The sequence below is a fragment of the Solea senegalensis genome, linkage group LG4 (genome assembly GCF_019176455.1).
Source record: "Solea senegalensis isolate Sse05_10M linkage group LG4, IFAPA_SoseM_1, whole genome shotgun sequence".
NCBI classification, from domain to species: Eukaryota; Metazoa; Chordata; class Actinopteri; order Pleuronectiformes; family Soleidae; genus Solea; species Solea senegalensis.
This window is the reverse complement of record NC_058024.1, coordinates 23,784,291-23,919,438: the sequence shown is the minus strand read 5'-3', so window position 1 is coordinate 23,919,438 and position 135,148 is coordinate 23,784,291. Positions and strand designations below refer to the sequence as shown.

Here is a 135,148-nt window from a genome sequence, read left to right as displayed (position 1 = left end):
AAGACACTGAGCTCTGATTTCACAATGCTGTGCTGGCAAACTCACACAGGTAGCAATAGACTTGCTGGTTTGGTTCAGTGTAGTTGGAGAGCCTGCCTAACCAAACCCAGATTGACCTATAAATGTAGGTATTGAAGTCCTGCTGGTATGCCTATGACCAGTTAAGAAAGTCTATTTATACTGTTAGCAGTGTCAGTTACTTGGTAATGCAGTTAGCCTCACTGACCTGGATATCTACCTACTGCAGTATTGTTTTTATTGGCATAAAAACAACTGTTAGTCAACTGTGGGTTGATTCTCAGTCAAACCTTGTTTGAGTTTCACACATTTAATGTGCTAACAACCAAGGACAGAAGCTAAATGAAATATTCAGTGATTAAGATCAGTGCATTCTAGAGACGTAAACGTCTACCAGAGGCCACCAAGAGTACCAGGGCAAGAAGTCTTGCAATCTTTTCCAGTCAGTGACCAACCCAATCCAACTTTATTTATAAAGCCATTTTAAAACAACAGCTGAAACAAAGTGCTGTACATCAGAGATAAATAGAACAAATAAAATATTAAAACATAAGGCCTAATAGACCTAAGGACAAACAATCAAACATACAAACAATAACTCCCACCTATCAAAACAGAGTGGAAGTCACCAAAGGTCAAGGACTTAAAGCTCATGGAAATAAACAGTTCTGCACTGACTGCATGCAAGTCTGAACAGCTGACAGCTGTGGAAATACACGGACGGTTTGTTATATATTTGTTGGGTCTAATACCTTAAGCAAATTTCACAATTTTCGCTGCCAAGAAAAGAAACAGAAATGATTTATTTCTTGAATTTGATTGAATAATATCTACTAATACTAATACTATTTATTTAAAAAAAAAAAAAGGTTTAGGGTATTGAAAAGTGGATTTCTTTGTGAGATCTACAGTATTTGCCTGGAGTAAATCTCATGAATACTCATCCACAGATGCAGCCTTAAGTCCTTTTTGTCAGTTTAGAGCTGATGTCTCTGACGAGGAACTGCGACACATGTAAGACACTAACATAACAAGATGTTAAACAAATCATTATACCAGCTATCAATGAATGATCTTGTTCTGTTAAAGCGGGGCTGTAGACTGAGCGTGGGGTAACTTCAGTTTAAAGCAACACAGGTGTCAGCGAGAGACTGATCGTCTGATGTTGTAAGATATTTTTGTTCAACTCCAGAGATCATCATTTTGGACTGGCAAATCTAGCCTGAAAATTCAAAATTCAACAACTGAGAACAACGTTTAGTAGTTAAAATATTACTACAACATGTTAAATATACGTGAATAGCTGTAAATGATGAAGGGATTCCATTTTGGAGAATGAATGAATGACCTGCTCTCTTTAGTGACCACTAAAGTGCAATATTTGACTTTTATTTGGAAACACACATAACCAGCCTACGTGGGCCACATCGCGGAATACTGGATAGTCCAGAAAACATGCACAGTAGTTGCCTGTAGGTGTGACTGTGAGAGCGAATGGTGGCTCTTCTCTGTATGTTGACCCTGCGATGGACTGATGATCTGTCCACCGTGTCCCCTGCCTTTCACCCTGTGTCAGCTGAGATTTGCTCCAGCAACCTACGACCCTCATGCAGAGGAGGATAAATTGGCAGACAATGAAATAATGAACTAGCTTATATGTAATTAATCATGCCTCATACTATGGTATCTGCGTTACGACCAGGCCTAGGAGAAAACCTGATCCCAACATGAATAATGGGACTCCCTCTTCTAACTCCCAAGAAACCACAATGCAGCAACAAGTGATACAAACCATTTTAAAGGTTTATTAAAACCAAGCACAAAAACTCTGAGTGGTTTGAGGAAGTCCACTGCAGCTGGGATGACCAATCCTCTTGTATTGGTTCCTCTTGTGCAGGACCAATCGGCTCCCAGGATCCACCTAAACTCACACTCACACGTCAGTCACTCAAAACATGCACGACCCTGGGGTCCTAACAATCTGTATCTCTCTTTCTTGGAGAGCGGGGAGACCAGTCGAAAACAGCCTTCAGAATCAATTGAAGTTGTCACTTTTAACCCTTAGTGCTCACGCGGCACGGGTAATACACAACTCCTTATATGGACATCCTGGGGGCTTGTGTGTTTATAGGTCACATATTCATGCTTTAAAAAAAAAATGCATTTTTTATGTCTTCTTGACATTTTAGTAGTGATATAAAGTAGCAATTATTATGCAGAGGTCACAAAATTAGACAATTTTTCTTTTCTTTTTGTTCATAAAAACGAGCCACGTGAACTTTGAACTATGTATTTCCAAATTTCACAAATTCAATCTGAATTAAACTTTTTTACTTTTAGCTCAGGTGTGTTTATATAGTTGACCCTCTATATTGCACATTCTTATAACCTCTGTATATACTGTATGTTTAAACACAAGTAATGGAAAAAGCAGCCGGAATGCTCTGTTTTCTAAAATTTCTGACATAATCAGAATTATGAACATAAATCAATCACTGCCACACAACGTGGCGTGCTATAAAATACTATTAATTAATAATGGAAAGAATAACGTCTTACTAATGACACTTTATGATTTGAGACAGGTCTTTTCAAATATTCAAGTATTTTAGAAGAACGTGAGAGAAACATACAAAGTCACCCCCGTGGTAAAACACACCAACCCCCAATGTGGCGATCTCTAAACATGGCAAACAGACAAAGAACAACATTAACACAAAACTCTTTCTTTCTCCCTCTGCTGGTTTCTACCAAATAAAAGACTGGATCCAGTTTCAGTGACCACACCTCATGCGTCTATTTAACCCAAGGTACTTCTTCTTGAAGCGCTCTTCAGAGGAGACACTTCGACAGCTCACTTGTGATGTCCTAAAGGTAATGATTTGTTTAAGAAAAGAAGAAATAATCCTGATTTTACGTTATTTTATTCAGCAGTTCTTGCTTCATGTTAAGATTCAGAACGCTTGTGTTCAAAACGTCACAGACACATGAGTGTCTATCTCTTCAGGGCAATCGAGGCTAAGATCACCACAGTGTGAAGCGATTCAGAATCATACACTGAAATTTGACTATTAAGTTTGCATCTTTATCCCTGTATACTTCTTGTATGTATATGTGATATGCTAATCAGGAACAACAAAATAAGAATACCAAATATATATAAAAATAAATACATCTACAGCATAATGGCCTCCACTGTACTTACATACACTGTTTTAAACCCCACTTAGGGTTAAAAATGGACTGAATGCACAGGTGAAAATGAGTCCGATGAGCCTTGTGACTGGACCAGGACAGAATCAGTCCAAACCACAGGAGAGGGACGTGTGGGGCAGTAAGGTGGAGTTCATTCTTGCAGTTGCTGGACACATTGTTGGTCTAGGAAATGTCTGGAGGTTTCCGTATCTTTGTTACAAAAACGGAGGAGGTAAATGTGGTTGGGCGCCGTTCATACTCTGGTCATTCCACCAACTAACCCTAACCCTGAAGAGCGCTGGATTCATTTAATAAATGTGTGTGTGTGTGTGTGTGCACAATTGTATTTCTTACCTCTACAGCACACATTTCTGGCAGGACCAGTAGTCCTCATGGAGACCAAAACCTGGTCTTAATGGGGCAGAAACTCATTTCTTCTCAAGTCTTTTTTATGTTTGGCTGTCCAAATGAATAGAAGTCAGTGCGATTCCTTAAAAGTATGAGTTAGGGTTAGAGTTAGCAAACCTCTGTGAGTGTGTGTGTGTGTGTGTGTGTGTGTGTGTGTGTGTGTGTGTGTGTGTGTGTGTGTGTGTGTGTGTTGAATGGGCATTTAAACCAGAGTTATATTGCAGAACCACACAAACTGCCAGTTAAGTTTTGTATTCGTGACAAACTTTTCTTTGGCTCAAAGGGAGGCTGGTTTGTAAATGCACCTGAACTGATTATAGTGATGGTTAAGGACTCTCCGTCTGAATTACTTTCTCAATAAAGGCTCCACTGTTTCCCTTGCTCTTGTGCATAGCTGCAGTCAAGTGTGAGCAATAGGATAACAACAACATGCATTCTTATTTTATAGGGGCTTTCTTCATTCCGTATGTTTTGTTCTTGTTCACCTGTGGAATGCCACTCTTCTTCCTCGAGACATCTTTGGGCCAGTACACGAGTCATGGTGGAATAACGTGTTGGAGGAAAATCTGCCCTCTATTTGAAGGTATGTTTAAAGACTGAATAATAAATAATAATAAATAAACATGCCACAGCTGTATTTAAGTATCTACCATTATTTTACATTTATAGTTTACATTTAGCAGATGCTTTTATCGATGCATTTTTTGTTTATTTTAAAGTTAAAACATGGTTTTAACCTCTTGACTCAAGCTTTTTCCAATTTTATTCCACCCTGTGTTGTATTTGCTTGGATTATGTAATCTTGAAATTATGTAATCTTAAAAGTTGGTTTGATGAGTCTACCATCCATTAACTCAGTATCAGAAATCACAAATGTAACATTTCTGTTCATTAACAGGTCTGGGTTATGGAAGCCAAGTGGTGACTTTATACACTGGAGTGTATTACATCATCATACTGGCGTGGGCATTTCTCTATCTGTTTTCATCCTTCAGCTCTGAGCTTCCGTGGGCGAGCTGTGACAACAGCTGGAACACAAGTGCGGGATAACACAACACTTTGGCATTGATCATACATCTGTTCATTGTTTTAAGTTTGTGCTGATGAGTTGTCACACACTCTTTTATTTAAGAAAGCTGTTTGGACTCCAGGCCCAATCAAACATCCTTACTGTTCGTGTCTGGAAACAGAACATCTTCTGTTGTAGAATTTTGGGAGTAAGTTTCCCGAACAAATAATTAATTTTCCTTTTTGATGATTCATTATACTAGGGCGGGTTCTCCTCTCTCCCTGTAATATGTTCCTTACATAAACTTGCAGGAGGAGAATCTTGGGTCTGTCCAGTGGAATTGAGAAACTGGGACATATTCGTTGGGACTTGGCTCTTTGTCTACTCCTTGCCTGGGTACTGTGCTACTTCTGTATCTGGAATGGAGTGAAGTCCACAGGGAAGGCATGTCACAATATTACTGATTTCATGTACATTTAATACATGACAAGATAAATGACTGAGTTTTGGTCATGTCCTACAGGTGGTCTACTTCACTGCCACATTCCCATATGTGATGCTGGTAGTGTTGCTTGTTCGTGGTCTCACGTTACCAGGGGCTAAAGACGGGATTAAGTTCTACCTCTACCCAGACATATCCCGCCTCATCGATCCAGAGGTAACGCAACTGCAGCTGAAATAAGGCAGTCACTGTATTACACTTTATTAGGTACACCTGTTTTAGTTCAAACCCATGAGAATGGGGAAGAAAGTTGACTTAGATTGTGACATGGTTATTGGTGCCAGATGAGAAACTGCTGATTTACTGGGATTTTCATGCACAAACAATTTTTTTCTATCCGGTTTGTTTATTTATTTAATTAATTTTATTTATTTCATACAGCTAGCTTCAGCTAATTTGCAGCATTTGTCCCTGGCCAGGATTGTGCATGTTGCAACAGTGGTAAATGTTCACATCTCTGCTGCTGCTACTTTAGCCAAAGTTTAACTTTCACACTATACATATTCAGTTCAGTATGACATTTCATTGCCTGCAGTAGAGAAGTCCATAAGTGTGTTCCTTTCACCGAGACGGATGGTTGTTCTGCACGTCAGGATTTTACTGTTCAGGCTTGATGGTGATTCTTTGATTCGGATACATAGAACACTGTGTCGTCAGCATGCACCTGACATTCAGTGTCTTTACAAACATTAGGTCAATCATTTATGTACAGGCAGAACAGACAGAATGCACTCTTTGTGCTGCTATCTTGACCCTGGAAGAAGAGATCTAGTAAATAACGGTTAAAAAATAATGGGGCCCAAAACGGATCCCTATGGCAGACCAGTCTTAATGTGCAGAGGAGATGTTTTCACATTGCGGTCGATGCTCCAGTTATGAGCGAAACCAATTAGCCAATTGAGTTTACTAACAAGTATCTCACAGTATCAAAGGCTTTTTTCAAATGTATAGGAATACTGCCACAACCACATTAATGGCCTGAAAAAGAGAAATGTACCTTAGCGATTTGCCTTGTCGCAGAGGACAGAGGAGAATTAATGGTTTTGAGGCCACAGAAAGGCAACATTCACTCAAATGAGCACTCAGTGCATACACAGGTATGGGCCACACCATAATGCTTTTACATATCTTTACATGTCTGTCATGTGTAATTCTGCCCTGCAGGTATGGATGGATGCCGGCGGCCAGATTTTCTACTCCTTTGGAGTTTGTACAGGGGTTCTGACGTCTCTGGGGAGTTACAACAAACACAACAACAACTGTTATAAGTTTGTACTTACACTGTATTTCTTCACTGACTACTGAATTCACTTAACTGAAACTTCCTAATACTGAATAATGTTTTCAAAAAACGTCCTCCTCCAGAGACTGCATTTACCTGTGCCTGTTGAACAGCCTCACCAGCTTTGTAGCTGGCTTTGCCATCTTTTCTGTGCTCGGTTTCATGGCAAATGAGCAAGGTGTGGATATATCGATGGTGGCTGAGTCGGGTATGGATTTGTAATTTGGATTAAAAAGCCCAAATTAATGTGTGAATTATGACCAATAATGTCAATGTACCGTAATTTCCAGGTCCAGGTTTGGCATTTATTGCCTATCCTCGAGCTGTGGTGCTAATGCCACTGCCTCAGCTTTGGGCTGTAGCTTTCTTCATTATGATCATCTTTCTGGGATTAGACAGTGAGGTAAGATATCATGCTATTACAGAATGATCGACTGTCATTGGCACCACTAATTTGTGGTAATTCCCTACCCCAATTATGTGAATCTGCAAATGTTGCACCAACTGAAATGATTTATTTTGCCTCCACAGTTTGTTTGTCAAGAGGCATTGGTAACGAACATCTCCGACATGTATCCCTCAATCTTTCACAGCAACTGTCGAAGGAAACTCCTCCTTCTTGCGATCAACACTGGGAGTTTCTTAATCGGCCTTTTCATGGTTACTGAGGTGAGCGCTTTCTAAAGTTGACTTTTTAATCATCTGTTTGTCGTACATACACCAAGGTAATAAACTTTGATAGATGTGCACACAAACAGCTCTATTTAAAACCAGTAAGTAAAAACATTCAGTAGCCTAATCATAAAATGTTCTCTCTTTCAAGGGTGACATGTATCAGAACAAACAGCTTCTGTAAAAGATGCACCATTTGTAGCTGAACCTGTATTTTCACCATGCTTAATCATAAAGGATAAGACACCTGACAAACACAATATGTGCATAAGTTCTGTTTCCTCTTATTTACAGGGAGGCCTTTATATTTTCCAGCTCTTTGACCACTACGCCTGTAGTGGGATGACACTCCTGTTCTTTGCTGTTCTTGAATCTGTCTGCATGGGCTGGGTCTATGGTAAGAAGTACCACTATTTTGATACAATTTTACTACAAGTACAAGTAAAAGTACTTGTCTAAAAATGTATTCAAGTTAAAGTAAAAAAGTTGCTTGTTTAAAATGTATTTAGTTACTTTTTTAACAAGGTCGGGGTTCTTTTTTGTGTCGGGGACACAAATCTCACCTTTACAAATTAAAGTGCTGACAAAATAAAACATGTAAACACATCATGTCAGAATGGGTCACGAATGCCTTAACTTTCTCACTCACTCAGGGACCTTAATTAATGCCAATTCACCTGTCCTCATCATTCACTTGTCCTTATCATTCACCTGTCCTCATCATTCACTACCAAAGTTTGCAGTGCTTCAATTTATTTCTTTTTTAATTCATGCCAACATATTTTTGACTCTGTAAGGGACGTGGTTTAAAACTTGTATAACGTGAGCAAATGTATTTCATGTACTTGCAACAACAACGACAATAGTTCCTCTCTGAGCTCACAGGACAAGTGAAATGCTATTTTATAACCTGCTATAAATAACAAGTTTCTTTCCAAAATACACTGAAAATTCCAGAGACCTCAAAGTTTTCATGTCAAATCTTGTTCACAAGGAGCACAAATTTGGCAAGGCCATGATGTAACTTGAGTGCCATTGATGTAACTAACACTGCTTCTCTCTGAAGGGGCAGATCGCCAGTATGACAACATTAAGGACATGATTGGATATCGACCTTGGCCTTTTATGAAATACTGCTGGCAGTACTTCACCTCAGCAATCTGCACTGTAAGTACTGGGAAAGGCATTCACTGACTCATTACTGTAGTAAAAATGAGAAGAGAGCGTCCCGTAAGTGTATCTCAGTCTGTGTGAGTAAATAATCAGCCATGTGTAAAATAATCTCTAATCTAATAATCAGTGGACCCACTCCAAATTTAGGTGGCAGCAAACAAATCTCCACACACATTTTGCAAATCTCTGCCAAGCCTAGATAAAACGGGATATTTTAGAAAGCTAATCAGCTGTTGCTTATCGTCTCACTGTGTACTAATTCATTTGGGCCTTTATATTCTGTTTTCACACCGGGCCTGATATTCTTTCCTCCCTCTGTTATGTTCTCAGTGTACGTTGCTCTTCACCGTGGTCAGATATACTCCGCTTAAATTCAACAACACGTATGAATATCCCTGGTGGGGCTACACTTTAGGAGGATTTCTTGCTCTGTCTTCGACTCTTTTGGTTCCTCTGTGGATGTTGTATGCCGTGAGTGTCACTCCTGGAACCCTGAGACAGGTGCGATCACAAGTGGTTATTGTAACTTACTGTTATTCTTCATTTTTTTCCCTGTTAAAGGCAAAACTTGGAGCATTGTTCTTCAATTATTACTGTAAGGCACATGTTATAACGCAAATATTGTACTTTTCTTTGCCTCAGTAGACACTACGTCTGCACTCACCTCATTTTAACCCTTTAACACAGAGCATTTCCGCTGCTTTTTTCCTTTACTATGTTTAAACATACAGTACATACAGAGGATATACGAATGTGCAATATAGAGTGTCTTATATCCTTTTTTTCAGCACAACCTAGGCAATTTCATTTTCACCAACTATATAAACACACTTGAGCAAAAAGTAGTCAAAATATTTAAAATTGGACTGAATTTGTGAAATTTGGAAACACGTCACAGTTCAAAGTTCACTTTCCTCGGTTTTATGAACAAAAAGAAAAGAAAAACGCTCTCATTTTGTGACTTCTGCACAATTATTGCTACTTTATATCACAACTAAAAATAAAGAACCAGAACTTTGACTCAACAACACATAAGACGATAAAAAAACAAATTTTTTGAAGCCTGGATATGTGACCTATAAACACACACACGCCCAGGATGTCCATATAAGGAGTTGTGTATTATTCCCACGGCAAAGTACCATGGGTGCATCTGTGGTGCAGATCCATGCCGGGTGAGCAGTAACGGTTAACATTATCCTGCATGTGGCTGCTCAGATGATAACCTTGGGGGACCGAGAGTAAAACTATGGAAAGGTTGCGACAAAAATGATGCTTAAGAAAAGGACTGACAACACTGTAAACCTCTCCAGATAAGATAAGAGCAGCAAAGACAGTAAAGATAAAGATACATTTCCAAGAAAGTATAATACAGAAAGATATTAACAATAAGACTATAAAAAGTTAAAATAGAATGTGCATTATAGACATTATAGTTTCCAGAATATATGGGCTTGATATTTACAGATATTCATAACATTTCACACAGTTTGGCCTTCTTTTGCTGGGCTCTGCATGTTTCACACCAGTTATATAGAAACACCTCGTACACTCCATCTTCAAAAAACCTTAACTGTCTCTCTCAATTCAGCATTGGCTGCTGTTATGGACCTGGAAACAAGACGATGGTTGACCAGATTTATTATTTTATTTTATCACAGTTTTCTGTGTGTATTGTAACATTATTAACCCTTAGTGCTCACGTGGTGTGGATCTGTGCCACAGATGCATCCATGGTAATTTGCCATGGGAATAATACACAACACCTTATATGGACATCCTGAGGGTGTGAGTTTATAGATCACATATTCAGAAAAATGTTTCCGTCTTCTTATGTGTTGATGATTCATTTTATATCATATTTTTCCTGGTGATATGAAGGAGCAATAATTGTGCAGAAAACGAGCCAAGTTAACTTTGAACTGTGACATATTTCCAAATTTCAATTTTGATGTTTATATAGTTTTTTTTCATCAGATTGCCTAGGTTGTGCTGGATATAAAAGGATATAAGAGACTCTATATTGCACATTCTTATAGCCTCTGTATATACTGTATGTTTAAACATAGTCATGGAATAATGCAGACAAAATGCTCTGTGTTCTAAGGGTTAACAATTCTTTCTTACTTTCCCCCCACACACACACAGAGACTGGAAGTTCTGTGCAGTCCAGCAAAGGACCTCCCCGTGCCATCGAGGAAAGCATCAAATCGTGAAGCTTTCCAGACATTTACAGGCTTGTACACTCTCCGCAATACAGAAAACCCTGACCACAGAGACAGCAGTGTCCAGAGAACGTCTTTCATTTGAGTTGCAACACAACACAGAGCTTCATATCTTTCAGTCAGCAGCATATTTACCTCTGACAAAGGTTTTTTTTTTTTTTTAAATAAAAAAAAAAAATCTAAACTTCAGGACATAAAGTGTATTGACACTATATTAAAACTTAGCAGCCGTGGGAGTTCTGTTACAGAAGTTGTTGGAATAAGAAATAAGAATTTCCTCCAGTAATTTTTGGCATTACTGGAGGGTACATATGCAAGGAAGGAAATAATCAACTGAATACATTTATTTCTGTTTTAGGAGGAAAATAAATTCATTATGCACGGTACTGTATATTTAGTTTTCTGGTGGTACATTAAAAATTTACTTTCAGGTAAGCTGTATATGTTAATATGAATTTAGCTCCTATATTTATTGTTATATGGCATATTTTTATGAGGTCAAGTTAAAGGTTTTAAAAACTTTGGCCTCATATATATACATATATATGTATGTATGTATATATATATATATACATATATATATATATACACATATATGTGTATATATATACATATATATATATATGTATATAAATAAAACATGGGCACAAAAGGTGCATTATTAACGTAAATATGTACGTAAATAATAAAAATACAGTGGAAAAGTAGGCATATACAACATGTAACAAGAAGAGAGAGAGGTAAAGAGAGATTTTGGTAAGAGTTGAACAATACTCGTGCAGTGCAGGAGGAGTGGACGTGGACACGACACCTGAAACTGAATGAAAACTGGAAATGCAGGCTGTAATTTAACACACACATAGTAATTGCAGAATAACACAACACGTCAGTGTTCATGTAACACTTTGATTGCAGTGTATGTACAGTACAGTACATTATTTTGTTTCTCACTCTTCGTCAAACCACCATAGTATAGAATTTTAAACACCAAGTAATACCTCATCAACTCAGCTAATGAAACGATATATTTATTTTTCCACATAATTCAGAAAACACAATTTAACACTTCCATGGTAATTTGCCGTGGGAATAATACACAACTCCTTATATGGAGTTTATAGGTCACATATTCAGGCTTTAAAAAATGCATTATATTCGTCTTATGTGTTGTTGAGTCAAAGTTATGATTCATTTTATATCGCATTTTTAGTAGTACCATAAAGTAGCAATAATTGTACAGAAGTAACACAATAGACGTATTTTTCTTTTCTTTTTTGTTCATAAAAAGAAGCCAAGTGAACCATGAACTGTGATGTATTTCCAAATTTCACAAAATACTTTTTGCTCAGGTGTGTTTATATAGTTTTTTTATCATCAGATTGCCTCGGTTGTGCTGAAAAAAGGATATGAGACACTATGTTGCACATTCTTATAACCTCTGTATATACTGTATGTTTCAACATAGTGATGGAAAAACACTTAAACAAATGGTTAACAAATGTTTTTATTAAAGATTTTTAAGATGTTCACTCACAGTATTGCTGCTGCTGCTGCTACAATACAAACAAACCTACTGCTGTTTACTGATGACAAATGCTGAAGTGAAATAAACAGACGCACACACTTGAGCTGCTTCAGTTACACTGACAGAGCGACATCTTGTGGCTGAGCGTACACATTACACACAGATATTGGAAGTCACAGTGAGTGTTGAGTCACAGTCAGCCACCTAGTACCTAGTATAACCACCTATTTATAATACATTACATTACATCAAAGCCAATTAAAACACATTTATTTAAATGAAATTAAACTATTGAAAAAATAAAATGTTGAGTATTGGTAAGAAGTACTCAAATAGGATTATAATTAGTAATAATTTAATCTGACTCTCAGTAAATGTTATTACAGTGGCTAGTATAAATATATAAATGTATACTGTATTACAGCTAGGGAGACATTTTGCTTTAGACACTAAGTTGAAAAATAGAAAAGAATAAATGCATTTATATAAATGCTAATCAGAGTCGACACAAAATGAGCTTGAATGAATATGAAATAAAACAAACATTTGAAATATGCAGCATCACGAAAACAGAAAAATAAAACATGGGCACAAAAGACATTCAGAAAAAACATTCAGTGCTACTGTACGTTATACTGAGGTACACATGTTGCACGTAGAGCAGGAGTAACAAAAAATACAGTCTAAACTGCAAAATAAAAGTGACCTAAACAATATTTAGTGGTATGTGCTGAGCAGAACCACAAGAGGGCGCTTCAGAGGCAAACACTATTGTCTTCTGCCACTGCATTGACATCACAGGTTGTCCTTGTTTTTCCCCATTTGTTTCCTGAAAATTAGAAACCAGTAGAAAGGCAATGTACTGCGGTTAGAGATCAATGCCATGATCACACAATATTGAGTCTAATGGTGATGATGATGATGTTATTGGAGGAAATTCTAGCTACAATTTATCAGACTTTGTGTGTTGTTTGAGGTTGTTTGTTATAGAGGCATAAAACTGTCGCATGAGAAGAAGAACAAATAGTTTTGTTAAATGAGCATTAGATGTTAATCCTCTGGAGCACACGAGTGTCGGGGCCTGCTGTGGAAGCAGATTAGAGAGAGCTGAAATCTTCTTAGGGCGTCGCTCTCTCGGAGAAAGTTTTCCTTTATTTGTTAACATTTGTCATTTTAAATTAATATCAAAAGACTTGATATCACACCATTACATTCAAACTATGTTGACGTTTTTCACTGGGGGCACCCTCTTGTCTTCCATTTCCCCCTCTTGTGATAACATGAATATTCATGTTCCAGAATCACAAATAAGAATCCCACATTTTACTTAAAAAATAGGACATTCTATTCTGTTGAACATAAAGTGTTTGAGATCTTGTTTGTATTGGAAAAGATTAGACAACTTTTTTCTTCCTTTAAATTTACCCATAGTTTTGTTGTATTTTGTGCAAAGTTGTCTGAATAATTAAATACAACGGCAACAAGGACAAACACACATTTCAGTCAAAAACAGAACGAAAACACCCCACTCATCGACTATCAGGCTCGGTTGAGGAGGAGGAGGAGCTTAAATAAATCTTATTATGAATAAGAAAAAAAAGCTCTCAGTGTGCAGTATTTATTTCCCACTCGCTATTTGATTGAAGTTTGACAACAATGAATGAATGAATGAATGAATAAATAAATAAACAAATAAATAAAAAACAAACAAACAAAATGGAGTGTCTATTCCATTGGCTGGTAACTGGTTGTAATTCCAGTCAGCTGGCCTGACCCACTAACAGATAACCTATTTCCCAATTGGACACCGGCACACTTCTAATTTCAATAGACACTTTGCCTCCACAGGAGTGTGTTAAGTCCCTGTTGAGTAGAGGCCTAATTCCAATTACCCGCTACTTACGTGTGACTTTTGGCACAAGTTCAGTTCCCTATTGATCCGAGCTCTTTGAGACTTGTTTCCTGCGTCAGGCTCACAAGTGTCTCCAAGCTTCTATAGCAATCTCATTTAGAGCTCAGCTCTCGCATCCTATCTATCTATCTATCTATCTATCTATCTATCTATCTATCTATCTATCTATCTATCTATCTATCTATCTATCTATCTATCTATCTATCTATCTATCTATCTATCTATCTATCTATCTAGTTTTGGTTGGAGGTCTGTTGAAAAGTAATGACATGACATATACTGTTATATGAAGCACTATAAGTTTACAGTACTACAACACAGTGCGTGATGTAGCATTAAATACCTGTTCTCTCTACAAAAAAAGGTAATTACCTTGGTTTAGTTTAATTCGTGAAAGTCAATTACACGGAAGAGCAATTTAAAAATTCAGGACACATTTACAAAAAGTGATTATTTGCTAAACACTGTTAAACAAACACTCAGTCAGTAACCTATAATTTGTTTAGTTAATTCAACTAAGAAACGGCTAATAGGATTTCAGGTTTGCTGCAGCCACAATAACACGGAGAAGAGATAGATAGATAGATAGATAGATAGATAGATAGATAGATAGATAGATAGATAGATAGATAGATAGATAGACAGATAGATAGATAGATAGATAGATATCTTGTATTTTTTAAGAAGAGTTCATTTGTGTGGTCTCTATATCCTCCGTTATTTATTAGTCTGATTTCTTTTTCTGCATTATATATATTGGATGAATATTGCGATAATTTACAGAAAATGATGTTGATTTACACAATAAACTATAGTAAAGTAAAGACTATTTTACTACGCACTCAGTGTGCACTTGCTCTAATCACCTTTGAAGAGTACATGGATTGATGGAGACAGGTGTCACCTCTGCCTGACATCCAGACAACCTGCACAACACCTTCTTCCTTACGTACAAAGGTGTGAATCCAATTTGTGAGGATTGGAGATTAGAAGAGGCCAAACCCCTCCAGTTTAACAGCTTGCTAGTGACAATTTTTGGCTGCTAAGCAGATAAAGACAAGCTCCTTGGTGTGGAAATCCCTCTAGTAGGAATTGGCATAATTGTGAAAGCTGTGTGACAGGTGGCTTCCTGTGTTTTAAACCCCTCCCTCAGGGCATCGCCATTCCTGACTGTATTATCACTAGATTTTGTACATATCACTTTCTCATCATTCAAACAGATACAGGAGGCAACAAAAAAATACAGTGAACTGGTTTGATTAAACCAGAGAGACAGAAAAACAGTGTCTGAGCTGTGTCTGTATCTTCATGTACTGTTGGCCATGGAGCAAAGAACATGTCATTTGCATTTTAAATATGCTGTAATATGCCTTTAAACATGATAACATTTGCTGTGTGATGGCTCATAAAAGTACAATTTGAATTGATTTGTTTTGTAATAAAAACAAACACAATCAAAACAAATATGGTAAATGTTTTCCAAAATATCTTCACAAATAATATGATTAGGAAATTATTATATAGCGTATTCTTATCAGAACATCATTTCCCATTATATAAAAAAGCATATAGGTCACTGTGAAGTCAATGGTTACTATATAAAACTGCTGGTGTTTGTAATCCAGTTAACTAATCTAACGCCACTGTGTAAAAGAACAAATATCCAATAATTTCCAAATTTGCTCATAACAAAAAACTTTTTTTTAATGGAAATTGTGCATATCACCTGGGCTCAGTCACTCTTAGGTTAATAAGGTCATTTACTTTTGAATCTCTAATGATATAAGCCCATTTTCCTCATCAAAGACTCAGTCCTGCTTTAAAGTGATAACCTAAACAAGCTGTGGCCAAAATGTAAAAAAAGAAAAAAGATTGGCCTGAATTTAAATTTTAAAAATTCTCAGGTCAGTTGGTGCTAATTTTGTGACCTTTGACCCGTTTTGATCAATAATTGATGTGTTTACATATTTTATTTTGCCAGCACTTTCATTTTTTAGGTTTGCCTTCAAGCAAAAAACAATTCATGTGAGATTTGTGTCTCCTTGAAACAAGACACAACCTCAACCTTGTTTAAAAAAAAGTAACTTTTACTCTGAGTGAATTTTAAACAGGCTACATTTTTACGTTTTAATTTAAATTGAGTGCATTTTAGACCAGTATTTTTACTTATGCTTAAATAAAATGTGATATGTGAAAAATAGGGGTACTTTTACTTGAGCAGAATGTTTCAGTACTCTTTCCACCTCTGATCAATTGGTAGTGTTTTCTTTATCATGGTACAATGGAGACTTCACAGTGAATTAGACAGTTTTTGGTGAAAAAACAACATTTTTAATATAATATCATTCAGATTAATGTAACCCACTGTATTCAGACAAATGGTTTAATATCTTATACAAAAAAGTCCCAACTCAAATAGATCAACTATTTTACCCACTGTGGAAAAGGCAAAGACAGGAAACACTAACACTTGTGCTGTAATTGATGTAATTGACAAATTGAATACATGGTGCTCAGCTACTGAGCCAGTTAACTAAAGTGGTGTTACAGTGAGGTGATGAGTGTCGCCGCTAACAAGGTTAATTTAAATTCATTAACTTGTTAAAAAACACAGTTTATGGGAGAATGTCATTCAGGTCATGGTAAATCCTAACTAAACAGAGCTGAATGTAACTTTTCTACCCTTAAAGCACAGTCAGGAACACCTAATGACGTGAAATTCAACTTCAGATAATTACAGGAAACAAGCCTTGTTCTGAGTTTTGAATGAAACCTACAATTCTTTGCCCGGGACTCTAAGCAATTGCCCTCTTAATATATTCTGGAACAGCCCTGCATGGAACACTTATTCTGTGGGTTCTTGGTTTATTCTGTAATTTTTTTTTAGGGGAGAAAATTTTGATTTTTTTCTTTGGAGAAAAGCCATTAATTTACACAGCAGTGTCTGTTCAATTGCAGCAACTGATATCATTTGCAAGCCAATAATAATAATGAGTTAATTACTTTTGACTTAATTAAATTAGAACATAATCCCAATTATCTACTGGGAGCGACACAGTATCTGGCGGCACAATAAATGGATTAACCTGAGTGGACCTACGGAAACTACAACTCACCTATTTGCACTTGTAATTTATATATAAACAGTTTTAATTGTACATGGCCTACACTTGTTAATTATTGCAGTGTCACTGGAGTCATGTAGGAAAAAAAGATGAATACATGATGGATGTGTGGATGTTGAAAACAAAGCCCACGCCTTCCCATACATGTGCTCCTCTTTTTCTTAATTCCTTCAGATTTTTCTTCTAACCACAGTGAAGTACTTAGATCAACATTTTCTTTTAATGTGCTCTGTGAGTAAAATGATTACATTATTTACACTATTTGTGACATACACAAAAATGTATATCACTCATATTTGAATGACTGTGCTGTACGTCTTATTCAGAGAGGGGAATGTAGTAGGTGGGCGTATAACAAAATATTTTTTTTATTTTTATACATTTCTTGGGTTAAATGCCATGCAGGTTGTTCAGCACATACCTTGTATTTGGTTGTTTTGTTTATATATTGTCAAAGGAGGAGGAGGAGAAAATGGCAGAGATATACCTTAACCTTTAGAACACAGAGCATTCCGGCTAATTTTTTCCATTACTATGTTCAATCGTGCAGTATATAATAGTAATATAGAGTGTCTTATATCCTCAGCACGACCTAGGCAATCTGATGAAAATATATATATTTTTTTTACCAACTGTATAAACACACCTGAGCAAAAAGTATATTAATATAAGAATATTTCACCATTCAAAGTTCACTTGGCTGGTTTTTATGACCAAAAAGAAAAGTTGTTAAGTTGTTGTGGCTGCAGCAAACCTTCACCATGCACTTGCTGCCCTCTGGAATCCTATTAGGCTTTTCTTAGTTGAATTAACTAAACAAATTATAGGGAACTGACTGAGTGTTTGTTTAACAGTGTTTAGGAAATAATCACATTTTGTTCACTTAAACATTCTTCGTTCACTTAAAATTATGCTCATATTTGGAAAGTCGTTCACGAGCAGATGGAGCAGACATGGCGAGGGACAATAGACATGAAAATAGGACGACCAGAGACCAGAGAGCAACTTGATAGACATTAGCAACTACAACTAATAATTATAGTTATAGAGACAGTGTGGCCAAAGAATAGGTTTTTTTCCACAAACAAGAGTGAGGTGGTAGAAGTCAAGAGAAAAGCATTTGCAAACAAAAAGCCTTGTGACATAATTCATGCCATATATGCAAAGTGCATCACTTTAGTAAGTATCGCCATTTAAGCGACACACGATGTAGTGACAATAAGCTAACGATTATCTGGGGTTAGCATGGAATAAAGAGGCTTAAAAGAAAGACTTCCCAATTCTCAATCCCCAAGTAATCTACTTTTTGAATGGTATAAAGCTAACTCTTCGACCTTGCATCCATCGCATGCAGAGAGGTTCAACGTCACATTTTGCAACACCTCAGGTCTGTCGTTTCATTAAGAGAAGATGGAGAATGGCACAGAGGGCAAGAACTTCTACATCCCCATGAACAACCGGACGGGGCTTGTGAGGTCTCCTTATGAATATCCACAGTTCTACCTGGGGGAGCCAATTTTATTCAAACTTCTTGCTGTCTACATGTTCTTCCTGATCTCCACTGGCTTACCCATCAACGGTCTCACTCTGTTGGTCACAGCTCAGAACAAGAAGCTACGACAGCCTCTCAACTTCATCCTCGTCAACCTGGCTGTGGCCGGCCTCATCATGGTCTGCTTTGGCTTCACCATCACGTTCATAACGTCAATCTATGGCTATTTTGTCTTTGGACCAATGGGTTGCGCCATTGAGGGATTCATGGCCACGCTGGGAGGTACGGTGTTGCTGCATGTTGTTGTAGAAACGTCTTTATTTGACTTTAGGTGTATTCAAATATATCGACAGTCATGTAGAAGGTTCTTGAGGTGGCCCTGAACATTATTGTACAACTAAACAGTGGGGAAAATTGGGGAAGATTGTGCACAATGAAGCATCTTCTATCATAAATTCACAACAATGAACTTAAGTGGCAGTTAGAAGAAAACATTTAAATATAACCTAAATATTCCTCTCTCCTCTTGTTTTGTGTAGATGTACATGATACATGCTGGAGTCACATACCTAAGATATACATGATATAACCTATGCAGGGCTCATAAAGACAGGATTCTGCATCTCACTCTGTGTATACAGGTCAAGTTGCTCTCTGGTCTCTGGTCGTCCTGGCTGTGGAGCGATACATTGTCGTCTGCAAACCAATGGGAAGCTTCAAGTTCACTGGAACTCATGCAGGAGTGGGAGTTGGTTTCACCTGGATCATGGCTCTCGCTTGTGCCGTCCCTCCACTGGTTGGCTGGTCCAGGTAAAAGGAATTATCCATCGAAAACAAACAAAAAAAACCTTCCTAGAAACAGCGCTCACATTTCAACACGTACAATTGTATCACTGTTACTGTCTATGTGTTCTCTTTAAAGCAACTATATGTAACTTTTAGTGGGCGACAGCAGCAACTTTCCAAGACACGGTGCCTAGTGCACTTCGCATGGCAGGAACAGAATGGAAATGAAAGAGGCACATGTCTCGCTCCCACTCTCTCTGTACTTTGATTTTGAAGACCATAGAAGTGGAAATCTCGTTTGAGAAATAAATAGAAGTGAGATGGTGCCATTGTTGAGAGGATTTTTGGCTGCTTCAACCACTGATACCATTTGTTTGGTTCCACTGGTTTCCAAAAGATCACACTTGCAAAGAAATGGCACCTGGAGCTTTTACCTTGAATCAAAGCACAAAAAGAAAATCTGCTTTTGCTGTCACTGTATGGAAATTTAAAATGAAATCTGACACTAAAAGCTTTTACTCGGACATTGTTCAAGAGAACCGGCTGAACTCTTATGACCTTGGCAATTGAATATGAACAGAAACATGAAGATGACAGGTTTCCTTGTGTCCCAAATGTACGATAGTGGAACATTTATTATCTTTAAAGTAGTCTTCCCACAGCTCATTCATTGCTCGTGCTGAATATTTCTGCTGCTGTGCCTCTCTGACCTCACACAGGTATATTCCTGAGGGTCTCCAGTGCTCTTGTGGACCAGACTACTACACTTTGGCCCCAGGCTTCAACAACGAGTCATATGTCATGTACATGTTCATCTGCCACTTCTGCTTCCCAGTTGGAACCATCTTTTTTACATATGGGAGCCTTGTGCTGACAGTCAAAGCTGTGAGTGTCACTTTATTCACTGTACTATTAGTTACCCTTTATATAAAGTGTATATATAAATGAGATGGATTCACATTGTACCAGTTTGCTCTTATGCTGTTTATTTAGACTTTTGAAAGAGAAAGAGTGTAGTTTACTTTTCAATAATATGAAATGTATAAATGCTACTTTTGTGAAAGGTTACCAAACTGAAGTAGAAAAATAAATCTTCACATAGTCAAGCATATTAAGGAAAAAAAAACATGTATAACAAAGGCATTTCATAACATACACATTGCAATGACCAGTGAACAGTGGTGTACTCTATAAGCAGGTATGGCTACAAAAGGGCCAGGATTTCTGTATAGCTACTTAAAACTGTGCATTGATACTTATCAACTCCATTTATTGACAGTAATTGAGCTCATTTTCTCTTTGAGTGTGTGTGTGTGGTTTTTATGTGACCACACACACACTCTGGAGACCATTGCACTTTACTGTCCATACACACTAATGCATCACAGAAAAGGACGGAAACCAAGCAAAGTGCTGCCAAACAGCCTGTTCCCGAATCTACACTTTACACTTTAGAGCAAAATGTGTCTGCAGTTTACTGGCAGTGACAGTAGACCACACTACAGTAGACCACTCTACACCACTGCCCAACAATTGGATGAATGCCATGCAAAACTTCAGGCATCAGACATCACACAACATTTGTTGTTTACCCATGATAAACATCCACCCATCTATTTCCTACCGCTTTATTCATAGGCATAGGGCAATAGCATTCATGTCCAGATCCACCTTTAGACCTATTGGTTACAGGGTTCCTCATGTATAAATCACAAAGATATTTAATATAATATTAATATATTTAATAATGATATTCCAGCCACATCACCCCATGATGTAATATGGTCTGGAAGAGGTGGGAACCCACCAAATGATTGATTATTGTTTAAGTCCAGTAAGTGGTTAAGACCAGTAGCGACTCCACCCCTGGTTGATTGTACTCAATTCTATTTGTAAGTCGCTTTGGATTAAAGTGTCTGCTAAATGACATGTAATGTAATGCTATCGCTGATTCATTAGCTGCATTCGTTTATCAGCGGGTGGAGAGTTATCTTTTAGAGGGTTGAGGGTTCAATTTTCCACTTTCAACAGGTGGATGAGTCCCTTTGCAAGACACTTGAACATAAAGTAATGAATTAACTAACCAAAGGAAGTGAGAAAACTGTGAAATCTTTTGTCCAACCAAACAAAAACACTAAATATTATAAAACAGAAAAGTAGTTACATATGTTGAGTGTTGTGTGTACATTTAGCTAACATATTTCCCACTCTCCTGTTAAAATGACATATTTCAGGCTGCAGCTCAGCAGCAAGACTCAGCCTCCACGCAGAAAGCCGAGAAGGAAGTGACACGCATGTGTTTCCTGATGGTGCTAGGCTTCCTTGTGGCCTGGACTCCATACGCAAGCTTTGCGGCATGGATTTTCTTCAACAAGGGTGCTGCCTTCTCAGCCACAGCCATGGCCATCCCTGCCTTCTTCTCAAAGAGCTCAGCTATATTCAATCCTGTTATCTATGTGCTGATGAACAAACAGGTCAGTTTATTACTGTGCAGCTATCACCACACACACACACACACACACTCCAAGCAAGTGAAACAGATGTAGCATGCACAGAAAAGCCATTACTTTATTTAAGATAAATACATACATTTAAATTAATTCGCTTTTACATTAAATCAAATTAAATAATAAGTGGTCTTTCTACGTGGAGTAAGCATGCATGTTTTCTTCAGGTTCTCCGGTTTCCTCCCACAGTCCAAAAACATGCAGAGTTGGATATAAATAAATAAGTAAACCAAAAGCTCTGCATGTAACAAATACCGTGTGTGTTAAATGGCTATTAACTATTAAGCCAATGGCTAAAGTCAGGATCATCTGTGTTTACTGCTAGGGGATAATCAAGTGTCCTGCAAGAGAAGCATGAACACAGGCACAAGCTTACAATTCAAAATATGTTGTTTTGATCAAAGCAACGACAATGAGCAAACAGGACACATTCGTTTTGAAATCCATTTAAATAGTACATAATCTAATGCATTATTTAAATGCAGTATACAGTTTATAAGTGGGCTCCTACCTACCAACTAAGGTTATATAATAGTTTTGTATTTTTTATTAGTTTTAGTTTTTATTTTGTTTTGACTTTTTGTCAAAACATACATTTCTTTAAAGTCGTTTTTAGAGAGGGTTTGCTAGTTTTTAGTTTTAGTTTTTAGTTTTTTTTAGTCTTTAGTTTTAGTTTTTTGTAAATGCTTAGTTTTATTTTTGTTTTTATTAGTATTAGTGTTAGTTTTTTGTAAATGCTTAGTTTTATTTTTGTTTTTATTAGTATAAGTGTTAGTTTTTGTATTTTTGCCAGGTGCAAGACTCAAAAACGTCATGTTGTGTCATAAAAACTCAACAAAAGATGCCATTTTAACCCTCAGTGCTCACACGGCACAGATCTGTGCCGCAGGTGCACCCTTGTCAATTAACAAAGACTGAAAACTAAGCACATTTTCGCTACAATTTTAATTAGTTTTTTAAAACACACAATTCAGTTTCAGTTAGTCATCGTTTTTTGAACTCTAGTTTTTATTTTTATTTCACTTAACGAAAATGTTTTTTCAGTTTTCGTTTTCGTTATTTTGTTAGTTTTCATTAACGATAATAACCTTGGCAGTAAGGTTATTATGGTTACAGGTATGACGTTATAGTTTCTTGTAATGTTTTCCTGTTTTCTTTATTATTGTTATATCATAATCTTCCACCATTTTTGGTTTCTATGTCCTCCATTTTTTTGGAATATTATATGTGAATGAAATTATACTGCTTATAAGAACGTTTTCTTTCTAATGAACAAATTTGTAACGCTTATATGAAACTGAACTGTTTCATATAAGAACTGTTTTTATCTCACCATGTTCCCCAAATGAGGGTTTCTTATTGTGAAATATCTAATTTGGTATTGATTTTGTTTTCTCCTTTTTCAGTTTCGTAGCTGCATGCTCTCTGCAGTTGGCATGGGCAATTTGGTTGAAGATGAGACCTCAGTATCGACCAGCAAGACAGAAGTGTCCTCAGTCTCCTAAGAATAAAAACTTGACTTCTCTGAACACCCTCTCTCCTTGTGTCCTCCATTCTGAACAACTCACATGGAAAGGATATGGATACAAACAAACAATCAACAAATGGAGATTAATCTCAGGTCACAGATCCATGGCAGAATTTATCTGTGCATACTCTTTTTTTTTTTAGTGTTTGAGTGTGTGTGTGTGTGTGTGTGTTTGTGTACTTGTGAACCAGTACAACAGGGGACCTCGGTGTCGTTACACACTCACAAAGAGGGGACGCCACGTTGAACAGGGGACATTTTTCAAGTCCCGTTAGTCATGGTAAAAGACCTTTAAAGTAATTTTCTATGCTATTGTTTTTATTTAAAAATGACAAGAAACACAAGTCCCCTGTTAGTCAGTGAAGAATGACAGTCCACTATTAGCCTGGTTAACATGTATGTTTGTCTGTGTGTGTGGGTGGGTGGTTCAATCGGGACTCAACATCTGAACAAAACCCAATAGAATGTACAGTATCACAAATCTTGACAGATGATTGTAAAGCATCTTTGTCTGGATGAGTGAGCAGGTAAATCACCTTTGTATGAATATGATGTGACATTTGTTTGTTTGGGTCATTTCATTTTGTATATATTTATAAATGAAAAAAGTGTAGAAATTATGTATTAAATGCATGCATGAAAAGACCTTTTGTTGTTTTTGTCCAAATGTTACAATGATTTACAACATCTGTAAATGTTTTTGTGATCATTTTACATCATCAATCGCTAGATTGGGGTCTTCTACAGTGGAACATAAGGTGAATTTTGTGGATTTTGTTTCCATTTAGAGATAAATAGACAGCCCATAAGGGTGGATGGCAATATGACAGCTGGCATCATCCGGTAGAATCCTGGTTGTATGTTACATCTCTGAACTTGCAGTTGGAAAACCTCAACATGGCGCTGCTCTGTAGCGACCAATCTGTACCAGAAACCTTATTTGTTCTACATAAATGCAGCTACTTTCTGTTATGAATGCTGTGTGTGGGGTTATTGTTATGGTGAAGGTGAAGGTTTAGATAGGATGTAGTTATAGAATGTGTAAAACAAATCAGTTACAGATTGGGTAGTGACATGATTGAAAACATGGTACAGATTCTTATAGGTGACTAGGTATATCTGGGGGAAGGGTCCCCTGTCACACCTCTCACTCACGGCACACCCCTTTTTATAAGCCCAACCCTGATTCTACCCATAATCCTAACCTGTGTGACCTCCGTGGTCAACATTGATACCACACTTTTCTTGTCTTAGTGACTGCTGAAAGCACTCTACACCAGGGTTTCCTAAATTTCCTTAATGGGGACCCACTTTTTGAAGATGGCAACCTTCCATGACCCAAATCACAATATAAATTGTGACAAAAGCACTCGTGTGCTCTATCATCTGGTTGCTTTCCTGACTCTCTTAAAGGGCCAGAGTGACCCCCCTCCTTATAAAACCCACCCTCGACCCATCTGAAGTAAATAACTACAGACCTGTCTCTCTTCTTCCTTTTCTTTCCAAAACTCTGGAGCGTGCTTTCTTCAATCAACTCTCTTCCTACCTTCACCGGAACAACCTTCTCAATCCTCATCAGTCTGGTTTTAAGGAGGGTCACTCAACCGAAACTGCACTTCTTACCGTACTCTCTTCCTATCTTCAAGACCGAACATACAGAGTAACCTGGAGAGGGTCTGTGTCGGAACCCTGTCCTCTAACTACTGGGGTCCCTCAGGGTTCTGTCCTGGGCCCTCTCCTCTTCTCTCTGTACACCAACTCTCTTGGTTCTGTCATTCACTCTCATGGTTTTTCCTATCAAGGTACGCCAATGACACCAAACTCGTTCTCTCTTTTCCCCGCTGCAAAACACACGTAACGGATCTCTGAGTTTCTTTTTCTCCCAGGAAAGGGTTCTCCCACCACAGATCTGACCATCACCCTTGACAACTCTGTGGTAGCTCCTTCTCATACCGCAAGGAACCTGGGTGTGACACTTGATGACCCTCACTGCCAACATTGCTGCAACAGCTCGATCTTGCAGATGTGTTGCACAACATCAGAAGGATACGTCCTCTTCTAACCCAGAAGGCGGCACAGGTTCTGGTCCAGGCTCTTGTCATCTCGCGCTTGGACTACTGCAACTCCTTCTTGGCTGGTCTCCCTGCGTGTGCCATACGACCTCTGTCGCTCATCCAGAATGCAGCAGCTCGACTAGTCTTCAACTTACCAAAATTCTTTCATACTACACCACTCCTCTGCTCCCTTCACTGGCTTCCTGGAGCTGCTCGCATCCGCTTCAAGACTCTAGTGCTGGCATTCCTTGCTACAAACGGATCCAGTGCAGCCTACATCCAGGACATGATCAAAACCTACATCCCAGACCGCCCACTCCGCTCTGAATTGGCAAACCGGCTTGCTGCCCCCTCACTGAGAGGATCGTAGAGGCATTCACCGAACTCAAGACTGTTCGCTGTCCTAGCTCCCAAATGGTGGAACGAGCTCCCTATCGACATCCAAACAGCAGAAAGCCTCCACATCTTCCGCCGCCAACTAAAAACACTTTTCTTTCGACTCTACCTTGACTAAGACAACGACAGCGACAAAAAAAAAACAAAAAAGCCAAGCACTTACTTGTACATCGCACTAATGAATAGCACTTTATAGTTTGGCTTACTTGAAGCACTTACTTACTTCTAGATGTTGCTTGTGCCCAAATGTTTAAATGCACTTATTGTAAGTCACTTTGGATAAAAGCGTCTGCTGTTATGTAATGTAATGAAGTTACTTATTGAAACCTTGAATTCTGTACTCTGTCTCACAACTATACTGTAATGTATATTATTTTGTATATTGTATGTGTGTTTTAGCATAATCGTGTTTCTTATTCACTATAAAACACAATTAGTGTTTCCTATGCCAGGAGATGTAAGGCTAAAAAGATTTGCAACACTGTTCTGATCCTTGGTCCTTTCAGTGTTAATCAGATTAACCTGAACTTCACTACAGTCTGCTTTTCTTGGAACTGTCATAATCAGGTAACTGTGATGACATGATTCTAAGCCTTCTGACCCTAACCCTGACACTCTCTACAAACTGGAGTCAAAAGCATTTGGTGGACAGCATGTGAGACGTTACTTTCTTTTCACTAAAAACAAACAAAAACACACATTTTTACAGCAAGATGAATGAAACCAACTCAGTGTCAACTCGTTTTCATGCATGCATTTATTTATCTATGTTACTTTTATATATATACAGTGTTTACAATTCATGATGACCAACTCAACATGTGACAAAAATAGAATTCACCTTGTATATAGTTGCTCTTTTTTCAAACTTCTGTACAAAATATGCTCCCATTGATGTATGAAAAAAGCAAAAAAGTGGCATTTGGGACATATGATTGCATTTTATGGTGCCAGAAAACTTAAAGATTGCAGAGGTGAGCATCCATATACAGGTGTTGACAGAATTTTTGCATTGATTTTGAATTCATATTGATTTTCAACATCCTTAAAAAAGAAAGATGAAAAAAAAATGGAGTTCATTTGTTTGTTCCTGGAGCCGTTCACAGTGTAGTTCAGGCACCTGAACTTATTCATATTCCAGACTGAAGAGGGAGTAGAAAGTAAAACATCCAGGGCGATGAAAAAGTGTCATGATGCTGTGGAGACAGAAGACACTTCTGTTTTGCTGGCAGAAACTGAGGTCTCATCTTGCACCATGCCACCCATTCCAATAGCGCCCAGCATGCAGTTACGGAACTGAAAAGGAGCAAAAAAAATATATGTAACTATATTGAATGTTGGGTTTAAACATTGTAAAATGAAGACTGGAGCGTGTTCATTGTAACCAACCTGTTTGTTGAACAGCACATAGATGACTGGGTTGTACAGAGCTGAGCTCTTTGCAAAGAAGGCAGGGATGGAAGCAGTCAGGGCAGTGAAGGATGCTCCCTTATTCATGAAGATCCAGCCGGTGAAAGTGGCATATGGTGTCCAAGCGACCAGGAAGCCAATGACCATCAGGACGCACATGCGTGTCACTTCCCTCTCAGCCTTCTGAGTGGACTCTGACTCCTGCTGCTGAGCTGCTGCCTGAAAGTGTTTGAGGCAACAAAGAATTCATCAGAATTCCGGTGTCACACCGACATAGAAATGTTGATCTACACTGTGAACATCACATTGATTTAAGATCTCACGTACAGCTTTAACTGTCAACACAAGACTTCCATAGGTGAAGAAAATGAGGAAGACGGGAATGAAGAAGTGGACAACAAACATGTAGATGACATATGACTCGTTGTTGAAGCCTGGAGCCAGAGTGTAGTAGTCAGGTCCGCAGGAGCACTGCATGCCCTCGGGGAGGTATCTGTGTTCAATACAACAAGAGCCATTAACTCCAGCCACTCAACTAACCTCGTACACATACCTTTACATTTTGATCTCCTTATTTATTGTCAAGTGAAAGACCCAAATGTGATTTTACCTGGACCAGCCAAACAGTGGGGGTCCGGCGCATGCGAAAGCCATGATCCAGGTGAAAGCGACTCCAGCTGCTGCGTGAGCACCAGAGAACTTGAAGCTTCCCATGGGTTTGCAGACGACAATGTATCTCTCCACAGCCAGGACGACCAGAGACCAGAGAGCAACTTCACCTGTGGAGAGAACAAAGAGCATCTTTTTGGTGATCTTCATACTGGGGGGAAAAATATTAGATGATCTGAAAGTCAAGTTCATATTTTACCTCCAAGTGTGGCCATGAACCCTTCAACTTGGCAGGCAGTGGCTCCAAGAATAAAGTAGCCATTGAAAGCAGAGGTGATTGTGATGGTGAATCCAAAGCAGCACATGATGAGTCCAGCCACAGCCAAGTTGACCAGGATGTAGTTGAGAGGTTGGCGGAGTTTCTTGTTCTGGGCCGTGACGAGCAAGGTCAGTCCGTTGATGGGGGTTCCAGTGCAGATCAGGAAAAACATGTAGCACGCTAGTAATTTGTACATCATGGGGTCTACCATGTAATACTGAGGATATTCAAAAGGACTTCTAACAATCCCACTCCTGTTGGACATGGGGACGTAGAAGTTCTTGCCCTCTGTGCCATTTGGCTCGATTCCTCCATCCCATACCATCTTGGCTTGCCTGGTGTTCTACTGAGCTTCCTGACTTGCAAAACCTAGTAACTGATGGACACGAGAGTCAGAGTTGAGCAGAGTGATTTTTATACCTCACCACTAACCCAATCTTCAAATTGCCGAAATGGGATTACGGGATTGTGAGGTAGTACAGGAGGTAAAAGAGGCCGATAATTAATCTTAACATCCTGGCTTGAAAGGCCAGGGCACAAAGTAATTTGCTCCACTTAACAGATGAATTGTGTTAATCCTAATTCAAGATGAATATGTGCAGTTGACATGTTTCCTGTCAACTGTATTTTAAATGATTCAGTGTGGGATAATCATGGCGTTGTTTTGAGTCTATGTACATTTATCACCAGTCATGCATCGACTGATGTCTTCAAAATCCTATACTTAAACCTCACTGTTTTCTGTCTAGCCTAATTTCAGTGAAACCTCCAGGAGCGTTGACTGTCAGTTTTCATACCTTCAGTTCAATCTCCATTTATTGATTGTTCAACAAATACATTCCAACCATCAGCATCTGATTCCATTTGAAAGACTGCCTGTGTGTGCTTATCCTGACTGGATTAACCTCAGTGCCTCATCTGCAGTGACCTTGTTGTAACGTAGCAAACGCTTATAGTTATGGACTACAAAGGAAGCTTCTACAATGGTCTTGATCTGCTTGATTGTGCTCAATAAGTTGGTTGGTTGTGCTCAATAAATTAAATTTTGTACTTTTATTTATGGTGTTTGTTTGTTTGATCTAGTTTTGGTTAATGTTGTTTTCTTGCTTTTTATATTTGGACTTGCTTGACACATTAAATGTATTTTTTTTATCTCTCTGTTTCATGTAGATTTTTGCTTTCATAGTTGCTTGTCCTTGCTTATTGCCCTTCTAACTTAAAGTATCCCAGGTGGCACACAATTTGTCTTCCTTAGCGCCGGGCAAATTAAGCGGAGGACTTACAGCACCTTAAGGTCATTAACAAATTGTTCCTGCTTACCTCAACCAGTTGTAAACTTGAAATCTAATTGTGTTAATTTAAGAAAGAAAATAAGGCAATTAACGGGTAATTGTGCACGTCCGCGAACAAGCTCCTATGTCCATCCACTTACAGAAGATCCAAACAGTATCATAGAACATTCTCATGTCCAGCAGGACTTTGAGAGTGAGGCCTCTGTAGAGTTATTTGTTAGATTTTTTTATCAAATGTCTGCGTTTGCTTCAATCTGATCTGCAATTGTTCCTGGACTAAGACCAACCTCTTGACTCCATCCTGGTTCAACTGTGGTTAGACTGGTCCTGGTTCATCTTGTACTTGTGTTGTCCAGGGATTCATGGCCATACCTGAAGGTAAAGTGCAAATGGAGGTGTTAGAGATGTGCACCCAAGGTTTCTTATGACTTTGAAATAATCTCTGCTGTCTACCAAATTACAGATAATATATAATCGATATATTTGATTGTTTGTGTTTAATATGGCTTTTAAGGCTGGTGCCATGTATAGATGTTAATGAAAAATACACTGATTGTTTTATGAAATAAGCGAAAGTTAAAACTGTTATGGGCAGCACATCTTCAGATAATATCTCGCAAAGGAAATATCGGGATACAAAGCTTTAACCCTTAGAACACAGAGCCTTTTAGCTGCATTTTTCCATTACTATGTTTAAACATACAGTATAGACAGAGGGTATAAGAATGTGCAACATAGAGTGTCTTATATCCTTTTTTCAGCGCAACCATCATTTATAACTATATTAACACACCTGAGCAAATGTACTCAACATGTTTAAAATCGGATTGAATTTGTGAAATTTGGAAATATGTCACAGTTCAAAGTTCACTTGGCTCTTTTTTTATGTACAAAAAGAAAAGAAAAGCGGTCTATGTCACAATCATTGCTACCTTATATCACTACTAAAAATGTCACATAAAATTAATCATAACATTGACTCAACAACACGTAAGAAGACTAAAAAACACATTTTTAAAGCCTGAATGTGTGATCTTTTTTTTTTTACTGAAGTTTAGCAGGCAGAACACCCCCAGGATGTCCATATAAAGAGTTGTGTATTATTCATATGGCAAATTACCATAAGTGTAGATGTGGCACAGGTCCGTGCCGAGTGAGCACAAAGGGTTAAAGGTGCAATATGTAACAATTTAGGGAGGTATACTGACAGAAATTGGAATACCACCTATAAGATAAAATCTTTTTTTTTTTGGTTTTCCTAGTCTTAAAATAATCCTGATGTAGTTATGTGAAATGTTTTTCATTTTGAAAAATCAGAAAAATCAACAAATGTATGGTTATTTCATGTGTATTGAACATCACCGTACAGGTTTTAAGTCAAAATCAAACCACCTCTTGCTTGTGTATATGTATTGATGTTGACAATGTTTAAATTGAATATATTTCATGTGTAGAACTTTTAACAGTATCAGAAATCTTTACTTTCTATTATGATATGCGAATAAATCAGAATACTCTGTGAATATATTAGATTTGAGAACTCATTTTACAGCTTTGATGTGCTTGACAGTAAAGTCCAAATGGAAATGGAAATGGTGGGAGATTAAAGTTTAGTGTATGCCCGAAAGGTATAGGACCTTTGTCTTAACTATCAATAAAGTAATTTACCCTGAACATTTCTTCCTGTTTGTTTTTGGTTTAAAGTTTGGACAAAAAACAACTTGTAAAAATTCTGACCAATAAACCAGAAGTCATTGCTTCTTCTGTCCCTGTAACTAATAACTTTTGTTTTGTAGGTCACATGAGTGTGAAGAACATAATAAATCACAGTCAAAAGAGCGGTGGATGACACAGACTGTCACACAGAAGCTGTGGTCTTAACTCTCACGTGACGTGTTTGTAATACCGTGGGATTAACCAAGTGTCTGCGACTTATGAGTGTTTGTGGTGTGAACCTTTAATTACTGAAATAACATTACAACATTCTGTACTTAAATATTTGTACAACATTTTAAAAAGGGATAGAGGTTTACTGCTTAATCCTTAAAAAATGATTATTAAACATTTGATCAAAACAGATAAAATATCAGGGGAAACCCAGTTTAAGTAATGAATAATTGTCAAATTATTACCATATACTATTATAGTATATTCCAACAACAGTTAAAATAAATAACTAAATGTAGTCAATGATGCAATACACTATACATTTAACCAGTGTAAAAGTTGTTGTACTTTATTGTATTACTAGTAATACTTTTACTGATTCAAAGTTATCACTGTGGCGTTGCTAAAAATAAATCCTTGACATCACAAAACATAAATGAGGAGATAGGGATAGAGTTATAGTTTTCCAAAAATGACACTGCAAGACATGAACATTTGTATTTCTAACTTTAAATGACTTTCCTAGGCTCCAGTGAATTAGCCTTTCACTAATCCTAATTTATTTGATGATAATATTTTGCATTTTTGTGCCTGCAAATCAACTAGTAAGTATATCAAACAACTGTAGTGGATTAAATTGTTGCCTTCAAATCTTCAAATGCTAAATCTACAGTACACAGTATACACAAGTATACACAATATTTGAGGTTTGAGAGCATTTTTAGTTTGACTTACAGTGTTGACTCCTGCATGTGGTTCATTTGTCTTGTGGGAAGTTGCAATGGAATGTGAGCATCATGGACGGAGAGCGGAGACCGCTGCAGAGGTCATAGAGTACAGCAGTGGTTCTCAAACGTTTTTGTTTCAACTCTCACCAAATGTTCAAAGTATAACATTTATTGAATCAATATTAGAAGAAACGTTTTACTTTTCTTTCAATAATCTGTTGTGCAAATAACATTTTTTCTTAAGCAATACAAATAACCTAAATATTGATTTGTGAGAAAGTCATTTTCAAATAAAAATATGACATGTGCAATTATAACTACAATAGTATAATTTTTGTCAACAAACAATACTTTACCAATATCAATAATTTGCTGTGCGGATAACATTTTTTTTTGTTTTAGCAGTACAAATGCTGTCCCCTGCCAATGTTTTGAGACACAACACACAGAGGTGGAATTTTCTTATCTTGGGTTTTGGTCGTCGTGAATCATTGTTCCGTTCAGCTGACGTTGGCTTGTTGTTAGTCTCCGAAACATTGCACAGTTTTCTCTATTATCCAAACCTTGTCACCAGTGTAGATTTTGTTTTGTCTCTTAAATGAGTCCAGGATGCAGTGAGAACAAAAGTTCTGCCTGCTAAACTTTAGTTAAATAAAAAAAAATAAAAAAATAAAACAGAACTTGCACCCCCCCTGGAAAGTCTCCACGCCCCACCAGGGGGGCCCCGCCCCACAGTTTGAAAAAGGCTGGAGTACAGTATGTGAAGACTTCAGTGCTACAACCAAGTGAAACTGCCTTCAGTTCAACTTCTTCTTGGATAACCATCACTCTGCACAGACAGTTCCTCACTGTGAAAATGCATTGCTATAAATACACCACCTTTCATAACTCCATACGTTCTACACAAACCTGAACGGGCAAAGGTTTAACCGCCAGGAGAGTCAATTACTATTTCCCCTGCACCTCATTCTCTATTTATCTACTGATACTAATCCTGCAAGTGACGCTAAAGACAAACGCTCACTCACTGCAATTTACCTCAACATTGAAAGATGAAAAAGAAAATCACAGCGATCCTCATCCTCTGTCTGTCACCAAGCAAAAAGCAGTCAGTGGGTCAGTGTTAGGAAACATGGAACGCTACTAAGCAGGATATCATTTTGAGCTGAGCAAAGCCACTTCCAGGCTATTACTACATGCATCTGTCCACATATTTATGGTTTATTTAAGGCCATCTTATTCAATATTACTTGAAAATAAAAGAGCAGTTCACAACCTTTCCTGGATAACTGCAAATATCTAGTGGCTTAGTTGTAAATGGCAACTCCATTTATTTTAAATAATTTCATATTATCATATTATATATCATAATTAGGCTGCTATACACAGAACATGAATGGTATTAATGTGGTGTATTTTATATTGCAGCATTTTGTGCTAATCATATAACATAATTAACATAAAGAAAAATGTTGGCTCACTGTTTGCTCAGAGGGAGCTTGACCTTTAAGTGCTTTCTGAAAGTCGATTATAAATCACACCTGAGCTGCCCACTTCCTCACAATCCCTCTGTAATCTAATTTTGCCAATTTGAGGATAACCCTCGCGGGAGGTATAAAACAACACCCAGGAATGGACAAAGCTGCCTGTGTGTGGTGGATTTAACACGACTGGCGACTGCTAGGTTACCTTATATTTTGTTGACGCTATCCATCGACTGAAGCTCCACAAAGGCAACTGAAGATGGGTTGGGACGGAGGATACGAGGCCAATGGCACCGAGGGCAAGAACTTCTACATCCCCATGTCCAACAAGAGTGGGATTGTTAGAAGTCCTTTTGAATATACTCAGTATTATCTAGCAGACCCCATCATGTACAAATTACTAGCGTGCTACATGTTTTTCCTGATCTGCACTGGAACCCCCATCAACGGTCTGACATTGCTGGTAACGGCTCAGAACAAGAAACTCCGCCAACCTCTCAACTACATCCTGGTCAACCTGGCTGTGGCTGGACTCATCATGTGCTGCTTCGGATTCACCATCACCATCACCTCTGCTGTAAATGGCTACTTTGTTCTCGGAGCCACTGCCTGCGCTGTTGAGGGATTCATGGCCACACTCGGAGGTGAGAAAATCGACACTGAAGATATAATGCAGGGGGTTGTGTAGATGAGATGTTTCCCATGGTTCCCACCTCACTGCCAGGTATAAACGAGTATGTTCTGTCCACAGGTGAAGTTGCTCTCTGGTCTCTGGTCGTCCTGGCTGTGGAGAGATACATTGTCGTCTGCAAACCTATGGGAAGCTTCAGGTTCACTGGTGCTCACGCAGCAGCTGGAGTCGTTTTCACCTGGATCATGGCTTTCTCATGCGCCGCTCCTCCACTCTTTGGCTGGTCCAGGTGATTTTTTTTTTCAACTTTATTTTGATAACACTACACATTTATCCAAACTGTTGTAATGAACTGCCTTCATATTCTCACATGTCTCACACAGATACCTCCCCGAGGGCATGCAGTGCTCCTGTGGACCTGACTACTACACTCTGGCTCCAGGCTACAACAACGAGTCATATGTCATCTACATGTTTGTTGTCCACTTCTTCATTCCCGTCTTCCTCATTTTCTTCACCTATGGAAGCCTTGTGTTGACCGTCAAAGCTGTACGTGAAGTTATAATTCCGATGTATTCCCATTATTATTCAAATCTATTTGAAAAGATGTGGTGTGAAGAGAGACTGGGGGCAAGGAATGGATGTTGTGGAACTCATTGTGAATGAACCACTTTCTTATTTGACTGAACTCCTCAGGCAGCCGCTCAGCAGCAGGAGTCAGCATCCACTCAGAAGGCTGAGAAGGAAGTGACACGCATGTGCGTCCTGATGGTCATTGGCTTCCTGGTCGCTTGGACACCATATGCCACGTTCGCCGGCTGGATCTTCTTGAACAAGGGAGCATCCTTCTCTGCGATGACAGCGGCCATCCCTGCCTTCTTTGCAAAGAGCTCAGCTCTGTACAACCCTGTGATCTATGTGCTGTTCAACAAACAGGTCGGTTACAAAAAACACGCTCCTGTCTTTATCTTACAATGTTTAAACGACATTCAATGATTGTTTTGTTTTATTTGTTGCTCCTTTTCAGTTCCGTAACTGCATGCTGGGCGCTATTGGAATGGGCGGCATGGTGGAGGATGAGACCTCTGTTTCTACCAGCAAGACAGAGGTGTCCTCTGTGTCTTAATCGTGACGACTTCCACACATCTTTGGACATTTTACCTCACTGTCTGCATCCGGATTTGAAAAAACATCCCATTCAAAAGAATCTCGAACTTTTGCCAAATGGATTTTTGGATTTGGTGAGCAGACTGTGGACGGAATACTCCAAGGAACGCCACCTCATCTGCGAACATGTATAAACTGTCAAAGTCCATTTTCTGTAAAAGATTATCTTGTACAGATTTTGTGTGTGTGTGTGTGTGAGAGAGAGTGAGTGAGTGAGTGTGAGGTTGAGTAAATTCATTTTCACCGGACAACATGAGATGGTGCTCAAAACACCTCGAACTGTAAACCTGCTGAGATGTGATAACACTGTCTGCTGTCATGGAAGTGTGTTCACACATGATGTGTTTTCAGTATGTTTTACTGGACTTACCAGAGATTATTTTTATGTATTTTATGAGTAGATAATAAATGCATGCATCAAAAGAACTGCACTGGTGTGTTCATTTAAATCTGAATTATGCTTTTTTTTTGTTTCCACAAAGTGTTCATACAAATCGATGCAGCCCACATTTACAACAGAGATTTTCATAATCTGCAAAACCTACAAATTCGGCCCCAGGTCTCTGGATGTAATGAGGAAAAATCGAATTGAAAAATACTTTAACAGGAACAAAAATTGAGATAGTATATCACTGCCTCTTGAAGAAAGGTGAAAATATAAAGGTTACCTGTACATTGCATTCCCATTATGTCCCTCTTAGATAACAGGGGAAGGTCCTTCAAAATTCAAAGCTGCGAAAGTCACTGCAAGTCATTCCACAGTCTGTCTGAACTGACATAGACATGACATTCCACTTTAATCCCTCATTGTAATCCTGTGTGAATCCTCTAAGGGCAGAAGGTATCCAAAGAACTGCTGCTCATCAAATCAGCCCTGTTATATTTACAATACTTTCCTTTAAGTACAATATTTGCCGTTTTTTGGGTCCAAATTTCATCCAGAGAAATCCTGCATGTGAAACTAATTCAATTGTTTAACCCTTAGAACACAGCATTTCAGCTGCTTTTTTCCATTACTATGTTAAAACGTAAGAATGTGCAATATAGAGTATCATATATCCTTTTTTTCAGCACAACCAAAGCAATCTGAAGAAAAATGTCTTTCATTTTCACCATTTATATAAACACACCTGAGCAAAAAGAACTTTGAAGATTGAATTTGTGAAATTTGGAAATACGTCACAGCTCAAAGTTCGCTTGGTTTGTTTTATGAATAAAAAATCAAATAAAGCACAATTATCACTATTTATATCACTACTAATAAATTGAATCATAACTTTGACTCAACAACACATAAGAAGACGGAAAAAAAATGCATTTGAATAAACTTACACCCCCAGAATGTTGCTCAGTGGTTAAGACCAGTACCCTGTGTGCGACTCCACCCTTGGCTGATTGTACTCAATTCCATTGTAAGTTGCTTTGGATAAAAGTGTCTGCTAAATGACATGTAATGTAATGTCCATATAAGGAGTTGTGTATTATTACCATGGGTGCAGCTGCGGCACAGATCCGTGCCATGTGAGCACTAAGTGTTAATGAACAAATACAAGCCTAAACAATAACCAACACAGTTATAAAGGCGTGGGGCCACTAAAGTGTGGACAGGTTTGTGAAAGCAGTGGCAGGTTAATATAGGACAGAACAAAATGTCATATCCACCACAACAAAGACAAGGAAATTGGCATCAGTCAAGGCATTTCTCGCCCCCCCGTAGATTCACCACTACAATGGAGAGTGGGTGGGTGGGCGATGTAGAGAGACCACAGTGAGATTTGTAAAGCTGAGCACATCATGAACACAAAGAGAAACGTGTTTACTGTTCAAAAACACCAGCATCTCAGCTGGTGTTTTTGTGGGCACATGTAGGTGGAAGGGCAAAATCGAATCAAATAAAAACAAGCAAAAGTGGGGGTCTGCAGAATCATTTTGGGAACCGCTGGACGTTTAACACAGTTGGGACCATGTGGGACCATGACTATTATGCTACGTTTGGTGTGAGGTTATGTTGCCCCCTTGAGGCCAAAGTCATTATACATCACCATGACCTCATCATATTTGCAGTAGGCTACATCATGGTTTCTGAAAAGTGTTCAAATGCAAGCAACACACGGCAAAAAACCCCCACAATCCCCGGTTTCTCTAAACATATTCATACACATGTGTGAAAAGTGAAACGGAGTCAGACTTTTCAAACACCCACAGCAGCAGGAACCTGTTGTTGTTGTTGTGTCGCGCATTCAGTCAACAGAACAGGTGGACGATGCCCCCTGCAGTTGTGCACAAAGAAGTGAAAATTCATGCTCTTCATGCAGACATAACCAACACTAAACGTAACATACCAACCTATAACATGTTAGAGCTCAGAGGGGGAATAATTACATATAAATACACCCTTCTGCTATACCCGATAGGCCGTCCATCTCATGATGTAACCCTTTATTTCCTGTTGATAACCTGACCCTAATTGTCATGCTCCGAGCACACACACTGTAATTTTCTGCAAAGAGCTCGTGTTGGACACCTGCGTGCGCTTAGTCTCTCTGTCAGGGGGCCGGCGAAGATGAGAGTTGCCTCTCTTTGTTCTAATTGCTTGGCTCAGTTTGGAAGAGCTACACACTGAGGTCTTAATAACAAACTTGGTGTGCACTGAATATATTTCCAGTTCACTGTGAGGCAGCCGCTTGTGCTGCCGCTGTGATCTGGAGTGAATCTAAAGATACTGATATCTTCTGAATTAAGATGACGAAAAATCTTTTGCTTATAACCTCAGTCTCTAACCATCATTAAAAATATGTTAAGCTTGTAGGAATAAGTCAGCGTTTGCTTATCTTATTTTAAACCTCATGGAGAGAAAGAAAGGAGAAACTGATCCCTTTAGTTTAAGGATGATACGACTCATACTATTTAATAGTGTGTCATATATGATTTCACTGCTCAGATGCAAGAGCATGGCCGTTATTGTGGTCACCAGTTATTGGAATCTTACTACTTATAATTGTTGTGGTCATTTTTGACAATGAGAAATTCAATTAGCTCAATGTCTTTAAGCCTTGGTGCTCGAAAAAAAGTGTTTTTATTTTGTCTTCTTACGTGTTGTTGAGTCAAAGTTATGATTCATTTTATATCACATTTTTAGTAGTGATATAAGTTAGCAATAATTGTGCAGAAGTGACAATATAGAGTGTGTGGTTCTTTTCTTTTTCTTCATAAAAACGAGCCAAGTGAACTTTGAACTGTGACGTATTTCCAAATTTCACAAATTCGGTCCCATTTGAAATCAGGTGTGTTTATATAGTTGGTGAAAATTAAATGTATTTTTCATCAGATTGCCTAGACACTTTATATTGTACATTCTTATAGCCTCTGTAGATACTGTATGTTTAAATATAGTCTGTGTTCTAAGGGTTAATGAGCCGATGTGGCCACTGGTTCATTCAACCACTGAATTATCTCATTTATTTGATTTATTATGAATCACTGTGATAGCTTTTCTTTCTTTTTTTTTTTTATTTAATGTGGGCTAGATGAAGTGCTGACACAGCCCGTGCTAATTGTATCCAGGAAACCAGCCTGAAACATGGACCCACACACATTCTCACTGAAAACATTGCTGCTATAGCAGGGACACAAGGAGGAAAACAGATTATTTTACCCTTAAACAAAAGGATTTCAAACTCTAAAGTCACAAAATAACACATGTAAACTTACTGATGGAGGCAGCAGTGGATTAACACTGGCTCTAGGGACTTTGGTGTGGGGAGTGAGCTGTTTACAGAGCAACACACACTCTTTTTTTCAATCTGTTTTCCCTTGTGTCCCTGCTTGCAGCATGTTTTCACTGATGCCGAGTGCCAAGTCGGGTTCCTGGCAACTGTGACATGCTGGAGGCGTCAGTGTTGGCTATCAGTGCATCCTTCAACCACACTTCTCTGACGAATCGAAAATACTCAAGCCCGAATACTTGTCAAGTACAAACTCTTCAGGTTGATTATAGCACTAAGAGGTTTTAGGCATTAGTGTTATTTTAATTGTCTTAGACAGGATGAAACTGATACCACAATGGATTATCTCATCCCGTTTGACCTTTGCAGGAAGAGAGATAATCCTGATACACAGTGTGAAACATGCTTTAATGTCTACATTGGTATTTAAGGCAACAGTCACTATTCATTAGTGATTCCCTGAGTATCAGTGGAAAAAAGAATACTTACAGAAACACTTAAATAAATTCAATTCAATTCCTTCATCTCTTGCTGACCCAGACTCTTGTTTCATTTTTCTCTAAACTGCATTGTATGAATTATGAATTATGTCAAAAAATATATATATTTCCTTTATGAAATTATAGCTTTAATGTATAATAATCAGATCAGTATAATGCCAAGGACTGTGACAATGATGGTGTAATATATAATGCATATTTTACATCAAAGTTAAAGTATGACACAGGTATCATGAAAAAGTAACCACACGTGTATTTACATGTAAAAATAATAAATAAACAAATAAATAACATCATCACATATATAAAGTTTTAACAATATCCACTTTCATTTTAAAACAGTTATTATACCAGGAAACCATCAATAAAGACAAACGAATAACACATGCAATCAAACAGTAAAGATTTTTTTGTTTTTAGATCTGGTACAGCTATTCCTGTAGTTATACTGCACATAATATACATTATTGTTCCATGAAAATAATATGTAATGCTTTTCCTCTTCTTTCTGTGTCAAAAGGAACAGGTACAGGTAAGAATATGCAATATGCAAAAATGAAAAATGTTATTCCTTATAGCCAATAAAACTTTATTCAAATGTCTTCATTGTGTATTGTGGCAGGACCTCGAATCATCAGGACGAGCCCTCAAGTACATCACATTATCCAGAGGGAGCACACAAACAGAAAAACAAATTCACATCAGTAACATTATTTATGTCTCCATTTTCCTTATATACCGTATATTCAGTTTTTAGTCAGATTTAATCTACAATACACTTTTCACAACACTGTCAATCACTCGGTAAAATCACATCTCATTGACAAATATCATTGGCCCTTGAGAAGCCACTCTATTCTCCCTGTCATGAGTTACAGGTTTGCCAAGATATGTCTGTGGTAAGCTGAAGCTTACTTGTGGTTGGTTGAGACTCGCTTGCCTGGGGAGGTGCTGACCGTAATCCCCCTTTGACTGACTGAAACTCTCTTGTCTGGAGTAGTGTGGACCAAAGCTCTCCTCCGGCTGGTCAAAGCTGCTCTCGCTGTAGAGCCGCTGCCGCATCTCACTGGAGCGTTTCCCAGACGCCGTCCTGGTCGGGTATCTCTGACCTGTCTTGTACCAGCCTGTCTCTTTGAAGACAAACCAGATGTTTCCGAACCAGAGGACGACGTTGACAAAACCAAACACCTGGAGACAGAAAAAGCACAGGAGTCAGCGGCTTTCTTTGGGTTTTCACTGATTTATTTGCTTTCTGAATACACACCACAGACGTATTAAGACGTGACCAAAGAGGCTCCTCGGTAGCCGTGCATGTGTTTTCCTGAGCTCTGCAGGCTGAGATGAGCAGAAGCAGCTGCGTTGGGTTTGTGGCTGTCTTGATATCAGAGAGAGCTTTGGCCCAACAGCAGCTGCTGATGAGCCACATGAAGGAGAAGATGACGGTCACGATAAAATCCTGCTCAGGACGGACGTACATAAAAAGAGAAGACAAGTCAATCACAGTCAACACCATTTGTTTCATACATTATGATCGTGTAAACATCACAGGAGGAGGAGAAGGTATAAACAAACTGACCACAAGTGGACCTCTGTTGTTCTTCAGGTACTTGTTCTGGTAGAACACATAGACGACGGTTGCTAGCAGCGAGTACAGGAAGGCAAAGACACCCACAGTCACGAAAAACTGAGCAGCCAAAGAAGAGTCTCCATCCAGGAAGAGAACCTCCTCTCTTTTCGTCTCGCACAAGGTCGCTTTGAAATGCACCTGCTGTAATCTACAAAAACAGACAGAGGAGATCTTCAGTGAACGGGAAGCGTCGCTTTGACTGATGTGAGAGCAGATGCGTCACCACTTGAGCCACCATTCGTTAACTCATTTGTGAAGTTCAGTTTGGCTTAGTAAAGACAGTCGCCGAAATATGAAAGGAACCTCGTATATGATGGACTGTTATTGTCTTTTATGGATTCATTTTGGCCTTCTCGTGTGTGTGTGTGCTTGGGTTCTCTCCAGGTTCTCAGGGTTCCTCCCGCAGTCCAAAAACATTCAATACGGGGATCAGGTAGATTGGACACTCTAAATTGAGGCCCTGTGATGGACTGGGGATCCGTCCATGGTGTGACTCTGCCTATTGCCATATGCCAGCTGAGATTGGCACCAGCGACCCTCATGTGGAGGATAAAGTGGTAGCAAATGGATGTACGGAATGCATTCTCATTTCTCACTGGCTCAAAGTATAAAGTTTATTAACTTAAAGACACAGCAAACTTTTTTTTGTTTGCCTTTGTATTGAGTGTCTTCCTTGATAACTAAAACACACCAGTGTCAAACCAGCTGAACTGATAATTAGACACTTGGCATCACTATGGGGGTCGATCACACTGCAGCCCAAAATACCAACGCTTTCACAACCATCTATTATGATCTACATACGTTACATGTGTGACATTTTCCTTTGATATGGAAGTAAAATCATTTTGATTTTTCTCCAGGTCACATTATCTGAAGAGAACATTTAGTTTTCTCTCAAGCGTTCTTTGTGTTCATACAACATCTGCCAATACAATTGTTGGATTGAATTCATGGTGAATGCTTTCTCTATTTCCACTTTGCACACTTTGAGAAAAATAAGAATCAAGATACTTTCTTTTGCTCCAAATTGTGATCTTATCTTATCATGTCACGACGACCTGAGATGAAACTGAAATTCAGCTTCCTTTTCTAAAACTAGTGACTATCAAAAGGGAACAAATCAACTATTCTGAGCCTAACAACATGATAAAGAAGAATTTGATTTATTTTAACATATTAAATCATCTAATGGAAACAATATAATTAACATATTAACTGATATACAATATAAATATAATTAAATGCCATGGGAATAATACACAACTCCTTATATGGACATCCTGGGTGTGTGTGTCGATAGGTCACATATTCAGGCTTTAAATTTTTTTATTTTTGTTCATAAAAGCGAGCCAAGTGAACTTTGAACAGTGATGTACGTCCAAATTTCACAAATTTAATCTGATTTTAAACATTTTGAGTACTTTTTGCACAGGTGTGTTTATATAGGTTTTTTTCATCAGATTGCCTATATACTCTATATCTATATTGTACATTCTTATAGCCTCTGTATGTTTAAACATGGTAATGGAAAAAAGCAGCCGAAAAGATGTGAATACAATATAAAAACTTTACCGGAAAGGATAATTAAAATCAATGTTGATGCTGAGGTTACTCTGCCTCCTGTCTGCACAGTCAACTTTAACCTGGAGATGACCATGGTATCCTCCACATGTCGCAAAAGCACAGATGGCAAAAATCTATGAAAACAAACAAACAAACAAACAAACAAACAAACAAAAAGGCCAGAAAAAGGTCACTCATCAGCTGATACCTCATCGATTTGCCTCATCCCACATCATCAGTTCTGAGAGTGGCCTTGTACATAATGGATAGACACCGCAGCAAAATAACAGGACGCATTAATAAGATTTCTAATTGGTTTGAAAACAAAACCTGAATAATTTAAAGGTCGGAAGACAACTCACCGAGCTGCTCACTGTGCACTAGAGGGTGGTCACAGCGGTACAGTGAGATTCAGCACACAATTCTGGAGTCACCAAATTTTGTTTTTGGGACTGATAGTTCTAATAAAGCCAAACTATCAATTTAAAGACATTTATTATTTGTCAATAACTTTTCTTTTTATTTTAGTTTCATTCACAAACTGCACCAATGACTAAACCAGATATTTCATTTCTTTTTTTTTATCCCAAAATTTCATGCATGACAATATCAAACTTAATGGAAGAAAAACTTACCGGAGCAAATATAACCATACACATTTAAAAAGCAAGAGTTTGGGTCCAAATCCACAGTGTTGTTGTGTTGCTTTATAGTCACCACCAGGTCAAAATGCCACTGATGAAGGTAAGAAAACCACCAGGCTGACTTTGTCAGCAGAGGGGAGGGGTTGACAGAGAAGTGGCCTCCTCCCTAAGGAGGAGCCTGAGATCCTCTGTAGCTCAACATTTATTTAAAAAACACAATTAACTGGTAATACCGAGAATCAAACAAAACATTTTACCCCATCAGACACATTTATATTTGCATCAGTGGACAGCAAATGTCCAAACATTTTATGACGACGTTGCTCTTAAAAAGGCTACAATGACCAGTTACAACATTTAGGGGCTTTACAATTTCAGCATTTTTCAATCTATGTTTCCTACATAGTAAAATAAACTTAGGAGAAAAAATGATCCCAACATCTTTATGCAGATTGACTGGAAAATATGAGGTTATCCAAAACAGGCGTGTATTCAGTATTAACATTTAGTTATTAATACTTTAAATCTAAAACTGCAATAGCAGCTCAGTGTGTTGTAATACTGTCGCCTAAATGACATATTAATTTGGATTGTATTATAATACTCAGAATTAGAGTTGTTTGTAGTGTTTGTACAGAGAAGTATGCTGCTGACCTCTTTTGGTAACAAATCCCTATTACAGATTTATTCTTAATGAATTCAGGGTTGGGCATTGTTACTAAATGACGTTGAGCAATGCAACTTGCTATTTACCTATAAGATATCACAGACTGGTTTGTTTTCTGTTTATCAGAAAAATACTTATTTTTCTTCACCCTTCACTTAGAGATCTTTATTGGTTTAAGGGTCCTTAAGTCTCAGTATAATTTGAGTAATTATCTCAAGGACGGTTCATATTTTCCATGGTCACTCGATTTCTTTCATACAATAAATAAATGTACCATTACCTAATTTGAGATACTGTATACTGTATAATGAAAAGTAATGCAATGCCAAGCGTGTCAGCCAGCTTGGGATTAAAAACACAAAACTCTTCTTCTATAGAACGTTATTTTTAAGAAGTGACTGCATGTTTTTTTTTTATCATAACAGGGAAAACTAGGCTCAATATTTTGTGCGGAAGACGAAAGACAACAATCACGAAGGATTTCTCTAGACCCACAGACACAGGATCATGTGCAAACATTATTTGAAACAGCGGTCTTCAAGAAAAGAGACATAACAACCTGTTTTTTCAGTTAGACAAATATATGATCATAAATAAATGAAACAATCTCTGTGTTGCTTTGCATTAAAACTGCTTTCATAAGAAAATAGTCTGATTAACTAACCTCATCCTATGTTTTATTACTTTGTGTCAAAACAAAAACATAAAATAAAATAAAACTGATTGTTTAGATTATTCAGGGATGTAGAATATTTTGTTTCTCTTCAGTACTATAGTTTTTTTATGAAAAAAAAAATACTAAAATTGTGCATTGTTGTTGTTATTTTCCCATGCAATGATGCTTTTATATCTGTAGGTGGCAGCAAAGTTTTAGTTTACATTAACTGCCAACTCTCTGTGGTTGGATTGTTAAAATTAAAGCATGTTTATGTGTTTTTTTATTTTAGGCAAATCATAGATGGGAAAAACGAACACAAATATGTTTAGTACATGTTTACAGAAGAGTAAGGGCCACATGTGAAAAATAAAAAATAAAAATTCAGAGAAAAAAATCTGAATTGAGAATAAAGTTCAAATTTTGAGAAATAAGTCAGAATAATTAATGTCAGAATTGTATGTCGTCCAAAATTTGAAAAAAAGTCATAGTTTATTATGTTGTCCAAAATTTGACAAAAATGTCATAGTTTAGTTTGTCGTTCAAAATGTGAAAAAAATGTCATAATTTAGTCAGTCAGTCAGTCAGTCATCATCTAACCGCTTTATCCTCCACCAGAGGGTCGCGGGGGGTGCTGTGCCAATCTCAGCTACATCGGGCGATAGGCGGGGTACACCCTGGACAGTTCGCCAGTCCATCGCAGGGCCACACACAGATAGAGACAAACAACCATTCACTCTCACACTCACTCCTATGGTCAATTTAGAGTGTCCAATTTACCTAATCCCCACATTGCATGTTTTTGGACTGTGGGAGGAAGCCGGAGAACCCGGAGAGAACCCAAGCACACACGGGGAGAACATGCAAACTCCATGCAGAAAGGCCCTTGTTCCAACCGGGGCTCAAACCCGGGTCTTCTCGCTGCAAGGCGAGAGTGCTAACCACTACACCATCTTGTGGCCCGTCATAATTTAGTCAGTCAGTCAGTCATCATCAAACCGCTTTATCCTCCACCAGAGGGTCGCGGGAGGTGCTGTGCCAATCTCAGCTACATCGGGCGATAGGCGGGGTACACCCTGGACAGTTCGCAAGTCCATCGCAGGGCCACACACAACTAGGGACAAACAACCATTCACTCTCACACTCACTCCTATGGTCAATTTAGAGTGTCCAATTTACCTAATCCCCACATTGCATGTTTTTGGACTGTGGGAGGAAGCCAAAGCACCCGGAGAGAACCCACGCATCCAAAATTTGACAAAAACGTCATAGTTAAGAATGTCGTCCAAAATTTGACAAAAATTTCATAGTTTAGTATGTTGTCCAAAATTTGACAAAAATGTCATAGTTAAGTATGTCGTCCAAAATTTGACAAAAACATCATAGTTTAGTATGTCATCCAAAATTTGACAAAAATGTCAAACTTTAGTATGTTGTCTAAAATTTGACGAAAACGTCATAGTTTAGTATGTCGTCCAAAATTTGACAAAAATGTCATACTTTAGTATGTCGTCCAAAATTTGACAAAAGCGTCATAGTTTAGTATGTCGTCCAAAATTTGACAAAAATGTCATACTTTAGTATGTTGTCCAAAATTTGACAAAAACATCATAGTTTAGTATAACGTCAAAGAAGTCACCAAAACGTCATACTTTAGTATGTTGTCCAAAATTTGACAAAAATGTCATAGTTTAGTATGTTGTCTAAAATTTGACAAAAACGTCATAGTTTAGTATGTCGTCTAAAATTTGACAAAAATGTCATAGTTTAGTATGTCGAATAAATTTTTGACAAAACCTCACATAGTTTAGTATGTCGTCCAAAAATTTGACAAAACTTCTATAGTTTAGTATGTCAGTTCAAAATTTAACAAGAACTATAGTTTAGTATGTTCATTCAAATTTTGGACAAAAACGCCATAGTGAAGTATGTCGTCCAAAATTAGACAAAATGTCAGGTTTGCGATGTTGTCCAAATTTTGACAAAATGTCATGTTTGGTAAGGTTGTCCAAATTTTGACAAAAACGTCATGTTTAGTAGCGTCGTCCAAAATTTGACAAAAACGCCATAGTTTAGTATAATGCCCAAAATTTGACAAAACGCCATAGTTTAGATTGTCGTCAAAAATTTGACAAAAACTTCATAGTTTAGTATGTCGTCCGCACTTGACACAAAATGTCCATCATATGTCGCCTAAAATTTGACAAAATGTCATAGTTGGCATGTCGCCTGTAATTTGACAAAATTGTCAAAGGTAAGTATGTTGTCCAAAATTGACAAAAATGTCATAAGTTTGTATATTGTCCAAAATTTGACAAAAATGTCATAGGTTAGTATGTTGTCTAAAATTTGACAAAAATGTCATAGTTTAGTATGTTGTCCAAAATTTGACAAAAACTTCATAGTTTAGTATGTCGTCCATAATGACATAGCTTATTATTCAGGAGACACTTTTATCCAAAGGAATTTAATATTGAATCAGCCATCCAACAACAATCAGGAAAGAGAGGACTCGAACATGCGACCATGGTGTCTCTCGCACGAAGGGTACGCGTCTTAACCACTCAACCACTCTGCCACTCATGTTTTAGAGGAAAACGTCATAGTTTATAATGTCGTCCAAAATGTGACAAAAACGTCATAGTGAAGTATGTCGTCGAAAATTAGACAAAAATGTCATAGTTTATGATGTTGTCCAAATTTTGACAAAAATGTCATAGTTTAGTATGTCGTCCAAATTTTGACAAAAATGTCATAGTTTAGTATGTCGTCCAAAATGTGACAAAAACGTCATAGTTTAGTATGATGTCCAAATTTTGACAAAAAAGTCATAGTTTAAATTGTCGTCAAACATTTGACAAAAACTTCATAGTTTAGTATGTCGTCCAAAATTTGACAAAAATGTCCTACTGAAGTATGTCGTCTAAAATTTGACAAAAATGTCATAGTTTAGTATGTCGTCTAAAATTTGACAAAAATGTCATAGTTTAGTATGTCGTCCAAATTTTGACAAAAACGTCATTGTTTAGTATGTCGTCCAAAATTTGACAAAAACATCATAGTTTAGTATGTCGTCTAAAATTTGACAAAAATGTCATAGTTTAGTATGTTGTCCAAAATTTGACAAAAACTTCATAGTTTAGTATGTCGTCCATAATGACATAGCTTATTATTCAGGAGACACTTTTATCCAAAGGAATTTAATATGGAATCAGCCATCCAACAACAATCAGGAAAGAGGGGACTCGAACATGCGACCATGGTGTCTCTCGCACGAAGGGTACGCGTCTTAACCACTCAACCACTCTGCCACTCAGGTTTTAGAGGAAAACGTCATAGTTTATAATGTCGTCCAAAATGTGACAAAAACGTCATAGTGAAGTATGTCGTCGAAAATTAGACAAAAATGTCATAGTTTATGATGTTGTCCAAATTTTGACAAAAATGTCATAGTTTAGTATGTCGTCCAAATTTTGACAAAAATGTCATAGTTTAGTATGTCGTCCAAAATGTGACAAAAACGTCATAGTTAAGTATGATGTCCAAAATTTGACAAAAAAGTCATACTGAAGTATGTTGTCCAGATTCTGACAAAAACTTCATAGTTTAGTATGTCGTCCAAAATTTGACAAAAACTTCATAGTTTAGTATGTCGTCCAAAATTTGACAAAAACTTCATAGTTTAATATGTTGTCCAAAATTTGACAAAAATATCATAGTTTAGTGTGTTGTCCAAAATTTGACAAAAACTTCATAGTTTAGTATGTTATTAAGTTTAAATGCTGCGTACCAGGCCTTGGTTGTCAGGCAACATGACAATGATTTGAGCATTATGGTCCCAAATCATCCTCCAGAAGTCTGTGGTGGTGTGGGGCAAGGGATGCTGGGTCACGATGAACTCATTACTCCTGTAGTAACCCTGAGGTGACAGAGGTGAAGCGGTTAGGGCCGTTTTCTGACGCTCAGAGCCCGTCAAACACTGATGAATCGCGGTCAACGACATCTTTCAAAGAAAGCGTCATAAAAGAACGGTCAAGAAGACACGTCAATAAAAAAAAGGGGCAAACACTGTACCATTATGTAGGACGCGTTAATGTAATCTGTTCCTTTCATTCCAGGCAAAGTGGTGAGTCCAACCCTTGCTCGCTCCGCTGTCAGGGAGCAGAGAGTTGGAGGAGGAGAAGAAAAAAAGAAAAACGACAACACTTTAAATCACAAACCAGAGCTCTATCATATTATTGCACTGGCTGATAATGCACACATTCATTACCAGTCATCACGGTTGCTATAGCAACAAGCACCTCTGTCAGTGGGAGGCTCATAGAGAGATTAACTTATAGGATTATGGAAATAGATTCTAATTTTAGAATAGGGACTGTCTTTAATAATATACGGAGTGAAAAAAACTACATCTGCAAATGTCCCGCCTCCAACTCTGATTGTCTTTCATATCAGAGCGAAGGGTAATAAAGTGTTTTTTTTTACTTTTTATGGCGTTTCATCGTACAACTTTTTTCCAAATTCAGATTTGCAATCCCGTCCATGACTGAAGTGGATTATACATACTAGATACAGTATGACCTCGCTTCCCCCTGAACCACAGCTCAGGTAAAACTGATGAGATACTCACAGGGAACCACTGAGGAGTTGCGGTTCTTTTCCTTGTTGCAGTCTTTGTGGGCACTAAAGCACTCGACGAAGCGCGTGTTGCACTGAGTCAGAAGCTGGAGACAGAGAGAGAGAGACAGACAGACAATCAGAGGATCTGCTATCAGAGGAAAATCGCCGTCTGGAAATTAAAACCAGACACAACACAAATAAGAACATAATGTTGTTTATCAGCAGGAATAATAGTTAAGTCTTTTATGTCAACAAGAGCCTGAACAGCACAGGAGGAAATAACAGTATGTGGAACAAAATGAGTTTTGTCTCTGCTGGTGTTGAAAGAGCTTGATGGGAGCAGGGTTCACGTTAGCCGGTATCTGCCGGCTTATTCTGAAATATTCAGATACCTATGAGTTAACAAGCGAGTCTAACTGCACAATAACTGCTTTAAAATGTTTTTATTTTTTATTTCGTCTCGTCGAGAGTTTCTCGTGTCATGTGACCGTGCGGCTCGTCGCAGTGAGAGGCGGTGCCACTGAGTCTGTGCTCCGGTCATGGAGGAAATACTGAACAAATACTTTTAATTAACTGATTTTAATGATAACGTTACACTGAAAACAAGTCACTCGTTTTTGTGTCGCGTGTAAAACAAAGTCACTGCAGCACTGCAGCACTGCCTGGACGGTGCCGTCTTTGCACCATCGTCCAGGCCGTCCAGGCTCGTGTCAGATCCCCAGACGGTTTGCTCACCCTGAACTGCTTCTCCAGCCGCGTGTAGCCTGTGGAGTTGGGCGTGAGGATGCTGTTGACGTAACCGTGCAGCTGCCAGGCAGGCACCTCTGTCTCTTTGCACAGGATCGCCTCCGTCAGAGCATCATGGATGAAAACATATTGCTCCTGTGGTGGGAAATGACACCAGAGTAATTTAATCAGATATATTAGTATTTGCCATGGAAAGCAAATTAAAGAGTGCAATAAAAGATAAATATACATAATGTCAACATGATCTTGATGCAGTTGCTGTGTGGTAGCGTCTTCATGAAATTCTCATCTTTTTTAAAAAAACGTTTTTTTAATTAAAAGTTGATTAACTTAAGTTCATTTAGGAATAAATAGACTTAAAAGGTCGTCCTTTTCTTCCCATTCAACCAAAATGACATGCACTGTTCTTGCCAGAGAGTTTGATAATTTACTGATTCCAGACAGACTTTCACAGATGGGTGGAATAATAAAATGAGTTGTCTTAGTGCCAGATTACAAACCCCAAAACACTATCTGTGTGGGTCGAGAGTAAAACACAGTATATGTGCTATTTTAACAACCGTTATGATGAATAAATACAGAAAAGATCACCATATTAAACATTTTTGATTATTAACACTGTCTCTTATCTGCATAGTAATTAGTACCTAAATGGAGTCGAGTTAAAAATACTAATAATAATAATAATAATAAGTATTATGGACATATTTATTATGGACTTTAAACGTCTGTAACTATGCTCTTCAGTGACACAGGACCATCTTCATTTAAACTTCAACAAAACAATCAGATATAGGAAAGAATATAAATATATCACATGACTTGTGTGTTTTATTCACTTCGATATTATAAAACTAAGTTGTAACTATTCAAAAATAGGACTTCACACTAACAGGGGATCTGTAGACACACCTAATAGTGAGAGGAGGCGGAGAAGACGGCGGCGTTACGTGTTAGAAATGTGTTCTGCGGTGAGTATGTAACAGTTTGTACGGTGTTGTCATCAATTTTGTAACAGCGTGACCTTTACTCGAGCCAAGAGCACTGAAGTGAACTGCTGTCCTCGCGTCCCCGCCTCCGTCTTTACTCCTGACCTTTTTCCTAATGCAGTGTGATGACTTGGGCGCCTCTTACCTCCGTCTGCACTAGGTAGTTGCGTTGTGTGCGGATGTGTTTGAGGAAATCCAGGACACTGACTGTGCTTTTGTCCTTGATTTGTCGCAGCATGCTGTCAATGACGATGTATGTTCCTGTGCGCCCAACCCCTGCACTGGAAGGGGGAGGGAAAAAAAAGGAAAAGAAATATGAGCATAATGGTAGGGCCCATAGAGGGAGCTGTTAACCAGGTCAGCTAATGTGAGAGCCTCACACAGGTGTACTAGTTTATTTAGCCCAGGAAATATGAAATGTACCTGCAGTGCACCAGGACGGGACCCATGTCTGCAGAGTGAGCGGCTGCTGATGAGCGGTTGATGAACGTGAGCACGGGGAGGGTGTATTCTGGTACTCCCATGTCAGGCCACTGAGTGTAGTGATACTGGACCACAATGCGTTCATTCAGCTTCCCCTTTGGATTCCCCTTCTGGCTCTGAAACATAAAAGCAGACGAGGCCCCGGTGAGAAGATAACACGCGCCCCTCATTTATTGCTCATTAGTAACATACTACGCGCCAACTCCCAGCTGTAAGTTGTGTAGTTGAACCCGGCTCGCAAATGAAACGCGTCCAGGAGAGCTATTTAAGGTTCAAACATCGAAGCAACAACATCATCAATGTACAAAATGAGCCAATTAACTTCAAAAACAGAGATTTCTCATTAATACTCGGTATGCAAGGAAAATAAACTTTACAAACAATTTACAAAAATTCACTAAACTAAATGACTTGTGCTCAGTTTGTTTACCGAGTAGCACAGTACTCACACATTTCGGGATACTCCGTTACCCATCATGCAAACTAACAACACTGAATAGTGTCCACTTCCTTAAGGCCACAGGGCTCCAGACTAAATTTTTGCATTGGTTGACCTGGTGAACCTAACTTTCACCTTCAGTGCCAACATTTTAAGGGTTGCCTTTTAGTCATTTACCAGGTAAATTCATAATTATTCTTGTTTACAATCACTGTGCAGGTGTAGGTAAGTGTGTTCAGTGTAGTGTGGTCTACTGTACTGTCTCCTACCACCCGTCCCTTCCTCAGATTTCCAACCCTTCATTCTTTAAACTCTGACTGAAGTGACATCACGGTTCATAACGGTCCCTGCACACTTAGGATTTCAAAAAGAGCACACGTGCAAACGTGAACCTGAACTCAAACAACACATATGGTTGACTTTTAGTTACCTTTTTAACTTTAGTGTTCCTGATATGGAAACGCCGCAGTGTGTAGCAGGCGTGCACTTTGGTGCTTTTCAGCGTCACCACGATGTTCCCGTACTGCTCGCTGTTCTCCATCGGCCAGTACTGGTCACATTTCCTCTGAAGGACACGACACATCTCCATGAATGAGGTTTTGATCACATCTGAAATACAGTCGGTGTGTGACGGAGGGAATTGAACCTACTCTTCCTTTCTCCACCAGGTTTGTGATCATTACAATGATTCCAGTGTTCTGCTCCCACACCATCCTCCAAAAATCCTCAAACGTGGACTTGAGAGGACCCTGCGCAGCGATATATGCTCGGGGACGGTTGTAGCCCTGCGACACAGAAGTCATGAAGACATTTTTAATCGATCACTAAAAGAATCGTCAACTATTTTGATAATCGATGAATCGGTTTGATTGTTTTTAAGCATTTTTCATCTCCTTTAAATGTGAATATCGTCTGGTTTCCTTAATTCTTTAACAGGCCCAGTGAGTAAAATTCAGGTGAAATTATTTAAATGTTTTTGTTTAAATCATCTGATTGTTTGAATTGTTGTTTTTCATTCACACACAATTTTTATTTTTCTATCAAGAGCAAATTGGAAGCCATCATTTTGGACCATCATGTTTTTTTAATATCCCAATAGATCTGAAACGACTAATCGATTACTAAATGAATCGACAACTATTTTGATAATCGATTAATCAGTTTGAAGCTTTTTTCATGATTAAAACAAGATTTTCGATTGTTTACGCTTCTTAAATGTGAATATTTTCTCATTTCTTTGCTCTGGAAAACACAGAAATCATTAAAACGGAATCATTTTTGGTTTTTTGGACCGAACAAGACATTTGAGAACATCATCCGTTCCGGGTTTGACAAACATTTCATTTTATGGACCAAACGATTACTCAATTAATCGAGAAAATAATCGTTGGTTACAGCCCTATCAATTAATTACCCACAACTGGCGATAGAGCTTATATGGCTGCTTCACTAACTTAAACTAGTAGGTTAAGGAACTCACTCCTTAGTTTAATACAGTCTGCATGACATGTAGCACAAAGCAGGTCAATTTCACCGCCATTAAAACACAAACAACAACAACAACATAAAAGCACATAAATATTCTACTACATCACGTCGCTGATAAAACTCACATCCACATAGTTGGCGTTGATGTAATCTGAATGTTTGGCGTCCTTCCCGGCCAGCGCTCGTAATTTCACCCTGCTGTGGTCATCTAGTGGAAGCAGTGACATATCGGTGTGAATTATTAAAAGCATGAAAACGTGTTATCAAAACATTATTGGATTCTGCGGCAGCCGACGTCGTCGTCGTCGTCGGATTTTCCCGGCCGACTCACAGGCCACGATGTTGATGTATCTGTTTTTGTGCTTGTTGTCGGGATGGTTGGAGTGTTCGGCTGTGATTTTCAGGTCTGCAGTCGAGCGCTGAACTTCCTGGAAATAGAAAAGAAGGAGCAGATACTTGATTTACCGCCACGTAAATAAAGGGTTAGGGTCCTATTTACTGAAACAATGTGCTTTCATATGCGCTGCATTTTTCACTGCGGTGCATTTGAAAGCAACGCAAACAAGCTTCACATCCAATGACCCCAATTAAAATGAATCCTCTCCGGGGCGAAGCCTTTGCCTCGCTCCTTAAACTGGCTTCACAGCGAGTACACCGACCATCTCTAATTACCTCCTCTCTCTCCATCGCTTTTGCTCGACCATCTGTTCAAAATGAGTAACTCTGCACACAGAGGGCACGCAGAGAATAATCCCACTAATGTTCACACGCAGCCCCGCGCGCAAATAACACACGCACAAACGCGGGAAGACGAACGGTGCCGAGGAGCCGGTCATAACTTACAACCAGAGAAGACCGTCTGGGGCTGTGGAAGAGGCTGTGTGGAGCTTTATTTAGTCAGAGAAACTCTTTAAAAGGCCCAGTGAGTAAAATTCAGGTGAAATGATTTGAATTTTTTTGTTTAAATCACCTGATTGTTTGAATTGTTGTTTTTCATTAACGCACAATTTGAATTTTTTTATCAAGAGCAAATTGGAAGCCATCATTTTGGACCATCATGTCTTTATAATATTCCACTAGAGCTGAAACGATTAATCGACTACTAAATGAATCGACAACTATTTTGATAATCGATTAATCGGCTTGGAGCTTTTTTTCATGATTAAATGTGAATATTTTCTTCATTTCTTTGCTCTGGATCACAAAGAAATCAATAAAAGTGAATCATTTTGGTTTGTGGACAAAACAAGACATTTGAGAACATCATCACTTCCAGATTTGACGAACACCATATTTTATGGATCAAACGATGAATCGAGAAAATAATCGACAGATTATTGGATTATGTTGCGGCTCTTTATCCCACAATAGAAAAACTCATGCCAACTGAAGGCTTCACTCACTATGTTACACACTGTACACACTTATCTATGTACAGTATATGAAAAGTTACCCGTCTTCACTTCCGGCCTAAAGCTAAAGTACAGCTCAGGCTGAGAGGAACACGGGCAGTAAAAGGCGGCTATTTGGTCACAGGCCGACGCACAGAACACATTTTACTTTGTCCTGAAAAGTCAGGGGATCACCGAACGTTATCACAGTTTACCCTGAGGCAGATATGAGAGGCAGTGTGCGCCAGATTTCACGGCAGTCAATAAAATAGTTGTCAGCACACATTTTCCTAAAAGCCACTAATGTCGGCGTGAACAAAGGAGGCAAATATGAGGTGGCGACGCGAGGTGTTTACAGCATACCTCAAAGTCCTCGGCAAATCCTTGCAGGTTGTTCTTGTAGAGCTCCATGACGTGTTTAACAAACTGCTTAACGGGAATGGCGTCCATGTCATCTGCAGAGAACATGCAGCAAGGTCCCACAGTTAGTGTTTGTGGCGGAGGATGCAGGATTAGAAGTTAGTGATTAGCTGCTGTGTGATAAGATAACATAAATGCATAGAAAATACTGTATACTCAAGGACAGGAAATAAAAGATAACTAAGTAGAGCATAGGGTTACATTTCTGAAATGTGATGCGTTACAATGGTATTTTGAGCATTTCACCGGAGGAGGGAGCATCTGTCTGATCGGAGCCAAATCAGCCCCAAATCACACATGAGGGACCTTCAAGGCAGGTCACCATCACACAGGGACAATAGAGCGGGGGACCCAGCTGTCAGTGGTGATGATGCCGGCCAATGGTTTAACAAACACACCCTTACAGCTGGGGCCCATTAGGTCTCCCACTTGCCTCAGTGGTTAAGAGTGTGAATGGGTGAATTCTGGTTTGTTAATCCACTCATTTATCAAAATGTCGTAAGGGACAAGAGGGCACATCAGTCTAAATCACCTCCGAATTGTTCTGGGTGAAAAGTTGTATTTAAAACATTCAAATGTTGTCAAACAATGTCTTCAAATATGTTAAAGAGAGACATTTTTTATTTAAACCAAGAAAATGGCTAGTGATTTAAAACAGAGTGAGTACATATGCTGTGAATAAATCACCATATTTTATTGGAGAGGCGACAAAAGGAAAAAAAAGGGACGAATACGAAATAATGAGAACGATAGAGACAACAAAACAATAAAAACAGTGTCAGCCGTGCTCGTCACCTATGATACCGCACGGTTGTGTCTCCAAGCTTTAAGCAGCTGTGAAAATAAAGCCTGATATTGACAAGCTGCCACTGCACTGCAGCCTGCAACATAAAAGGCTTAGAAAACCCAGTCACACAGCTCTTATAAAGAGCGGCTCCCAGACTCATTGCACATGGAAATGGACAGAAACCCCCTCAAAAGCAGACAGGATAACTGAGATGCTATTGAACAACAGTTAATAGTGACGCACAGACAGACATAAGTCATTTACACTCAGTCAATACCCCCTTTGTATGTCTTATAGATGCGCTTTACTCGAATAAACAATACCATTTCGACAGATTCAATTCCATCTGCAGGAGTGGTTGGGGCCCTCGACATCACAAATGTTTATTATCACCATTTTTAAACAAAAAAAACATTTTCCAATTGGAACAAATTGAAGTGTTTAACAGGATATCACACATTTCCTGCTTGGAAATCGCTCATACTTAGTCACAACATGACGTGGCACGTGCATGCATGTTCTAATACAATGATTAAAGCATGGCTCACCTGGTATTGGGATGACAGGGATATTTTCATTGGCCACCACCCGTGGAGAGCTGCTCTCCTCCACATAGAAGTGAGCTGTCTGGAAGAATCTCCTACGGGGACACAGAGAGCAGCACAGCAGGGTTTCAGCACAGTCCAACCACACACACCTTTATCAGATAATGCAATCCCAGATAATTCCGGGGGGTAATGCACGGGACAGATAATGCTACAGTAAATAGCATTTGGGAGTCGTTATCACATTATTCTCAGATCCAGGCCGTCGACATCGGCATCTAAATAACGAATGGCGCGACACGAGGACGGCGGGAAAACTGCTGCTAATGAAAACCTCAGAGTAGTTTGGGACACAGCTGATCGCACACAGATAGAGCAAGTGGCTCCTGAAAACACAGCCGGAGCAGACTGCGGGGAACAGGTAAACAATTCCCAGCAGTACACACACACACACACACACACACACACACACACACGCACGCACGCAGAGCACAGCACCAAATTTAACTCTTTACTCAAACTGACGCCAAAACTCAGATCACCTCTAGGGTAAAAAAACACATGATTTTCATTGAACCCTGCCACATTGTGAGGATTCCTCCACTAAAATATACAACTGATGGCAGCTGCTGCTACTTAAAAAGTTCTCTGTTTTGATTTGCATCTCCACACAAAGGTCATTCCTGAACAACATGAGTTCAAGGTACAGAGTTCTGTTTGTTTCTTAGAATATTACAAATTCTGAATGTTTTCTGGTTTAAAAAAAAACTAGAAGCACACACAAAATAAAAGTTCCTCCATTTTTGCAAGCCAATAACAAATAGAGGGTCTTATGGCATTGCACAGCCTCTCAAGCCTTAATCCTCCCCCCCTCTCTCTCTCTCTCTCTCACACACACACACACACACACACACACATAAACATAATAGAACAATAACTGTAATAATAATTCCCTAACACACCAATTGAATCCTACCTGTACTTGATGCAGAGGTATGAGCAGACGCTCGTCATCCTTTCAGACAGATTTAACAAAAATAAAAAAAAAGGTGGCAAAGCATTAAATAGACAGAAAGAGCGAGAGAGAGAGACACACACACACACACAGAAAGAGAGAGAAAGAGAGAGGAAGAGGAGAGGGTGGAAAAAAATGAGGGGGGAGGAGAGATCTCCCCCTGGCTTGCATCACATACTCCCAATCTAATGGTTCCCTGTGGGTGCAGATGAGGTGTAGGTAACAAACCAGCATTGTCAACACCTCTCTGACTACATCAAGAGGCCTCACAAGAATAGTTTGCATTGGGGGAAATGGAAACTGGGATGATATGAGCTCTGTGGATGAACGTCAAGTGTAAAGACAGTGGAGTAAAGCATCCCACAGAGTCACTCAGACAAGACAGGATGTCTTCACACTTCAACATCAGTGATTCTTCTTTTTTTCAAACACCTCGGGACTACTCTTCCAGATGTGCTCGGTAACTGCAGCAATTCATTCCACTGTAGAAAGACTCACACATTAAGCCAAACAAGCTAAAAATAAAGACTTTAATGTCTTGCTAAACTTCAGTGGACGGCTCATAGATTACATCTTTTTTTTTTTCATTTATAAATCAAATGAGAAATGTTGTGAAGTTTTTTTTAATTATCTAAACATCTGCAAGCGACGACATTAACTTCAATAGCAGCACTGTCACTTAGTGAGACTACACAGAGCATGAAGAGTAAAGACAATGCGAGCGGCTTGATAGCATCATCTTTTATCATGGTCTTTCCCAAGGGGAAGCAGACATTGTCTGTGAACTGTGTTGTCACAGCAACAGCTGTGAGGGCCATTTTCTAAACCCAATGCTGCCCCTGCTCAGTTTCTCAAACACCACCAACTCTCACTAATTTATTTATAGACCGACTTCACCAAGAAAGTCCTGTTGTTTTCTGTCGTCTGGATTATGAACATAATATAAATGGAGCTGACAACCAGGCTTTTTCATTTACATTCCAGGATACAATACATGTTGCTGTCCCATAAACATCCGCCGCAGTAATTTCACACAAACAGCACATGAATGTTTCTTGCTTATTTTAACCATAAAAAGGGCCAGGAAAAAGTGCTTTTGCCAATTTTTCAAGAATAACTTTCAATATCTGGCTGTTATTTACAATTCACTGCATTATAAAATAGAGTATTAGCAATTGAAAGTGAAGAAAACACTGTAGTTGTACATGAACACCAGATTTTGCAGTATAAAACATGTTAAAAATAAATTTTTATGGAGTTTTTGTACTATTTTCCATATTTTTTTCATATTACAAAGACGCTGTTTTTTTTTGGCTTCCTGAAACAGCACGAGTGAAATTACCATAATAACCACATGCCGGCTTTGAAGTGCAACTTCTGCGCTTTCAGAAACAGTCAGAATTTTTCCCATAGCACAAACCGTCGCATAATTACGGTAATGCAAAGTGCACTTGTGAGAAAATGCCCTAACCCAATGGTTATAATGACCCTGGTAAATTTCATCACTTCCATGGGGTCCACAGCTTATCAGAGAGGCTCCAATAATGCATTCAAGAAAACTTGTAAATTTCTTCACTTATGCCAACACACACATGCAGCTCACTAAGTAAATATTTCCTGTTGTTGCCACCTCGTGGGAATGCATGCACTACAAATAAAAAACAATATATATAATTGATCATTGAAAACCCAGCGAGGGTGCAGAAGCCTGCAGGCCTGCAGCCCCTCGCTCAGGCGGGTGATGGGTGTGATGTCAGCACACAAACATGGTCAAAAATGGATACAAGTGCTTAAAACTGACATATTCACAGGTCTGAACATGTAGCACACACACTGGAGCAGACGGGAAGACAAGACACACATGCAGACATGTCACTAAAAAAGTGTTAAGCCAAATGTAATGTAATGTAATGATGTCAATTGTAATAGACTCTGTCCTCACCTCCAATAGACCATCACAATCAGCAGCATTATGAGGCAGAGCAGGGTAAGAGCGGACACCACCACCAAAGGGACAATCCACACCATCCTGCCCATTCCCGGAGGTGGACTTCGGGTGACGTTGGACAAAGTGGTCCGGTCTGAAACGTAAAACATTCAGGGATAAACACCAATTCACAAAACTTCACAGAAGTGTAGGAATAATTTTTTGATAATGACAAAATCTTATGGCGACAAAAGAAACTCAAAGCAAACCAGTTCAGTTAAAATTGTGCCTCTGCTCGTGCAGATAATAACTTCAAATTATTGAAATCCTGAGCACAGCATCAGCATTAATGAAAAAATATTTCTGTATTAATGGCGATGAAGATGATATTAAAAAAAACGACACAACAATGGGACAAAATTATCTTCAAACCCGTTCTCCCTTAGTGAAAACCGTTGTGATAAATGCTAAAAGGAAATTCCTCAGGGCACCAGCCCTCTGGCAAACCGCTCTCTTCTGCCTCTGGGGCTTAGTGTTGACACAAAAGACTAGAGCTTTGACTTTGACTGGAATAATAGCAGAGATAAATGTCTTAAACCAATATATTTGTTCAATGAAATAATAATAAAGTGCCGGTGCTGTTCACCAAAGTCTGGCATAACAGCTGACAACAGATGAGCACTGAAACTAAATTCATTGGGGGGAATTCCGTTTAAAGATGTAAACTTGAAACAGAGGTTGTTTCTTATCCGTGTCCTCACCAGTGTGGACAGAGAAAGGCCAGATTTTCCTGCCGTCGCTACTGATCTTCGGCGTCAGCGTGGAGCTCTCGGGGATCTGCATCTCAGAACTGTCATTGCGGGGCTCCTGAGTGAAGACGGCGTTTGCATCCGTGCGGTTCTTTTCCGCGACGACCAAACGGTCCTCCGCCGTACTCGCGGGTACCGCGGTGCCTTTAGCCGTCGGCTTCCCATCGCCTTTCTCTTTGGCTGTGGATGCAGGGGTGGGGATGATAGGCTCTACGGACACTGTGCTGTTGTCTTGATTTTCCTCATTATCAGGTGCATTCTTGGGCTTTTTCTTTTTCTCATCCTCGCCCTCCTCCTTCTCCCCTTCCGTCTCCCCCTCCCCCTCCCCGTCCTCGCCCTCACCCGCAGCCTGTTTGTCCTCAGACGGGGTGTCCGTCTCTGAGCCCTGGACACCCGTTTGCTCAGTGCTGGACTTTGCAGGCGTGGCTGTCGGACGGTTGGAGTTCTGAGGGGCTTGCGGTGAATGTGTGGGCCACACCGAACTCGGCAAAGAAGAAATGACCCCTCCGCCAACACCCAAGCCAGCCAGCAAGGAGCTTGTCACTACTGATGCCACGGTGGCCTGGCTACCACTGGAGGAGGGGCCCATCCCCGTTGCCATGGAGACAATGGAGAAATGGATTCCAGACGACGTCCAAGTGGAGGAACCAGAACTTATTGGAGCCATATCTGCAGAGGAAGCTGGAGAAACTGTGGGCTGAGGGGCAGAAAAGAAGCGGTTATCCAACAGTACTGCTGCTGACATGTCCCTAAAACTTGCACTGCCATCTTTGTCTTACCATCCCGGTCTTCACAATACGAGAACCTTCAAATATTCTTGTTGTATTTGCTGTGGGGGGACCCAGAGAGGAAGCAGAGTTTTCAAAAAACGTTATGTCGTATTCGAGTTGTACAAATTTCAAAACATGCAATGACAAGCAGCTACCTCTGAACAGCAGTGTTTGGCTGAAATCACTGCGGAGGTCATGTTGACACACCGCCTGCACTCTGAACAGGTACAGGATGTCAGGGGACACATTTGTGATGACTGCTTTCTGCAAGAGAAAAGAAAATAACATGGAAGTGACATTGGAATTGGTTATGAAAATGCACTTAACACTGTGGCTGCACTTAATTCACATTGCAAGTGCAAGTATTCTATTCGGAGCTTCACCGCTTATCGCGCGTTATAACCCACAGTTTCGACAAAGTTTAAAAAAAACCTAATTTCCTGCCAGATGTAATTGTGTGATGCAGTTTGCAAATGGCTTTACTTGTACACAAATGGCCCTCAGAAAAGATGAGTGATTGCCTCGGGTGTTGCAGAGAGCGTGTATATTTTTCCTCAAATAAGTCAAATCAAGGTGTCCAGAGATACAAACCCAAAATTGAAATGGAAATGAAGAGAGACTGACGGCACGGAGAGAAAAGTGGAGAGAGAGTACTGACGGTAAATAGACTGAGAGACAAGACAGACGGAGGGGAAACCACACAGACGTGCCACATAAATTCATATCTATTTCTTTCCACCAGGAAATAAATATTATAGAAGTTTTAGCTTGATAACCAACATCATTTAATCATAAAATTGTGAGAGCAAGAAGTGTTACCCGTCTGCCAATGTGCACAGTTCAAATAAAAACGATTATAGACGGTTCTTGGAACAATTGTGTGTTCAGACAAACAGATAATGCACACGTTGCTGTAGATAAAGGAAGGCTCTCAGGGTGCAGTATTGAACTACATTAAGCTGAACCGGTACAGCGTCTGACTCCAGATCAGAAAGTTGCATGTTCAAATCCCATCAAGGGTTATAAAAATGTCACTGGTATTTTAGGATAACACTAGTTTAATTTAAGTGGCAGATATTAAAGGAAACAAAAACACACCTAGTGAAGAACAGTATAAATAAAGGGTTCATTCAAAGCTAATTCTGATTCTTTGTTACAGGTCATTTATACAACATCGAAAACAAAACAGCTATTATTATATTTGATTTCTGGAATAGATCCTAAATGTGACACTCTGATCCTTTAAAGGTGGAACACCTGCTTGTCTCAAGGACTTGGTGAATATAATAGTTAAAGTTAATGTTCGGTAATGTGTAATTATCTGATCCATTCCCTTGTTTCTAAGCACCGGAGGATTTGGTCCAGACGTATTCTAGAATTGTCCTGTGACACACGGAGCTCACGATCAGGGAGTGTCTGTGCGATACACACTTTCAGAAAGCGCGACGCCCGGGTAGAGCGGGTAGGACACCGGTGATTTACAGCGGAGCGACAACATGCGCTGTTGGATTTTTGTAAGGGTATAAAATCAGAGAGAAGATTATATGGTGCGAAAACGAAGATCCGTGTTAGTGTAACCTTCTGCATGCTGAGAAAGTGGAGTCGTGATAAGTTAATCTTTCAGATATAAGAATAGAACCGCGCGACAAATGGTGTCAAAATCTACGGAGAGTTCTGATCAGAGGAGCTACACTCTCAGAGTTAGTGACTTGATCAAGTATTTACTGGTTTCCACGCTACAAAAGTAAAAAAAAGTAGATTTATTTTGTCTTCACTGATTTTATTAAGTCACCTATGACACTACAGTACACAGATCGATTTAAGAGAATGATTAGAATTTAAATGTATGCTAAAAGCAAAAAATAAACTGACAGAAAAAACCTACACTATTTGTATTTTCCACCACACAGCATATGTGTCTGTTGTGGTGTTGTGTTGTGTTATGGATCAGTGATGTGTGAGACAGGCCCAGGTGTCTATTCTTAGACAGCGGCGCGTCTGGGTGCTCATATCAACTGGCAGCCACACGTAAAGTTCGTCACAAATTGTCAACTCTTACTGTCGTTGCCGCCGATCCCGCCACCCTGTGATCCCGCCACATACACCTGGGGCTCCGTGAGCTAATCAGGGTCTTGCACAGGCGGCATAGGATCGTCTGACTCACCATGCTCTGGTCCCCCGTCTTGGTGAAGGTAATTTCGTCGGCGACGTCACGTTTCACCCAGCTGTAGGAGACCATGTAGCTGGTGATGGGCGGGTGGTAGACAGTCAGGGGGCGTTCCCAGCTCACCATCAGCGCCGTCCGGTTCAGTGGCTGGATCTTCATGCTCACTGGCGCACTGCTGCACACTGACAGAGGAGAGAGGGGATGTGTGAGAGAGGAGCAGAATGAAAATTAAATGTCCCATTTAAAAAAAAAGGACTCGGATCTAAATGCAGAGCTGTGGTCGAAGGGGCAGCTTTAACCATATTTATTTGTGATACTGTGTGTGGGCAGAACGCAGATTTCCTTTTAACAAGGTCGTTATTACCGCCGTCTGCTGACCTGACTCAGACATTTCCACATAAGAAACCACTAAAAGGTTAAGATAATACAATAACTTGACATTGAAAGCACTCCTGGGGTCTTGACTGTGGTCAGGCACGACATCAGACGTCAGGGTTGATTATTGCTCCAGACATTTTCACATTAGAGCTGATACAATTCATCGATTACTAAATTAATCGACAACTATTTTGATAATCGATTCATCCGATAGTTTAAGCTTCTTAAATGTGAATATTTTCTTTATTTCTTTGCTCTGGATAACAAAGAAATCATTAAAAGTGAATCATTTCGGTTTGTGGATAAAACGAACACCGACCAACATTTTTTTTAAGGTTTTCTGATATTTTACGGACCAAACGATTAACCGAGAAATTAATGGACAGATTACTCGATTATGAAAACAATCGTTAGTTGCAGCTCTATTTTCACGTCACACCAAAGAGAAACAACACAGTCAAATGTAGTGAGAAACGTGGGGTTTCGATTACACTGCAACTTCCTGTCCGTACACAATTTGCAAGATCATGTTGGTGTGACATTTAACAAGATGCAAAAGACAGATAAAGGACATTTTGTAAGTTGGCCTCAAGGTGGCAATGTAGGCTGCAGCATGGAGATTTGCAGAGGGATGTGTCATCATTGTATGAGTGCTGGACAATCTGGACATGCTTCTCAGCACAAAAGGGCAACAGCAATCAGGACCAAGTGTCACCTGACTATTATGCTCACATGGCGTCCATCAAATTGAAATTGTTCAGCGCATTTACGCCGTGAGGCTGTGGTGTGAATTACCGAGCATGATTATGTGAGAACGGAGAAAGGAAATCAGTGGGAGGGACACGAGGGAAAAGTGCACTCGCAGGAAAGCGCTCGACGTGTTGATGAGGTGTGACGTCCGTGAAATGCATTATAACACATATGATGTTTTGTTGTCAACTTCAGTGACACAAAAGCAGTCATTTAATAACAGCTGAAGACATGGAGTGCTTTACTGTCCGCATTACAACCATCGTTTGGTCTATGAGGTCATTTTTGTATTGTATTTGTTTCATTTATCCCTGATGTTTCAGCTGTTGTTGTTTTATAAAGTGCTTTATAAATAAAGTTGGATTGGAAAAAAATACCTACAGTACATTCAATAGCCGACCTTTTCCTCTCATTCCCATATCTGCTAAGATAACACAACATTTGTTCACAAGAAGTGGGTCAACCTGTCTTAAATGTGATCCGATAAGTGACTATAACATAAAAATAAAAGCGTCATCAAACTAGGGCAGTTCATTTATTCTATGACAACCTTTTAATATAGTCATTAAAATGACTGCTATTATTAACAGAGTAGCAGAATGACTGTTACTGTGTGATGTGTGTGTGTATCTTTTTTTAAGCAGTTAACACATTATACAACATCCTTTTTCTAAAAACCAGCTTAATAATGGATTTGCCTCAGTGGTACTGCGGGTACCACTAAGCAGAGAAGGAATCTTTCCTCCAGGCGGCTCGTAACATGAAGGGGATGAATCGACTCCTGTCAACAAACAGCCGTTCCGCTGTGTCTCACCTATCAGTGATCATCAACACTCTTTTCTCAGGAGCTATGTGCACACATTGTAATAATAATGGGGAAGCAGGAATTTCACTAAAGACACACAGGAGATACAACTGGCAGATGACCGGCGTTTCCTGAGCTTTGCGGCGATGTCAGCGTATTGCATATAAAGGCTAAATACCAACACTAGTACATCATCTATTGACCCATTCATGTGCAACTGTCACTGGAACGACTTCAGGTCAATAATGTCGATGGAATAAATCCATTGAGGGAAAGAAAGTGAACTGAATGCTCACCGTCATCTTCCATGTGTTGGTTCCAGTGTATTTGCGACTTTTCTTTCATTTATATCTCTCGACAATCAAAATGTGTTAGCTTTGTAACGTAGGTTTAATGCAACGGTCTGGATATTGTCGCCTAAGCTGCTATTGTCAGTTAAAACATAAACACAATAGTGGACGATGTTAACCCTTAGTGCTCACACGGCACGGATCTGTGCCGCAAGTGCAACCATGGTAATTTGCTTAGGGAATAATACACAACTCCTAATATGGACGTCCTGTGGGGGTGTGATTATAGGTCGCATATTCAGGCTTTAAAAAATGCGTTGTTTGATATAGTCATGATATAAAGTAGCAACAATTGTGCAGAAGTTAGAAAATAGAGCGTTTTATTTTCTTTGAACTTTGAACTGTGACATATTTCTAAATTTCACAAATTGAATCCAATTTTAAACATTTTGAGTACTTTTTGTGTTTTTATATTTTTTTTCCATCACATTGAAAAAAAAGGATATAAGACACTATATATTCTTAAAGCCTCTGGATATACTGTATGTTTTAACATAGTAATGGAACAAAGCAGCCACAATGCTCTGTGTTCTAAGGGTTAAAATAAAAATAATCACACCATCAACCACGCTGTGCAAAATCTAAACATAGTATACCATGTGAGAAAAAGGCTTGTATGCACATGCACCATTGAAGTGAATACTGTTCTATTATCATTGAAAAAAAACAAAAAACACACATATATATATCACACTAAGAAAACTCTGCATCACAAAGGTTACCTCTGCATCTCTAATGGCCAAACAGCCCTCGTGGCTATAAAAGCCACAGTGATGGAACTTTCAGTCAAGGTGTGGCCCCGGCTCTCACAACATTTACAAGCAACGCCATCATTTACTGTGCCCGGATAAACCCTCACTACCCCACAACAACAACAACAACAACAACAGCACACTTTGACAGATGCCACCCCCGAAGATAAGGCTGACACTATTTACTCCCAGAGCCGCCCATCAACTATGCATTCTTACATCTGAACAGAGAGAAATACAAAATGTGCGAGACACAAAGAGAAAATGAGCAAGAGGGGAGGGGAAGTGAAGAAAGAAAAGAAAAAAAGAAAAAATGGAGAGCTTCTGGTTCACATTCATTCTGCCCGGTGACATAATGCCACAAAAGCAATTTCACAACTTAATTTGCATGGGTCTATTTTAGCTGTGCCACATATTAATGATGATTGCTGATCGCCGCTGTTGTGAGTGCTCCAACTTCATCACAGGCATTACCAATCAATTCTCCCCACTAGACACTAACACCACCACTTTATGAAGCAGCAGCCTTTCTCATTAGTCTCCATAGTCCATGCGCCGTTCTGTTACAAGCAAGGGCGGCGGCAACACGCACACATGACACAGAACGGGAAAACTAAAAAAAAAGTGCTCCTTCAAAAAGCCCTGTGTGAGATCCGTGCTCCGCATTAATACGTCGTTGAATAAAAAGTATGGGAGTGATGTTCACTTTTCTGACAATATACAGTTTATTCTAGTGACTTTAATCATAATGTGCTTGCTATCAGTAATGTTACCATTACCAAAGATTGTTGTTAAATGAAGTACTGATTTGAGCTTGAATGGGTCAGCAATAGTTTGGAATTCGGACAAAGATCTCAGTGGTAACTTCTACTGTCGCTTGGCTTTTATTCTTTACAAATGAAACAGACTATGGAGGTAAAATCGTCTATTTACATATCTGCAAGCTGCAGATAGTCCTGCATGATTAGGACTACAGCGAAACCCGAGAGGCTCTGTGATAATACCACAGTCTGGCTGTAGAACCCACCTACTCAACCTCTGTCCCTGAACAATGAGTGTGCACACGAGGCAGATCTGTCAAACTTCCGCCGAGTAAAACACATAAACTACGAGTTACCTCTTGACGCCTCGGTGCTGTGGGGGTTTCTCAGGATCTCGGTCAAATCTTTCTGCCACGCGTCTCTCACAGCCGACTTGAAGACTTTCCTGTTGTCCAGATACTGCAGGGGCCGAAAGTTGTTCCTCAGGTACTCCACAGACTTGACATGATCCTGTTGCTCTGTTGTAAAAATGGAATAAAAGGCCTCCAGCTAGAGGGGAAGAAAAGGAAGATTTTGTTACGTTGCATGCGAGCGCTGCATCTCATATTTAATCCATGACTACATTTCTGACCGCTTGCAAGCAGCTGACACACAATTATCTGCAATATACGTTCACACCACAGGCACCAGCAGGGACCGACCTCGGTCAACATCCTGGCTACCGACCAGTCTGTAACTTCTCAATGGGGCAAAATTTGCGGCCATTGATTGCCATGAATGATCTCCTGCCTGCGTGCTGTAATGACTACACATTACTGTCCCTGTGGAATCGATGTGTTCTATGCGTGCTTGGGAGCAATGAATTACGCTTTCATAAAGACCATCTGAGTGCGTCACAAACATTGTAGCAGTGGTCAATATTCTCGCGGCACAAGTCATTTCGGGAACAAAAGATTTGTCCTCCCCTGCAAGCTGATAGAAAATCTACTGAGCCTTGCAAATTTCCACGGCACACGGCGCTCTAGAGGATATGCAGCTGGGCAACCTAAGGATTGTATGTATAACAGATGCAGCTAAAGACTCCATATGGGATCAGCAAAAAAAAAAAAAGAAAGAAAGAAGAAGAAGCGCGAGGCATGATTTGGCATACGTTATCTCCTCGAGTCACAGTGGCTGAACCAGTCGGAGGCAAACTGTTGTAGGTGACTGCAGTAAAATGTTTTCATCAAACATATTAAATGGCTACAGCAATAACTCAGATTAAGGAACATTTAAATTAATGTGCGGCAGTATTCTTTTTAAGAGCCTATAGTCACGGTCTCAGACCCAGAGCATGATATATGTATAAGCGCTGTCTCGCACTATCACTCAAACGCCAGTAATTGGCTCCCCACCTTCCCTCTTAATCATCCTGTGTATTGGCAGTCATAGTTTCATGAGGAGGAACGAGGGCAAAGGGAAGAAAAGAGGAAAGGTAGATGAAGGGGGAAATTGCTTGTGTGGCAACAGCGTAGGACAGCAAGTGATCCACTGACTGTGTGCAAATGGGATTTGACTGTGCGTGGATAACATAGCTGTCTGGGTACGAGTGTGTGTGTGTGTGAAGACTGTACGCACCTGCGAGTAGGACAGGTACACCGGCCTGGAGAAGATGATCCACTCCACCACCTTGCTGCAGGGAGGCGTGGTCAGAGAGCCCGTGTAGCGGTAATAACTGTCCACGGACGCCGGCAGCAGATCCCTCAGGATAAAAGACCTGAGGTGGGTCTCTTTTTCTGGGAAGACCACGGGATCCAAACGCGTCAGTACACAGGGAGTGACAAAAATATGACACATTTAACTCTGAACGGCTCTTTAATGCTTAAAGGAATACTTCACCGATTTGCTTTTAGCTTTGTATTACTAGAATAGGGCTAGTATTTTATAAAAACAAATGTGCTTCCCAACCTCAGTTTGCCCTGAGTCGAGAAATATCTCCATTCTTTTTTTTTTGTTACGTGCCCACCAGTGACACTCTGTCCGAGGCTTGAAACTGCGAGCGTTTTTATAAAATACTAGTCTAGTAATATAAAGCTAAATGCAAATCTGTGAAGGATTCCTTTAACACCCTTCATATATTGAGTTACATTGACAACGTGAGACCATTTGCTCTCCCTGTGGCATTTTTAACACTTCACCAGTGGCATAATGGTGAAAACAGTTCAAATCTTCGCCACTTGTTATCACTCTGGCAAAGATCTGTGTACTCGATGCAGAGGGAGGGGAGGCTGATGGGAGCATGCTCATCATTTGCAGGGGCCTACGGAGTTTAAGGCACGAGTACCTGATCTGTTGCGGCGCAAGGCTGAAAAATAACAACGTGCAGCACTTTGTGATTAAGACGAATAACCCTTTATCGGCCGTAAATACGCTAAGTGGCTTGTTTTTTCCTTCCAGTACAATGTGGAAAAACCGTCTCTCACAGCTCACAAGCCTTATCTGAAAAGAAACAGAGCTTTGGGGTGTGGTTTGCATTTGATTAGCATTACGGAGGCACTGGCAGTCTTGGCCGATGCCTCATCTGTACTCAGAGTCAAATTCAGTATTCACAGCCTTTCTTCCCCCCGTCTTCAGGCGGTGTACGTGCCCTATCGCTCACGGGCCGCCGAGATGCTGATGGATGGATGACTGCGGGATAACGAGCTCGTGGAAAACCAACCACCCAAATGGGGGGAGGAGACGATGAGCATTTAGCAGCCGGCAGGAAGAGAGTCCAAAAAAAAAACCCCACCACACCCGCACTGCGCTCAGCTGGGAGATGAGATACTGTGGCGTGAGCAAAAACATCTGTGTAGCACAGAGTTCAGCCACTTTTGGAGACTGATGGAGATTCATCACATAATGCTTCTTGGCATTATTGGGGTTGGATAAATAAACACAAATATGTCTGTGTAATAAAAAGCAAAAGGTGAAATGGCCTCCCAGTTATATTTCTAATTTTCTTGAAATTTCATACCACGTGTCTCGCCAAGAGTTTCCCTTTTATTTATAAATAAGGACTGGCCACATTTACATGTGTGACACTATGCATGCTACTTCTATACGTCCTCGTACATCCACGTATGTTCGTGTTCACACGAAGGAGAGTCAGCGGGCAGGTTGTAAAACAAGGCCCCAGTGCGTCCGCGTTAACAAAGCCGTCATGTCAGCCAAAGCTGCAGTAAGGGATTACGCAGTCAAGTTAAAACATCTGCTGATGGTCTCAATAAGTCATGCCGGCAGTAAAGTGAGCAAAGCAGCAGTGATCTAAGACAAGAATGTCACGACGATGCAGCATTAGATATTAATAGTTTCAATGTGAATAAGAGCCCTGGCAGGAGCTGCACTCAGTGATAATGTACATTTACATCCGAGTGTTTTCTAATTGAGGCTCTGATGTATTTTGTAGTTCTTTTGTGCAGAGTGAAGCTGGTCTCTAACTGAGGAGTTACATTAGCAGGGCAAGTGAACCAATGTTTTGTTAAACTCTCCTATCTTGTGTTTGCACTTATTTGATGTAAAAAAAACAACAACAACAACAAAGGTGCACTTTGGAAGCAGAGAGGAGAACCATGAATTGTCATGAGCAACCGAAACATCAAAAACAGCCCATGTAAGAGGCGATTTGGTGTGGGATTATTTCCCAGTAAATTAATCCCCTCAGCAATGTTTCATGTACAGATTTTAGTATGACGAAAAAACACAGCACATATGTGTGAAATAAAAAATAAAAATGAAAAACACTTCAGGTAAACATAGAACAATACATTTGTGGAAATGATACAGTACATAAATGCACCGACTGCATGACTCAATTGAATTTCATGGGTCTTACGTTGCCATTACTTACCATGATGCACTACTCCTTTCAGGCCCTGGATGATAGGCTCCACAGCTGGATTGTCTTTTTGCCCCAGCTGCAGCAAAAAGTCCAGACAAAAGAGATTACAAAAGGGATTATAAGACTAAAATAACAAAAGCCACAGCAACTAAAGACAATCAATATGAACAAAACGCAGGGGACGGACACAGCAAGGGCAACATCCCGACAATACCGTATAATCAGGCAGCGAGGACAATACCATCTGTTCCCGTGAAGTTCACAATGTTAAGTTTTTGTGCGGTTGACGACACAATAGAGATGATTCCGTTCTCTGAATCCTCAGCTCTCAGTTTTAAAGGCTGCCACTGACGGTGGTGTTTCACGACTGTCTGCTCGTGTTCCAACAAATTCCACAAAAACAAGACATTTTCTCTACCAAACACACCACACGGGCAACTTTACAAGACACCACTGCTATCTATGCGGTCTACACTACAGTATACCGCCAATCCTTCCTGAGCCGTTAGGCCTCTCGTTAATTACTCGCATTGACTGAAGACTGGTAAACGTTGTTCCGTCCAACATTTTTGCAATATTCCCCATGTTCTACTTAAGAGACAAGACTGGACAAAACAGTGTTGGGACGCGGGGACCAATCTTCCCTCGCTCAACATTAATTCAGGTCAGTCATAGGAGAATAATTGTGTGGAACTGAATGCTGAATGTGGATAACCTGCACACCACAGAGCCCACTAATAGGCCTTTGGGGAGCATGAGAAGAACTCTCCTCATTGATTAGAAATGGTAAATCTGAGCCAATGTGTGTGTGTGTCCGCCTAAAAACCCCTGCACTGTAAACTGCTACTCAGCGGATTGTGTATGGTGGTACTAATTGCAGTAAGCAATAGGGTTGTCAGGACCCAACGGAGGCATTTAGGTCCGCATACACACACGGTTCATCACTGTCTAAGAGCAGACCTACATTGCAAACACCTGTGTCCCCATTCCAGCCTTCCCTCTGCCGAGAGCCGACCCCCTGACCTTACACTATTAAGCTCGACGTCGGATGGGCGTTGATCACCCGCCATCAATCGCGAAGACGCCGCTAATGGGTATGAAGAGTGCGACATGGCAGGGGATGCCCGGAAATGTCAATGCTGCTGGTGTGTGCTTTTTCGCGGCCCATAAATCTCTGAGGTGTATTTACAGTTAAAGGAAATTAGGACCAATCTTGTCCATTAAGTGCTTATGTGCGCGGACCTTCAGGGGGGCAATTTGGAGCATCTCAAAGCAATCTGCAATATGTGCCACAGAACAACAAAAAAATAACGAGCAACCGGGTGAAAGGGAAATCTCTAATCCCACAAGATCACTTTCACTTCATATTCATCACACAATGAACTCCAAAAATGTACTGACATCTTCTTCATACTTGGATAAACCTCTTTTTCCATGCTGCAAGGTCCCTACTGTTAATATAATTGTCAATTAAGCTAATTGTCAACTGACAGTGTCATCCAATTTTCATATTTATTTTCTCATTTTCCATACAGTTAGTTTGGAAGCCTATGAAAAAGAATAGTTTCCATTTGGGTTAGGGTTACCACAACTTAAATGAAAGGATCGTCATTAGGTTTGGTCATAAAGTGTTGAGGAAACAGAAATCTTTCACCTGATGAAGGCAAAGCCATGCCGAGTCATGCCGGTGCCACGCTGCGAGTCTACGCAGTACAGGAGCTCAGGTGTAGTCATAGCTTTTCCTCCTATACCTGTATTGACCTCCGGTCCTGATGATACCTTACCTCAAAGAAGACAGCCATGGCAGCGATGACGCGTCTTTCCTTGATGGCAGCGCTGAGGCTGTCAAAGTCATCCGAATTGTAAAGGTAGATCTGCATCTGTGATGGGAAACAGAGCATAAACAGCTTGAGGAGTGGACAAGGAGAACGAACGGTCCCGTCATCAATCACTTAGACACACTGCCGAGGAGCTGATGAAAAGCAGTTTTGAGGGGCATAAAAGTGGGAGTATTTATCACTCTCATCAATCTCCCATAATCTGTGTCATTCCTTTTTGTGCGCTGCCACTCCTGGAGGAGGCAGAAGAAATACTGCAGCCCATTCCTCAGGGTGACTGTGCTCATAGTCACAAGCAGAGAAGAAGAAGAAGAAGAAGAAGGAGAAGAAGAAAAGAAGAACTGGGCTGAGGGAATGTGCTCTTCCCCTGCTTTGAGATCTAAGAGAATTGAGTCTTTTTAATCATTGCGCCCAATTACCTCAAATGTCTCAGCAAAACCTAAGGTTGTGTGAGCACACAAAGCATCACACACACACAAACCTCACACCTCTTAAACATAACAATTAAAATCTAATTTAATCAAAATCAGTTAATGATTCTAAAAAGAGGAACGGGAGCCGTCCATCATCACACTGCCTCGTGCATCTTTAAAGTGGTAAAAAAAACAAAAAAACTGTCATGTCTCTGTGTGAACCTGCTAGATGTTGATTAAATTAAAAGGCTGGGCATGTTGTTGAAAACCTTCAGTTACAATAGATACAGAAAATGAAATAAACAAAGAGTGTGTGCTGCAGTCCTAAGCCAGGTTCTAAGGGACTCAATCCAGATCCTTTCAGTCAAAGTTCTCTTGACTGCAACCATTAATGAAGCTAATTTGTTGTCTGCAAGGAAGAGAACCGGCCGTTCATCACCCCTCAGATGTTATTAACTACATTACCCAATTAAGCCCCCCCCCCCAGCCCCCCCGGCTTCATTTGCTCACTTAGCTTAACTCATGTGACCCCCGCTCTTGTTAACACCTCACTTTGGAAAACACAATTATCAGACAAATGATCAATTATTGCTTAGCACTTTTAGAGCGGCCAATAAAAACAAATGTTGCCAAAAGCAATTTAAATCATTTGAACGCACGCTTCATTTCACCCGTAGGTTTTTTTTCCGAGATCTGACAGAAAAACTTTGTCCATAACCACTGATGAAAGTGCTTGATTTTAAACCATTAGGTCGTCTTAAGACACCGAGTAACATCCAGACGTGTTCATTTTTGTGAAGTTCGAGATTAATGTGAAATTGCTGGATGTTGCATAGAGCACAGGTAACAGAGGGAACGTGGAAAACAAAACAATATTTGTGCCTCAAGGTTTTTTTCATCTGCAATCGTTTCCCCCTGTAGAACGCAGAGCCCATCAAGTCCATATCTCCTGATGCATTTACCTCCGTCTAAATTCAGTTTATACCACTCTCGCTCTTATTTTTAAGTTTTCCGGCACAAACACTGGAGCCGAGAGCTGCTCTGCATTCCTGAGTCCCACACATAAGCACAAACAGGTGAAAAAAAAAAACACAGTCATGTTTGGCATGATTTCCCAGGACAGTGAGATATTGAGGCGAGACAAGAAAACTGCAATAAATAAGTTTGTGGTGCATGGAAAAAAAAAGAAAGAAAAGAAAATCTTCTCATTTGTTGTCAGAGCGACAAAAATGTGTTCTTCTGTATTCCTTAAAACGACTGAGCCACCAAAGCACAGGTAAACTTCACTCCACTCCACTCGCACATAACCAGCCCCCTTATTCTTATTCTTCCACTTGAGCACCCAACAAAAGTGATAAAGCTACTTTCACACGTAATTAAGTATCACTAAAATTCTAACAGTGGGCGCTGAACTTTGCGTTGAACGTCGCAGATTTCTAACAACAAAGAAGAAGACGATCGTGGGCGGGTGAATTTAAATGTAATGAATGTTTTACCTGTGTTTGTTGTTATTTAACCATCACAACTGTTCTAATTGACGGATTCAAGTATTAATATCAGCAGAGAGAGAATCTAAACTTAAAAGGATTCTGTGCTTCACCAAGCACAGTAACAACTGGTTTCTTCTCTAGTTTCAGGACTAGACTAGAGCTGAAATAATCAATCGATTACAAAATTAATCGACAACTATTTTGATGATGTTAAATGTGAATATTTTCATCATTTCTTTGCTCTGGATAACAAAGAAGTCGGTAAAAGTGAATCATTTTGGTTTGTGGACAAAACAAGAACATCTGAGAAGGCCATCATTTCCACGTTTGACGAACACCGGTCGACATTTTTTAAGGTTTTCTGACATTTTATGAAAATAATCGTTAGTTGCAGCTCTAACGAAGACTAAAACGTACTGCAACGTTCACTCAGTCCATTCCTTCATTCATTCATCTGCAGCACTGTGTGCGAACGCATACCCGTCCGAGGTATGATTTGTAACCCATGTATAATTAATCTAACCTTGGTGACATGCTAATATATTATTAGAAAGATCTCACCATGGAACCCCGAGGCAGAAGAAATCCGCTCTTTCATTTTTCATTGTGCTGTTTGAGCAAACAGGTGGTCCATCCATCGATTTCCCCTCTTTTCTCCCACCAAAAAGACTGTTGTTAGATTAATGTCATGACAGGAGCTACAGGCTTTTCCTTTCTCTTTTCTTTCTTTTTTTTTTTTTTACATGACCACATTACAAACGCAGAGCAGTTCCATAATGCAGCGGCGTGGATTTATCTTTCCATCCGTTGCACCTTTGTGAACTACAGTATTTGTGTGTTTTCAAGCTCCTGGGCATATTGGCTAAAGGCTTTGGAGTCGCAGAATGATTTATGCAGTGTGGTTTATGCAACTCAGAGCTGACTGTGACTCATTTGAAAAGGAGAGCATGAAACGGTAGACTGGAAAAAACAGTCTTTGTTTTTTTAAAAAAAAAAGAGACAAATAAGCCTAGAGCGTAACCTTCAAGGTCACGCTGGTTAACCACAGAAGAGCGAGAACAACGTACACAAGTCAAAATGTAACCTCTGCTATGAAAGATCGCAGGGTGCGTGAAATGCAAACATTCTTAGCTGCACATGTTGCGTCAGACGTAATATAATGTAAAATACGGCCGGTCCTGTCAAGGCATGAATGTGAAAAATTAAAATGCCATATCTTACAGGATGGAGCAGTTAAACGGCCGAAGGCTACATCCGACATACCCACACTCCGCTTTGACCATTCATCATTTGACTTTGCTCTTTCACCTTGGGCTTCTACGGTGTGAAATAAAACAATATGTTTGATACATGTGCTCCTGACTTGTGGATAAATGAGAATTTTATATCCAAAAAGGGGCAGACGGACCTCTGTGCTGGTGTTTTTCTTTGTTCAGTGTGTGGTGCAACATTTACAGTATACGTGTGCACACGTGAGAACACTGAAACTGCAATGAGTCTGAGCCGCCTTGTTTCTTCTAAAGTGATAATGCATTGGAACATTTCTCTGTGACGTAATGAAACCTCGATCCCAATCATACTGTAGAGTAAGTCCAGTGTTCTTTGGCTTGCATGCTTCTGATATTCATGCGGATTAAATAGCACAAAAAGAGCGTTACTCATCCTTTAAGTGACTGAGAAAGAACCAAATGTCATTTACATCCAAATTGCAGAGCTTCATTCAGGCATTTTGTATACCATACATACATACATAGATTTTTTTAAGCATAGATAGTCTATATGGTTCTTATAGTTCTTCGAATCTGTCGATTATTCTCTCGATTAATCGTGAAATGGTTGGTCGTTGGTCCATAAAATGTCAGAAACATTTTGTCAAACCAGGAAACGATGACGTTCTCGAAGGTCTTGTTTAGTCCACAAACTGAAATGATTCAGTTTAAATGATTTATTTGTTATATGGAGCAAAGAAACTAGGAAAATATTCACATTTAAGAAGCTGAAAGTTACTGTATGTTCTGTATAACACTCTATTTTTATAGCTGAAAAACATCCTCGTCCTTTTAAATTTAATTTCAAGACAGGCATTGGATTCTGCGTTGCTCGACAAAAGAGGTTAATGTAAACTGTGGTTCACGCACAAAGATGCGCTATGCTACAAATCTTAAGTATATCTCACATCTATAAATGATCCATCTGGGGGGCAAAGTTTCCATGTTCTCGCTCAGTTGTTTTTTTCACGGCAGCTCAAATTGGTCATTAAAGTGGATTCTATCGTCTTATTTGGAAGCGGCGCCATCAAAGCAGCCACATGCACAACAGCTTTATAATAGCCGTGTATATAATCCCGGTGCCCTTTAACACTACACTGAACACAAAATGATGTGTCGAAAAAAAGAAAGAAAATAAATCTAATTACTCAGCCATTCAGCATCAAAAGCCACGCCTGCAGAGAGGGCTCCAAAGAAAGAGGCCAAGAAACAAACAAGGAGGCCTCTAGCTGTGCGTGTGGAGATACGACAGAGACGCACACCGACAGGCCTTTTCCCATTTTCATACACCGTTATGTTTACGCTAATTATTTGACAACAAATGTGGTAAAAGACATTCTAAATGAACCCCCATAAAAAGAATGCAATACTATATGACACATTTTTGTCAATTTTATATAACAATGGGAACAGCAGTGAGTGTGATAAAACATTTGAAAGTCACAAATAACTCGTCTTTGCTGGGCATTTACACAGTGGGATTTCTTCCTTAATCCACGAGCCAGAAGAAATAATACCAAAAGGTTTAGACTTAATACCCTTATATCTGCGCTACACGAGTTGGTTATGTTTGTTAATATTTTTTTTCCCTACTATCCCTTTATTATTCTCAGTCTCTTTTCTCTTCTCTGTCGCTCTTGGTATTTTGTCAATAATAGGATTGTTAAATCAGTAGTGAGTTCAAGAGCAAGGAACTTCTGCTTCACAGTTCATTTCATTTAAACTCTTCACACAAATTAGATTTCATTGAGTTACTGAATATTCACATTTTGTTACATATTATAGACCCTTTCATTGTATACAAACATTCCAACCCTAGCGAGAACTGAATAACACTGAATATCTTCTTTCGTTCCCGATTAAGGATCGCGAACAATATCTAAATATTATTTAGGTATTAGCACCTGCTCGGGCGAGGTTCTAAAGCAGGGGTGTCAAACATACGGCCCGCCAGAGGGTCCAATCCGGCCCAAAGGATGAATTTGTCAAAATTTCACACTATGATTACAATCTAAACGTAAGGTCAAATGTAATATTTTTCAATTCCAGATACCTGTGAATAAAAGTTTATGCCTTTATAGATGATGCGTAAACAGTAAATTTATTGTTGCAATTGCACTTATATTTCTCAAGAAATGTCATGTTTTGTTAAAATATCCTTCATTAAATGTAAAACAAAGGAGAAAAAACAAAGGAGTTCTTGTTGGTCACTATTGTTACTGGTCCGGCCCACTTGAGATCAAATTGTGCTGTGATGTGAGTTTGACACCCCTGTTCTAAAGAGTAGGTATTATGCAAAGATTGGTCACAGGAAGAGACGTCCCACACACAAATCAAGCCGAAAACCGTCGAACTGCAGAAAAGTTAAAATCATAAAAACGTGGGTTTATCTCCAACAACTACGAGCTGGTAAATGATAACTTATCTGAAATGAAGTGAGCACTACGTACAAACACGAGCCTCTTTGACTGCAGTAGCATCACCACAGTCTTCTCTTTTTAATGCTTGCAGCCACAGACAACGTCTATTTTATTTTATTTTATTTTATTATTTAAAGAATGAGATCCTGTAGGGATTCTGAAGAACACCATTTCAAAGCCAACTACGCTACAAGTAGGCATTGTATGTGTTGGATTGCTGTACACTGCACGCGCACATTTCTGTGACGTGGCTCTTGAAAGTGTCTATACACACATAGGGAAACACAGACGCACTATGGTTCCTACACTCACATTTTCTTTTCTGTGAAATTTGTAGACTCCAAGCATCATCACTGAGCATTCTTTCAAAGCTGGAATTTCACTAAAAATAGCTAATGACCAAAGTTAATTTAGTTTTCTCTGAAAATCTACAGCAGCCTCCTTAAGAGGAGCTGAAACTGGATTTTAGAAACAATAATAGGTTGCCTCGATTCTGCATCGACACCCTGACACCAATGAACCTGCAGAGACGAAAATATCTGGAGAATATTTTGAGCACTATTGAATCTGTGCCTTTCTCTCTCTGGGTTCTCCACTTTCCTCCCAAAAACATTTGGTTTGATTTGGTGATTAAGCAAATTAGACACTCTAAATTGACTGTGAGTGTGTGAGTGAACGGTTGTTTGTCTCTATGTTGCCCTGTGATAGACTGGAAACCTGTCCAGAGTGTGACCCCGCCTCTTTTGGGACCAGTGACCCCTGTGACCCTCATGTGGAGGATAAAGTGGTAGAAGATGAGTGAGCGTGAGTGAATCTGTGCCACAAGTAAGTCTGTTAAAAAGTATTAACATGGATTAAAACCATCATTTTAGTTAAAGAGGATATATGTGTTGTAGTCTACAATAACTTGGCGATCCAGAGACTAATACGACTTCACCTATATTTAGCATTGTCAAGATCCCACATTGCACATTTGTCAGGATGTGTTGTAGCGACAGGATGTTCTACCTCCACGGGAAACCTCCTGCCACTTATGCCGTGTTCCGAGCCCGCTGATCCATTACTCTGTCCCCAGTGAAACTCCATCTTTTCAGCCTTAAAGCGACCTGGCAGTCCGGCACCTCTGACAAAGTAGTCGTCCTTCAGGAGAACAGCAACTGGAGACAAAGAAAAAAAAAACATGTCACAATCAAACAAACAAGGAGGAAAAAAGGAAGTGTATTAATTCCACTGCAGCGAAAAAAAAAGAGGGAGATTAGCTGTCACATAACTGATTCTAAAAAGGCTCAGAGAAGCGGATCACCTTCTTTCATGACTATCATCTTAAGATCAGGACTTAATTCATCTAAATGCTATTTGATCCTGAGATTACTTTATTATCCCTCAATATTCATCCATGCATTTATTTTGTACCTCTTTATCCTCCACATGAGGGTCATGGGGAGCTGGAGCCAATCCCAGCTGACACGGGGCGAAAGGCAGGGTCAAGTCGCCAGCTTATACAAATAACCCATCACTCTCACGTTCACACCAGTGTCCGATTAACTGATCACAAATCTGCATGTTTATGGGCAGTTGTTGGAGAAAACACCCACACACACACACACACACACACACACAGGGGAGAACATGCAAACTCCGCCCCCCGATCAAACATGGATCATGTAGCCCGCCCCTCATCATCCATCCAGCTTCTACCGCTTTATCCTCCACATGAGGGTCACGGGGGGGAGCTGTGCCAATCTCAGCTGACAAGTGGGGTACACCCTGCACAGTTCACCAGTCCATCACAGGAACACATACACTGACAAACAACCACCCACTCTCACACCTATGGTCAATTTAGAGCAGGGGTCTCAAAGTCAAATGACCTGTGGGCCACAGATGGTCCCGTCTGGTCAGTTGGGGGCCATCCATTATTCTGTACAGCACTTTGGTCCACTGTGTTTGGTTTAAAGTGCTTTACAAATAAAGTGGGATTGGATCATTTCAAAATGTAAGTGGTTGTTTTAATATGCAACAATAAAAAAAATACATATTCATGATGCAAAATTAATCTATTCGTTTAAAAATAAAAACATAAAGAAATGACTCGTTACAACTTGATATTGTTTGGAAGGCCACATGAAATCGATTGAAGGGCCACATGTGGCCCCCGGGCCGCCACTTTGAGACCCCTGATTTAGAGTGTCCATTTTGACCTAATCCCCATATTGCATGTTTTTTGGACTGTGGGAACCCGGAGAAAACCAGCGCACACACGGGGAGAACATGCAAACTCCATCCGACCGGGTCACGAACCCGGGTCTTTTTGCTGTAAAGGCAAGAGCGCCAACCACTACACTAACCGTGTGAGTAATGCGGCGAAGAAAGGTAGCCTTGCCGCTTTGATTATGTACTATTTTATTTCCATTTTGTTAACAAAATAGATCTTTAGTTTGGCTGCCTTGGAGAAAGATATTCAATTCTGATATCAGTATATATAACAAAACTGATCAAATTGCATTCATCCTTTCATTAGAGGTCATCTAAAAATTTTAAATCTTTGAGGAGGGGTATTCTTCTACCTATTGACCCTCAGCCTGAAATGCTTGCCTTTTTAAAAAACTGTTTCATCACTAGATTGAAAAGCAGTGGTGGGAACATTCACAATGATGCCATTAATGTGAGAGAGAGCACCTGCCAGCCTCCTTCTGTGGCCTTCACGTTCCATCAGTTGACGGTGAGAAGTTGTGGTGAGTAGATTCAGACAGAGCTATTATCTTTTTAACTTGTTGCACGGTTCACTAGGAAGATATAATAGCATTCACCTGCTCTGTGATAGTCTTCTCCTGGCTCGCTTTTTTTTGCAGAGCCGTAATGACATTGCTTCTGCTTGCATAATAGCTGGTGTTTTTACATTCCCTCATATGCTTATGACCATTTTATGCATTGTGGAAGATATCCAGCTAATTATTCTGGTGCAGTAAAAGCTCAAAGGTAGGCTCTTTTAGGTATTTTTCTGTAGCTAAAATGAATATTGAGTAGTGACACGAACAGTAACTGGCTTCTTTTAATATAATGCACAAGAATATAACTTCCAAAACACACTGAGTCAGTAAGAACCCGACTTTTTACCTCTCATCCAAGAGAGAGAGTTCTGAAGGTTTGTGGTGAAACCCAGGAAATGTAAGCTCTGTGAAAAGTGGGCATTGCTCAAAACTTGTGGACAACTGCCACCAAGGCGAGGAGGAATGATGCCAATCCAGTGGAAAAGAAAGGAACAAAAAGACATGCCTAAGAACAGAGATAAGCCATGTCGTCACACTGTTAAAAATAATCGCCTAAGTCATTTTTTTGTCAAAATAGTTTTTTTTGCCTAAATCATCTCCTCATGACGTTTAGTTATCAGTTTAGTTTATCAGTGTTTTATTGTTGACACTAATATTGGTAACACTTTACTCTAAGGTGTCTACATGAGAGTGTCATAAACATGACATGGGATGTGTCACGAACATTAATGACATTTGAAGTAACATTAATGCTCATGATACTTGTCATGTCATGTTTATGACAGGCTTGTGTGACTCTTATGTAGACACCTTCAAAATAAAGTGTTACCGCATCTTGCTTTAGTCACAAAGGCATGTTCAAAAAATTGCCTAAGTCATTTATTTCTCTTAAGTTACATAATGTACACACAGTGCTATTGCTATGCCAATAACCATCCTTTGTTACATCCGTTATGAGTACAACGATCAATAAATGTCATATGTTACACTTTTGGTGAAGTGTGACGATGCGTTCCATGAGTATCTCAAATTATATAGAATATTTCACCATTGGAAAGATGCTACTAAAACTGGGTCATCTATGTAGTAGAAATGTGAAATAATATTTGAAGCAAGTGCCTTCTCGGACAAGAATGGCAGAAAAATGGAATTTTGGCTCATGTAGATGAACGACAACAACTCCCAGAATGCCCTGCGCTCGCTGCCCTGCGAAAGTCTCGCCGTCTCAAGCTTCAAAGCAGACAGCGCTATTTGTGTAAACACACAAATCCCCATGAGGAATTAAATATATAATAAATATAAAAATACAAAACAAATTCAGGTCTTTTCCCTTGCAGCCATATCGGTTATAAGACTACATTCGATCATAGTCGTTCAGTTTACTCTGCAGAGCCGGTTAGCGCAACTGTTAGCAAAGATGGCGGACACCGTGTTTACATTCTGGGAATTAAGTCTCGTCCCCCTATGGGTGAGTCTAAAAAGTGCGGAACTGGTGCAGGGCAAAATTGGAAAGGGAGTTGTTTTACAACTCAGTGGAAAACTGAGGGAGGGAAGCACATTTGAAAAAAAAAAATATATATTACTGCTATTCTAGCAACACAAAGCCAGATGCAAATCGGTGAAGTATTCCTTTAAAAACTGAGAAACCATCTCTCAACAGAGGAGGAGGAGAAGGTCCGCAACACCACCTATCTCCCTCGTACAATGCTGTACTTTCAGCTCTCTCCGGGAGACTAAACAAGTTGACTAATTTAACGTTGTGTGACCACAGGTATTCCGTGCAATGACCTGGAGCTCTCCACAGCTGTAACTGAATCTAAGCGGAAGTTTCTATCACACCAGTGAGCGCTGCACACTGCCTTGGGTGCACCACAAACCTTCAAGAAAAACTCAATGTGTTTTTGATTACTACGACATCAACATCGGGCTCTTTACAGTCCATAGGGTAAATATTTACATGATATAAAATTTAGTGCAATTTTGTCAACTTTAAAATTGCACATCTTCCAAAAATCACTTGCTTATGACCATTTCATGAATTGTGGAAGATATCCTTGGGCCTCTATCAGTATAAATTTGCAGTGGAAATTATTTTCTATTTTATGATAACCTCATCTTGAATACTGATGTCAGTATTTGGTCTCAAATGTAAACTAAACCTAAACAAGTAGAAATAGTCTAATTATGTTCTTGAGTGAATGAAATTCCAGGTTACAAACCACCACATTTACTGCAGGTGGTAATTACAGTGTGTGGCCTGTAGTCTTTCAGTATACCAGAGGCTTCACATTTGGGACGTTACGCTTTGTACACACACATGTCAACTGTGTGTGAGAAACTTAACTATGCAGACATAAACTACCAACTCAACTCAAAAATGAGGTTTGGGTTTTCTGAGAACTAACGACTTGTTTTTCCTGGTATTTGCCAAATCAATCAATAAATAAACAAAATAAATTCTCCAAAATCTATCACTTTTGAATTTTACATCGCTCAGGAGGAAAGCGCTATATCAGCAGCCTTCAATCATTCATTTATTTTGATCAGCATCAGGGACAGGTTACCTGCTTGCCGAACCAAATGGAAGTTACGCAAGCAATTTATACTAAACTTTAAAGTTCAGACTGTGAACTTGTGAGGAGGCACACCTAAGCAAACTGTGTTTTCCATGTCGTCTCTGACAACATGGCAGAGTATCATCCTTTCAGTGTCCCGGACAATGTTCCTGTATCTGTAGTCTTCTACCGTGTATACATTTGACATGATATTTATATTACACCAGGTGCCGTGACGGCTGATTTCCCTCCCCACACACACACACACACACACACTTTACTGAGAGATTTAGTCAGCATCTCTGGGAGGACGGCCCACATTTTAATCACATCACAAAGCGAACCGGGACGATGAGCGCGTACACGCAAACACAGACTGTCAGCAGACACGGCGTACCGAGAGAACGAACGGAAATCGAGGCAACAGAAGCCGGATCACCGTTTGTAGGATGGCAGAAATGTCCACAGAAAAGGGGAGGGGGAAAAAAAGACGACAGGAAAATCTGAGAGAGGAACCATGTGTGATGAGGGATGAGCTGAGCCCTTGTTGTGAGGCAAGACAGAATCTGCGAGCAGCATTAACGTGCCAGTGCTGCTTAAGCCGACAGCCTACAGCATGAAGGAAAAGGTCTTAGATGCAGGAGATTTCTATAACTGAAAACATGCGGGTACAAAGTAATAAACAACAGGGGTATACAAATACCCATCGCACGAAGACAGATGTACAACCTATTTGCAAAAGATATTTACAGAAACGGTAGTAAGTCCCTGCCGCTGCAGTTATTGATGTGGCGTGATCCTGTTTTAAGCGCGGGGAAAGTCAAGGGTACGAGATGCTGGCTGGCCCTAGGAATCTCATTAGAAATGCAGCCCTTGCTGTGTTTGAACCCTTCAACAGCAGAGCAGGAATTAGAAGCTTAGCCAAACAGACCTTGAATCACAGCCTGTGAAAGAAGGGGAGTGTGTGTGAAAGTAAATCCTTGATCAATGCAAATGTCTCCGGAGTCCCGCGATTCCTGACGAGTTCGGTCAAGAGTTTGTTTGAAATTTCACTGAGAAATGTTTGGTTTAGGGAGCGCGGCTCGAGCGGCGGCCGAGAGTCTCACAGATCTCAGAGCAGGTGACGTCACGAGGGACAAATCCAAAATCAATCACAATGAACTTTAGAGATCCATTCACTCAGTTCTTGATTGACTTTCACATAGTGCAACTTTTAAGCCCCCTGTGCTGAATATGAGCATTTTATGTCAGCACCCCCTAGTGGAAGCCTTGATAAAGACACTGTGGGAAACAATGCTTACAATAAAACATGTTTCTTGCGGCACAGAATTCAGTATTTAGCATTTATATTAGGGCTGCAACTAACCATTATTTGCATAATCGATTAATCTGTCGAGTCTTCCCTCGATTGATTGAGTAATTGTTTCGTTCATAAAATAATAGAAAATGTTTGTCAAAGCTGGAAATGATGTTCTCAAATGTCTTTTTTTTGTCCACTAACCAAAATGAGTCAATGATTTATTTATTATATGGAGCAAATAAACCAGAAAATATTTGCATTTGAGAAGCTAAAAAAAAAAAAAACACACACTTTGTTTACTTATGAAAAAACCCTCGAATCGATTAATCGATTATAAAAATAGTCGATTCATTTATTATCCATTAATAATCGATTCATTGTTTCAGCACTCATTTCTATGGTGATTTTGTAGTCTCGATGACGCTGAACGGCATGTAGCCTAGTGGAGCCGGGAACCAAACCCACAACTCTACCACTGATCCACTGTCACCCAAACGTACAGAACCCACACCCAACACTTATCTTTTCTTGCATTTTCTTTTGTGCACTCAATTCTTGAGTTGTGCTTTATCAGTAAAACTTCACTTTACAATGTATTTATTTAAAATAAATGCTAACACTTCTACAGAGTCAACGACATGGATCCATCCATCCATCCCCAAAGCGTTTCCTGTTCATAGTCGAGTAATAAACTCATAACACACCACATAGAGCCTCTAGCCTGTAGAGGAAAGTTGTACCAGTCTCAGGTTAAATGTAATTTAGATGCATTTGCTTTGAAACCAGAAACTTCACTCATTTTAGGCAAGGTTTGTTCAAATTTACACTTTGCCAGCCCGTTAGTCCTGCACTGATTTGCATGAATTTATGTGACAACATTTTGAGTTTTCAACTACATTCCAAAAACAAAATGCTGCCATGGAGGGACCATGAAAGAGGAATGTGATCTTGGTAAAACACACAATGTCAAGGATGTAACTATGAGGTGTTCAAAAAGCAAAAAACACACACTTTTACACTTGAAATTCCTTTTTCAAGCACAAGAAAAACAACCCTCTGTTCTAATTCATAACGAACACTTAAGTGTTGAGTGAATTAAATGTTATAAAAATCAAATATAATCACAAATAACCTGAATAATCTCATTCTCAACTTTGTTACGCCAAACTCTCCGGCTATACCATCTTTAAACGTGTTTTACAGTTATTAAACATCCAACAACACATCTATGACTCTCAAGTAAACGTTATTCCAGTCAAGAAATTACTCTTCAAAACGATATTTGGTGGCAAAAAGCGCTTCCATTTTGCTGATTTTACGCGCGGCTGAGCAAATGAAATTTCCCTCTGTATCTGTATGTAGCCAAAAATTGCAGCCGGCCGTGTTGTTTCCGTCTTTGTAAACAAACAGCTGGAAACATCGCTCGACTGTCCCTGTGGCCCTGGTCGTCATGGAGGCTAACAGCTCTCGTTATGATCTCTGCGAGAGAAATGGCACCAAAAGCAGATGAGCTCAATTAAGGCCAAGGTTGTCACACACTTTACAAAAAAAAAAAAGTAGGTGGCAGTAGTTTGAAGTAGCTGTTGATTGAGTTAAGTTGCAAAGGCTTTCATAAACAAAAGCAATGCAGGCTGTGTGAGAAGAGGATGTGGAGTGACTGAGAGCGGCACAGAACAGTGGAGCCAAATGAAAAGATAATTGTGCACAAAAACCATCATGTGTAAAAGAGATAACATCTGTAAAACACTTGGGTAGAAGTATAATCAGAGATGCAGACCTGTCTTTCCAGTGTTTTTCATTGTGGTCAGGTTGGAGGACTCGGTGTTGAATTTGTCCAGCACCAGCTCCTGGTACTCCTCTGAAACCAGAGCTTGTTCGTCCGCGATGTCCACAGGCGACTGGTTCTTTGCCGCACATTCTGGATACGACGCGGCCCAGCCTCGGGGTCCGTGGCTCCCTGCGGAAAACAGAAAAGACACGAGAACCTAAGGATAATGCCGTCTCAAACACACACAAATTAAAAACCACTGTAACAATGTAACTGGCACGGCGGCGAGACGGTGTGTTTAAAATGACTCCAGTGGAAACTGAGAGAAGGGAGACAATGACTCTTTCATATTCATTCAGCCGCATCGACCTTTAAGTTTCCCCAAGACCTAGAAAAACAATTAAAATTCATCATGGGGCTCGAGGCAATTCCAGCAACAGTTGTCCAAATATGATTTACAAATATAAAAATGAGGTAGTGCCACAACAGAAGTAATGTTGGGGGAAGTGTTCATAAAAGGAAACAACACAACACACTGCCTTAAGCAAGTCAAGTGCAGTGTGTCCTGCAAACTAACTTCCTGTAGAATCCCCATCCACTGTCTGCACTTTTAATCCTCTATCCCCCACAGTAGCGCCCGTACAAAGGAATAATTCACAACCGACAGGGGTCCCCGCACCCCGCCCACCCTTGAATGGACCAACGCAACAACAAAAGGCGAGGGATCAGGAGGGGGAGAACAAGGAAACATGCATGGATTTTTAACACAATATTTATGATCCAATTCCCCACAGATTCCCGGGGCAACTTTGTTTCTGGCTCATGAAAAAGATAAGTGAACTCCTCTTCAAACCAACACCCGGGATCAAGTGCGGTTTATGTCTCACCATGTGTAAACGCCGTGCACAAGTCTCTCAAAAAAGACAGCGTCATTCTGATTTATTTAGACATGTTTAACTAGAGGATAATAATAAACATGCCTCATCCATCTCTCCAATACATATGCCACTAGATGGGATTAATTCTTTTCCCGAGAATTAGATGTATTAAGCAGCAAGAAGACCCGGGTTCGAGCCCCAGTTGGAACAAGGGCCTTTCTGCATGGAGCTTGCATGTTCACGGGGTGTGTGCATGGCTTTTCTCCGGGTTCTCCGGCTTCTTCCAACAGTCCAAAAACATGCAATATCAGCATTAGGTAAATTGGACACTCTAAATTGACCGTAGGTGGGAGAGTCGATGGTTGTTTGTCTCTAGTGAACCTGCGATGGACTGGCGAACTGGCCAGGGTGTACCCCGCCTAACCCCCTGTGTCAGCTGAGAATGGCACAGCTCCCCCCCGCGACCCTCCTGTCGAGGATAAAGATGTAGAAAATGGATGTTAGATGTATTTAATACCGGGAAATGAAGAAATAAGTGGGTGCATATATGCATCTATTGACGCCCAAAATGATCTTTTTGCAACTCCCTCCTCTGGCTAATGGGTACGTGGTCTGCAGCCAGTGGGGAAACATTTGGCTCCGCCATCTACTGGCTCTGCACTATCAACAAGTCTGTTACACTGCACAGGATAAAGAATTGCACTGACATTCATACTTTATATTATTGATGAGGGGGGGAGGAGAGGAGTGAAAATGACAAGTGCTAGGAAGGACACTTGTGCTGCACTGTGCACTTTGCTTTTGTGCCTGGTGCACAAGAGTCCGTAGTTGTACATGAACACCAGCTTGTGCGTGTTAAATCTGAAACTGGAACAGTATAACACATTTAAAATAACATTTCTTTGAGTTTTTGCCTCCATGTCCAAAAACAGGCCAAAAAATGGAGACAAAGAAGCTGATTTTTCGCATAATTACGGTAATGCAAAGTGTGCAAACGTATTGTCTGTGATATGCTTGGTGTTAAAAGGTTCATGTCTGTGTCTTGTCTTCTGAGAAGAAAACCTTTAAAAAAAGCAATATTTTACTTCATATTCATAAACTCAAGAAATGAGTAATTTGACGATTGTTTTAAGCCATTCTGTAAAACTAAGTCTATTCTACGGCTGTTCAGATTGTGAGAGGCTGCAAGCGCAATGATCACTCCACATTAACATTACATCTCTTTACTAGAGCAGAGCAGGCCCATTTCTCTTGCTTAATAACATAAAAGTAGATAATTCAAACGAGAAAAGAAAAAATGCCCATAAAAATGTACAACTGTGGAGCATGCACAGGCTTTTTATCACTTTATCTTAATAGGCTATTCTGCGTTTTACTGGTGCACGGCACGCAAACACACACACATCTGCTGCATGCTTTATGACGGAAAACTGTCAAATTACATTTATTTCACCTACGTTTCTAACCTAGGTTAGAAAAAAGGTGCTTCAAGAAACGTCTTTTTTGCCCAGTGTGATTATATTTTACATCTGTTGTCTTTAAAAACACTACCGGCAACTTTATGGATTTATGAGGTAGGGACAGCAAACAAACATTGTGATTGATTGGCGCTGCATTTGTGACTAATGACTGCATTAGAAAGCGGGATTACATTTGTTTTCAGTCATGGCTTTAGACTCACCAATACTGTCTCTGTCAGTGCAACTCTAATATCCCATAGTCTGGATAGACGGAGCCGTATTATATTGTATTATATATGTATTATATTAATACTAAAAGGCAGGAGGAAATCGGCTTGCAAATCTCAAAAATGTGAAACCATTTTCACATAAAAACCTCCAGACAAACATATTTCTCTGTTCTCTTCCATTCCATTAGATTTTTTGATTGATTCCAAGTTATCCATCAACTTACCAGCAAAAACGCAATATGTCTACAGCTCAAATGCTTAATACATAAGCTCTCTACTGCAGCCATAAAAACCCACTGTCATAAAAACAAACCGTCACCAAGGCCAACCTCAGTGAAATTAAAAAGAATCAAATCGATATGGGATTTAGAAGTTGAAGATATAAAAGATATTGGCATTGGGAGCAGATTAAGCAAACCCATGCGTATGGTCCTAGAAAACTAAAAATGTCCTCCACCCGAGGACCAGGCCATCATAACGTCTAACAAGTTTAGCTGGTTAAGTAATTAAAGGTATGGAATAATGTTTTCATATTTTCTTTTGGCAATTTGAAATGGATGGGTCATAAAAAATGTTCATTTCTAATGACAGTCGAACAAACCAGAACCTTCACAGACATGCATTAATACATTTTAATAAAGTTCACCCTTTTTCCTTTGCTTTACCAACAAAACTCTCCTCTCAGATCACACGACGTGAAGTTACTTTTATTATGTCCATGTTTCCTCATCAACAAAATATATAGAATATGCTGAAATGATCAAAATCCTCGGTCCAAACGTGGGGAGTTATCAGTGATTTGTGGAAACAGGTCTGGATCTAGGGCTAGCGATTATTATTAGCATCGATTAATCTGTCGATTACTTCCTCAATTATTTAATCCAGAATTTTTTTGTCCATAAAATATAGTGAAACGCTGAAACATGTCGATCGGAGTTTACCAAATCTGGAAATCATGATGTTTTGTTTTGTCAACACAACTTTTTTAACGTTTTAATTTTTTTTTGTCAAATCGAGCAAATAACCCTGAAAATATTCACATTAAGAAGCTGAAAGCCGGTATTAATCGTTAAAAAAAGAAAACCTCTAAAACCAATGAATCGATGATCAAGATAATTGACCGACCACTAGTCTATTCAAACCAAGAGCTCAGACAAAACCATCAAACAAACAAATTTAATCAGTTCAGTGACACAACAAGCTGGAGTTTAAGAGGTCAGTTGCATTCAGTGCCACAAAAAAAAGGTATAATCTTTGCTAATTGTCCATTCAAACACATCTCATTTACTGCCACAGAGATAATGCTGCCTTTGCAGAGCAGAAAAGGGAGGGACGGCGCTAAAATCAGATGAGGACGAGCTGCACAGCAGTCGATTAATCTGTCTCAGTGCCATCCATCAGAATGGCTATAATCCCAGTGGTTACGCATTTCCCCCCCCCTGCAGCCTTGTATAATATGGAAGAACCTTCCACGTGCGGGAGAAGAGATATCTGAGCCATTTCCTGTTATTACAAGAGATTATTTTTCATGTTATAACATGATCCAAATCTTTATTTTTTGACTCCGCTTTGTTGAGAATGTTTCCACCACAGAGAAATGCGCTGCCAAACTGAAGAGCGACGAAGTAAGTTACACTATAAGATAAATTAACGGTGTGGATTTCACATGGTTTTAATAAAGTTACTAATGGTGTGCGCATTAATCACTCGCTGGCACGACAGCAGCTACAATTTGGAGGTTCTGTGTCTGTTTGGCGTTGCAAATAATGCAAATAACATTTTCCACAACACTTGGCACGATATAAGGCCTGCATAGAGCCCATTAAACGTTGTGCAGATGCAGTTCGAGAGGTGGAGTTCTTAAAATGTACAGATCTTGATTTTTAAAAGTCTGACATACTAATGGGCTGTTATTCACAAGTCAGTGCAACTGAATCATGTACACAAAGATTGTCCTAGTCTAAAACTTGCGGCACCCAATCCATTTCGTTCAGCCTGCCACTTAATACTGAATTATAATAAGGTATTTCTGTATGTTTTTTGTAATTTATACATTTATTTTGCATGTTAAATATATATTTTTATAAATTAATAATACAATATAACACATATGTACATATTTTGAAATTATGTGAAATATTGTCACATATATCATTACCAGGATGGAATATCTTGATATCGTTTTGAGGTCATGTCACACACCTCTAATGAACAATTGGTTTGTCCCAGAAAGTTGATAGTTTTTCAACTTGACTGGCCCCCATCTGACCAAACCGACACCCAGTCACCCACTCAGGTCTTCTGTTCTGTTAATTAGTTTGTTTATCCGACTATAGCAGGTGGGTGTCACAAACTCATTTGAAGTTCAGGGGCCACAGACAGCACAATTTGATCTAAAGTGGGTCGAACCAGTCGAATAACAGTATAATAACCTTTGAACAACAACATATTATGAACAACCTGAAATTTCTTGCAAATAATAAGTCAAAATAAGTCTTGATATTTCATATCAAGACTTAGATTCTAATCATTTTCAAGTTTCACAAATTAATCCTGGGGGCCAGATTGGACCCCCCTGGACTATAGGCTAGTACAATATCAGTGTTATGCTTACAAAAAATAACTTGATGCCCAGCTGCATGATAATAAATGCCCACTGGTGACAAACTGCATTGGTAACAAGACAGCCTGTAAAAGGGACTTTTATGCTGAAGCACAGACTTATAAAATACTGATTATCTGTCTCTTTGCATCTAATATTATGCACAATATCTAAAAGGTGTAAGAGAGCAACAAAACATGAGTATGTTGTTCTTTGTTGAGTCAGTGACAGGTGTGATTATTTAGGTGTTGGGGCATTAACTGGTCATATTTTGTTGGAACCCTGAGCACCTTATTTTAATGGAACAATTCATTGCCTTTATTGTTGGTGTAATCTTCTGTTTACATCTTTACATTAAAAATGAACGGCTTCCAATTGGAAGAGGTGACTTTAAAAGTAGCTCATTTGTGTAGTGCGGTGTCCTTGAAGGATTCACACAATGTTACATTTGCATTTGCATCTACAGTGTGTTTATACATTAATATTAATATCACAGGCGCCAGGTCAAGTCGGAGCAATTCTGAAAATGTGACAGCTGCAAAACCAGCATATAGCCACTTAGGTGGCCTCTATCAGCGTTGGTGCTGAAGTCAATATTGGTCTCGAAGACGGTTTGTGGCAGTTTCAGAAAAGTTTTGCCTTTTACATAATTTTACTGCATCTAATTTATGAATTTGACAGTGAAAAGTGACGTTTGTTTTCCAACTTTAAACTAAGCTAAAAATGGTTTGATGCTGAATTTGATGATAATGTCAATGTTAGGATATTCAAAATATAAAAATCGTTGCTACTCAACTTGCCTCTGCAATTTTGCTTTTCCACTAGTGATAGTACCTGCTACCATTTTTAGTGCCTGCTCTGGTGAGGTTCCAAGTGAGGCGAGTCGATATTATGCGTTATGTTGTCAGAATGCTGTGCACCACTCACAGGAAGAGGCGAGACAAGAATCAAACTGAACAATGCCGAACTGTAAATCAGTTAAAAAGACTTGGGATTGTTTATTTGCGATGCAGCTCATGAAATAAAATGCAGAGGAATCATTTAGAAATGAGATCACGTGTAGTTGTGAATCGAGATTGCGATTTCTTAAACATTTATCGTGCAGCCCTAGTACTGCTCATAGCCGGTACTGAACAAATCTTTTTAATTAAGTGATTCTAATGATTCAGTACATTGAAAACAACTGCTTTACAAGTCACTAGTTACTAGTTTGTGTGTGTCGCACGTAAAACAAAGTCACCGCCGTTCCATGCAGCCGTGCTGTGGTGACTCCACCCATGTTGAGGAGGTACTATTTTGTAATGGAAACACAACCAAACCGTGTAGAGTCGAGGCGAGGCGAGCTGGGACCACGTAGTGGAAACACAGCTTAAAAAAACGGAATTAGCAATGTAAAGTTTGTGACATCCATTTAGTCTTTTAATCTCGCCTACTCTCAGCTCACGTTTTTTTAATGACGTGACACCGCTAACATTTATTAACTAGTTTTAAGTAAAACAGGCACATGTTTGTGTAAATACTAGGTACTTTGAGATCCAGGTGTCATCCCATTAACCTTGGAATAAAAAGCTGTGTCTTTGCTTCCATGGTTACACCGACAGAGCGACGATTGCCTTGTCATTTACTTTTCTTTTTTTTTTTTTGTCCCTCTGAGAGTAAGCATCCATGCTGTAAGCCGCCTGGCAGACATTTCCAGAAAATAAACGCGTTTATCAGTCCATATATATTAGAAATGCCAAAATAATAATGTGATAATGACAATGGCATCACATTGTAGATCTTGATTATACATTTATATATATATAAATATATATATATATATATATATATATATATATATATATACATATACATATACACACATATATACATATATACATATATATACATACACACATATATATATATATATACACACATATACATATACACATATATATCTATATATACATATACATATATACATATATATATGTATAAATATACACACAAACATAAATATTACATTTTAAGTAACTTGTACACGAGACAGTAAGTCAACACAAGAAGAGCAAGAATAATGTGCAGTGCAGGTACATTGATCTCATTTAACAGTGATTTTGAATATAAATCATAAAGAACTCTCCGGTTCAACTTCAGTTCATCGAAAGCTGAGAAGAGGAAGACAGAGTGTTTATGCGTGCAAGTGATTCAGGTACAGTTAAATATTATATAATATCTGCAACACCTTGTAGATGTTTTGACACGTATGGTGTGTTTGTACATTTTGCAGCCATAAAAAGAAGTTGCAAATTACAAAGAAATAGGAAAGAGGAAAGTTGATTTGACTGTCTAACGCGCATTGTTTGAGCAAACCTAAGAAGAGCAAAAGAGTACATGATGATGAAAAAGGGTGATGCAATTCTAAAACCCTATGAATCCGACGAATGGGGAGGAAAATAAACAGCTGTGGGCGGGAACAGGCTGTTGAAACACATCTGCTTAACACATTTGGGCTAATAAACATTATTGAGAAGAAGTAGAACTTAAATAAATGTTGGTATATTATTCAAATCCTGCCAGATATACATATATATAAAAAGTAAGCCACATTATTCTTATCCGCACACACTTAAAATCATTCAATCCAATCTGGAAGTACAGTATCTGCTTTCTCAGTGTTACTTCAGGCGGCGACCATGACAGGTGATGAAAGGCCCTGCAGTTCAGAGAGAGAGCTGGTTAATTAAGATTAACTACTTTTACACCGATGTGATGCCAAAGCCCAGGTGACATAAAGAGCACACGTGAGCCAGTAAATGTTCAGAGCCAATGGATCATCAATAATCTCTCCAATCTCAACACCGAGCGATATCGAATGCGACACATTTACGCATGTTGCATTACCGTAGTTATGCGACAGTTTGTGCTATCGGAAAACCAACATAGCCAAAGCCAACATGTGGTTATTACGGTAATGTCACCTGCACTGTTGCAGGAATGACAAAAACTCAAATATGTTTAATACTGTTCAAATTTCAAAGCTAACACTCAAAATCGGGTGTTTGTGTACAACTACAGTGTATTTCTTCCTTTTAAATTGTTAATACACTATTTTAACATGCAGTTAATTGTAAATAACTGCCAGATACTGAAGGTTATTCAGGGAAAATGGGGCAAAAGCACTTTCTCACAGGACATTTTCTGGTTCTTTTAGGGTTAAAATAAGCAACAAAAAAAGTCCAGACGGACATTTTGAGGCTTAGTGAATAAAACACAAGAGTCATTCTGAAGTTGCTCTCTCCATCAGTGATTCTGTGGGACACATGCTGCCCCATGTTGTTACACAAGTTCAAAAATGTCGTTTATATAACAGGGTTATCAGCAGGTCATTTTAGGTTTGGGTGATGACTGATGTGATGAGATACAAGTTTTGTTAACTTGCTCAGTCCTTTCACTTTAAATCACGAGCCAGATTCCTGGGCCTCCACTAATTATTGAGGTGCTCAGAAGTGGTACTTCACTTCAGATATTAATCTGCTTTATTAGTGTGGAAGATGTGCATTAATCTATCGTCTCCTGCTGTAGCCCGACTTCCCACTACGCCTCAAGCACACTCCAAACCAAAAGCCGCAATGTGCTGCTGTCTGCTTGCCATGGAGGATAGGCCAAATTAATAAATTGTACAGTAGCGATCCTTAAGAAAAAAAAAGAAGCTTTCTGCTACTTTTGGAAGTGCTTTGGATTTAACTCTTCCTCAAAAAGCTTTGCTTGCTTTTCAGAAATTGGTACAAGCTGCCATGACTTGACCAAAAATAATCAGATGGGGTTATGAGGTAAATATCAAATAAACCCCTGGCAGTCTCACTGCCACAGTTCATTCATTGAAGTCCCACTCATACTGCATGTCTCACCAATGTGGAGACACAGGACCAGGAGTGTTAAAGTTACTGAAGAACGTGAAGCAAAATCGACCCTTTTTTTAAAGGAGAAATTGCAGCAGCAAATGAAAATGCACTCAATGAGAAACTCTGGGTAAAGTTGCTGTCTGACCACACAAAAGTCACTACAAGGGTCTTCAAAGTTTCCAATGTTAACCTTTTCTAAGACCGATTCAAGCACATCCTACGGTCTCCATGGCAATGCAGTCTGCAACAGCAGTGATTGGCCTGCTTGGCCGCATCACTTCCACTGTGGCTGGATAAGCACACAAAACTCCTCTGAGCTTCAGGGTCAAGGAATGTACGTCGTTTATGCATCAAAACGGTGCAAATAATTAATTTCACATTTTCCTCTCGCTGAGCGAGAACCCCATTCATCGACTTTGTTACAATGTGACTGTGTCACGTTCCATTAACTTAAGTCAACCATCAACACACTCAATACTCACCCACACACAGATAGATATGTTAGACAAACACTGTTTGTTTGGGTATTAAATAAGGTGTATTTAAAGTATACAAGGCCAAGGCCCCCAATATACGGTCATCGTTTGTTAGGAAGGTCAATAAGGTGCCACACGGTTGAGGTAGTAGTTAGCACTCTTGCCTCTGCAGCAAGAAGACCTGGGTTTGTGACCCCCGTGTGTGCGTGGGTTTTCTCCGGGTTCTCCGGCTTGTGAATGTGACACCAGCACCCCCCGCGACCCTGATGTGGAGGATAAAGCGGTAGAGGATGGACGGATGGTTCAAGGTAAACCACACAACCCTAAAAATGACAAATAAAACCCTACAACCCCGTAGGATGAAGACAATTTTGTTTTACCTTGAAGTGAGCAGCTTTTAGGTTAGTAGTGAATGTACAGTGTGTGGTGCTCAAATAAAATAATCTAATCTGGAGACTCTGCCAAGCAAACTAACATTGGTGATGATTTCAGGAAACTGGAGCAAAACTATAAACGGAAATCTGCGACTATGGGACAATTCATGTCTCTAGTACTTGAATGATTAAAACGCCATCAGCCATTACTGCCTGTTTGACAACCGCAAACATCTGACAATCAGAAGGCACTTGGTATCCTCCCTGGTGATTCATTACCAGGGTGTAAAAAAGAAAACAGTATTCACTTTCTGTGTTCTCTGTCTTCAGTTACAGCAGCAGCAAACGGTCTGCATGCTTATTTGGTTCAGTTTCACAGTGAAGATCACTCCACTTTTTGTTCCGACCGTTAACCCCGCAACTCCTCAAGCGTCCTTAATGCGGCAAAGTCAGCAATTTAAACCCGACAGTAGCTTTTCAAGTTCAACCCAGTGTGCTTCAACACAAATCCAGAAGAAGAAGGACTTAGCAGTGTGCTAATAGTGTCCGACAGCACTGTACTGTACTTCCTTTGAAAAATGATCTCAACTAAAACATGTTTGATAATGCAATTAAGAGCGTGACCTCACAGCCCTCACTCCACCCAGTCGTCCGAGATATGAGCTTCACTTCCAGCCCATGTCTGCTGGAGAGGGTGGAGGAGAAGACAAACAACTAACCCTTCTCGTACAATGAGTGTGCAGGAGTTAAGACAATGGGCCGTCGGTGCTTTGGTCCCGACATCAAACGCTTAAATGCGCAGTCCTATTATTAAGTTGATTGTCAATAGACATGTGAAAAATTGACTGCCATTTACTCAACATCAAAAGCACTCACTGACTCTCTGATATGACCACACAGTGCGTGATATCTGGAAACCTCATCAGACTTAAAACAAGCAACACTAAAAATGAATCAAATCAATTATTCAAACATGAAAGATCTTCCAGGTCTTTTTATGTTCAGTGCTCAAATATGTCTTTGCCCTTGACACCACTGAAAATAAAGTATTACTTCTCATCTCCTCATTAACATGTAATATTGGTATTTGTCCCAAATACTGAAGATAAGCACACATTCAACTTAACTCATAAACTTTATTCAAACACCAAGGATCGCTAGTATTATAAAGCATTAGAATTTCTAAATGAAACGCATCTGATGCAATGTAACATTTAAAAAAGGAGGTGAGATAAGATGTGTTTGATTGTGTAATTGTTGCAGACTATACAACCATTGATTTCAGGTGCTCTCGCCGAGTTCTGAGAAGAAGGTATCTGATAAGAATGGCGCCACGGCCGTCTCAGAGCATGAGCTCAATCTTTAATCAGGGGTCATTGTGTTCCACACAGTGGCCCCAAACACATAAAAGCAGGTAGGGGAAGTGGTAAATCATACAGGCATTGGGGTCTAATTGGCCACCAGAACGAGCTCCAGCCAAAATATTGTTTTCCCTTGGCGCTATCTGCTTCCATCTCGTGGACTTTCATAGAAACTGTGGCTTCCTGTTCTTGGGTGTTGGCCACTGCATAAGTACAACATCCCCTAGTCTGTAAAAATAATCTCCAGGACCTTGTGTAAAGAAAAAGAGGGACAGAAATACATTCCGTCCCATGAGGAAGAGCTTCCTCTACAATTCAAAAACGTTGACGGCTTCCCCTTTAAAATGGCAGGAGGCCAAGAACGCCAACAAAATGTTTATGTACATGGAGTAGTGAGGTTCTGTCTCAATCTAAAATGTTACATTTATTGTTGTTAAATGGCATTTTTTTTTGCTATTCAACACATATAATTTAATAATTTATAGAGATATTTTCCTCCAATGTCATCCAGAAGTTTGTACCCAACCTTGAGCTTCTCTTAAGACTCCTTTTTAGTTGCATCGCTCCAATCTTAAATACAGTGGGTGTTAGAAAACTGATTTATGTGTAGCCTGCTCTATAGAAAGAGGAGAAGGGTGCAATTTGTGGGCCATCACTCTCCCCGTGTGTCCTGATCCATCTGATCTGCCTCGCAGCACAGCTGTTGTTCCGCGACGGCCGATGCAGGTGATTGCGAAGCAGCAGCAGGTGGAAAGCCTTCTCTGTCAGATCAAACAGCTGTGGACTGTATGCATCTAGACTCATGTCCACAAAATAATTAACTTAACTCTGATAAGACCTTTTCAAAGCAGACTAACAGATGTGGCCTGAGTGACTGCAGTCGACCGTACAGGTCTAAACACTCAATGTGTGTGTGTGTGTAAAATCATGTTTATATTATTATCACCTGCACTTTTAAAACCGCGTGAATAAAACAAAATGTGTGATTCCTGCTGAACATTATATAGCGAAGGAAACGCTAAGGAATCAAAGTGTTGACAGTTCAAGAGAAGGGACACATTATTATGTTGCAATATTTAACCCTTCTGTTACCATTTGGCATTCGTACGTCTCATTACCGTAACTCCTAGACCGTTTGTGACTGGCGATCTGTCCAGGGTGTGACTCCACCTTTTCGGATAAAGCAATATAAAATGGATGGATGGATACCGGAAAGCAGAGAAATTGAACTGTGCGCCCATATACTTGGATTGACATGTAAAAGATTCACCAGCACCGTCACCATTTTTGGAGCCCAACTGCCAAATTTAGCGGGGAACTTCTGTCAAATGTACGTTTGTGTTTGGTTTCATAGCGGCGTTTCACATTCCCACTTTTAACCACAGCCACCGTCTCAGAGCAGATGAGAAACAACGGTTTAGAGCAGGCGTGTCAAACATACGGCCCAGGGGCCAGAACCGGCCTACCAGAGGGTCCAATCGGCCCACAGGATAAATTTGTCAAAATTTCACACTAATCTAAACGTAATGTCAAATGCTCTAGATACCTGTGACTAAATGTTTGTGCCATTATAGATCCAGTGTGCTGTGTAAATAGTAAATTTAGGCATGATATTGTTGAATGTTTTGTAAAATTATCCTTCAGTAAATGTAAAACAAAGGAGAAAAAACAACAAAACTTGTCGTTCATAGGTTATTATGCTATTATTTTACTATTTTTACTGGTCCGGCCCCCTTGAGATCAAATTGTGCTGTATGTGGCCCCTGAACAAAAATTAGTGACACCCCTAAGGGTAGGATGTACAGGAACGCCTCAGTCCATCCCAGATTTAAAGTCCAGATTTCCGTGTTTGTGTCACTAGATTCAAGCAGTGTTGTTACTTCATTGGCAGCTGCCGGTTAGTTCCAGCACTAGCCCCAGACGTGTTATGTATACGTTCGCAAGCATTACCATCTCTCTACAAGTAAACAAAAATTAAAAAGGTACACAGGGCTTCAAAACAATTAGCTATTCACTATTCACAATAAAAATCACCAATCGAGTACTATTTTCTGTTTTCCTACTTCAGTGAGCTTTAGCTGGTACTTGTTATACAACCAGCCTCAAGTGCCAGGACCCTTAGTTGTGGATTACGTCTGATACGATTTAAGGATACTCCACAATTTTAAATGACTGGTATCAAAATTGCATTGTTAAACTTGTTCATTATTTTTGTGCAGTCACCGTGTCAAGAGATGAGCTCCACAAATACAAGCGCCGCATCTCCGAAAGCATACAAAACAAAGATTAATTTGTGTAATCAAATTATAAAGCAGCAGGAGTAACTAAGTGGCCAGTAATTGCATTTGGATAAAAACTAATCCGTCATGCCTTGTGGACAACTACATTGAAAGAATATAGTTAAACATCTAGTTAGACAATCCAGGCATGCGTTGTGACATTGATATAATGGAATAAAATCCAAATACTGTGCGTATTTAACGGATGTGTGCAACAGGAAACGGACTAATTGCTCTAGATAAACATTTCAAATCCAATAGTAAGATGTCAAATATAGGTGTGTTTGGGCCATATGATAATTGTGAACTCGTGCTCTCAAAGAGAAGCAAAGAAAAGGATTAAAGGGAGAAGCATAAGCAGCATTCAGTACTGTGTTAATATGTGACAATCTACAGTAAAACTGCTTCATATGCAGGACTGAAACCCACATTGTTAAGAATGTTCTCCTCCACAGAGCTACATCAAGTTATAATAACTTGATTTGACTTTTGAGTTTTATACTTCCAGCTATATACTGTACTTCAACTTCATTTAATTTATTCTTGCAACCTTTTTAGCCGTTTGCCTTTGCCTTGTCTATTGACATTCTTTGGGGAGAGAGAGGTCAGAGCATGTAAATGAAAATACTTTCCCTTAAAAGTTCATTCAAAGTTTATTGTCTTGGCATAAAGGCTGTTTTTTTTTGTTTTTTTTTCCCATATTGCACAAAAGACTCTCGTTTTCTCTTCGGGGTTTGCTCTCTGCGAATCAGTGCACACTGACAACGATCCAACACTCTATCGGTGAAAGGAACCCTCTTGCTAATTGAAGTGGGAGATAAAAGGTGAGCATTCACAGATCTCCTCTGCAGAATAAAGCAGTGCAACACTGATTAGTGACGCTACATTAATCCACTTTGTCCAAGGGCAACTCTTTCATATCAGCTAACTGTCAGAAGCATGGCGCTAACCTTAGCACTCGCGTATGTTCTGCAGCTGCGTGTGATGGACATTTCAATAACAGGGAAAAAGTCAGGTGGCCTTTAAATTGTAAATAATTCACTAAGGCGGAGTCAATGGGTTAGGTCAGTACTTCTCACATAGTGGGGCAGGGCAGGACAATTCATATAGTGGTTTATAAAGATAAATAAATAAATCTGATCAGGTTTTCAATAGTGTTTCAATTGGGAGGGGGCGTGAAAAAAAATCTGTCCTCTGGGGGGGCATGACAGAAAAATAATTGAGAACCACTGGGTTAGGTCTTTTTCAAAATATGTCTTATTGCTAGTCATGGGCCCATGGTTATGAATCTTTAAGTACACAATACACTCACACAGAGCTGAAACAATTACCCTATTAATGTATTATTTATTATTATTTTACACTATTAATGTATTATTTATACATTATTTATTATTTTACCCTATTAATGTATTATTTATACATTATTTATTATTATTTATTATTTTACCCAATTAATGTATTATTTATTATTTATTATTTTACCCTATTAATGTATTATTTATACATTATTTATTATTATTTTACACTATTAATGTATTATTTATACATTATTTATTATTTTACCCTATTATGTATTATTTATACATTATTTATTATTATTTATTATTTTACCCTATTAATGTATTATTTATACATTATTTATTATTATTTATTATTTTACCCTATTCATGTATTATTTATTATTTTACCCTATTCATGTATTATCTATACATTATTTATTATTATTATTTATTATTTTACCCTATTAATGCATTATTTATAACTATTTGATAATCGATTAATCTGTTTGACGTTTTTTTATGATTAAAACAAGATTTCTGATTGTTGTCGCTTCTTGGATGTGAATATATTCTTGGTTCCTTTGCTCCATATAACAAACAAATCATTAAAAGTGAATCATTTTGGTTTGTGGACAAAACAAGACATTTGAGAAAATCCTCATTGCCAGGTTTGACAAACACTGATCAACGTTTGTTTTAACATTTTCTGATATGAAAATGATCGTTAGCTGCAGCTCTACACTCACAAACACATACACACAGAAAATAAAATAGAAATAGGATCCATCTCAGACGGGGGCCTGGTTAGCTCAGTTGGTAGGGACCCCCCCCCATAGGGCAAAGGGGCCTGTTGCAATGACCTGGGTTTGATTCTTCCTCCCTCTCTCCCCCACTTTCACACTTCACTGTCCTGTCCAATAAAGTCAAACAGGCCATGAAATATCTTTAAAACAAAAATGAAGAATCCCTCTTTGTCCACATCTGTCTCTCTCGTTTGGACTTCTTGTCAGAGAACAACTCCGCTCACTCCAAGTCGTCTTTACCGTCTTTACCTGTCACTGCCCTCATATTACATTCATGCAGTTTCGTCCATTAGTTTAATTATCTCTGCTCTGGCTCTGAGAACTTCCACTAAGTTATGACTCCAGCACCTGACTATTATTCCTGTGACCACATTCCTGACCCGCCAGTGAGAATGCAGAATTTTTATGGCTTCATTAACTTGTTTCGGTCTCAGGTACACGTTTGATTATTGTGGAGTGAAGAAGGAAAGAGAGAAAAATAGAGGTCAATAAAATAAAAGTGAGAGTGTTTATTATGTGCGTCCATCCCCACTTTCTTCACAATGAGATCACAAAGCCAGTGTGATCACTGCTGCACAGTGAAGCTATGGTGTCACTGCACTAAGTTAGACATGTTTTCTGTTATTATGAGAAGAATATATATAAAAATTAGACTATGGTGGGCTATTACAGTGTGTGGGAAATACTGCACACACACACACACAAGTAGATGAAACATTAGAGGATCGCCAATGAATCACACGTCACCCTGGGGGGTTCATAATTATGTGTATCATATTTACGGCATTGAGTAATATGTTCTTTATTTTCTCAATTAAAAATTAAATTGTTGTTGAAATTATAATGTTCTCAAATGTCACGTTTTGTCCACAAACCAATATTTTTCCATTTTGATGATTTCTTTGTTATATGGAGCAAAGACACCAGAAAATGTGTTTTAATTCTATAAAATAGAAAAATACCCACACTGATTAATTGATTTTTTCCAGCCCTAATTTACATGCAAATAATATGAACCACACAATGGCCCTTAAGAAAAAGTCAAGGAATACCCAAAGTCATTAGGGTGTTTCCGCTGGGAAACGCACACATCTGTACAACATTTCAAGGTAATTCATCCAGAAGACCTTGAGACGCATCAGACTGCTGCACCCTGGTGGAATGAGAGACAGCCAGAGACAGAGTCTCGTCCCTGTGGACCAAGAAGCTTCTGTGGATAAAACAAAAAAATGCAAAACATGTCCCAAAGATTACAGGACCACAAGTGTCACCATTCTCACATTAGGCAGCTGGTCATCACAGGGCAGAAGGAGAAGTCAAAGATGTCTGGCAGGAGAGGAGCCTCGTCACAGGAACCGAGGAGCACAACGACAGAGTCGACCGCGGTTCACTGGAGAGCGATTAAAAAGGGCAGGCAGAAGGAGACGAGCAGGCTGCCGTCTCCCAGGGGAACAAGAGGTTGTGAGACACATATAGAAGCCTCTCGCTTACTTGCCTGCCATGGCCACAGGATAACCCCGCAGCAGGAGGTCACATCTAAGCAGGCCATTAGCCACAGTCAGCAGGTGGAGGTGAAAGATCTCCACCCACACGATCAACCCTCAGACATCTTATCTGGAATTATTTTTTGCCAGCTTGTACATATTACTTAACAAGAAGTAATATTTCATTTTTAGACTTCGAAAACCAGACAAATCTCCCCGTAATCCGTCCAAAATTGACCAAAATATAGGAGCTCATCTCAGTTATGTCAAAGTAACGACAGATACATCATAATTCTCTGTTTTGTTTTATTTATTTAATATCGGTCAGCTTTCAAAATTGGACACAAGCTGTGAAAGGAATTGGGGACGTGGTGTTTGTCCAAGCAGAGATTAGAAAATAAGATGTTAAGCTGCCCTAAACTTGTATTTATCTCCATGAAAACCTACTACACCAGGGGTGTAGTACAATTACCTGATCTACATACACACATTTACAACATACATCTAAACAGATTAGTGTGAATGTCACAACTCTTACCCCACTGCTCAGTGATTTGGATAAACATTTTAATTGCTATTTTTCTGACCCATATTTCCATTTATTTTGTATATAAAAATAAATGTGATGTTTTAAACTGTGATTTCTATTGTAAAATTATTAATTGCTCAGCCCTATGTATCATGCGACTGAGATCCATTTTCAATTCTCTGCCATCTTTGCAATATGGAGGAATGTATCAACAAAAATGAGTGAACTCAGCTTCAACTTTTTAAGCATCATCTAAACTTGTATCTGTTTTCTATCAAATCATTTTCACCCACTCTTCCTGCAAATCACCTCATGTTCCAAGATACACTTACGCTCTCACACAGGCTACTAATGATCTACCCACATTTTTTAATGACACTCTCAAGTGAAGGAACAGTGAGGTTCACTGCAAAGCTTGTGTTTGTGTTTGCTGAACCAAGAATAAAAGAATATTCCCATGTTCCCCTCCCCAACGTTCGTACCGTGCCAACATTTTTGTTTTAAAGCATTTTCGATGTTTTTACTTCAATGTGAAATAAAAAAAAAAGAAAAAGAAAAAAAGTAAAGGAGCATTTTTAAGGTTTAGTGCAGGGGCTGCATTTACCTCATTTCAATTTCAAATACAGTGCGCTGAACACAATAAAACCCGAGCCTGTCTAGCTATTAGTGCGAGATATGTCGTTAAACAGACAGGCAGAGGTCATCTTAACGTAACCATCTTAGCAGAGATAAACATCACCTTCAGCCAAATTACCCTCCTGATTTGCATCCCTGTATATACGGCACTAACAGACATCGACTGAGCGGCACAAAAGCCTCCATCAAACACACCCGTATACCAACTGCTTGTTCACAAGCTTCTATATTCATCCTTTTTTTTTTTTTTTACAGCCAAAGAGTGGGATAGTGTACGAGTATGAGTCAGTCACTTCACAAAGAGGGAGGGGAGGATGTGAAGCCTGAAAGCAGCCGAGCGAGAGAAACAGTGCAGGTTTTCTAGCTGTAGGTGCCCTGAAACCGCTAATTAGACCACAAATCACACAATTGCACATGACCACATCCCCACATGAGTGTTGAGCTAAAGCACAGCAAGCAGCCATTTTAAATCCATCCCTAATCCAGTGTGCATCTCGCCCTGCTTGCTGTTCTCGTGGCATCCACACGCAAAGGCCCCGCTCAGAACCGAGGCAGCACTATGAAAGATAGACGACGAAGGAAATTAGAGAATAGAGTGGAGGAAGAGGAAGCCCGTAGTGACAAAAAGCAATGTATTCCACAAGATGAATAATGGTGTGGTTGCATTCGTTTCATATATAAAGTTGCTCTTGGAAAGGACTATGAAATCCTCTGAAAACACTCAACTCCCTTTCCGTAACATGACAAAACATTACTAAACTTGACATCAAAAATGAAAAAAAACGAATAAAACAAACTGAAAGAGCAGACTGTGTGATGTTATCAAAGGAGCTAATGGCTGAATTTATGACAGCAGTGAAGGTCCAGGAGGTAAAAGCAGCCTTTCACAGCCAATCCCTAGACGTTCCCTTCCCCTAGATGCAAGTATTACTTTTGTTCACTTCAACCAAAGGTTCATTTCTAAATCCTCCAAGCTGTTGAGAAATGAAAGAGTCTAATGTGCCTGGCATATGTTTAAAAAAACAACAACAATATATATATATATATATATATATATATATATATATATATATATATATATATATATATATATATATATATATATATATACATATATGTATATATATGTGTATGTATGTGTATATATATATATACGTATATATATGTGTATATATATATATATATATATATACATATACATATATATGTTGTTTTTTGCCAGGCTCATTAGACTTTCATTTCTCAACATATACATACACATATATATACACACATATATGTGTGTATATATATACACACACACAATATATATATAAATACTGTATATATATGTGTATATATATACACACACACAATATATATATATGTGTATATATATACACACACACAATATATATATATATATATATATATATACATATATACATACATATATATATATAAAAACATCTTTTTTTCAATAAAATCATATAATCCGCTGCACAGTCACCATCAGCCTGCAAACGACAGCATAAAAAAAGGCCAGTACCACTCAGAGCTACTGCTCCCTCTAAACTCAGCTCTCTCCCCCCCCCCCACGGAAACCATTATTCTTCTATGCTGCAGTTGTTCTGCAAACAAAGCTGGGACAATAACCACATGTTTACACAGCAAGTGTCCTTATAATTTGAGAGTCCAGGCAGAAATCAATACTTACTGGTGCAATCCGGTAAACTACAAATAGGAGCAGAGGATAAACGGCCTTCGAGTCACGGGAATGGCAGCGACTTAGAGGTAATTCAGCACTAACGACCATCAATCGCTTTGATAAAGGTTACGTTTCGGTGCCGTGGCGCTCGAGGTAAAGTTTCATGCTAACTTACAGTGGGTCCGTTATTTATATTTATATTTATATATTATATCAACCGCTATTTAGAATTCAAATGAAGAATCACTCATCTTCTAGAACGCTGTCGTTATCCCACAGCCTCGCCCCCTACAGTTACCGCCTCACCTCTGCCGGGCGTGTGTACACTGTACGTGCTCATTCACAAAGCAAGTCATTGTGATTATGAGTTTAAAAATGTGCTGAGTCGTTACTTAGCTCATTCGCAGCTCATCAGCATAACCACATTAGAAAGGAAACCTGTGGGCTGACACTATCACACATCCGCAATATAGCAGTCCCAGCAGGTCAAGCGTGACCACATCCATTAAACTGGACAAGGGCCACCAACCGGGCCTAATGTGCTGCCCACGAGGCACGCAGACACAATGTGACACCTAAAATTTTATTAATTACGTGTACACAACAAACCTGTCCTGCTCCGGCACATCAATCTGCCCTAAAGAGAGGAAATCTGCAAATTTGGCTGCATCGTAGAAACAGTGTGGTGTATCCTAGTGACAAAGGCCCACTGTGAAAATACAATCACCACCAACAAAAAACTAACTGATGCACTATTAGCTCGGAGTACGGGAACCCCTAATTTATTTACATCTTTTATATATTTACCTCTGCGAGAGAAAGAAAGCAGATTGTGGGAGGCAGTAGGAAGTAAGATGATTTGGAGCTTAATTCTGCTAAATTGGTTGCTGCCAGCGTGATACATCATGGAGAATTAAGATGCCGCTCCCCCAGCACAGAACTTGGGCAGCCGTATTGGCACATCTGTCAAGGGCCCACCCCTGACAGAGACAAATGGACCAATTCTGGCACACGAAGGCTGATCCAAACTGCTAGCAATAACCAAGATGAATAATGAGTCAGCTTGGGCCCCGGGAAAATTCATTTTTAATAATTAGTGCTCCTGCACCTCTCATTTTCTCAGAAAATGAGTGCAGGTACAACTATAGGGTGATACAATACATCGGCAAGGCTGGAGGAATATAGATGATGTTGTGTTAAACTTCAATCATCACAGTGAATGGCTGGGACTATAAATGCAGGGCGCGGAGACGGATGAATCTTCCCCCGTTCTCTCAAGAAGACGCAATCAGTCAAGCCCAGAGAGCACTGGGTGGCTGTGAAGATGCACATGACGAGCGCAAGTTAAAATATAGTCAAATAGTGTGGCCAAAAACTCAAATGAGACACAGACAGGCAGCGCGGTGTCGTGTGCCAATGTTCCCCGTGTCACATTGCAGACAGAGACCCACAAAAACCGCAGGTTTGACACGTGTCGTCTGACAATAGCATTTGTCAAGATGCTGCTGTTTTGCAGGCTTACACGGAAATCAATAGATGCACAGGTAGGTGATATAGATGCATGTGTTCATACCCTGTCAGCAGGTGTTGCCCTCCAGCCCGAAGAGCTGTTCTGACTGGTCATGTAGCAGGCAGAGAAATGGGCACTGAAAATGTTTTTTTTTTTTTTGGTTTTTAGCTCCGACTGTGTTGAGGAATAAATCCTAAAACAAAGCTCACAAATGGCAACCTGCCATTTACCGCTGCTAAAAATAAGTTCTCGGTAGGTGTATGATGTTTGATTTACTTAACAGCGTATACTGTGGATAAAGCCGCTTTGGTGAAGTGCAATCGAGAACAGAGCAGGAACGTTTAATTCTTTAAAATGCTTAACTGGATGGTGTTCGGCGGATGGAGACTGGGGAGGTGAAGCTTTACCGAGCAGCAAATGGGGGCACAGTTAGTGAAGCATGAAGCCGTGGAAGGTTTTGTCATTTCAATAGACTTATGTTCCACGTGCATAGTGATAATATGACATATATTGAGATCTACTGCTGTGTTCTGTTCTCCTGTGGCTGGCTGAGACAAAAATAGTGAACTAGAAGCAGGTTTTTTTTATTATTATTAATTGTGGGGTCAGTTTTTTTTATTGAAATGTCATTTAATTTACCTTTAACACTAATTAATGAGGAATTGTCTACATGATAATTAAAAATTAAAAGTGTCTGTAATCTGTTGTTTTTATTTTGAACACTCATTGAAACATTGAAAACATGAGTATTAGGGCTACAACTAACGATTATTGTCATAATCGATTAATATGTCGACTAATGTTAATATGTTCTCAAATGTCTCCTCTTGTTGTCTTGTCCAAAAACCGAAAATGATTCACTTTGAATGACTTCTTCGTTATATGGAGCAAACCAGAAAAAAGAAGCTGAAAAATCAGATTCCATCAAAACACTCAACATCAATAATCGATTAATGGCAGCATGTTGACATCTCTAAAGCTTTTGTTTTTTTAAATCACCCTCCAGCACCATGACCCTGAACCTGTGTGTGTGTGTGTGTACAGTTGCATCGTCACAGAGCTTTGCTTTTAAGTCAAGCGCTCCTCATACATGGGGATCCACTGGGGACCAATCTTCCTCTCGATTCATTACCTCCAGGAGACCGAGCTTCTTCTTCTTTCAGGGCACCATGACAACTTGGCTTTGCTTCCCCTCAGCCTTTGCAAGGGTGTGTCGACTCGAGCAGCACAAGAAACAAAAGCAGCAGTGGCTTCACGGGCACGAGGCTCATCTTAATCTTGCATGAATTTGTCGAAGCCAATCAAGCAGTCGGAGGAGCCTCAAGAAATCAAACCCAAAAACCTCTGCTCTGAAATTCTGTGTAGTGGCTTATGTAACTGTCCTGAAAAATACTTTCATTAATGAGATCATTTGTAGCCCTGGCAGAATAATTCATGATTGACAAGTTAATCTTAAAGGACTTTTCCCCTACATATATAGAGTAAATCAGAATATGTGAAGGATCTGAAGTAGAAGGTAACTATTTGTGTCACAACAACGTGAAAATGTGGGTTAATTCAGAATGTTGGTATTCAGAGCCACCCAATCTTGTTTTGTATTCTCTGAAGTACTAATTAAGTCGGATCAAAACAGCAATTGATCACATATAACTTGAATCGCTTCATTATGTGAGGCACGAGTGTAAGGCTGGCTAATGATCGCAGACACCATCATTGAAGTGGAAGGACAGAGTCAGGCTGAGGGGAAATCTAATCCACATGTATCAACATACAGTATGTGCGGCACAGAGTGGTAAGAAATAAATGTAATATATATTCTAGGGCTGTTTTCCTCTTATTAAAACAAGATTTCTGATGGTTTCTGCTTTCTTTGCTCCATATAACAAATAAATCAGGAAAACTGAACATTTTTAGTTCATGGACAAAACAGGACATTCGAGAACATCATCATTTCTAGGTTTTCACAAAACACTGATCAATATTTTCTGACATTTTATGAACCAAACAAATACTCTATGATTAATAGATTAATTGATCAGTTGCAGCTCTGATATGATCTTAAAGACTTTAAGTCTCAGGGGATCCTGATTTTATTTCTCAATTTTCACTCTACAAGCAGTGTTTACTGTTTAACCACAAGCTTGATGATTTTAAAAGTGAGCACAGCTCAGCTTCATGTCCGGAATGATATGCGAGGTGATTTGGGGACTTGCTAAAATCCCATAATGCAGTAAAAATGAAAATTGACATTTAGCTTTGGGGACATTAATCTACATTTTCCCCCGGTGTAGTTCTTTGCTTTGTTGTTCTTTTCTTTTTTTTGGTTTGTTTGCTTATTTTTATATTTTACACATTGCAACAGGGGATCAAGCATAATGCACTTGCAAATGCACATTAAGGTACTCCAACTGCTAGGCTGTAATTAAACTAGACCAATAAACTGCAAGTGCAATCAAAAACAAACCATTGCATAAATTGGCCTAAATCATAACATTACTGATGAAGGAAGCCAAAGAAAGTAACAGACAATGTGAAAACCTGCAGGGACATAAAATGGGAAAAAAATGATGCATAGCCCTGTTCCTGTGGAGAGTATGATATCATCCCTCTTATGAAAAATGCCCCTGTGTGGTGTGCGCACACACACACACACACACACACACACACACACACAGGCGGTGACAAAGCGTTCTTTAAATATCTCCTAATCAAATTCCAGTCTGTAGATTTTGAAAGTCTACTTAAATGAAGGTTAATAACCAACACACACAGGAAGGTGACGTGTCACGAAGCTTGAATAAGAGCTTTCGCTGCATTGTGTGCACTTTCTTTCCTCGGCTCGCCGCTATCTCTCACAGACATTAAATACGTAGAACTGATACACAGTGAAAGCTGCGGAGAGTCTATGAAAAACAACGGGCTACTCTACTGTATGCTATGTACTCCATGAGTGTGGAGCACCTACAGAGCCGGCTAACCCAACTGTGTGCATTTCTTTTACACTCACTTGCACAGAGCAAATGCCCTTAATAACCATTTAGTTGCTAAGGCACGCTTGTCGGACCCCCATTCACAGCCTTAGCCTCTAATTACCTTCCCAAAGCAATGGACATTTCTGTGTTGCCTCAATGCTTCCCCTTTTCTCAGTACAATCAGCCAGCTGCCTTCACTACTAGGATTTGGTGCTCTGCACAGGCCTGAAATAAGTGTCCAAAATCAAGTCATGTCAGCCAGTTTTCCCTGCGTCTACTCTGGCTGCCTACATAAAAATGTAAAAAAGAAATTAAAACAGATATGCACACACTTTACACACATCGTTCCCCAACTGACTATATATGCACGGCCTCTTCCTGGTTCTCAATAAGCCAGCCAGACTATTACTAGTAAGCTGTCAGCCAACGACGTGGAGACGTTACTGTAAACTGTAGAATCTAGTGGATGATGTACACTGAGGGATGTAGCAGTGCTCCACTTTTGTCCCCACACGACACTTCAATTTAGGCCCCTTTTGTCATTTTAGGGCCATTTTGAATCTACTGCTACGACTAGAAGTCAATGTAAATGTTTCCAATCTATCACAAGCTTAAGTCACTAACGTTGCGTTAAAAAGTCCCAAGTTTCCACTTAACGACAACTCACCAGCTGGCTTATATTTTAGCAGAAGTTGTACGTAAAGCTCTGTGCATATGTTTCCATCACCGTTCAGTTCGGTTTGGTACAGTACGGTAAAGCCCTCGGTCAGGCTTGCGTATATGGGCCGTGTGCTTCCGGTGCGCCAACAATGAACGACGACATGGAACGTGACACAACAGACAACAAAGGAGGACATCCAGCAGCTTTAGCTCGGTTGTATGAGAACAGACTGCAGTGCCTTTCTCTCACCCAATCAGCTGACTCCTGTTGGTCCAGCTCTACCCGGACCGTAGCATATCATTACTCTGGTGCCCCAAGGGAAGGGTACGGAAAATTTGGTTATTTTGGTACTATAACTAATGGAAACGCAAAAATATTTGTACCGTACCGAACCGTTCCACTCGGTGGAAACACGCCAACAGATCTCATTTAAAGCATGCATGCAAAATGAAAACAAATAAACAAACATCGTTGTGTCAGCCTGTCCTGTGATTTGCCTCATATCATCAATTTTACTTGGAAGGTGTTAGGACCCAAACCCCCAGACTTATCTTAAATCATGAAAACATGAGCCTATGAATTCTAATTGATTGACTGAATTCAAAAAAGGTGCCAAGTTTGACTTAATGTCTTGATTAAAAGTGCCAGAAAACCTGACCTGAATACTGAGGATAAGCCCTGCCGGAGTCTTTATTGTATTAAATCTGTTTCTTTGACTTAGAAGATCAGCGACTAATATGAAAAGATCTGCACATAATGGGAGTTATGGTGTAATGTACAACTACACAGCGAAGATGGATAGAAATATTATTTCCTGCTTGGTTTACTGGAGGTGGTTTGCCAACTAAACGGAATTTCAGACCACCACTAACTAACTCATAAATGAATAAACAGCAAATGCCATAATACTAAAGTGTGACGATCATTGAAGACGCCAGCTACAGACTACTCCTGCTGCTGGTGTTTATCCCATTTTGAGTCATTTCAAATACACACACAAAAGAATATTTTTATATCATATTTATTTTCACATTTTTCCCAGGCCTATTTATTGGCTCACTGTTTTCTTTTCACTTTCACTAACAAATCATCTTTAAACCACGAGCTAAAACAGTTAAAACGAATCATCCCATAGTTTGCTTTGTACTAATAAGCAACATGCCAATTAATGGTGATTGGTTGAAGGCTTCTCTTTTTCGGAGGTTTCCAGAAAACAGGGCCATGTTTGAAGTGATTAGGATTTCCATAATAGGCTTCACAAACCTTGGAGATAGTGGAAAAAGCAATCATGCTTGGATAGTCCAAACAGACACACTTTCACTGCCTCACTGCCGCTCAACAACTGAGGGAAACATAAAGTACTATAAGAAGTGACATGAATATCAAACAAACTTGGGTCCAAAAGGAAGCACACGTTTTATTTCACTTTTATTGGCACCATTTTCTTGCCTAAAACCCCCATGATTCTTAGCTTACAAAAGCAGTGCCCAATATAAACTCTTCCTTTGGTAAAAAAAAGGGATAATGCCGTCCAACAGCAGAGTGATTGAGTTAGTTATTTACTGGGTGGTGTTTCTGGACCATGGAACCAGTAAATATAATTTTACTTCGCTCCTCCCTTCCTGAGCTCTTTCAGTGAGGTGCCCTCGATCAAAGCACATGACCCCCATTTCCCTCCGGGAGCTGCTAAATGGCCAGCAGAGGGATGTTTGCACTAGGGCGTGAGTGTGTACGGCTATGCTTTCTCTCCAAATAGTGCTCGGAGAGAGAGCATATGTGCTTATCGGAACGGTTCCCAACCCAGGGAACAAAAACTCTGCTGATGTATTACACGGGAAAAGCATTTACTCACTCATTGATTTTTATTTCTACGAGCAACCTCCGTGCGGCTAAGTGCCAAACTTGTTTAAAGACTAACAAAATATTAGTACCTAAGAAAATGTGTGGGTCTTTTGACAATACAACGACAACTTAATAGTGATTAACTAATCCGTTACTAAGCAAACCCACGAGTCAGGACATTGAAGATAATTACAAACCCTAACAGGCTCATACGAGTCTTAAGGTTGGTAAAACCAGGGGAAATCTGTAGTTCTATAATCACACTTCGACACTTGGTGTATTTGTGCCTGAGTGACAAGAAGAGAGGGTGGGCAGTGAATATGTTAGAGTTAAACTTGAAGCTTCTTGCTGTTAGACACCCAAATAGAAGTTAATATATTGGTATTTTATGTGGTTTTCCCATAGCTGTAATATAAATCTCTAACCTTTACTCAAGAAGTAAAATGCACTGTGAAGGGGACAAAACCCCAGCAAAGCCCACAGCAATGCCTGCCTGGATGTATATATAGTGAGTATTGAAAAAGACAAGACATAGTATGGTTGCCTAGGAAGGTAAAATTTGAATTCCTTGATACAGTATAGTATGAGAGTATAGAGTATAATAGGGCTTGGTTAAAAATGTCTGATGGCAATTGCAGAATGGATGTTTTGAACTTATACAGGTTTTTGAATTTGAATACTGTAGAGTCACAGACAGTGTGGACATATTAAGTAAAATGTGTATTAATGCAACTACTTTGGGGTAAAATTAATATGCCAACCTTAATATTAGTAATGATCCACCAGATTAGAGGGACTCAAAATCAGCTCTGTGAACCAACCAAGCAAAATTAGTATGGAACTTAAAATATCTCAACTATCCAATCGAAACCTTGTGAAATGGAATCGATCACCAATCATCAGCAACTAACTATAACTACAATACGGCTTTGACTGGCATTTCCACGAAAATGTATACCTATGTTTTGATAAATTTGCATTTTGTAGAATTTAAAAATAACCTTCCAATGTTTTTTTTTCCATCAACTGAAATGATGTCTTTAAAAACATGCCACTATTAATTTAGAGTATTGAGATTACTTACAAGCCTAAAGGACCATCCATTAGAACTTCCTTCTATGTTGTCTGTCTGTCTGTCTGTCTGTACATGTTGTTATGGTAGATGGTAATATGGAGGATGATGTCAGCATAGTCGTACATTAAAAGCCAGCATACGACACATCAAGGAGGCATGATTAAGAGCAAGCTTGTATAAAGTTAAGCCTTAGTTATGTGCTTCCAATAAATAATGTTCATACAAATGAAAGGAGGCCTGATGACGACACTTGCCTAATGCAACACTATGCAACTACACAATCAAATGTGACATTCAGTACTTGAATTCACAATCTTTTTCCTGCTTTTTAATAGAAGCAGTGTTTCATTAAATTACATGCATAGATAATAGCTACAGTTCCATTAGGGAGGGACATGTCTGGCAAAAAAGTACTATTAGAATATTCAATATTCTCATAGCGCCTCTCGCCCGCTGTATCCACCATGTTTCGCTATTTTTCCAGTAAGCAAAATGCAGAAGCAGGGGGGACGTTTCAGTGTCTTTCATCAATAAAATGCTTTCCATTGCACTCATTTGCATCTATCCTTTATCAATACACCAGCTTGCCCACGTCCCTCAAGCGTAAAAAGGTTTAAAGTGATATGTCAAAACTTTTTTGTTTTTATTTTTCTGTGTTTCTAATCAGGTGTTTTCACTGGCAATTCAAAAAATAATGCACAAAAACAGCCCGAGGGCAACCCACCTACGGAGACGACGGACTTTTGATTAAGAACATTCACGATTTCCAGTTTCAAATCACAGCAAGACCTAACACGACATGAGCGCTGTCTCGCTATGTTGTAACTCGACGCCCTCCTCTATCCAGTGCATTAGTGTGATTACAGTCATTAAGGGCGATGAAAACATATGGTACAGGTATAACATTAACTGAATGCTTGATTCAACCTTTTCAGGAGGAGCACATAAACGGGAGTTAGTGGGAAAACAGTAAACAGGAAATAGGAAAATGATGAGCGAGGCAGAGGTGAATAAGTCACAGGAACGCATCTCCCGTCCTCTCCTGCTGAGCGCTTTGGTTTCGGCACACAAATGAGAGCTCACCTGAATAGGACCAGTAGGGGTCACCAGCTGCCCTCCTCTGCCTCATTACGCGGGTGCCCTCGTGATGCCTGTCTCCAGCATAGGTGGGCTGGTCGTCCAATGCAACTGTGGGAGGCCAAGAGGAGAGAGAGAGGTCAGTGAATCCACAGGGGACGGACAAGACATGTCACAAATATAACGCGAGATAAAATGCACGAGCAGATGCAGCGTGACGTCGAATGTATAGAAAGTAATGAATGTGAAGTTACAACTCGACACATTAAATTTACTCCCAATGATAAACTTTAGTGCCGGCTCAGGAAGAAGTGTGCCCTCGTGAAACGTGACGATATCGATGTCTCGTTGATGGATCGGCGAGTTAAAGTGTTCAACTTTGACTTCGTCCGCGCCCTTTTGCCCCCGGGGCGGGGTGAATATACATCAAATTATAAAATCAATAACTGAAGAGAAAATGTTTGCCATAAATTAGCCAAATGTATTTTATTTGATGTAATCCACTGGCAGTGAAACAGAGATCACTGCACTGTACATTACTTCTCCCATTCAAGTGCAATTTGATGATTAAAATGCCTTTAGGAATACACGTGCTAATATTGCGATATTGACATTAACCCCCATACGCTACTACCATCATCTTAGACCTTTCTCAGTAGCTTTTCAGTAGAAGCTTTTTTACCTTGTTGTAGTTATTTGGAGGACTGTTTTTAAGTGGCACTGCATTTACAACTGGACAGGAAACATTAAGCGTAACACTGAATGTGCAGTTACATCTTTCAGACGCGTCAGAGATCAGTGCCGTTTTGCAAATGGATTACAAACGCAACACTTATTGCATACGGCTTAAGTAACTCAAACGTTCTGCCAGATTGTAATGTTGCAGCTACTCTCAGCCAAGAGTATAACCCCAGAAGACACCTTCACATACTTTATTAATAATAAAGTATCGTCAGTGTTTGGAAATAAAGTGAGTCGCAACAGTGGTGACTGTACCCAAAAACAAAGCCATCGCCATTATTTAGCATGAAATTAATAATAGGATTTGCAGAAAACAGGGGGAGCCTTTACTCCAGTCTCTTTGATGCTTCCTGTTCTCGTATAGCTTAAATCAATCAAATCATTTGCAGCAGCCTTTCTGGGAAAGAAACTTTAAGTGGACTGGATGATCGATAATGTGTAATAAATGGATGAATTAATGCTGTAACAGCTTCTGCAATGGAAACCTGATTGAGTAAAAATGCAGACGGCCAGTGTTACCAGCGTCGCAGAGAACCCGTCCAATGTCTTTGCGCCACAAACATCTCTTCTTAACAGCACAATGCCCAATACCAGGGGCACAAATTGTCCTAACATATGCTACTCCAGAGCACATGCGAGAGCAGATTTAGTCATTACATGAGAATCTGTTCCACAATGAATGCACCCTGCAACCCAAGCCATTGTCAATTAAGTAAACAAGGAAAAGACGAGTGTTTTGTGTCGCTGTGAGCAGTCAAAACCCACCGTGGCGTTCAGAACCCGGAGACGTACGAGCTAATATTGGTTCTCTGCTGCTCAAGGAATGTTAACAATCGGACGAGCAGATTGCTTCCGTGTAAAAATGGGGACGGGAGACAACGCTCTAACACAACCAGATATGACAATCTGCCCGAGCCAAAATTGGAAGACAGTTACTTGCTGTAAGACTGGTTTTTTGAAGTCCATGTGGTTTCACAGCTTTCGGTTGCATATGGCACTCGGTGCTGTGTTTGTTCACCACTATATAACTCTTCAGCTTCCTTTGCAAACACTGCAGCTTGGAACAACACCTAACCCTTACATCAAAAATGTGATAAAAAGAAGAAAAACACATACCGGAACTAAGTATTTCAAGTGTGTCTCACAACACATTAACAACTCTTTAGCACTCACACAAGACAAGTATTTTTAACAATGTACTTTATATAGAGCGTGACGAGGAAGAAGTTTTAGGGATTATTTCACAAGGAAAATGCCTTTAAAATCTTTTTGTGATTGTATACAGGTACATGCAGCATAACTGTAGCCATGACAACACCGGGGTATTTTATTTGTCTTGTGAGATTAAGGGAAATTATGAACATTAACGTTGAAGATCAACAAGTATCATATGGTAATGAGTGGAAGTTGACTCCATCATACAATACACACACACACACACACACACACCGTGAGGCACTTCACACAAGCACAGCTCTTACTAATAGTTGCATCATTACTAGGGATTAATTAAACTAAGCACTACGCCAAGCCAACTCGATTCAAAGTCAGTGTATTACTGTCTGTAAAAACGGTCTCTGCTATGGTATCAGAGACTCACACGACTATTTTCTAAATTTAATACGATCCTGGGGGTCACAGAGGCTCCATGGCATGTATGGCTACTGTGTTATCATGTCAGGAATCAGTTCACTGTGAGGAAACAAGGGTTAACATGAAGTGTAAAACAAAGGGCTGGGGGTGTGGGGTGTCGTAGTATCTGTGGCAGCGACTTGAAGCGTATTCCAAGACAGGTTATGAAACAGGAGGGCTGCGTCGTCTTTGATCAGAGAGCATCGGAGACAGCACCATGTCAACAGTTTACTCTCATCCATGTCAGCCGTCCCCTGTGGACAAATGGATTAAAGCTGCAGCATCTCCAGCCGACAACACAGTCAGTGCCGGGCCTGGAGAAGACGGAGAGGAGAGCCGTGCTACACACAAACCAGCATCCAAAAGTTTAGATTTATGAACAGCAGTTGCGCAGATTATGCGGCAGTTTAAATAAAAAGGCACACACTAACACGTCGGCCCACAAGGTGGTCTTTTGGGGTTTCTTTTAAACGTTTTTGCGGGATTGTGAAAACCAGAGTATTTTTTAGGAAGTGTGGAGAAAACAAAAGGCTTTAAAAACCTACAGAAAAACACCTTATAAAAAAAAAATCCCTTCCCTTTTCAGTGCCCCGAGGGCAGTTAAATCATCTTCACTACCATTAAGCCCTGCTATTTGTTCCATAATATCACACTCAACAACAAGCAACAAACCCCTGAGAGCCCTTGGAAAACAGCAGCCTAACAACGAGCACAGGAGCGTTTAACTTGCAGTGGTCATTGGAGGGTGTAGTAAAATAAAATATCAATCTCACCGGCGATAACGTTAGATATGTGAAGGACAGTCGGGGTGGCACTTTCATGTCATCCACAGGATTATTATGGGTTGGACTGATACCCATCATCCTAAACTGCATGGGTACATGGTGGCGGTGGTGTGTTTGAGGGGGCGAAGCCCTAGGGCTGAATTATTTGTTATTTTCAAAACGAAAAATGCCATTTGAAACAATGCAATAGGCAAATCACAAAGGCTGTAAGTGGTAAAGTGGTAAAATAATAACAGCTTCATGGGGAAACAATTCACACCTTTAAGTTACCGACCTTTCTAGGGCTGAGACAATTACTCGAATATTCGATTACTAAATGAATCGTCAAATACTGTGATAACCGATTTAGCGGTTTGAGGGTATTTTCATTATCAAAACAAGATTTCTGATGGTTTCAGCTTCTTAAATGTGAATATTTTCTGGTTTCTTTGCTCCATATGACAAAGAAATCCTTTAAACTGAATAATTTCCGTTTGTGGACAAAACAAGTGCATCATCATTTCCAGGTTTGACAAACACTGATCAATATTTTTCTCCATTTTCTGACATTTTATGGACCAGGCGATTACTCGAGAAAATACTCGACAGATTAATCGATTATGAATATAATCGTTAGATGGAGCTCTAGACCTTTCATTTTAATACAAAGTCGTTCAAGACTGTCCAGTGTGTAGAATTTAGAGGGAGGAATCAACAGAAATTGGACATTATGTTTCAAATATTGTTGATCACAAGTGATGGAAATAACGGCCTGAAAAGAAATTGTTTTTAATAGTTATTTTTCCCCGGCAACCGTCTAAACTAACTCATTACTGTATCAAACGTTACAACGCTGTTACCGTTAGTGACAATAAAATGGGGCTATAATTAAACTGCAGTCTGCGTTTAAAAGAAGACGCAACAAGTACACAACAGTTTGACTCATTGCAGCACTTTCAGGCTTCAGACGTATACAGAGCATCGTGTGGCCACGTAGGCCACTATATTTGTCTCCGGCAGAGGAGTCCTTATTTACATTTAGACAGTTACATGCACACAGACACTTTGACAGTGGGTGCTGCGGGAGAGGAAGGCATTGCTCAGTCACCTCGCACGTCCTTATTTCCTCAGCCACTCGTTTAATTAGAGAAGTAGCAGGAAAGGCGTATCATTACATTTACTAATTAGACAAGCTACATTCTAAAGAACTTTTACATCATTCCGTCTGAATTTGCACAACACAGAGATGAGCTGCGTTCTCGCAGGCGCCGCGAGTGAATAAAGGGCAGACACTCGATGCAAAATTGCTATGTATGTGCGGAACAAATGCGCATATGGAGGGGAGACAGCTGCTGTCTGTGCAATCTCATCTGCAATGCACCGGGCAAACTGTCAATTGCAAGGACATCCGCATTATTTTCCGTTTTGAGAAAATCACGAGCGGATCCATCGTTTATGACAAAACGTGTTAAAAAAAATGTATTTTAAAGGCCAAATGGCCAAGACTGGTGACCTCTACAAGGTAACCAGCATAAGCCATGGCGGTAGAGCAGGGTCAAGGGTATCTGTGCAACAGAGAGGCACAGGAAACGAGCAATTTGAGCTTAATTTCAAGAGTGCATGTGTTTCTAATTACTCAGGAAGTGGGTAATGTGGCAAAGATTTCCCCGGAAGTGTTCAAGGCACACCAAGGACCCCGGGAACATGAGAAGTCCATGATCAGCCAGAGATTCGCCTCAGCAGGAGCCAAGCCTCGAGGCTAAATCATCTAGCACAGAAATTATAAAACAATAATTCAAATCCCAATGCAGATATTCAGGCCAACACAGCAAAATAAAAAAAAAATAAAAAAAATATAGAAAAAGCAAACAAGCAGTTTCAGCAGAGAGGACATCAGCACCCTTGGGCCAGACAAATGTAGCCATATTACAGTAAAATTAAGGCCATTAGTCTACGGTTAAAATTGTTCTTTGACAGACTAAGTGAAAAATAAGAACGAGAATAAATATTCACAAATAACTTATTTAAAATGTTCCCATGACACCTGCTCTTATTTTTTTTTTTGTCCTTTAGGAAAATGCCAGCGTGCATGTCAAGACTTGTCTGGCTTTTTGTTCATCATGTTAATTGACAGGAAGTGCTACTGCACATTGAGCGCCGAGATGAGAAGTTTGTGTCAGTGCTGTGCAGGGTGCAGAAAGTCTAAAATACAACTTCATTGGCGGATATATAAGGAGATATGAAGTGACAAACTCAAGACCAACCTTTTAATAATAATTCCGATAAGGAAGCCAAAACTCTCACACACACACACACACACACACGTAGACATTGCGTGCATTATAGCTTTCATTAGGGAACTTCAACAACAAAGCACATAGAATAGGAGGAAGGGCAAGGGGGCCATGGTCAACTTTCTCATTATACCACACAGCTGTCTATTCTCCATATTTATGTGGAGAACATTTCATTTTAATCAAATCAAAATCATGCTACATTCTCAATACTCAACAATGCACCACAATACAGTATGTATATATATATACATACACACACACACACACACACACACACACACACACACACATACAGTATCTCCACTATAATATTATAACAGAAGACAGAGGCCACAGCAGCTAAAAAATACCATGATTAATAACTCAGAAACCATAGACTACATATAATAAGTGAATATAGTCTTCCGGGTTCACTAGGTGAAGACAACCTGGAAGAAAGAACATATTTATTAGCCACGGGGGCTAATACGTGTGCGTGTGTGCGTGTGTGTGTATATATATATATATATATATATATATACATACACATATACATATACATACATATATATATACATATATATACATATATATATATATACACATATACATATATATACATATAAACACACACACATATATCACAGGATGCCAGCAAATAACCTGAAAACATAGGCTGTTGCTGCGTGTTGCCTTCCCCCGCATAATGAAGACAGACTGGAGTGCAAATCTCCATCTGTAAAACACAGTACATGTACAAGATGTCTTAAGTGTGACACCACACCATTTAAGAACGTCAAGTTACAAATGCTAAGACTGCCTGTGGGAAATGGCGAAAAAAGAAAAAAAAAGGAGGGCAAAAGGAAAACAACTGAACGAAGTAGAAACCTGAAATGTTTTATTCAACACAGGCCATTCAGTGTTTCCCACATTATACATGGGAACCGACTATTTACAGTTCTGCTCACGACATGTGCCAAGAGCAAATCTGTACATAGCATTCATGACCATGTTCACTGATGTTATTTGTACCGTTTCAAAGAAGCATATTTGTTGAATTAAAAATGGTTTCATGTGTTATTTTAAACAAAACTTAAGTAAGAGGCTCGTCGACTGGCATTCATCGACACATTTTCTTCCATTTCAATTTTCTCTTCCTGGATAAATCCTGTAAAAAGCACAACCCAGGCTCGTCTATTCATTGATTAGTGCACCCGACTGAGCAACAACTGCATGGTATTGTGACGAAAAAAAAAAACATGGGAGCGTCAATGAAACATCACTGTGAAGGCTTTATTAGGAAGCTGTGCTGGTGTCGCTCTCCAGGCGCGTTACATCACATGAAAACTATCAATCGCCAGGGTTGGGTCTTCTTTAATAGCACAAAGTCAATTGATATTTTTGAAAGTCAAATGATAAAGTATGGCACACTGTATCGGCTGGTATTGTCCAATTGGTTCCTGGTTGCAGGATGGCTCTGGCCCAATCTCCGATCTCAAAGTTTTTCAAAATGGGAGTTTAGATTCCTGTGTGTGACATCACTACTGGCTGCCACTTGTGAGAAACAAAGTACATCAAATGTCAGATTTCTGAGGCAGGAAAAAAACCCCGCATATCCTGTCATTTATTTCGCTAATCTTAAGAAGCCGGGAAAGAACTATGAACTATTGTTCTATTGTCTAACTAAATCCGACTCTTATGAATTAAAACCACGAGACTTCCTGGGGCGAAGTCAAAGACGGCCCCGTCTAGTACAGACTGAACGTGCACTGGGACGGCTACTGCTCAGAAAAAAAGAAAAAAGAAAGGGTAATTTACACAGTACATTCGAGTTGTGCTGTAGAATGTGCTACTAATGCGATGCTGTGACAAGCGAGTTAAGTGCATTAACAGCTAGAGAGCTCACTGATTGAGTGCATCAAGGGCTCGGCTGAAAACCATTAACAAGATTAACAAATTCAGGCCTGGTGACCTCTCTTGTGGACGAGCTGTAGCGTTCTCCCTTTGCAGGCCACGGCGAACAACCCTTAAAACCATGTCTCCACACTGCACTGACGTGACTGCACTGGCTCTGACAGTGTTTGGAATATTTACGGCAGAAAGAGAGGGTTTTTCAATTTTCAACATAGCAAATGGATCTCTTAAGTGCCCAGAACCTATGAGGTCATACCTCAGGATACGGTGCGCAGTCCCTCATGAATTGTGTAGATATCGATTCAGAGATAAATTCACCTGCCTCTGGAGGATGCATTACACTCCTCACACATTACTGGTGTTCATGAATGGCGATGCCAGATTACTCGTGATGTAAATGGGTCCATCAAGCTCAGCGGCGAAAGCGTGACATTGATATGAAAATGTATGTTATCGTAAGCTACAGTAATGGTAATGGCGGCGAGTGTGACGCTGTAAGACAGTACTGTAATACAGCTGCAAGTTCAGAAAGAAAATGTGGAATCAAACATGTTGGAAGGTCGTTTGCCCTAGTGCAGATGATGAAAGTAGCCCAGAAGCCGGTCGGCAAAATGACGGATAGATATACATATAAACAAAATACCACTGCAACAGGACGTTGCATGCATCACTACTGAAAAGACTCATCTCGCCTGCCTGGGGCCATACAAGCAACAAGACCTCCTCCCTTCCTCTTTTACCGCTCTTTGATGCTGGACTCTAATCAATACTTACAGGCTGAATTTAGAAAAGATAAATAAAGCCATGAAGAGAAATGGACTCGCCATCACAACAGCCTCTTTAGTAGTCTTGCTATTATGTAACCGCCACTTGTGATTTTAAGGTAAAAAAGCGTTTATTCTCTGTCCTTCTGGCAACTTGTCGCCATATTACCCCCCCCCTGGTGCAACTCTTTGTCCTGTTGGTGGTCAAACTTTCACAGCTTCAGTCTGGGATTTTAAGGAACACATTCAGACACGAATAATCATGCCATCCTGTTAGATAACACCGTCTCTTAGCGTTACAGAAGACAGCGCTGCAGGTAAAAGTGTGGACATGTACAGTCCAAACAGTGAAATCCACCCGCATGCTAAATTCAGAGCTACTGTGATGGAAGAAATAATGTCCAAAAGATAAAGACGCTAATGAGCCAAAAGGGATTACAAGATTATTTCAGTATCCATCACCAGTGCCAACATATAACACATGACAAATGAGGACATCTGCTCTGATGATGGCTCATCCACACTGACACTCTTGTTTGGCCTTGCTTTCGTACGCGGCAGTCTGGTCGTTTTCTGCCAACATACGAAAGTGCATCCCATGCTGATCAACGCGCTACGCCGTCAAGAGACAACCAATTTATTTAACATCAAACTCACTGAAGCCACCCTTGGAACGGATTTCATCACCTACTGTACGTGTAGTCAAACTTACAAGACGACACATCCAACCCTAATAAACACGAGTCAATCATTTTACACCACAGCAAGAGCAAAAAACGAAAAGGCTGAAAAACGGAGCTTGATTAACACGTGCTTGGTTGTGACTGTCGACGTAATGACTAAAATCAAGAAGCAGCATCACAGCGGAGTAAAGGTAAAGCCAACCTGATATAGCATTTACTTGTAATATTAACAACACAGTGCTGCATTTGTAAATAATTAAAAGGGGATTTATGCAAGAAATGTATGAAGTAATAAAATGACTATGATATGACGTCATCAGAGATTAAGTAATTAAAAAATGATGGCGCTTATACAGTTTTGACTCTATTTGGTTCCCTATCGTTTTCCATTACTATAGTACTACTGGAAAAGCAAAAAAAAAGTAGAGCAGAGTTGAGCCGTGCCGAAAAAGTGTAGTGGAAAAGTGCCATTAGAGTAAAATACAGCCAGTATATTCACAATAATAATTTTCATTTGTGAGCTACAGGTTGTTGCGCTTCAATATCCGGGTCAACACCAAAGAAAATACTCAAAAACAGCATGTTGCAGCTCTGGGTCGCAAATACCGATGTTGAAATGCCTAAGTACGCCTCTCAAATATATCTTAACTTGAGAAGAAAGAACACTAAACAATAATATGTCAGGCAAGGTTAGCTTGAGCACTCTATCATTAATGCGTTGTCTGTGAATATTTATGTTCTTACAGTCCGTTATTGTCACCAGCCGTCTGTTGGCTTTATTCTCGATATCTTTTGGACTGCTTTGTGAATAAAATAGGGGAAAATTGCAGACAATTCTCCACAGATTATAAGGATTATATCTTGTATTGTCTGGTATTGTTCAACCTAAAAGTCCAAATCACAAAGACGCTTGTTTGTTTGTGTCACCTTGATGCAAATTCCCTTCCTCCATCTGTGCCGTGTGGAAGAAAGCAAACGCACTTCTGACAAAACATTATTTTATTTTGTGGCGTGAATGCTGGAGGTTTTCCCTACTTTCTCTGCTGTTATCTGTGCATTGACAGGATAATTGCATATAATATTCAGAGGATTCAATTCCAAACTAGAAATATTATAGGCTTCAATACAAAATGAAGCTTTCTGTATCTAAAAGCAACAACTTTCATTTCAACCCGCTAGTGTTCCCTGGCACAATGAAGCCCATTCAAAGCATTTATTCGTAAACATTAAAGCAAGACAGTGATTGTCTTCTAAGCTGTGAAGCTGTTGAGGCAGGGCGGTTGCCAGCTCCCACCTGCCTCACGCTGGCTGTTAAGTGTGGGGACAGATGATCTCTGGAATCCCTCGGTGATTAGTGATTACCTGGGGATAGGTCTCCTCTCTCTGAGGCAGTAAACACTTGTGTTGTGAGGTTAAGATCTGCTGTGACAATAACATACAGCAGCTGTCACGCCTTCAGCTCAGCCCGCAGTTTGACAGATAAGCAGGCATGCAGGAATTTGCACACCACGTCTAAAAATCACTAAGGGATCAAGAGGAAAATGCGCGTTATGTTTTGCGTGACAATCGTTGGACTTACTCAACCGTTGACCCTGTTGTCGTCGTATAAAATATTTCCCACCATCCAATAAATACTTGAGTTGTCTTTGTTGGGGAAGTGTGATACCATATCTTTCTGAATTATGAAAATGTCAAATGAAAAGGGCATGGTATTCAAATCTCTAGTTAATTAGGGTTCCACTACTGGGAGGGTTTGAATGTTTGTGTTGAAGAACAGAAATATTTGCATTCCCCAAAGGGGAGTGTGTCAACAGGATCGATAGGGTAGTTGCTAAACTCCCGCTCTGTCTCCAAAAACTATCCAACTCAGCACATCTCCTCCCTCCAAAATCTCGGAAATTAACTAACCACCAAGTTTTCACACTGGCTCCCGCTGTCGTGTTAACAATATCACACTTACTCGTTCGCACATTGTACTCGGCCAAGCAGTGAAACATCCAACTAAAGTAAGCACCTGCAAAAGGTCGACCAACACCTCGCACGCTTAGCTCTCTTGTTAGTTCCATGGATTAATGCCAATGAGCTCGATTCCATTGTTGTGTTAGAGCTTTTCTCCAGAAATAAGGCGAGCTCCCAGAGAGACAGTCCAAGTGTGAGAGAAACAAACAGAACATCAATCTCATTGTAAACCCACAGGAAAGAGTCTGGGGACTGATCGCTCATGGTGTTAACTTAGGGAGCGGAGGAGGGGGGGAAAAAAAAGGTATTCAACAAGGAATTAATAAAATGGGTTTAGCACTCGAGTGGAAAAGTGGGTATCGACGCAAGTGTTTAACCCAGCCTAGCAAACTGCATTCGATTACAACTAATCTCCTGTATTTACTTGTGTCGTGTCATATGTTCTCACCGTACGACTTAAATTGTGGAATTATTTTATTATAAAGGCAGAGTGTAGCGAGATACTTTTCTAGATCCCATAATTAACAATGTGTCGTAAAAAGCCTTGTTGTTAACACCACGTTTAATTACAAGTGCTCAATTTCTTTATCGTTGTTTTGAATCTTTATAACTGTTGTCATCCACTGGGAAATATGGCAGCAGTTAAGCGAGTCTTTGGGGTAATCTTTAGGCTGCTGGAGAGTGACAGCTGTTTCCCCCTCCCCTGAGCAACGGAACTTTTCAGCATTTCTAAAATCGCTTCTCTCAAAAAAAGGTAGAAGTGGGTTATAGAGCAATGAGCTGCAATTATTTGTCTGCTGCCTTTTAGAAGTGCGACAGCCAGATGGAGCCGATTGTAATCGCAAACCCCCAAAACAGCCTTATTTTTTTTCATTTCATTTTTACAAATGCGTCAGTGAAATAGCTGGTTTTCCTGACCCATGTCCAACTTGTATTCTACCATTGTCGGTTGAATCTGTTGCATTCACAACTGTACAAACAAGTATGCAAGTCAAAAAATGGAAATATCCATCCATCCTCTACAGCTTTATCCTCCACAGGGCCACATATAGAGACAAACAACCATCCAATATATGATCAAGGTGTTTCTTTTAGAATTTGATATTGACCTTAAGATAATATATTTTTAAGTATCCCAGTTGCCAACGTGCCAAAGATCTAAGGTCTGTCAGCCTTAAACGGTAACTGCTGTTACTGCTGCATTTTAACAAACCCATGTGTCTGCCCTGACAATCGCTACCGCTGTAGGAGTTTCCGACTAACAACTACACTTTTAACACACAGTGAGGCGGCTGCATTTTAATGTAACAGTGACCTACATTCGTTGCCGGATTGGTTCTGCCTCCGCGGATTTGGAACACAACGCAAGGAGCGCGTTTTTTTCTGCCACCGCTCGGGACAACAGGGGCATAGTTTATGCAATGGTTAAAAATCAATTCATCAAACACGACTCGACTCTTGCGGCAAGCTTATTTGACATTCAGCGCGGACGTCGCGGGCTTGATGAAACGCGAACGGGCCGATCCTATATGTGCAGTGATCGTCGCCATGATTCACAAGGCCCGTGTATGGGGGCAGCCTACTTATTAATGCTTTCACCTCGACTTGGAAAAAGACAATCTTCAATGTAGCCCACGGAGGAAAAAAAAAACAGAAACAAAAAAACAATGAGCACAAAGCAAACACATGCTCTGTTGACCCACAATAACACAATGCAGGGAGAGAGAGAGAGAGAGAAAAAAAAAGGCTGAATGTTCCATTGTCTCCGCTCGCTCTCCACAGGGCAGCGTTGACCGACAGTTCAGCTGTAAGTAAAGCTGACACAGTAACACATCGCAGCAACATTGTTTCAGGGCAAAAAGGACGTGGCAATGGAAGGACACAGGACATTTATTGATATGGCCGAGTCCTTGACTGCAGCGGCATATGTCCTTCAGTGGCGGCGCCTTATTGTGTGGACATTACTCACTATTGTCATGTAGCACAGGAAATAAATACACTAGTCTCCCCCCAAAAAACATATTTCCTGCCTTGTTTTAAATCAGATGTGGTCCAAACCAGCTCGTGCGTGTGTTTTGAGCGTGGAGTTGCCAAGACAGATAAAACAATTTGTTGTGTCGTGGTTGTGGGTGGTTCTAAAATTACTGAAATCTTCAACTTTTGGGAGCATCTCTGCTGAAAGACCGTGATTGAACACACAAACAAAGTAATGAAGTGATAAACAATAGCCTTGATTAAAAGGTTGGATGGATAAATCAACCTTTTAATCGCAATTAATGCCAAATGACTGTGATTATTACTATTAAAAGAAATTCCATCTTCTACCGCTTTATCCTCCACATGAGGATCGCAGGGGGCACTGGGGATTAAAATGAATCACTGTTATAATACTGGTGAACACCCACTGTAGCGGTGCACTTTTTCGTTTGTCAGAATGTGGGAAACACTTTTGTGAATATGCAGGGGAAATTAGGACTGAACGATTTTTGAATAAATATCTAATTGCAATTACTTTGACAGAAATTGGGATTGTGATGCGATTTGCGAGACGATCATTTTTTTACGCAGTTGTTCTCATTTTCATTTGGATGACATATTTTAAAGGATGACTGTGTGATCAGGGCTGCAACTGACCTATTATTTTCATAATCGATTAATCCGTTGATTATTTTCTCGATTAATCGAGTAATCGCTTGGTGCATACGATGTCAGAAAACGTTAAAAGACGTTGATCAGCGTTTGTCAAACCTGCAAATAATGAGCTTCTCTTGTTTTGTCCACAAACCAAAATGATTCCATTTAAATGATCAGAAATTTTGTTTTTGGTTGACGATTAATTTAGTAATCGCTTAATCGAGTCATTGTTTCAGCTCTGTGTGAGATACTTGTGCAAATTGTGTGAAAAACAATAACCTGTTTCCTTGAGTCTGTAGAATATGATGTGTAAGGGCAGCACAATATTTCACCTAAAATAGTAATTTGACACACACATTTTGCACCTCCTGTGATTTGAAAATTACAGCAGGTCGTATTGCCTGGTCATAAGTGAGCTGCAATGGTATTTGCTTGAAAAAGCAAATATGTCAACAAAGCAACTGTACACAACACTGTGAGCGCGGTTACTGACAAAGAAAGAGAGAGAGAGAGCTGGAAGATTTTCTGCTTCTGAAACACCATTTAAAACGACAGAGCTGTGGTGCGGCTTGAAGAATCGATGCAGCCGTATCAGCGGATGTTAGCTTTCACCCACGCGGTTGGGATCGTGATTACAAATGGAGCAAATTGCATGAAAATAATAAAGATTTATTCCTTTGTCAATTGCTATACTAGTAGGCGCCAGTGGGTATAGATTGTAGAACATATTTATTCTCTTCTTCTGCTGACGCTGAACACTCTGTCCATGACTTGTCTAATCTAGCTGGCTCTAAGTGGTGCCATCCCCTAGTGTGCACATACAAAAGTACACACACATAGTGTGTATAGTGTGGAGAACACTACACAAAGTTGTGACTGATCATCACTAAATTTCACTTGAGCTGATGACAAGGTCTTGTCAGATCAAGAGCTGCAACAGATTATGAAATGTTCTTAATCGATTTATCTGTCGATTATTTTCACGATTCATCGAGTAATTATGATCGGCCCATAAAATGTCAGAAAATGTCAAAAAAAAACATTGGTCCGTGTTTTTCAAACCTGGAAATGATGTTTGCGAATTGTTTTGTCCACACACCAAAATAATTCACTTTCAATGATTTTTTTTGTTGTATGGAGCAAAGAAATTAATAAAATAAAAGCTAAAACAATCAGAAATCTTGTTTGAATCATGAAAAAAGCTTCAAACCGATGAACTGATTATCAAAATAGTTGAGGATTAATTTAGTAATCGAGTAAACGGATCACGATATGGATGCGTAAATGGTGAATCAAACTGAATGTTGTTTTCAGACATACACAATTCATCAGGTTTGACAGTTATTAATATTTGGGATCATCCATTTACAACTAAAATTATATTTGAGTATATTCAGATATTTTTACATATAAATGTGGAATGTTTGATTTGATTCGAACATTCGTGTCATTTTCTGCCCTAAAAAGACAGATTTTAATTACTTCTCAAGCTACAGTCCACCAAATGAAAACAGATCAGCGGGAATAAATCTTTGCTTTTCCCCAAACCACAATAGAGTTCATTAATGAATCCAAACAACATACAACTGCTCTCGAAAACCAAACCACTGTAGGTCTCAAGTTGGCAGCATCACATTTTTAATTCTTACATTCCAAACACAGTTATCAATAAATAAATATTACACTGTTGCTTCAAAGTTCACCCGTTCTCGTTAGACGGAGAGATAAACTCGTCGCTGAATTTGAAAACAACAAGCAAAGGGTAAAGTGGGAATTATGTGCACATGACTGAAAAGTGATTACAGCACTTTTTCCCCATCGGACCATTTAGTGGGTGGCACAGACAGCTGGCGGAGAGACAACAGATAAGAGTCCGCCGAGCCCGTCCGTGATCGAGCGCGAGCATATGCTACTGACGCAATTTTAAAACAGGCGGAAAGTTATTTTAAACATCCAAGTGTCAGTCCTGTACATACTGAACCAATTATCCAAGGAAGATGGAGAGGACCTTGATGTTAATGATGCTGTTGCCAGCGTCGGTGATGTAGAGGCAGCTGACATCCTGCTGGCACGAGAGCAGATCAGGACCTCATTAATATCACTAATGACACATTTGCTCACCAGCAAACGAACACGGGTGGTTTTGTTTTAAAAGGTGTTTTTTTTTTTATCAATAATAATTTGAGCTGCACAAATCTGTTCACCTCTTGTTTGATCAACAACTTAGTCCCCAGTCCTTTTTTTGTACAACCAAAATCAAATAAAACTTAAAATAATCTCCTTCTTACTTGTGTGATTAAATCTTGAACATTTCCAAAATTGGTGCCAAGCTCCATTTCTGATGACTACAGGGCTGCAAAACGGGGCCGTATAAACCCGTCAGAGCTACGAATTCAGGATTACACACTCCTGATAGCAGATTCCCTTTTAAAACCAGTGTACGGTGAGGGGGAGAGTCAGGCAGAATCTTAAGATCTTAAATGAGAGAAGACATACAAGACTGACCTTCTAAAAGGGGCCCGATAAGTTTCTATCACGCTCGACTGCCTCTGAAAATACTTGGGACACCGTTCTCCCGGATATCATGAAATCATATCAAAAAGAGCTGAACGTGTAATAGAAAACACATGCGGCTCCGTCCGACTTGTGATTATGGCGTGAAAACTGATTAATCGATACTGCCCGTATGACACAAATTCATATTATAAAAAGATATAGGTCATCTCGTCTGAAACGGCATAGACAGTTACATGAGCAGTGAAGAAGCAGTTAAATAGGACTTGTCCTCCACCACTCATTAGCAGCACTGCCACTCTGTCTATATTGCCTTTCTATCGCGTGTCAGGGGTCTGGCGTGACGTTCCATGTGAGGAAAACTCAGCTGTGTGAGTGGCTTGTAATGCTTCTAGTCAATAAAGCTGCAAACTGAGGACGTGGAAGCATGGAACAGGGGGATTTTGGGGGCGGCGGGGTGGCGGGTTGGGGGGGGGGCTGCAGTGACTCAGAGAGAAACCATTCTCCTGTTACATCACTGCTTTACTATGGGAGGTGACTGGTGCCACAAAGGAGCAAATACCTCAAACACATCAGGAATTAGACTACATCCTTTCCAGTTGGCACAGAGGTAATAATGGTGGATAGGGTATTTTTTAATAAGGACAGAAGTGCATGAGATGCTTCTCTAAATGCTTCCAACGGTATCATTATAGACACTGACTGATAAATCAGTTAACTAAAGATTTATGGTGATTAGTCTCTCAGACAATATTCAAAATGGCAAATGTCTTATGATTATCCATAGTGGTGAAACAATTACTCAATTAATTGATTGTTATTATTGTTTTTAAGCAATTCAAACAAGATTTGTGATTTTCCAGCTCCTTTAAATGTGTATATCTTCTGGTTGCTTTGCTCCACATAAGAAAGAAATCATTCAAACTGAATAATCTTTGGGTTTTTGGACAAAACGAGACATTTGAGAACATCATCCTTTCCGGGTTTGACAAACACTAATTGACATTTTCTGACATTTTATGGACCAAGCGATTACTCGATTAATCGAGAAAATAACTGACAGATTAGTCGATTATGAAAATAATCATGTTGCAGCCCTAGTTATCTAGCATACTGTGCTGCAAACAATTCATTGCCTGGCCAAGTGACTTATGAGTCATTCAACAGATATAGATATAGATATAGATATATAGATATGTAGATTTGTTTTTGGCTTGGACAAATTGATGTGGAATGGATATTGCAATTTACTGACATAATCATAGCCAGAAATGCATTCATCATAAAATCGCAAAAACTGACTCGGTGTATAAATTATGACACTGATATTCCAGGACTGGATTTGTGCTCATGTGGCATTAATCGCCCCTCATACACATATATGCACGTCCATCTGAGAGGTGACAACGCAAAACTGTCGTCTTTATCATCCGCTATACCTACGCACATGACAGCGAACCAACGCAGATGATAGCCCACGATAGGGACTATCAGGGGCTGACAGATCCGTGACCACTGACATCAAACTTGGGAAACCGTATAAACACCATCATCAAAACTGCAGACTGAGCAGACGAAGAGAGAGGAGAATAAACATGATAATAGGAGACTGGACAGTTCTACACACACACACAGACAGAGCAGAGACCCTACACTGATGTTATGGTACATTTCCTCACTCTGGTGACTGTGCACCATGTTGAATAAGTCACCGGTGTGGTGGCTAACATGTGAAGCGTCAGGGTCAAACAGGAGTCGAGCAAAAAAATGAGCAGAACTCGGTGTTAAAAAGCAGAGGGGGGGGGGCGGCTTGCGGCACAGTCCAGCTGCTTAATCAATAACATGCACACAAAATGACAAGGAGGCTTGGTTTGAACCTTAGACTCGACTCGGCCCAGGCTAAACGCCGCCTCTGGATAGAAAAAGAAAGAAAATCCCCCAAAACCCGCAAACAAAAAGTGGCTTCACCCTCCATCACACAACACAGTGGACTCTCTGTTTAATGAAGGCTAACTGTGTGATAAGCTAACCCGTCCTGAGGTTGTACTCACCGGGATGACAGTCTTTGTGTTTGGGCAAGGTTAAAAATATTAAGGATAAAATCCACCAGTAACTCGGTTGCCGTATCCTCCGCATGTTAGTCAACTCATCGAGACCCCCCCCCGAAAAAAAGAAGAAGGAGCCAACGGGTGACAAAGTTTTGTATATGTTTGTATGCAAGTCTTGTCTCTTCTTAAAAAACGGAGGAGAGAAGGGGGAAAAAAAACAGCACTAATATTCACACGAGCGAAGTTGGTACAGCAGCCACGAAGCTCACAGCATCAAAGTGTTGGTTAGCGGTTACGCTACAGACTCACTGCTTTACAGGGGCAAAAAGAAGGGGGAAAACACACATTAATTCGCCTCCAGTCCGAGCTGAGGCTGCTTTTAGCCTCGCGGAATAAAACGTTTCGCACGCCGTCGTGCACAAACTGTTCAAAACGTGTTGTGGGACTCCACCGTGCCTGTAGCGGGCTTCCAGATAGCGACATTCCCCAAGTGTTGGTGGTGGTGGTGGTGGTGGGGGGTCAATCGGCGATCGATTCGCTGTCTGTAACTACAGCGGTGAAGAAGAAAAAAAAAGTGGTCGTTTCAATATTGATTGACCGAGATCATTACTAAGTGATTATCCGCGGCGTCAGCGCGACCGAGGGCAACGCGCACGGCAAAGAAAAGTGCGGCTGGAAATGTCCCATTCTTCCTTTCAGGAAGTAGACTGTAACGGTCAGGCAGGCAGGCATGGAGATGTGGCTACTGGTCCCATCCTACCGGACAGGGCTGCTGCGCGAGCGCGTGAGAGGGAGTCTGCACGGGGCGGGGGCCGCGGAGGGGAGGAGGAGGAGGAGGAAGGGGGAGGGGATGGGGATGGGGGCGGTTCTTAAGCCTGAGAAGAACTTCTTTCTTTTTTTCTTCCTCTGACGTAAATTTTATCCAGATTGTTTTTTTTGAAAGTGAGGACAGCAAAACAAAAAAAAAAACTTGAAAATGTGATATTTTTTCTTCTAATCAATCTTCTATTCTAACCACATTTGGGCTATGTTCACATTACCACTCACTCACTCATCTACCACTTTAAGGCCCTGGTATATTTCCACACACCCTCGCGGACCCTGGTTTACATGCATCAGGGTCCTGTAGTATCTCACCATGCAACTGAATGACCACTGCACTGGCAGGTGTAGTATAAGCCCCGCCCACCAAGCAGAAAACAACATTTCAACAACAGAAGAAGTAGTCGCCAAGGAAAGTCATCCGAGCCTCGATGCGGCGACCCTCAAACCGACACCCCACTTTTTGGACTGTGGGAGAAAACCCACACACACACGG

The 135,148-nt window shown here is 39.8% G+C and overlaps 6 protein-coding genes across 6 annotated transcripts; 3 read left to right on the top strand and 3 right to left on the bottom strand.

The window, feature by feature from the left end:
• The first annotated feature begins 2,792 nt into the window (after positions 1-2,792).
• LOC122768067 (sodium- and chloride-dependent GABA transporter 2-like) lies at positions 2,793-10,646 on the top strand. Its single transcript, XM_044023761.1, has 15 exons — positions 2,793-2,892; positions 3,249-3,445; positions 4,070-4,204; positions 4,520-4,660; positions 4,754-4,838; positions 4,942-5,074; positions 5,154-5,288; positions 6,297-6,400; positions 6,498-6,622; positions 6,705-6,817; positions 6,946-7,083; positions 7,381-7,483; positions 8,153-8,253; positions 8,590-8,760; positions 10,408-10,646. Exons 2-15 carry the CDS (start codon positions 3,280-3,282, stop codon positions 10,567-10,569), a joined length of 1,812 nt encoding a protein of 603 aa, XP_043879696.1. The 5' UTR covers positions 2,793-2,892; positions 3,249-3,279; the 3' UTR covers positions 10,570-10,646.
• A 7,097-nt stretch (positions 10,647-17,743) lies between these two features.
• On the top strand, positions 17,744-24,331 carry LOC122768077 (green-sensitive opsin). The gene is made up of 5 exons (XM_044023774.1): positions 17,744-18,820; positions 19,180-19,348; positions 20,044-20,209; positions 21,559-21,798; positions 23,238-24,331. The coding sequence occupies exons 1-5, from the start codon at positions 18,457-18,459 to the stop codon at positions 23,334-23,336; spliced, it is 1,038 nt and encodes a 345-aa protein (XP_043879709.1). The 5' UTR covers positions 17,744-18,456; the 3' UTR covers positions 23,337-24,331.
• A 2,206-nt stretch (positions 24,332-26,537) lies between these two features.
• Positions 26,538-28,542, bottom strand: LOC122768075 (green-sensitive opsin-like). Its single transcript, XM_044023772.1, has 5 exons — positions 28,088-28,542; positions 27,830-27,998; positions 27,547-27,712; positions 27,199-27,438; positions 26,538-27,105 (listed from the first exon to the last, which is right to left on the bottom strand). Exons 1-5 carry the CDS (start codon positions 28,470-28,472, stop codon positions 26,998-27,000), a joined length of 1,068 nt encoding a protein of 355 aa, XP_043879707.1. The 5' UTR covers positions 28,473-28,542; the 3' UTR covers positions 26,538-26,997.
• A 4,077-nt stretch (positions 28,543-32,619) lies between these two features.
• LOC122768076 (green-sensitive opsin-like) lies at positions 32,620-35,762 on the top strand. Its single transcript, XM_044023773.1, has 5 exons — positions 32,620-34,182; positions 34,290-34,458; positions 34,553-34,718; positions 34,866-35,105; positions 35,197-35,762. The coding sequence occupies exons 1-5, from the start codon at positions 33,798-33,800 to the stop codon at positions 35,293-35,295; spliced, it is 1,059 nt and encodes a 352-aa protein (XP_043879708.1). The 5' UTR covers positions 32,620-33,797; the 3' UTR covers positions 35,296-35,762.
• A 3,605-nt stretch (positions 35,763-39,367) lies between these two features.
• On the bottom strand, positions 39,368-43,413 carry synprb (synaptoporin b). Its single transcript, XM_044023776.1, has 5 exons — positions 43,390-43,413; positions 42,764-42,888; positions 41,138-41,336; positions 40,826-41,017; positions 39,368-40,749 (listed from the first exon to the last, which is right to left on the bottom strand). Exons 1-5 carry the CDS (start codon positions 43,411-43,413, stop codon positions 40,372-40,374), a joined length of 918 nt encoding a protein of 305 aa, XP_043879711.1. The 3' UTR covers positions 39,368-40,371.
• A 5,082-nt stretch (positions 43,414-48,495) lies between these two features.
• LOC122767965 (receptor-type tyrosine-protein phosphatase gamma-like) lies at positions 48,496-134,615 on the bottom strand. Its single transcript, XM_044023542.1, has 25 exons — positions 133,834-134,615; positions 115,908-116,012; positions 86,805-86,984; positions 79,410-79,558; positions 72,757-72,852; positions 70,982-71,048; positions 68,731-68,888; positions 67,470-67,662; positions 63,315-63,499; positions 61,306-61,414; positions 61,160-61,209; positions 60,333-61,077; positions 59,587-59,725; positions 56,633-56,724; positions 55,241-55,332; positions 53,818-53,914; positions 53,612-53,694; positions 52,649-52,783; positions 52,429-52,563; positions 51,500-51,675; positions 51,222-51,357; positions 50,076-50,222; positions 49,351-49,444; positions 48,795-48,871; positions 48,496-48,639 (listed from the first exon to the last, which is right to left on the bottom strand). Exons 1-25 carry the CDS (start codon positions 133,916-133,918, stop codon positions 48,496-48,498), a joined length of 3,669 nt encoding a protein of 1,222 aa, XP_043879477.1. The 5' UTR covers positions 133,919-134,615.
• Between the last annotated feature and the right edge of the window lie 533 nt (positions 134,616-135,148).

Coding starts and splice junctions, on each gene's coding strand:
- LOC122768067 (XM_044023761.1), top strand. CDS start 3,280: ATGAGTCCGATGAGCCTTGTGACTGGACCAGGACAGAATCAGTCCAAA. Junction 4,205..4,519: donor AATCTGCCCTCTATTTGAAG/GTATGTTTAAAG, acceptor GTTCATTAACAG/GTCTGGGTTATGGAAGCCAA. Junction 6,818..6,945: donor TTCTGGGATTAGACAGTGAG/GTAAGATATCAT, acceptor TTGCCTCCACAG/TTTGTTTGTCAAGAGGCATT.
- LOC122768077 (XM_044023774.1), top strand. CDS start 18,457: ATGGAGAATGGCACAGAGGGCAAGAACTTCTACATCCCCATGAACAAC. Junction 20,210..21,558: donor TTGTGCTGACAGTCAAAGCT/GTGAGTGTCACT, acceptor GACATATTTCAG/GCTGCAGCTCAGCAGCAAGA. Junction 21,799..23,237: donor ATGTGCTGATGAACAAACAG/GTCAGTTTATTA, acceptor CTCCTTTTTCAG/TTTCGTAGCTGCATGCTCTC.
- LOC122768075 (XM_044023772.1), bottom strand. CDS start 28,472: ATGGTATGGGATGGAGGAATCGAGCCAAATGGCACAGAGGGCAAGAAC. Junction 27,999..28,087: donor GTTCATGGCCACACTTGGAG/GTAAAATATGAA, acceptor TTCTCTCCACAG/GTGAAGTTGCTCTCTGGTCT. Junction 27,106..27,198: donor ATGTGCTGTTCAACAAACAG/GTTGGTTACAAT, acceptor GCTCCTTTTCAG/TTCCGTAACTGCATGCTGGG.
- LOC122768076 (XM_044023773.1), top strand. CDS start 33,798: ATGGGTTGGGACGGAGGATACGAGGCCAATGGCACCGAGGGCAAGAAC. Junction 34,719..34,865: donor TTGTGTTGACCGTCAAAGCT/GTACGTGAAGTT, acceptor TGAACTCCTCAG/GCAGCCGCTCAGCAGCAGGA. Junction 35,106..35,196: donor ATGTGCTGTTCAACAAACAG/GTCGGTTACAAA, acceptor GCTCCTTTTCAG/TTCCGTAACTGCATGCTGGG.
- synprb (XM_044023776.1), bottom strand. CDS start 43,413: ATGTGTATGGTTATATTTGCTCCG. Junction 41,337..42,763: donor GATTTTAATTATCCTTTCCG/GTAAAGTTTTTA, acceptor CTGTTTTTGTAG/ATTACAGCAGGTGCATTTCA. Junction 40,750..40,825: donor CACGTCTTAATACGTCTGTG/GTGTGTATTCAG, acceptor TTCTGTCTCCAG/GTGTTTGGTTTTGTCAACGT.
- LOC122767965 (XM_044023542.1), bottom strand. CDS start 133,918: ATGCGGAGGATACGGCAACCGAGTTACTGGTGGATTTTATCCTTAATA. Junction 61,078..61,159: donor GTATTGTGAAGACCGGGATG/GTAAGACAAAGA, acceptor TCTGCCCCTCAG/CCCACAGTTTCTCCAGCTTC. Junction 51,358..51,499: donor CCCGTCCTGGTGCACTGCAG/GTACATTTCATA, acceptor TCCCCCTTCCAG/TGCAGGGGTTGGGCGCACAG.